General features: G+C 47.7%; 2 protein-coding genes and 1 non-coding gene across 19 annotated transcripts in view; all 3 read right to left on the reverse strand.

Annotated features, from left to right (window-relative positions):
• The window catches only part of Lax1 (lymphocyte transmembrane adaptor 1), a 14,006-nt gene extending 3,269 nt beyond the window's left edge, over nucleotides 1–10,737 (reverse strand). Inside the window, exons 1-6 of one of the 5 annotated variants that reach the window (XM_006529557.4) lie at nucleotides 10,137–10,737; nucleotides 7,524–7,699; nucleotides 6,536–6,719; nucleotides 1,721–1,824; nucleotides 1,253–1,357; nucleotides 698–768 (exon numbers count right to left, since the gene is read on the reverse strand). In XM_006529557.4, coding sequence (XP_006529620.1) covers nucleotides 698–768; nucleotides 1,253–1,357; nucleotides 1,721–1,824; nucleotides 6,536–6,621 — 366 coding nt within the window. In that variant the 5' untranslated portion in view covers nucleotides 6,622–6,719; nucleotides 7,524–7,699; nucleotides 10,137–10,737. Of the gene's footprint in view, nucleotides 1–697; nucleotides 769–1,252; nucleotides 1,358–1,443; nucleotides 1,689–1,720; nucleotides 6,014–6,535; nucleotides 6,720–7,523; nucleotides 8,383–10,136 lie in introns of those variants that run through there. The other 4 variants (XM_030253995.1, NM_001159649.1, NM_172842.3 and 1 more) reach the window with 4 other exon arrangements.
• A 9,651-nt stretch (nucleotides 10,738–20,388) lies between these two features.
• On the reverse strand, nucleotides 20,389–118,774 carry Atp2b4 (ATPase, Ca++ transporting, plasma membrane 4). Of its 13 annotated transcripts, none has more exons than XM_011248038.2 (22): nucleotides 118,352–118,774; nucleotides 70,804–71,464; nucleotides 57,629–57,826; nucleotides 56,878–57,135; nucleotides 56,253–56,378; nucleotides 55,705–55,833; nucleotides 54,331–54,366; nucleotides 52,763–52,924; nucleotides 49,941–50,155; nucleotides 49,378–49,620; nucleotides 48,084–48,325; nucleotides 47,432–47,663; nucleotides 46,412–46,591; nucleotides 45,438–45,525; nucleotides 44,172–44,278; nucleotides 37,039–37,230; nucleotides 36,415–36,628; nucleotides 35,503–35,714; nucleotides 34,220–34,327; nucleotides 32,769–32,945; nucleotides 29,436–29,537; nucleotides 20,389–24,711 (listed from the first exon to the last, which is right to left on the reverse strand). In XM_011248038.2, exons 2-22 carry the CDS (start codon nucleotides 70,994–70,996, stop codon nucleotides 24,406–24,408), a joined length of 3,720 nt encoding a protein of 1,239 aa, XP_011246340.1. In that variant the 5' UTR covers nucleotides 70,997–71,464; nucleotides 118,352–118,774; the 3' UTR covers nucleotides 20,389–24,405. The 13 variants fall into 13 exon arrangements, with proteins under 13 accessions (XP_011246340.1, XP_006529790.1, XP_006529786.1 ...); XM_006529727.3 differs by having other exon boundaries at nucleotides 29,357–29,537; XM_006529728.4 differs by having other exon boundaries at nucleotides 20,397–24,711; nucleotides 29,347–29,537.
• Mir6903 (microRNA 6903) lies at nucleotides 44,273–44,360 on the reverse strand. The gene has a single exon (NR_105868.1). It is a non-coding gene; the product is annotated as a microRNA 6903 (primary transcript).
• Nucleotides 118,775–143,042: the final 24,268 nt, after the last annotated feature.

The raw sequence follows: 143,042 nt of genomic DNA on the forward strand, positions 1-143,042 counted from the left end.
CAAGTCCTCTTTCAGAGGGCCCAGGTTCAATTCTCAACACCCACACGGTAGTTCACAACCACCTGTAACTCCAGTTCCAAGGGGTCCAACCATCTCTTCTGACCTCCCTGGGCAACAAGGGACACACATGGTGCTCATATATACATGCAGGCAAAACACTTCCACATATACAATAAAATAAATAAAGATGTAAACATTTTTTAAAGGATGGGTTTAAAGTGTGGTTTGAACACTGACAGCATTGTTGGTATAGCTATGGCCTCCTGGAGTGACCACTCTGAATGGCACAACATTTATTTGGATAAACAAATTGCCATGCCTTTATTAAAATAGTCACTTTCAGTTCTAAGATCACACACTTGAATGCATGTACCTTTCTTAAAATCCTAAGTGCTGGCTCCTCCCCACACCCCTCTCTTGGCATGACATTCCCATATTGTCTAGGTAGGCCTGGGACTCAATGTTCTTCAGATTAGCCTCTAAATGTCAACCTGCCCTCTGCTTCTCCAGTGCTGTGTTACAGGAATGTGTCGCTATACCAGCCTTAAGTTAAAGTATTATTTCTTGTCTTTCCAATGTAGGAAGTTGGGCAGGATGTGTGCCAAATGCCACTTATAGGCTGTAGGCAGATCAAACCCCATTCCCCTCCGCTCTCTCGCCATTCTCTTGGATCTCTACCTTTTCACTTGGCTCTTACCTCAGGCTCAGGGCTGTCAGATGCTCTGGAGAGGAGGCTCTCGGTACTGAAACCACTCAACTGATGTCTCCCTGCAACAACAAAATGAATCCAGAAGACAGTAGCCTTCTGGGTGCTTCAGCCCCAACTATCTCTGCATAGATAAATGGGGGTTTTATGGAACCTGTGAGAACCTGGGATGTCTGGCACTCTGTGGTGAGAGGGTCAGAGTTACAGGTTGCTCCTCTGAGACCTGAACACATTCTAGGGCATGCCTGTGGAGAAGTCCCCATCCCTTGCTGCCAATGCTGGCATCATGGTCTATTCATGTCTTCTCCACCTATGATGTAACTGGCTGTCCTCTGCTGCCTTCAGCCAAGAGAAAGCAGACCCCACACCCAGCTGACTCCTCTCTGTTCAGAGTTGTCCAGCCCAGCCCCCCACCTGGAGATTCAGAGCACTCAGTGCTGTTTTGCAGCCTGGACAGTTAGATAAAATTGCATCTGAGTGGTAAGAGATGCATCTTGGGAGCCTAGGTTTAGAGTATCAGAATTCCACGGATTAGGAGAAATTTACCCAGCTCTGTCTGCTGCCGGGGCAAGAAGTCATAAATATTTTTGGCTCGATGTCTGGGTGGAGGCAGAGTCAACGATGGAGCTACTTGGAAGTAAGGAACAGGCCCTGAAACAGTGGGAGAATCAGTCAGAACACAGACCATGGGGGATTCTCAGGATCAATGGTCCCCAGCAAACAGTCTACACCCTTACCAACTGTCACCGAAGATATAATTCCAATTCAGTCAATGGACAAGGAATTCAGTGGGCAGAGGCAGAGGCAGGAAGAGGGAACCGACCACAAGGACACCAAAGCAATGTCCTCTCAATGGCAGATCTACACTATGGCTACAGCTTAGGACCCAAGCATCAGAAAAGGACATCAGACTCCAGAGCGATGGCTTCCCATTAGGAATTGCCCCAGGGTTTAAATGCTGGGCTGAAAGACTGGTCCTAAGTGCAGCTTAACTGGAGACACACACGGACTCACGCTTCTTCTGTTTCTTCCAGCTCCACAGGATACAGGCAGCTATGATGACCAGGATGATGGTCAGGAGCACGACAAAGCCAGGGAAGATGATCTGGCCTTTCTCTCTAGGAGGAAAACCAGGTGTCATGCTCCAGGTGGCCATAGGATTTGGGCTTGGGAATGCTGGAGAAGACATTTCTTTCAGGAGATAGAGCCCAAGTGATAGCAGGGAAGCAAAGAGTTAGATACAAGGAAATGGAGAAAAACCACCCTGGATCTCAGATGATTCCCCTGGTGGTCATATGCTCCACCATGGTTAAACATCCTTGAATGTGAAGTTAAGTTGTCCCTGTTATATCAGAAACCAAGGCACCCTGGCATTTTCCTATACATGTGCTCTAATGTTAATATATCGTCTGCATTACAATTTTGAGCTCCTCCAACTTTTGTAGGGAATCATGAGAAAAAATTACTCTAAAGGGGAAACTATGATTTGGGAAGAAGAAAAGGTCACCATACTCTGTGACTCAGCCACCTACTTCATATATCTTCATAAAAACTTCCTTTAAGTCAACAGTACAGTACTGACTGAGTGGCCTTGGGTGCTCGCTCCAATCTTTCTTTGGAGTGATTGCTTTGCTAAATAAACCCTGGTTTAAATTGAATATGTCTCTTGCCTGGAGATTCGAGGCCTTTAATAAGATTCCTCATGTAACCCAAGGAGTTAGAGTGGGAGCCAGATGAAGGATGTCGTGGTGGCTTGCATGAAAGTGGCTTCCATAGACTCATAGGGAGTGGCTTTATTGGAGGTGTGGCCTTGTTGGAGGAAGTGTGTCTTAGGGGCGGGGATTTGAGGTTTCAGAAGCTCAAGCCAAGCCTGGTGTCACTCTCTTTGCTGCCTGCCAATCCTGACGTAGAACTCAGGGTTCCTTCTCTAGCACTGTATCTGCCCGCATGCTGCCATATTTCCACCATGACAAAGATGGACTAAATCTCTAAAACTGTAAGCCAGCCCCACTTTACTGTTTTCCTTATTTTTTTTTAAGATTTATTTATTTATATGAGTACACTGTAGCTATCTTCAGACACTCTGGAAGAGGTCATCAGATGGTTGTGAGCTACCATGTGGTTGTTGGGAATTGAACTCAGAACCTCTAGAAGAACAGTCAGTAGTGTTCTTAACAACTGAGCCATCTCTCCAGACCAACTGTTTTCCTTATTAAGAGTTGCCATGGTCATGGGGTCTCTTCAGAGCAGTGGAGGAGACAAAAATCTTTTCTGAGAAAATCATCTCAGGGGGTTGAAGAGATGGCTCAGTGGTTGAGAGTGTTTGCTGCTCTGCCAGGGTTTTAGGGTTCAATTCCCAGCACCTGCTAGTGTCTCACAACCCTCTACAATTCTAGGTCCAGTGGATTCAATTTCTCTGGCCTCAGAGTACAAACCCACAGTCACACTCACAACTATGCAACTAAAAATAATAAAAAGAAAGAAAAGAAAGTCATCTATGAAGTACAACTTCTTGGAGAGAGGAGCTTTGTATATGGGGAAGGAAGCCATTCCTTTGAACACCTTTCAGGTGCTAGAGGGCCTGCACATGATATTTGCTATTTAATCTTCACAGAACTCCTATCTTGTTCTGCATCTAAGAATCCTGAGACTCAGAAAGGAAAAGTAGCATAGCTGAGAAAAGTAACATAGATCAGAAGGTGCAGAGACAGAATAAGAGTCTAGATAGTTCAGGCCCAGAGGCCATTCTCTTTCTGTTTTCACACTATCAGCAGGCTTCCAAAGCCAAACACATCTGGCCCAGCATCCCCTTGTTCCTGCTCCCCGGTTTTCTGGCTTGCTGGGAGAGGATTACTCAACTCACAATTAGGGAGTGGCTCTGTGACAGAGTCCAGCTTCCATGAACTTGAGTAACCCCAAAATGTTGGAGATGGTTTCTAAGCAACATTAGACTGGTGGGTGAAATTTAACCAACACGAGCTCTGAGCAACCTTGCGATTTTCTGGCAGACGGCAGTCATGGCTCTGCTTGGGGGTTGAAATGGGACCAGATGATTGCAACATCAGGCAGCTATGTTCACTCTAGCAGGAAGTAGGCAGTGGAAGTCTGGCAGGAACGAGCAGCTGACCCCCAAATATTAACAACAGAGAATACCTGGAAAGATTTTTGTCCTTCTGAGTTCTGGGCTCACTGATCCAACTTTCTATTGGCTATTTCTTTTAGGTTGTCCAACAGATATCTCAAACCCAAACTGGGCTCCTATTCTGCCTTCATATACTGGCTTTCCTCTAGACTTCCCACCATCAAGTGGTACAGTCCGAACCCTTGGGCATCACTCCCGTCTGACTGCTCTTTCATGCCCTACTTTCAAATAATCAGCTTTGCCCTAGGCAAGGGCATCCGCTTTAAGTCTGGTCACTCTTGTTCTTCCACTACTACCACCCTGGCATAAGCCAAGATGAGTTCCGGCTCGATTTTTATAGTGGTCCTCCTGGATTTTACTTTTATTTTATTTTATTTTTTTTTTGGGGGGGGGGTTTTGAGACAGGGTTTCTCAGTGTAGCCCTGGCTGTCCTGGAACTCACTCTGTAGACCAGGCTGGCCTCGAACTCAGAAATCTGCCTGCCTTTGTCTCCCAAGTGCTGGGATTAAAGGCGTGTGCCACCATGCCCGGCCCCTGGATTTTACTTTTGACCTCAACATATCATGCTCACCTGTGAGCTCATAGGATCACTGTACAGAGTAAGCCATACTGTGTCTCTCCTCCACTGAGAATCTTCCATGGCTTTCCATCATGCTGACAGTGAATCTCTAGTCAGTACTTAGTAGGGATTTTTTGGACATAATGTGATATGTCTTCTCCTGATTAACTTCTGGGCTCATTTCAAACCCCTTTCCCCCTGATGCTGACCACCGTGAGCGCTTGCTGTTCCTGCTTTCATCCATGTGAAGAACAGTTCTGTCTTGGATCTGCATGGCAGAGCCCCTCATTTCATTAAGTCTCAGGTGTCTTCTCCTCCTTCGAGAGACCCTCCCCAGTCACATCCACCACTCACAGCTTTCTTACTCAGTTCGGTTTCTTCTTCAAAGCACTTACGGCTGATTGAGAGTATACATTTATTTGGTTATGTCTGCTATCAAGCGCTGCCGCTGACTGAGCCTCAGGGAGTCACGGTCTTGCCTATTCTGTTCACTCAGCATCTCAAGCCACACGGTAAGCGCTTCATGAATATTTGTTCAGTGATAAGTGAATGAAATAATAAACAAATGAACACAGAAGTAGTTTTGAGAATAACACAGTCATGGTAGAAAATGACTTATGGCAATTATCCCAAAAAATTAAAAATAGAATCGCCATATGCTCTGTCAGTCCCACTACAAGAACTTTATTCAAAGCAAATGAAAACTGTGTCTGTACTCCCGTGTTTATTAGAGATGTTTGTACTGTCATAATCTTTGCAGCAAAAGTCACCATAGCCAAGATGCAGAATTAACCCGCGTGTCTATCAACAGATAAGTGGATAGAGAGAATTCGGAATACACATGCAAAAGATATCACTGAGCTTTAAAAGGGAAGACGATCTTGTCATTTGCGACATGGTGGATGGACCCAGAGGACCTAGCATTAAGTGAAAGAACCCAGGAACAGATAGGTCCTGCTCCGTCTTGCTTATATGCAGAGACTAAATAGATTGAACTCAGAGACTCAGAGAATAGAATGGAGGTCACCAGAGGTGGTAAGGGAGGGTTCCCAGAGGTGCCAAAGGTCAGGTAGAAGGAAGAAGTTCAACATGGCAATGCTGAAAGTAATGGATTCTTGAACATTGCTTAAAAGTGTTATTTGAAGCATCCTCTCATAAAAGGATATGTCACGTAATACATACGGTATTTAGCCATCCATAATACACATGTATTGCAAAACTATGTGCTAAACATAATACATAAGTACAGATTTTATTTACTGACTACCAAGTGAAAAAGAAAGAGAAAACAACAATAAAGCAAATGTCAACTTAAAAAAGAAATAGTTTTAAGGGGTCAGTGAGAGGGCTCAGTGTGTAAAGGCACCTGCAGCCAAGCCCAACACGCTAAGTTTGATCCCTGACACCCATATGATGAAACTGACTTCTGTAAATTGCCCTCTGACCTCTACACCATTCTACTCCCCCCAGATATAATAAAGAGGGAACTCATTTTAAGAGGGTGCTCCAGGCTTCAGCGATGGATAGGAACTTGGTCCTCTTCGTTTGTGTTTGACCTGCTCGTGACACTGATTTACTCTGGTCATCACGCTGACTTTTCCTGAAACTACAGCAATTCAGGAACAGAATACACTGTCATTGGGTTTTTACTTTGATGGAAGAGCTGGAATTTACCCATTCTAATGTTTCTAAAATCTCAGCGCCCTATCAACAGATGCTTTCCTTTTGTGTATTTGAGATTGAAAACTTCCGGAGCACGTTGACATCCGTGACTAGCTCTGTAAGGTCCTAAAACTTTATGACGTCTGCAGTTACATTTCTCACTCATGACAAGGGCTTTAGGATCTAAAAACTCATTGCAGGGATTAGGCCAAGAGGTTGGAAATCTCAAGGGCAGAGGTCAGGACCTCTGAGTGGAAGAAGATCCCCTCAGAAATTCACCTCTCAGTCAGTCCGTCCCTCTCCCCTCAACCCCAGTATCTCTTTTCTTCCCTCCCAGCATCCCTCGGGGAAACAGCTCTTAGCTCCCCAAGTTTGCTCATCTTGGTGGACCCAGGTCTGGGTTGGAAATAGACCATTCCTGTAGGAGATCAGGGGACCCTGGGGCTCACTTTCCCAAAGCACTCACCCCTGCAGGCTGCCAAGAGTCCCCTGCCGAGTGCTGGGCTCTGAGTTCCTTCTTGTGACCTCTGGAGGGGCCGGGGTGCTGTACATCACTGGACCTCTGAGGGGCTTTGCAGCTTCTAAGCCTTTTCAGTGTCGTGACTGACTAGCCAGTATGGCTTCCACTTTTCTTAGCTCTTTCTAAGTTGCTGATTCATAGAGGGGAAAAAGGGTAAACTGGTATGCATTTTGCATATAATCACCTTTTAAAAAAAAAGTAGATAATAGAATGACAGAAAATTCTCCAAATCCCTATGTATTCCAAATTGTATCATTTTGTACTATTGAAATTTCTTATTTAAGTACCCAAGATGATATATATATATATACATATATATATATGTATATATATATATACACATATATACACATACATATACATATACATATACATATACATATACATATACATATACATATACATATACATATACATATACATATATGGGGGGTGTAGGATCTTGAACTCTGATCCTCTGCCTCTGCTCCCTCAGCACTGGGATTTCCAGGTGTGCACCACCGCACTCATGAAGGTGGTTCTGGAGCTGGAACCCCAGGGCTTCGAGTACCTCATGCAATGCAGCCACCTCCCAGTCATTCTTCCTAGATCATATTCACCAAGGTTCTCACATACAAAACTGGTTTTTAGTTTTTGTTTCTTTCTGAAGCTTTTAATCTTCTGTTCTAGAATGTTCTCCCAACAAACTGCCTTCTTTGGGCTGGTGCGATGGCTCTGCAGGTAAAGGTACTTACTGCCAGTTTAATGACCCAAGTTTACCCTCTGCATGCATAGTGGAAGGCAAGAACCGGTTCCTACAAATTATCTTCTGATCTTCCGAGACACACACACACACACACACACACACACACACACACACACACACAGAACGGCTGTACCACCACTACTACTACTAACAGCAACAACAATAGTAATAAGACCCAAACCTCCCTACCTTCACCTGAAATTCCAGGCTGAGTTGGTAGAAGGTTCATCAGAGTTGGTCTACTGGAGGTGGCCACAATGCCCACTGCAGGAGCCGTGCTCTTTCTCACCCAGCTGTCTGTGCTCCCAGTGTGAAGCAGTAGGGCCACTCTCTAGTTTCTGCCAGTTGATGGAAACATGAGGGGCCTGTGGGGGAGTAGGGAGGCGACTGTCAAGAGGCCCAGCGTTTTCGTGAGAAAATCTTCTTCCTCCAACCCCCAGGGCAGTGTGAAAACAGCAAACCACTCTGGCAGAATGGAAAGTCGCTGACAGGAAGCACCCTCCACCGGTGTGCTAATAAGGCCAGGGCACAGGAAATGCTCCGCTCAACCCAGACAGCAGGAAACCCACCTTCAGCCCTCCTGTTCCCCACAGGCACTCTGGCATCTGGGGCCCATGTGGTTGAAGAGTCAGAGACATGACTATTCACCCTGTTTTTCTGAGTGTTAAAAACCTCTAGGGTCAAAATTCGAAGGTTCAAGACAATGTGCTTGCGTAGCTATTGTCATTGGTTATCTTTACTTATTTATGCTTTTCACATCTATTTACTGTGTCTGCACACATGCCGTGCCACATGAGTGGGGGTCAGAGAACACTGGAGGGAGTGTGTTCTTTCCTACTTACTGTGTTGGTCTCAAGAGTCAAACTAGGGTGTTGGACAGAGGCAAGTGTTTGTATCCAATGAACCATCTTGCACACTATGTTTTTTTTGTTTTTTGTTTTTGTGAGGCAGATCTCCCTTCAGAGGTCAAGTTGACTGAACTCATAGTAGCTTCTTGTCTTAATGTCCCTGGTGATGTGCTTACAGGTGTGAATCAGGCTCAGGGCTCAGAATGGTTCTTACCCCTGCTCCCAACCCAAGACAGGGTTTCTCTACACATCCATGGCTTTTCTTTCTTTCTTTCTTTCTTTCTTTCTTTCTTTCTTTCTTTCTTTCTTTCTTTCTTTCTTTCTTTCTTTCTTTCTTTCTTTCTTCCTCCCTCCCTCCCTCCCTCCCTTCCTCCCTCCCTCCCTCCCTCCCTCCCTCCCTCCCCCCCCCTCTCTTTTTGGTTTTTCGAGACAGGGTTTCTCTGTATAGCCCTGGCTGGCCTGGAACATACTTTGTAGACCAGGCTGGCCTCGAACTCAGAAACCCGACTGCCTCTACCTCCTGAGTGCTGGGATTAAAGGCGTGTGCCACCACTGCCCTGTTCTGTATTTCACTACACAGGCCAGGCTGGCTGACCTCAAACTCTCAGAGGTCCTCCAGCCTCTGTCTCCTAAGGGCTGGGATTGAAAAAGTGTACCACCAATGCTGGCCTTAGAATGGTTCTTAGCAGATCTCAAAAGAGCTAGAATTAGTTGTTTAGAGAGCTGTACAGAGCTGGCACCCGCTTGTGGTTCCGTGGGTGGACTGGCTTCATAAATAGATCTTCTGCAGGTGATAATGCCAGAGGTGAGCTGAGTTTCATACTCTCAGAGCCTCTGTTCCGGTATCATAGTGGGAATGGAACCGAGCCCGGGTTACAGGGCCGTTGGCCACTGTTTCTTCCTCAGGGCTTCTGGTGAGGGGCTATCTGTTGCTGGCCTGGCTCTGCTGCAGCCAGTCCCAGTCCTGGGTAACCTCTCATTTCAGGTACTGCTGGGTTTCTCGCCAGCATTTACCTCAAGCTCCCAAGCTTGGGAGAAAGTTTCGAGTTTGTTTCTAAAATCCCTTCCCTTTCGCTTCACGTGTGTCGGGAAACCAACCCTCCTGGCGAGTCAGCCAGAACCACCACGAGTGTATAGAGGATGCAGGGAGCCTCTCTCACGACACTTGCCAAACCAGGTGGAGCTCCAGGTAACTGGAAGGGGTGGCCTCCGTGCCTTTGCCATTCTGCCTCGCTGGGACCTCTTTCAGGTGCACGCTGGAGTTCTTGGCTTCCAGAGCCTGGACACAACCTACTTGTTCCAGTTCTCCCAAGGCCCAGAGTACTGTGCAGGAAATCCCGCCACGCCAGGCTCTGGGGAGCCTGCTTAGCTAGAGACAGATAGTCTGGGGGCTGGGACCTAGGTCTCTGCCTACATTTCCTTGGGATCAGGTTTGAAGAAAAACTAGTATTCCTTTAACCTGGTAGTGGTGGGAGGCAGAGGCAAGAGGATCTCTGAGTTCGAGGCCAGCCTGGTCTACAAAGTGAGTTCCAGGACAGCCAAGGCTGTACAGAGAAACCCTCTCTCAAAAAAACAAAAACAAAACAAACAAACAAACAAACAAACAAAAACAAAAAACAAACTATTATTCCTCTAACCTGGTAGTGGTGGGAGGCAGAGGCAAAAGGATCTCTGAGTTCGAAGCCAGCCTCGTCTACAGAGTGAGTTCCAGGACAGCCAGGGCTACACAGAGAAAACCTGTCTCAGAAAACAAACAAAAATAAACCAAAACAACAAACCAATCTCGGATTCTGCACTGGATTCCTTGCTCTAGAGACTGGTGGCCAGGTTGCCCTTGTGAAGGTGAGTGGGGCCTCAAGGGAAGACAGGAGGAACTGACCTCAGATGGTAAGCAAAATATTTTTCCCTGTGTGTGATCATCTCTTTTGTTTGTCCAGCCCGCTGCAGGCCTTACCTCCCCCGGTGCCATTCCAATCCAGTGCCTAAGGAAAACCACCTCAGAGGAATTCTCTCCCCAGGCTGCCGGCTCCACAACTTTCCTTCCTCAAGTCAAACCTGGCTAAGAGATTAAGATAAGGTGGGGAACACTTTCTGAGAAACAAGGTGCATGTTTTAAACTGGATTCTTCTAGTGTTCCTTAAAACCTTTCAAAATCATTTTAGTGTGATGTTCGATTATAAACTAGTAGGGCTGGTTTTATTCTAGCTTTTTCTTTGGTCAGGGTCTTGCTGACCTTGAGCTCTCAATCTTCCTGCCTTAGAATTCCCAGTGCTGGGATTATAGGCATATGCCACCGTACTAGGGTTAGATTGGCTTGAAATAGACTCAACTTATGTATATTGGTGAGCAGTCTCTTGATGGAAGTGGGGGAGAGGTGTTGCATGCTACGCCATCAGTGCCCATAATGCCAAATTCTTTCAGATGTCTTCTTCACATAGGCAGGCACAAGTTCAGATTCTAACCACCCAAAGGATCCTGGCAACAGTAAAAGTTAATACACAATATTGTTGTGAAAATTAATTGGTCCACTAATGAAAAATGTCTGGTTCTGAACTTCCAATACACACACACACACACACACACACACACACACACACACACGAGCTTATTAAACAGGGCCTGCTATGCTGTTATAGTGACATTAATCTCATCCTCTAATTAATTAGAACTGTCCCCATTGTCCTCCATTCCACTGTTACTTTAGTCCTTAAACACAGGGCCAGCCTGGCTCTATCCCAAACAAAACATCGGTAACTCCCCGTCCCATACCTATGATGCAGGGCTCACTGGGCAGCTAGTCTTAGGTTCTCCCTTGGCATGGCATCTGGTCTAGATGGTGGCTCCCCTGTGAGTGCATGTATTACACAGAGGCCCTATCCACTCTCACTTTGTATGATGGGTGCCCAGGTATCTTCATTTCATAAGCACTTTTTTTTCCTTTTGTAAAAGACCTGTAAAGTCATCTCTGAAGCCCTGTGCTAGTCCTTTCTGGCATGTAGACCTTGAGGTCATTGTTACTTTTTACCTTGGACTCTTAGATTGTTAAAAACATCAAATATTATCTTTAGAAAAAATATAATAACATCTTGTGTGTGTAAAAGAAAAATGTGGCTCAAGAGTCACCGCTGAATGAGAGAAAAGAAAAATAAAAGGAAGGACGAGACAGGACATGAGTGTTCCTAGGAATGGCGGAGGAGAAAATGTAGGTAAAGGGAGAGCGGTAGCCAGAGGCAGAGACATCTGGGAGAGTCCAGGACAGATGTGACCAGGCGCCAGGTGAGGAGATGGGGGAGGGGAAGGAAGCGAGGAGAGAGGGGAACCAGGTGCAGCAGCCGAGAAGGGAAAAGGTAAAACCAAAATGTCTGGATTATACAGAGAAGAGCCTCTGAGGGAAGGGCAGCGCAGCCCCTGGGCTGGAGAGTTTGGGGTAGAAGGTGGGGTATGTCAGCCATACAGTGTGGCAAGTAGGGACTGGGGGATGTTGAGAGAACCTGGAGGCCAGGTCTGCTTTGTTAGGTTAAATAGACACCTCAGCCATTTGTCCCGGGTTTGAAACTTGAAACAGTCATCTCTGTGAGCTTTCCTCCCTAGGACCTGGGTCTTCTTCTGCGTCTCCATCGCTCTGTATGTGACATGTTTTGGGGGAACTTCTGCCTTTGATGTACATCTTGTCTCCCTGAGTGGTCTCTGAGACCCTTGGGGCAGAAGAGTGGAACTCCCGAGTCTAAGAACCCAGAGTCTCACAAAGATGACTGGGTCTCTCACATGTTTTCTTCAGCGTTTCTTGCTGCATTTCTGATCCACAGCAAGTCGGGTGTGAGATACTGGGGATTGCTCTGTGGCTTTTCATTCTCCCTGCTGTGAACGCAGGGGACAAGGGACAAGGGACAAAGGTCAGTGCTGCTCTCACAGGGAGAAAGCCTGGACACTTATCACCAGACTCTGTCCCACAAAGGTGTCACCAGTAGCTCTTACATTCCTGGGGGAGGGGGTGGAATGTCTAAATTGCCTTGTGTGAAAGAATGAAAAAGAACCCAAAGCAGGCTTCCTTTTTGAGGCATTTTGGGGCTGGGACTACCTTAGATGACAGGGAAAACCCCAGGAGGTCTCCCTTCCCCCTTCATTGTTCAGTCCCTGAGGCCTTTCCAGTCAAGACAGGTCTGAAGCATAACAAAGACAGCAAATACCTTCTTTTTAAGTTAAGGATGTGAGAAAACCAGTATGGTTCCCTCCCTTCTCAGCTCCTGCCTCCACCCTACCCAAGACCTTTGAGCAGCATGAGTAACATTCAGAAGTGAGGATTGAGGCCAGGCCTTGCAAGTGGTCTCTGCACCCTCTCTAAGACAGGGACTCTGAGAGGGGAGGTGGTTGCTATTGGTTGATTAGGAACTTTCAAGGGCAGACCAGTCCTCTGCCTGCTTGGTTCTAATGGGAGTCTCTATTTAGTGTCCCAGGAGACCTACCAGCCTGTCAGCCACAGAACAGTAGTGATGAGGTACATCTGCTATTAACAACCCAACTTTTCTTGGCCCTCAAGCTGCAAGAGGCCAGAGTCCCTCCTCTAAGAGGAAAAGCCAGCCCCTGGGCCCTGGCAGGAAATGGTAGCACCCAGCACAGGATATCTGTGATAGCCACAGCAGGAACCAGATGTTTGTAGCAAGTCTCAGGGGAGGGGATGGGCACAACACCTACCTGTGACCCAGATGGCAAAGGGACAAGGGGAGCCAGAAGGCGGAAGGTGTAGGTCAGAGCTGGTTTCTTTGTGCCTCTTAGGGAGGAGTAGAGATGCCCAGCACTAACCATTGTGCCATCTCACCGACAGAATGTCCCAAACACTTGATGGGTGGCATCTCCTTTTAGCTATTTTGTGTGGCCTAAGACATCAGCCTGGCAATGGGGCTTGGACCTCTCTGTACTCGTAGCTTAGGTCACCCGAGTATGGCTCTCCACTGTCCCAGCAGATAGTGGGATAGGTCATTGCACCCTCTGTTATGATCCCCCAGTGAACCATCATTGCCCAGAAAGAAGCCTCTAGACTCTGACTGTTCCATTTGCACTTTTCCTTTGAGTCTCTCAGTTCAACCTTTGATATCCTTGAAAGGCCCCCAGACAAATAAGATCTCTGCTTCAGGGCCAGCCCTTTCTGGCCCCTTTTCATTCAGCTCACTTGCATGTTGTCTGGATTTTTGGGGGTCCACAAACATCTGTCACAACAGCCTTCTCTGATCACTCAGTTCTCCCATCTTGTCATCTATGTCCCAACACTCCCTAACCCCCATCCCCAGTTTACCTCACTTTAGTCTCCATCCTGGTCCTAAGTACCCCCGACAAGGTACATATTTGTTTTGTCCCTTTCCCATGAGACTAAACTGAAAGGGGGGGGGGAGGCAGGCGCGACGGCGGGGGGGGGGGTGCAGTGAGGGCTTTGGGCTTCGAGTAATTCAACTTCAGTGCACACGCCCCTGGCGTGATCAATACTGTATTTGCTTACTGAATGAGTAGACAGTGTCCAAGGACAAGAAACAAGAGTACAGTGGACTCCCACAGGTCTTGCCGGGCACAAGTTTGGTCAGTCGATTGACAAAAGAATTCTCACACTTCAGGAATTCATGTTTGTCTTTGTTCCAGACACAGGTGGCTGGGCTGGAGGGCAAGCCTGCTGGCACATGTCCCGGTATGTGGGAGTGTTCAAAGCCCACAATTATGCTGCATTCCAGGGAGAGAAAACAGTGGAAGAGAACTTCCATTCAGGCTCTGAGAGTTATTAATAACAGCTAAAGACCAGGGCAAGAATAGAAAGAGTGTCAGAGTTGGAGAGACCCTGAAGTCTCGCAGCAGGCAGGCGGCAGGGTCAGGATCTGACCCGGCCTTTTCATTCTCAGGCCTGGCTTTCTCACCTTGCCTCAAGGGGCACCTCACTCCTGGACAATTTACACCATTCCAGCTGGAATACATCTCTGGGTTTCTAAACGAGTGTTGTTTCTACATCAAATTCCAGAAGAGTTTTCCATTCTACTATACAGTCAGCTAGATAATACTATCAACTCCAATCACTATGTTTTATAGATTTTTATTTGCGTGTGTGTGTGTGTGTGTGTGTGTGTGTGTGTTCCTGTGTGCATATAGATATATGGAGGCCAGAGGTCCTCCTTGAGTGTTGTTCTCAGCAGCCATCTACCAAGGATTTTTTGTCTTGTTTTGTTTTTCTCTGTGTAATCCTGGCTACCCCAGAACTCTCTGTAGACCAGGCAGGCCTCAAACTCAGAGATCTGCCTGTTTCTGCCTCCCAAGTGCTGGGATTGAATGTATGCACCACCACTGCCTGGCCCACCCAGCTTTTTGAGAGAGGGTCTCTTTTTATCTGGTGCTCACTGGTTAGGCTTGCCTGGCTGGCAGGCCAGTGAGTCCTAGTGTTCTGTCTTTGTCACCCCAACACTGGGGTTACAAGCACACACCACTATGCTTTGCTTTCTCATGTGGCTTCTGGGGACTGAACTCAGGTCTTCTTGCTTGAATGGTTAGCACTTTACCGACTAAGCTGTCACCTAAGCACAGCTTAGTCTGAAGTGCTGGCGGAGACCTTCTGTAGGAGCTGTTTAATGATTTTTATTTTAATTTTTGTACATTTTAACTTATGTGCATGTATGCATGCCTGCTGTGTATATGTGTACCCTGTGTGTGTGAAGGTACCAGTGGAGGCCAGAATTTCAGATGCTCTGAAAATGAAATTACAGGCGGTCGTGAGCTGCCTGACGCCAGTACTGGGTACTGAACTGGGATTCTGGAGAAGAGCAGCAGATGCTCGCAGTTGCCGAGCCATCTCTTCGGTCCCCAGTTCAATGTTTCCAAGTCATTTAAAAAAGGTAGAGCTGGGCTGGAGAGATGGCTCAGCGGTTAAGAGCACTGACTGCTCTTCCAGAGGTCCTGAGTTCAATTCCCAGCAACCACATGGTGGCTCACAACCATCTGTAATGAGATCTGATGCCCTCTTCTGGTGTGTCTGAAGACAGCTACAGTGTACTCATATAAGTAAAATAAATGAATACATCTTTAAAAAAAGGTAGAGCTACTCTGGAAGGCAAATCTAAACCAAACACAAGGGGCTGGAGAAATGGCTTATTGGTTAAGAGCACAGACTGCTCTTCCAGAGGTCCTGAGTTAAATTCCCAGCCACCACATGGTGGCTCACAACCGTCTGTAATAGGATGCGATGCCCTCTTCTGGGGTGTGTCTGAAGACAGCTGCAGTGTACTCATATAAATAAATAAATAAATAAATAAAGATGTTTACATTTAAAAAAAGGTCTTTTTGCTCTTTATAGAAGACCCAAGTTAAATTTCCAACACCCATATGGTTGTTCACAACCATCTATAACTTCAGTTCTAGGGGACCGATCTGCTTTCTAACCTCTGTGAGCACTTGGCATATGCACGGTGCACGTAGATACATGCAGGCAAATACTCAAGACACATGAAATAAAATAAATCTAACAAACAAACAAACCACCATCTTTTGGCACTGGGCCTCACTCTGTAGCTTAGGTGAATCTGGAACTCAGTACACGGCACAGGCTGTTCTTGAACACACTGCCGTCCTCCCGAGTCCCCACACTGGTCAACAAAAGAACCCAAACCAAAAATGAAACAAGAGAAAATCTAAAAAAAGGACTACTATTTTTTTTGTAACACCTGTGCTCTGAATCATCTTTGAGGGCTTTCTGACCATCAATGTGGGTGTCTGTTTTTTTGTCTTCAGTATCACAAACAAAAGTTTTAAGGCGGTCTAGCGTGAACATCTGCGATTTGGAACAAGTCGCTTCCATAGCAGTATTCCCGAGCATAGGAGTAAGGATGAGCTTAGCCCGAGCTTGTGCTGTGCTGGGACGAAGTGTCTGCTGTGAGGAGATGTCTCTCTACGGGAGGCACATGGAGGAAAGTGAGCAGCAGCTGGGTTGGTACACAGAGCCTAGGTCTGCTGAGAAGAAGAAGCAGAACCACCCCTTGCAGTGTGGTGATGCCAGCCAGCAATGCCAGTGGGCTTCAACCTGTGGGTCTAGACCCCTTTGAAGGAAGATCGAATGACCCTTCTACAAGGGTCACCAAAGACCATCAGAAATATCAGATACTTACATTATGATTCATTATAGTAGTAAAATTACAGCTATGAGCCAGCAATGAAAATAATTTTATGGCCAGAGGTCACCGCGACATGAGGAACTGCACTAAAGGGTTCCAGCCTTAGGAACCACTGAGCCATGCAGACAGCTCAAGTATTTGCTTTGCCTAAAATTCATGAAAAGATGCATAATTTCTGGGTGTCATTTGACTTCCCAAACACATGAACTATTAACTCCTTGGTTTAACTGTAGAGACTGCATGCTGTGTGCGTGACATCATTCTCTCAGAGATGGCAGCCTTTATTCAAGGGGCTCTCTTGTGTTTTCTAGGGTAAGGGAAGTGGTGCTAGTCCAGGGAGCTGTTAGAGAAGTCAAGTCTTGTTGCTAGCTGGCTCTACATCAGGGGTCAGATACAGAAAGCACCTGTTTTCAAGATGAACGCTTCCTCATCTATACACATAGCAGACTATTCCTCTTGTTGTCTTAGTTTGGTCTTTTAAAAAGGTTTATTTATTTAATGTATATGAGTACACTGTAGCTGTCTTCAGACACCCTAGAAAAGGGCATCAGGTCCCATTACAGATGGTTGTAAACTACCATGTGGTTGCTGGGAATTGAACTCAGGACCTCTGGAAGAGCAGCCAGTGCTCTTAACCACTGAGCCATCTCCAGCCCCCTTGTTTTGCTTTTTGAGACAGGGCCTCTTTACATAGCTCTGCTTATCCTGGAATACACTCTATAGACTAGCCTCGAACTCACAGAGATCTGCCTGCCTCTGCCTCCCAATGCTGGGATCAAAAGTATGTGCCACCATGCCCAGCCTATTTCTTATGACTTAGGTTCACACTCAGTGTAAAAAGAAGCTAAGGACATCACACACAAACAAGGATTTTATTTACAGTAGAGCTACAAAATCATCTGTCTGTGAAAACAGGCCACTCATCCCCCCCTTTCTGCTTCCAGCGACAAGATCGTGTCCTAACAGACAGAGACCAGGAACAGGTAACCATTGAGTTGGTACCTGATGGGTTATATAAGGACCTGCTACAGTCCCCTGGCCTTGTGTAGGCTTGGGAAGGAAACAGGCAAACACGGTAAGAGCTTTAAATCACTCAGTGACCACATGAAGAGGACTTGTTTCTAAAAGAGGGAGCTACGAGAAAATGCAGATGGGAGTCAAAGCAATTATTTTCTAAAACTGCAAGTAAGAGAATACTCTCTTTCATGTGCAACTGCATCTGAGGAACCAAACTTTATCTATCTATCTATCTATCTATCTATCTATCTATCTATCTATCTATCTAATGTATGTGAGTACACTGTAGCTGAACAGATGGTTGTAAGCCTTCATGTGTTTGTTGGGAATTGAATTTTTTTAGGACCTCTGCTCACTCCGGTCAACTACACGTGCTCAGTCCCTGCTTGCTTAGGCCCAAAGATTTATTTATTATTATGTAAGTACACTGTAGCTGATTTCAGATGCACCCAGAAGAGGGCATCAGATCTCATTACGGGTGGTTGTGAGCTACTATGTGGTTGCTGGGATTTGAACTCAGGACCTTCGGAAGAGCAGTCAGTGCTCTTAAACCACTGAGCCATCTCACCAGCCCCCAAGCTAACTTTTATGCCCCATTGACAAACCAATGTCTTAAGATACAACAGTCTGGGCCAGGCACCATTCCTTACCACATACCTGAATCAGGAGGTTGTATCTTTAGGATCTGATGGCTTAACAGAGAGGCCTAGGAATAGGCACAATGATGAGTAGATGGGACAGTAAAAGGAGAGGTATGCGGCCATGCTTCAGAAAGGATCTTACAGGCTGTGTGTGTGTGTGTGTGTGTGTGTGTGTGTGTGTGTGTGAGAGAGAGAGAGAGAGAGAGAGAGAGAGAGAGAGCGCACATATGCACACATCCTTTCTAGCAAGGGTATTTAGGCAGGCACTTACAATGGGGGAAAAAGCAAGTTCTGTTGTAACTGTTTTATGACTTCATCAGTTAGTTATCAAATAAGGCCCCAACTCCTTTAAAGTTTAAATTTATTTAATTACTTTCCAGACTCCATTTTAAGGAAACCAGTGTTCCATAGGTCCATGCCTATGGAGAACAATCTGGGACAGGCAAGAAAGCAGGAGATAATTCTTAGGCTGGAGATATGGCTCAGTGGTTAAGGGCACCTGCTACTCCCAGCACCCATGAGGAGGCTCAAAACCATCTGTAAGTTCAGTTTCAGGGGAGTCAAACACATCTTCTGGACTCCCTGGGCACCAGGCAGGAGGTACACAGACACACATACAGGCAAAACACTCATGCATATGAAAACCAACCAACCAACCAACCAACCAAAAATCTAACTGCTGGGGAGACAGCTCAGCAGTTAGAGCACTGGCTGCTCTTTCAGAGGATCTGGGCTCAATTCCCAGCACAACATGGCAGCTCACAACTGTCTATAGCTCCTGTTCCAGGGGATCTGACATCCCCACGCCAGACGTACATGCAGACAAAACACCAATGTATATAAAATACAAATAAAGAAATTATTAAAAAACAAACAAAAACAGGGGCTAGAGAGATGGATCAGCAGTTAAAAGCACTGGCTGCTCTTCTAAAGGACCCGGGTTCAATGCTCAGCCCCAACATGGCAGCTCACAACTGTCTGTTACTCCAGTGCCAGGATCTGACATCCTCACACAGATATACATGCAGGCAAAACACCAATACACATTAAAAAAAATTTTAAAAAACCCAAACACAAGAAAAACTTTGTTGTTGTTGTTTTGTTTTTGTTTTGTTTTGTTTTTTTTTGAGACAGCATTTCTCTGTGTAGCCCTGGCTATTCTGGAACTCACTCTGTAGACCACCTCACAGAGATTCTCCTGCCTCTGCCTTCCAAGTGTTGGGGCTAAAGGTGTGTGCCACCACTACCCCACCAAAAACATTAAAAAAAAAAAGAAGATGAGCCTGAGTCTTTCCCATCTAGGCTGGTCCCTACTTTTGAATGATCACTTCCAGAAACCACTGGGGAACACTGGCTGCCCTTCACCAAAATACTTTTCCTAAGGAAACCCAGGTAAGAGACAGGGTCCTTTTCTTTTTCTTCTTCTTTTTCTTTTCCATTCTTTCTTCTTCTTCTTCTTCTTCTTCTTCTTCTTCTTCTTCTTCTTCTTCTTTTCTTCTTCTTCTCCTCCTCCTTCTCCTCTTTCTCCTTCTTTTCTTCCTTCTTCTTCTTCTTCTTCTTCTTCTTCTTCTTCTTCTTCTTCTTCTTCTTCCTCCTCCTCCTCCTCCTCCTCCTCCTCTTCCTCCTCCTCCTCCTCCTCCTCCTCCTCCTCCTCCTCCTCCTTCTTCTTCGTCTTCTTTTTAAAAAGATTTATTTATTTTATAGATGTGAGTACACTGTAGCTATTTTCAGACACGCCAGAAGAGGGCATCAAATCCCATTACAGATGGTTGTGAGCCACCATGTGGTTGTTGCAAATTGAACTCAGGGTCTCTGGAAGAGCAGTCAGTGCTCTTAACCCCTGAGACATCTCTCTAGCCCAACAGGGTCCTTTTCTAGAGGGAACAATCTTTTACTTGGGATGAGAGCTACAAGAAGTAATCATCTGAGAGATTGACAGTCCAGAGGGTAATGGGCTATCTTCCTTGATCAGAAATTGGGGTCTAAACCAGCCTTGGAGAATGTCTGCCTTTTCAGGCAGTCACTATAAGGTGGATTAACTTTGTCAAAAGGCATTTTAGGAAGGGAGGGGGCAAAGTGAGGAGGAGGGACAGGGAGGAGGGCATGAATGAGAAAGAGGAGGACCTGTGCCTGGAACCTCTTACTCATCTTTCCCAAGGCCTCAGGACAACTTTCCAGGGCCTGGGTTGTGAACTCTACCCAACTCTAACCATAGTGTGCAGAGAAAAGCAGATTCTTCAGGGGAACGAGGCTTAGTCCCAGGAGTATGAGTGCCTGAAGGAGGCATATCATGGGAAGAGACAAGCTTGGGTCCTGTGCTTGATCCAAAGGTAGTGAAGAGAAAGCCATTCTCAGCCCCAGCAAGCCCTGGTGGTGCGACCCCAAAGTGGAGACATGCAGACCCAGACGATAGCACATTACAAGTGGGCATGGGTTTTTATTCTCAGTGCATGGCATTGGTTTCTGTTCATCAGCAAAAAGCTTTATTGGTTCCAAAAAGTCACCCCCTTTAAAACTCCTTTTCTTCCCGTGTCAGTTGTATAACACATTTGCAGTATAGATTTGTCAGTTTCTAGCATCCCCCCTCCCAAGAACCATATAAATACATGCAAAACATTATACATAGAGCTTAAATAATATCAAATGCAAATACAGATTGGGTGCACTGCTCAGCTGAACTGCAAACTATGGCCACACACGCTAGGGTATACATTGCTTTGATAACATGTCTGTCATGCAGACCACAAAAGTCAATTTTTTTTTCTTTTTGTTTTGTACAAAAATACCAGTGCTCATTATACTAGTTACTGAGAAGAAACTCAAAATTCCTATCTGCATGCTGATTAGAAAAGATGGCGTAGAACAATTTGTTGGCACATATATGGCATATTTACATATGGCATATATACATACAGGGAGAAAATACGGGCCAAAGGTCGATTCCGTTGCAGGGAATCTCACCTTCCTTCACCTCTCCCAACCAAGAAGAAAGGAGGCAGCAGGCCGAACTGCAGACTGGGAAGGTAAAAGTTCTGGCTCTGAGCTAAAACGGAAGGGACCGAGAGTATCTGGTCTATTCTGAGGAGGAGGCCGGAATGGCTTTAGAACAGCAGGCATTGCAAGTGCCCACCCCTAAGTGCCATGGGGTGGACCCTAGATGCAGAAAGTGATTGGATGTGCAGACTGGAATGGTGCCACTGGTAGCTTCAACTGTAAGGCGAGGGGAGTGGGGAGAAAGAGCGGGGTCTGGGCGAGGATTCGGGCACACTCAAGTTCCCTTGTGTTTTTGGCAGTGAGGTAATCCCTCTGATTGATCTTTGCAACTCTCCCCTAAAGCTTGAAGGCAAAAAAGAAATCCAACCCCGAGGAACTTCCAAGGGTCCGGAGGGTTTCTAGCTGGTCTCTCCTACAGCTTTTGGGATGGGAAAAGTACTGGAAAGGACATGGAAGAACTATTGAGAAGGCCTAGTCCTGAGACTGTCAGCCGGAGCTACAAGTAGCCATTGTTGTTGCATTGATCTTTTCCAGTTTGGAGCTCTGGCTCCTCTCTGCTGTATCAGCAGGTTGTTACAACTCAGAGTCATACACAGAACCTCACTAGTGGGGTCTCTCCGGGGGGAGGAGAAAGGGAAGGAAGCATAAAGAACTGTAGACCCCACATTGGAGTACCCTTGCTCACTAGCAGAGACCATCCATCATTGATACTACTCTGCCCACTAATTTCTTAAGAAACAGAAACCCAACTGATCCTCACTCCTGAGTACCAACAAGCCTGGCTCTCCTCCACGGCAGCACCTGCCGTGGCCCCACAGCTAAGGAGCCTCTTTGTGGGTGCTTCCTTCACTACCAGCAGGTTCTTACCTATCTATCCAGGTTTATCAAAAGAAGGCTCTAGGATATATTCTCTCTCCCCATCTGACCTCTTTCAAATCCGAAGCACCATTTAGGGGAAAGTGTCATAACTGATATCATATTTACACACTGCCACCTGGATTACTGAAACTGAATAGAAAAAAAAAACATATAAAAACATATGCACAGAAACACTTGAACTTATTCAATTCTGTATCAACAAAATTTATATTAAAAAAGTCTAGAACCCAACAAATTTTTTCCCTAAATATAAAGATGGCTGTTTGGAGAAAGTAAGTATAGTATATTGGTTGTTGTTTTTAACCAATTACAAACATACTGAGTCACCTGTCATGCCAAACAGCTGGTGATGCTCCTCTCCACGGTGTGACATGGTGGCACTTTATTTGAAATTCTTTAAACAATATATATATATAGAGAGATATAGATATAGATATATGGCTGACTAATAAATGTCAGTTCCTGACCTAAAGAAAACTATATTTTTTTGCATAATATTTCTATATTTTCTCTCTTACTATGGAAACTACAGAACACGCATACACAGAAAAACCTGTTGACTTTGAAAAAGTAGACACAAGCCCTCAGGAGTTAACCTGTCAGGCACCACAGAATTGTTTGGGAGCAAGGATGGTAAAATGGCCTTCAAAACTTGTTATTGGCTTATTTTTTAAAAATAATCTGAGGTAATAAAAGAGTTGACAGAATCCAATCTTCTAATGTACTTAAATATATATAGTTGAACAACAACACCTTGAGTGAGATACCTTTCCCCCCAAAGAGGAAAGATTGCCGAAATGTGTAAGCTTTACAAAATCCCAATCAAAGCCTTCTCCCTACTTCCTCTAATGATGGATTATGCTGGAATGGGTGTGGGATGGTGTTTGTCCCTACACTCACCCTCCCCTGGGAGCGTGGGGGAAAGGTGGGGTGGGAGGAAGAACGCTAGAAGAAGAGTGGGCAAGCTCATTTCACTTTCCTTTCCCAAGCGGAAACCTGGCTGTTCTCATGAGCCTCAGGCACCCTCTTATTCCCATTACCCTGGAAAGAGGGAGGAAGGCTTCACTGACCTAACAGGAGGTGGGACTTGGGGACATACATTCCATCCACCTGCACAAAAATGCTTAAATCAGCCCAGCGGAGATACACATGGAGCACCTGGGACTGGGCCTCCTCCTTGTCCCAGTAAGGCAAAGTCCCTTTTGGTGAAGTTCCCAGCTCCTGAGAGGCGGGCGGGCAGAGGGTGCTCTGGGCAGTGTTGGGGCAGAAAGGCACAGACTTCCCTGGGCAGCAGTAGAGACGCTGGAGGAGGGTGCATGAAAACGGGGGTGGGGGGTGGTGGTGGGGGGTGGGAGGAGGTGGCTTCCCAGGGAGAGCCTTTTGCTCCTTGAACCAGCATGCTGTCAGGGAGCCTCCTCTTGTGGCTATGCATTTTCAACATTAGAATGTTTGCAGAAGTTAGGGGCCTCCTTAGAGACAGAAAATGATGTGGGGCAAAGTGTAGGGAGGTTTCTCAGATCCTGAAGGACTGGTTCTTTAGCCCTTCCCAAGACTTCTTAACACTCATCCCCCCTACCCTCTCCCAGAAGCTCCTGCCCTGGGAGAGCCTTGGCAAAAACCCTTGAAAGAAGTCTGCTTTAGTGACTCCTGGTCCTTCTGAGGCTCCTCAACCATCTAGGAGGCAGGGGCATGACCCATTCACTCTTCTGCTACCTCCCTGGGCAAGAAGGAAGCTCAGGCCTACGGTAAAAACTATAGATTCCACATGCACAAGCCCCATGGTTAGGGCTGATTGCCGTGGCACTTCAAAACCCCTATATACCCAAGAAGACAGACATTCAGAAGGTGGGTGCTGACCTGGTAAGAATAGGGAAATATTTCACCAGCTCATTTGCTCCAAAAAGACCATTTTTAGCAAAGAAATCTGCCTGCCTCTAGAACAGAATGAAAGGTTCTACTGGGGCCAGAAAGGGTCAAAGTTGGCTCAACTTGTCCATGTCCTTTCCATTCTTATAACTACCGAGAGAGAGAGAGAGAGAGAGATATCAGCCATATAAGAACCTTGAGGGGACATCAGAATGAAGGGCAGAAAGAGCTGGAGGCCTTAGAGTGCACATTTTCAAAATAGGAAAAAAAAAATGTTTTAAGAAAAACCACTCTACTGAAACACAAACCCAGGGTATTTGTCTTGCACCGAGCCCACAGCTTAGCTTGTAAATGTAAATGGCAGAAACTCATTGGATAAAATTTTGGAGTCAAGAGGAGGTGGTGGCGCATGTGGGAGTGCTGTGGAGATTTTGGGTTGGGTGATGCCAAGAGGTTTGCCACCATCTCTTTAAAATGACAGCGAGTACACCTGAGGAGTGGATCTACCGTTACCTGCCCAGGGTTTGACTGAATCCAGGTAGGTCTGTGCTCCTGCTTCTTCATGGTCGGGTGGGGGTTCTCACATACTTAGGAGCAGCTGACACAACAATGACAAGTCCCACCGTCACATACAGATGGGACAGAAGAAGAGGAACAGGGAGAGCAGGGGCGGGACTCAGAGAATGGAAGTTCAGACCGGTGTCTCCAGGCTTGGCAGAGGGCTGTCAGAATGGGAGGCAACGATTTGCACTTGGTGGCAGTCCACGGCGTTGTTATTTATGTTGTCGTGCGAAGCAGCTTCACCATCCAACAGGAGCACACTCGTCCCCGCCTTAGAAACCAATTCAGGATTGCCCTCTTGGATATCCAGGAAGGATTGTGACAATTCATCATCTGCGGGGTATTCAGGTTGGGTCATGAAGGTGTGGATGGAGCTACGATTCTTGGGTTTATGAGCAACTTCATGGTTATTATGGAACAGTTTGACGACTCTGATCTATAACCAGGAGAATGAGAAAGAGGATGAGAAGAGAAGAGAGGTGAGAATTGGCATGGAGAACAACAACAAAAAAAATTAGTGGTTTGAGAAGAGAAACAACTCCCGCCCCCAACTATAAAACATGATGGCTCAACAACCCAAACCATCACACGCCTCGGATCTCAAGCACAGGGCGTGGAGTGACTGATGGCAGTCGGTGAGGATGTCTCAAAGGTTACATTCCAAAAAGTAGCACAAAGCAAACAGCATTCCAAAAGAATCCACTCTTAAAATGAAACAAACCAAGGGACTGATTGGTTAGTTCTTCTGGATAGAGGACAGCATGTTGGAACAAGGTGACATTAATGGAAGAACTTAAAAGGCAATTCACACAGGTGACTTTCTGTATTGAGGCTGGCCTCTTCTTGTGCATGTGGGATGAGAAAATTACACACAGCAGCTCTGTTATCTGTTTCAACCCCTCAACAGCCAAAGTTCATGAAAACTGCACATGATAAACACTGAGTGACAAGTGACCATGGATACTGTGCACAGGCAGACAAGCCAATCTTCATTCCACAGCATGCAGGGAAATTAAAAGTCCCTAACTGTAATTCAGAAGCCATGCATATCCCTTTCCATCCCACCGCCTCTGCTGTGTCCCCTCCCCCACAGAAGGGAGGGCTGCCTCTCCTTTCCCTAGAAGATGCAGATAAAACCCAGGTATGAAAAGAAGCCTTTCCCTGTCTACTGAGGAAGGCCTGGTGTTCATCCTTCAACTGCACACCCACGCCCAATCCACAGCAACGTTGCTCAGACCCAAAGTGTACCTTCATGCTGCTTTGCCCAGCCACCTGCATATTGTGAAGAGGAACATGACCTAGTGTGAAGATACAGAGTTACCAGGAGAGGAACCTGATCCAGGAGGCTGGCTTCAAATGAGTGGCTTTTCTGCTGGGACAGTTGAAAAGAATGACGGAGACACTTTGCAGTGTTCCTGAGTAAATGGGCAAATATGTTGCCTGGTCAGCCTCCTTTCTACTGCATAGAAGAAGGGACTTGGTGGCTCAGGGGTCTAGGGAAGACTGACTGCGATGAATCCTGGGGGCAGCTTTTGCTTAATCCTAAGCATAAGCTCCTTGGGTGTTTTCGTTGTTTGCTGCTTTGCTTTGCTAATTCTACATGTCCGAACTGTGTCACTCAAGTGTGGCTTTGAATCTGGGTTGGTAGACTGGGATGCAGTGTTGGGGAGGGGTGGAGGCCAGGGAAAGCTGGTGGCTCTAGGATGTCTTCTATTGAGGGAAGTGGTCAATCCTAGTCTGGTTCAGACCCATTCTTCCTTGGAAAAGAAACAAGATTGATGCGAAAGAAATTGTTAGGGAGGAGGAGTGGATGCCGGGTGGTAAGAGTGTCTCTTTAATTCCTCTGCTGTTTAAACAAAAAATACATCCCTAGGGAAGAAGCGAGAACGTGGAGGTAGCAGCGCACACAAACAGCCAAATAAACCAGCTGGGTTTCCTGTCCTGGGTCCTCTCATAATTTTACAGATCCCTCAAAGATACTGCCTACAGAAGCCTCACCATCAGAGCTGTAGCTCTCTCTTCTCTGGCTAAGCCTTTCCCTCCCTGGCCTCTCTCCTCTATAGCTACAGACCCACCCAATGACTGGAGTGTTCAGGGCTTGGAAGGCAAGAGACTCTGCCACTCAACTGTAAGCTCAACCCTGCAGCATACATAAGAAATGTAACCTCAGGAACAGCAGCGAGGGCCTGCTTTCCATCCTTCCGTGGTTCTACTGGCCGTCTGATGGTGAATTTCACCAGTCAGGTTGCCTCTGTTCGGATCTGGGTAAGAAGATCAGGCAGAATGGAAGCTCCCTCAAATCTTTGGGTGGTCCCAAGTTTTCTGTAACCTATACTTGATATATTTGAGCAAGACAAGATAGACTAAGTGAGCTGAAACTCAGTCTTCTCCCTTAACCCTGGTAGAGATGCCCCGGCCAAGGGACAGGATTAAAGTCTGTAGGTTAGTACATAGGAATACCGCCACCTGATGTTGCCATTTCTACATTCTTCGGAGTTCTACAGGATGGCAGGGACCTTTATAGCTTTAAACCTTCTTGCTTCTAGTTTTTTGTTTGTTTGTTTATTTGTTTGTTTTTAACTGGATATTTTATTGCAACAATTATATGTGCATTATGAAAAGAGTTGATTTTTGAAAATTAGGATTGAAGGGTCTGGAGTATGTTTGCGGGCTTGTCCTCTCTCTTGTTGGGGTGATTAACAACCCTCTTATAGGCAAACAAATACAGGAGATAAAGTAGAAAGGGGGGGTCCGGTGGGAAAATAGGGCCACCTTTGGGGGAGGCAAGAACAGTTGTCCACATAGATTCAGGACTTCTAGACACTAAGGGGAACCAGCCACCTGGAAGGAGGCCCAAGCAAGGAGTCAGGGGACTGGGGAGGACCACCTGGCCTAGGGGTGGGGGAAGGGTGAGGCACAGAGTGGTGGGGGTTGTGCCAGATGCTCAACTCCAACACTGGCTCAGAGATCATGTGCTGCCGGACAGCCAGTCACACAGTGACTATATTACTTACTGTGATCTGGGCCTGGAGCACAGAATCCGGTGTGTAAGCAGTATGTGGGGATGAGGAGGGCTGCTGGAGCAGACATGGGAAAAGCATCACCTGCTTCCTGCTTAGCCAGGAAATGTTTCCTGAGGGGCTGATTAAAGGGGTTCACCGGGAGGGAACCCAAAGCAGGTGAGTGTGGAGCACACTTGGAAGCTTAGCTGGTCTGATGAAGGTGCCATTTCCCCATGGGAATACTGTACTTTTCCACTCCCCTTTCATAGGCTAGGGGTAGAGAGCTATGGGACTTCCTTCCAGAGGGAAGCCTCAGGGAACTTGGGGAGATCCGGATGCACAGTCGGAGTCATTTAAAACTGGGATGGCAAAGCAGGTGAGAGGGTTAAACACACAACCGCAACTCCTGGGGTCTCCAGGGAAGGGGCGTGCCGGAGAAAGTAGGTGTGGTCTATTTCTTCTTTGATCTAAACTTTTAGGGGCACAGGGTATGTGGTTTACCAGTTCCTCTGAGCCCACTGGTCTCTGTCCTCTGCCATTAAGTCCCCAGGACAGCCAGCTCTTTCTACCAGAGACATGTGAATGAACAATTCAGCAAGACTCTTAGAAAGGGAGGGCAAGAGCTGGGCGTGGTGGCGCACGCCTTTAATCCCAGCACTCGGGAGGCAGGGGCAGGCGGATTTATGAGTTCTAGGCCAGCCTGGTCTACAAAGTGAGTTCCAGGACAGCTAGGGCTACACAGAGAAACCCTGTCTCGAAAAAAAAAAAAGAAAGGGAGGGCAGAACTAAGAGAGAGAAGAGATTAGTAGAGGAATGTGGCAGGACTAGAAGGAGAGGTTTTTGCAGGGTAAGACTTTTTAGTGTCTTCAGGCCTGCCTTTGGGCCTCAAGAAACAGCAGGTATCACTTTGACCCCACCCTCAACTCAAAACTCTTACCAGAACTTTTATGGGTGGCTAAAAGGCAAAAACAAATTGAAGCCTGGGCAGTCATGTGATCACAGGCCACTGGCAACTCAGGGCTGGTTGTGGGAAGGGATGGATGGGACACTCAAGTATGTAACATGTGTGATGACAGAGGACATTCCCTCACTGGAAACCGTGCTGACTGTCTCCCCTCTGCCTCCCGTTCTGGGAAGGTAAATAGACCAGAAACAGGAAGGCAGTAGCAAGTGTCTAATAATCTACCAGAGGGAGCAGCAAGTCCTACGTTAAAACCGGACAGGTGCCAATTAAGCCTGGACAGACAGGGTTTCCTAAAACGGAATATGCAAAGTATGATACAAAGGCTAGCTGGACAATCAAACTAGACGAAACAATGAGAAGTGGGGAGGGGAGGGCGTAAACTCACAATCCTCCTGCCTTAGCCTCCGACAGCTGGGTTGTATGTGCGCTAATTGGTTCTGGAACTAGAGTTTGATTTAAGGTCATTTCTGAGAGGTAAGACACCACTCGTTGAGCTGACTTCCTCTTTCCAATCTAAGTTACAACTTTTGTTGCCAGCTAACAGTACACTGGTAGCCAAAAAGACTGTTATCAGTGAACAGTTCAGTACTGGCTCCATCAGGACAGACCCTGGCTAAGCATCCCCTGGGCAGAGGCTCCCTCACCCCTAAGTACACAGAGTTCCTAGTCCTGTGGGGTGCGGGGGGGGGGTGGTGGGGGGGGGTGGTGGGGGTGGAATTAATGTCACATCTGAAGAGGCGGAGTTAGAAGAGGAGGGGAGGAACAAAGCAGGACGGGGTGAAACAAAGAAAAACAAAACAAAGCAACTCAAGGAAAGAAGCAGCGAGCAATGCAGAGGAACAATCAGAAAACAGGGTTATCGTCTTTAAAATAGTTAAGGTTAATAACTTTCCAACATTAAAAAAAAAAACAATAAAATGAAACCAGGGTATCCAGCCTGGTTTTAGCTGGGGTAGGGTAGAATTTTTTTTTCTTTTCTTCCCTTAAGTCAAAAGATCAAAGGGGTGGGTGGGGGACCCGAAAAGCACTAGTAACCATGGTTGGTTAAAGTGGATGCCACGTGCTCTCTTGTGGTCGCTTTAGTAAATCATGCATTGTAACATACTCTCACTCACTGCCCACAGGAGGAGATGTAACTGCAGAAGAGATGGCAGAAGAGATGGAGGGGCAAGTTCTGAGTGATGCAACTGCTGCGGAATAGGAGCTAGGAACCAGTTTTACATCAAGGTGTTGAGTCATGTTCTCTCGGACTCTCTTTAAGGGGGCTTCCGTCTGGAATTTGTTAATTACGTCAATCTGCAAAGAATCAGAGAGTGAGACAGCTTTGCTCCACAGTCAGAGAGAAGGAAGAGGAAGGCAGGGTCAGGAGGGCTGGGGAGAGGGGTAGGAGATCAAGAGAGCTATTCCCTTAAACCCAGAGCAACAGGTGAGGGTGGGGCGGGGGAGGGCAGTAATTGCAAACCACACTGTCATTGTCATTTAAGGAACAATTTGCTATGGATTTTCAAACACCCAGCTAGGATTGGGTTTCCTTTTCCCCTGTAGCCTAGGATGGACAGGCACAAAAGAACTTCTCCCCAATGGTAACAGGTAGCTTTTTCATTATGTTGACCTGTACTATTAAAAATAAGGCATGCAATTTGACATACCAGAAACTAAGTACATATTAGTGAAATGTAAGACCCAAGAGCCTCTACACCAACTAAGTCAACTAATTGTTTGTTTGTTTGTTTGTTTTTGCAAATTTCCCAGGAAGTTAACACGTGTGTAAAGAAGATGGGCAGTATAGCAGTCCACACAAGTGGCCTTGGTGAAAAGACTGCCAGGTTGAGTGGCTTGGTTTGGAGGAGGTGTCTTTTTTGACGCTTCCTCCAGCTGCAGTGGTGCTTAGGATTCTGCTGGTACATGACGCACAATTCTGAAACTCACTCATGACTTAAGCACTGGAGACCTTCACTGGCAGACTGGTGCTGGCGACGCTGGGAGGCTGCCGCTGCTGCCACTCTCCCCCACCCGCCTACCACAGCAGCCTTCTGGCTTTCCGCTTTCTCCTTCTTAGGGATGGAGGCAATTAATATCATCGCTTTCCCGCAGTAAGCAATGATCTGGGGTCTTAATCAATCTACCACCCTTCTCCTTGACTCCTAAGCAATAAGGAGCAAATAGAAAGGGATTCCTTTATCTTTCAGAGATCGATTGGGATTCTGTGACTGCATCCCCAGAAGGAAGGTTTCTCCTGAGTCAGACTCCTGTTCTTGTAAACAGAGCCTCTGGAGAAGCCATGAAATACTTAGGGGTGGAGACCAAGTATGAGCTAAAAATGCTTCCCCACACAGTGGCCTGCTGGCTGAGGCTGTAGGAGGTGAGGGCTGCCCTTAGGGGGCGGATTTCAGTCCCATTAAGAAGGTAGAGGCTCCTTCCTAGGAGCTTAGAGTGTTACAGGGTCCAACTTACATAATGAAAACTGCATTCTGAGTTTACTGTTCTAAGAGTCCAGCCCTTTAATTCTTCAAATGTTTGCTTTCTAGTGCTTTTTCCTCCCCCAAACTAAAGGGTAAAGGTGAAGGGAGGAAATGCCTAGAGCCAGGGGAAGGGGGAAATCCCAGCCAGCACTGGGCAGTCACTTGGCAACATCTCCCACCCCACGTGTTGCAATTGGGGACCAGCAGCCAGACTGTAAGGGCTTTTGTTGGAATCCTCCTGAGACTGAACAAAATCCCTCCTGATGGGGGTGGGAGGGCTTTGGACATGGAAGATGCAGTTAGCACACTCAGTCTCATTTGCTCAGTTAGGTGCCAGTTACAATGTTGTGGATGGATCCTATCAGCGGCATCTTCAATAGGCTGCTGTTGGAGGCTGTTTAGGCTTTTGCTTGTTTTTTTTTTTTTTTTTTTTGAGGTAGGGTCTAGCTACACAGCCCAGACTGGCCTAACTAGGAATCTTCCCACCTCAGCCTCCTGAAGATTGTTAGATGTGCACCACATGGTTGGCCTCAGATTTAGGTTTTAAAGTCAATCTGGCCCAGCTCCCTTCCATTCTAGCAGGGAAAGAGGTATGCCTGAAGGTATGTGTGCTGTGGAGATCGGAGAGGTACGGAAAGGGGATGCAAACTGGGAGTGCAGGAAAAGGAAGAGCCATGAATCTCAGCTCCCCAGAAAGAAGACTGGCAAGAAGCAAGGAGGCTCTGGAAGGAGGGGATCCTGGCCAGGAAAAAAACAGGGACAAAACCAAAATAAATAAATAAATATTAAAAAAAAAAAAAAAGCAAACACACAGTAGAAGAGGACCCTGAAGGGAAGAAAAGCAAAGAGGTTATTTTGAAAGGAGCAGACCTGAAGAGATGGAAGTCAAGGTGCTAAATTCTACGGGCACCCAAGGGACTCAGTGGGGGTGGGGGTGGGGGTGGGCAGAGGTGGGGACTTGCTATCATGAGGTGATATATGTAAGTCAGGATTCAGTTCCCTTCCTAGGAAAAAGAGGAGAGGAGCCCAGGGTTTACGACCTGTATCTTGCCCATTTTCTACCTGGTGTCTTCCTGGGGGGTTGGGGGTGGGTGGGAGGCAGTTCCTACCAGGTAAGCAGTTTAAAATGTGAATTAGCTTGTCTTCCCTGTACACTAAAGGGGATGGGGGAGGGGGAGGCTGGCCAGGCAATTTTCTAAACCAGCCAAAGGCCAGTTTTTGAAAGTGAAATATTTTGATCTCTCGCCAACTAGGGGGAAGAAACAGGTCTTGCTCAGGACAGTCCCCTCAAGATCTTGGAATTGACGGTTTGTTTGGGAATCTTGGGACTAAAACCATAAAAGGTTGAGGGGTCTCCGAAGCTGTCCCAGTAGCGATGCATGGAAGTCGGGGGAAATGGGGTTAGGGCTACAAGCAGGGGACTCACTTGTACTCTGTTTCAGAAATTCCCTTTTTGGGAAGCCAGTCTGAATTCTTCCAAAGATATCAGGCACAGAGAGACTGCTGTTTATAGCTACTTAATCATCAGATGCCCCAGAGAGGCCTTGCATCAAGGTGGAACAATGGAAGAAGGTGAGCTTCTTTAACAAAGACCTCCCCAGATAACAGCTCTCACTTCGACCAGTCAGGGATGCTGGCTTTCCTTCCAGTGTTATAAAATCAGGGCCTCTTAGTTCTTCCATCAGGGCAGGGAAGGGACTACACAGTCCCTATCTTGGGGTCGTGGCTGGTACTGGAATAGACCTTATGTGGGAAGACATCTCCACTGACAAACCTGGGGTGGGGGTGGCGATGGGTTGAAGGGCTAACCACAGCTGAGGAACTCGGGGACCGTGGTCCAGTCTGTTGGCCCATGGTCCAGTCTGCCGACTAGTCCCTCCTAGAGGAATCCCCCAGAGACCTCTGGCCCTGTTGGCCCTGAAGTTAAGGAACACAGGCTGCGCTTGAACAGTGAGCCTTACGAAAGGGGTAAAGGTGTTGACTGCCAGGAATTACTGCCTTCCTACCCTTTCCCAGGATGGGGAGACTTCTTCTCCCAGGGTAAGGACAGGCCACCACAGAGTACCTGAGTCTGAATCCGGTTCAGGCCACGGACCCAGAGGATCTGGCCTCGGCGAAGCTCCATCTCGGCAAGGTCAATCTCGTCCATTCCCTCAGTATCCCTGCTGATGTCCTCTTTGTCACTGCCGTGGCCAGCCTCCTTCAGGAACTTCAGAGACTTGGTAGGTATTGCAGAGATGACCTGAGAGCAGTCACAGCCAAAGGGGACAACAGCCACATTGGAGAAGAAAAGATGTTAGCTGGCCTGAGCCAGGCCCTTGGGAGGCTCCTAAGCCTCAAGCCTTTCCCACCTGAGAAGCACCAAGAAGCACTAAGCTGCCCAGGAGATGAACCCATTGTTCCAGTTGATTGCACTTGGGAAGGTGCCAGCATTTGTGGACACACAGAAGGGGACTTGATTCCTGTAATCTCCCAGCCACTTCATTACACTCACACTCTGTCTCCGTCTTGACTCTTCCTTCCCAGTGGGATCTTTGTCTTTTTTAAGACAACTGAACAGAGCTATAAAGCAGGCACACATCAGGAAGATGGGGCCAAGGGCAAATCGAGCTGGGAGAGAAATGCGTTGTACATGTGGGGTGGAGGGACTGAGACACGAATTGGAACACAATTAGCTAAGCTGACTTTCATCCCTTCCTTAATCCCGCTTTTAGCTTGGGAAGCGGCACTAGGGGATTCTCAGTATAGACTTGAGATCTGCGGAGAACAGTCCAGGCCAGAACTAAGCATGGTATTAAGGGAAGGATGAAACTCAAAGCTACGATGACATTGTCGCAATTAGTATTAACACTCACTGAGTACTTATAACAGGTATTGTCATGTTTTTGGTTCAATAATCGTTCACTAGTTAACAACAAGTAATGATCACTCTGTTATCCTATGTGGAGATCCCTAATAAATGGACTGGCTAAGGAACTTGCCCATGGCTACTAAAGTTTGTGAAGAGAAGAAGGGTGATTCCAGCCCCAGCGGCTTCCAGAGGCTGTGCTGATCCGAGTGTCACCCTCCTCTCTGGAGCATCTGTAGGACTGATTTATCTCAAGTGGGAGCTGGGCATTCAACCAGCCACCGTGAAGCAGAGAAGAGGCGGGAAAGCTCTGAACTACAGCAGCACCACGGCAGTGGAGTAGCCCTGGGTCAGACTGTGGCATCGTCAGCACGACGTTTGCTTTTTGCGTTTTGCTTTTGCCTTTTTTTTTTTTTAAAGATCCTTAGGTTTATTTTTTAATGGAAAATTTCCACTTTTGTTTCAAAACGCTTTTTTTTTTTCAGTCTCTAAGAATGGGGGACAGAGAACCTAAGTTCTGAAGTGAAGGCAATGGTTACTCCAGCCTGGCACCCCAAGACAGAAGGAACTTGAAACTGTGATGGAGGGAAGGGGGAAGGTTGGGTCAGGTGAAACAAGGAGCTGGGGTCTGCAGCTTTAGGGATCTGTAGAGGGCACCCCACACTCACCTGACCCCACAAAAGTTCTCCAATCCCTATAAAGAGACACCACATCCACTGCTCCATGGTCAGGCTTGTGCAGCTGAAGGGCTTCCCTCCCAGTTCAACAATCATGATCTGAAACACAGCAAAGCACGGCCTGCCACGGGGAGGCCAAGACCTCCGGGGTGGCTAGGGCCACAGCGCCCCCTGCAGGGCTCTTGGGGCACAAGTCCTAATGTTCTTGTGGAACAGGAAAGAAGTGCAGACGTGGAGAAGGGCTACAGATACAATCTTCATAGAACACTTCAAATGGGAATCATGTGATGGATGGCTATGAGTATCATGACAGCGATTAATATACGGTCTGGCAGGAACAGAGAAAGTTGGAGGCTTCCTGTGATGTAGGCTAGTGTGTGACAGAGAGAAGGCATGCAGAAGAGGAACATGTGTGTGTGTGTGTGTGTGTGTGCGAGCGCGTGCGAGGCATGTGTGTGTCAACGTGTGGGTCTGTAACCTAATCCATGTACCACAGAAGACAGAAGAGAGTGTCAGATCCTCTGGAGGTAGCATTACAGGTGATCAGGAGTCAAGTGATACCGAGTGCTGGAATTTAAACTCTGGCCCCCTCTTAACTGTTGCTGTCTCCAGCTCCAAGAAGATGTTCTTCGGTTGTGTGGCCTTCCCATAATCCTTTGTAGACAAGTATCTTAGTGAACCTCTAACTAGGTTCACTAGTCGGAACTGGCACAAGAAGGAAGGACCCCATCTTCCCACTACCAGGCAACTGTGCTCTTGATCCTCGTTTTCATACCAGGAGCCCAGGCAGGGTTATCCCAGCAGCTGTGTACGTACCAACCCATCACTCCTCTGTGAATCGTGCAGCATTTCCAATCAGAAACTCACTCAGAACAAAAGGGCCAGGGTGGGGACTGGGAGCCTACACTACCTATACACTACTACACTACTATACACACGCCATTTCATCTGTGCTGGCATGGGAAGGAGGTAGGAGATAGTGACTCTTCTCTTGGTCACTATATGGAACTTCTGCACATTTAGAAAGGTCATGAAAGAATTCTCTAAGTCATACTTGCAGGGGACATGCTCCCTTGCCTTGGAGCACCTGAGTGGGCTCAGTTCTAAAAACGAGGTACCCAGGAAAGCCAACTGAGACCCCCAAGGTGTTTACTCTTAGCCTTGGTCCTCGTAACTCCCTCTCCTAATCTTGGGCACCTAGAGAGAGTCCTAGCTCCCAAGCTCCTGCCCTCTGTCTCCCAGCACCCCTATCCCAAGCCCAGACAGAATCTTACCTGGCAGAAGAATGTGCCCAAAACTACAGTGCAGAAAATGATGTTGCGGTAGACGCCTGCAAACACGTTCTTCTCACCGTGGATCTTCCGAGCGTTGATTTCGTTGAAGAGTTGCATCAGCACAAACGTGTTGAAAACAATGGTGTAGTGCTGGCTGGGTGGCGAATTGAGAGGTGCCTTCCTCCCACTGTCAATGTCGAACAGTGTGTCGCCTGGTAGGGCAGGGCAATTATTAGAGGATGACTGTGGTCTCAGTGAGGGTTCAGGTTGAGACAGAATAGCCGTCCTGACCGCTTATGGCCATTACAAAGACCACTCTAACTGGGCCATTTCTGAGTTATATCAGTTATTGAACGTTTTGTTTTTTGCTTGTTTGTTTTTTAAAAAATAAAACAGTTAAAGATTATTGTAGATTCTTTTTTGTTTTGTTTTGTTTTGTTTTATGTGTATGAGTGTTTTGCCTGCATGTATGCCCATTCTGCTGGAGGTCAGAAGGGGACATCAGATCCCCTGGGGCTGGATTTACAGATGGTTGTGAACCACCACGTGGGTGCTGAGAGCTGATCCTGGGTCCTCTGCAAGAGCAACAAGTGCTTTTAATTGCAGACTTGTTTCTCCAGCCCCACTCAATGGGATCTTTTAAATGTTGGCTCTCGTCTCAACTTCTCTGGTTTTTGTCTGTCAGCTGGCATCAGTCCCGTTTGTTCCCCTGTGGTGTGGCATGATGGAAAGCTATGTGCACCATGTCTATGTGCTGAGACCACACAGGCAGCACTCACTGGCAAAGCTGCTAGTGTGCCTATATGTCTGTACTTCACCAGCTACTATGCTCCTGTCTCTTCTCAACCATTCTCTGTGCCTAACTAAATCTAGCACCCAATAGCTGCCTTCCCTTTTCCAGCTGTGGCTCACCAGCAAAGACGAGGAGGAAGACGATTAGGAGCTGATACACAGCATGGCCCAAGATGTTCTTCATCATAGTGCGGGAGATCAGAGGCTTGTTTCGCCCATAGGGGCGCCGCCTCAACAGAGACTCGGTGGGGGGCTCTGTGGCCAGGGCCAGGGAAGCAAACGTGTCCATAATCAGGTTAACCCACAACATCTGCACCGCTTTCAGTGGGGAATCCTGGTAGGAAGAAGAAGAACCAGGTCTTTCAGCTTGTTCCAGAAATCAAGCCTGCATCACTTTCCAGTGACATCCTTCTGTTGACTTGGCCTAGCTCCCACTACCCACTAGACCTTGAATTTGGGATCATAACATCTGACTTGCAAGCTTGCTTTGAAAAGACAAAGTTAATCCACATAAGCGCGCTTCATAGTTGCTGACCAAAAAAAAAAAAAAAAAAAAAAAAAGCTAAACTAATGCTGGGTATATATCTCCATGCTCAGCAAGCAGGTAGAGACTAAACCTGGTAGAGATATCTGTCTGAGCAGCACTGGGAAACCCTTGTCTTGACTCCTGAGTAGATACGCTATTCCCCCTCCCCTCCCCTGAGAACAGCCTCGAGCCACTCTGCTGTCCAAGCCCCACCCAACCTGAGTGATGCAGGCTCCAGTGAAAGCCACAATCACGGCCACCACATTGACAGTGAGCTGGAACTGTAGGAACTTGGAAATGCTGTCATACACATTCCGTCCCCACATCACTGCCTTCACAATGCTGGTGAAGTTGTCATCGGTCAGGATGATGTCTGACGCCTCCTTAGCCACATCTGTGCCTGCGATGCCCTGGGGTGGAGAGGAAGGCAGGCGGGAAGCAGTTAAGGGCACGCAGCACAATCTGAACCCAGGGCCTAAGAACCCGGAAGCCTCAGAACCAGGTGCAGGCATGGAGGGCATTGAAGCTACAACAGAAAACAACCACCCTCCCCACCTTGCTTCCCTGCCACTCTGCAGGAAAGACTATAAGTGATCAAGAGATGGGACGGCATCCTCTAGCCCCTCTCAGAGTCTCTTGCAAGGCCAACTCACTAGGTGGCCAAGGCTGGCCTCAGATTCCTGATTTTCCTGTCTCTACTTCCCAAGTGCTGGTGCACATCACCATATACAGCCCTGATCTGTTTCTATTATACATTGTGCAACCTCTAACCCACTGGGGCTTATTATTCCTGTAAAGTCTTTAAACTTTTTAGATGTTTATTTATGAGTCTTGATGCATACGTGCCCATGTGTACAGGTACCCGCAGAGGCTAGAGTAGGGTACTGGATCCTCTGAATAAGGAATTATAGGCAGGCGTGAGCCATTCAAGGTAAGTGCAGCAAACTGAACTCAGGTCCTCCGTAAGAGCAGCAATTGCTCTTAACTGTGGAACCATCTCTCTAGCCCCAGGAGACTTCTTCTTTATTCTGGTGTGTAGTATATTATTCTGTTTGCCTAGTAATATTATTTTACTATCTAGATTGAAGCAAATGAAGACTATCTAGATTACAAGTACATAATGCAGTTTTCCTATCAAAAAGTTCCGCCGGGTGGTGATGGTGCAGTGCCTTTAATTCCAGCAGTCAGGAGGCAGAGGCAGGTGGATGTCTGTGAGTTCGAGGCCAGCCTGGTCTACAGAGTGAGTTCCAGGACAGCCAGGGCTACAGAGAGAAACCCTGTCTTGAAAAAAAAACAAAACCAAACCAGAACAAAACAAAAATTAAAATGTTCCACAGCGCAGGGCATGGTAGCTTGTCTATAATACCGAGGCAGGAGGTTAGGCTAGGCGATCCTGCCCCTTCCCCCAAACTTCAATAAAGCCACATGCTGCCGTCATCTGTGCAGCATCTGTGCAGCATCTGTGCACTGTGAAAAGAAACAAGACGAGAGATGTGCTTGGGTCTGCTCACTACTATGACATAATCTTCAGGCTTCACTGTTAACTGAACAGAAGAGAGCTGGGAAAGAACATACAGACGTTACCTACCATTAACCTAGGAGGAAGGAGTACGTATATTATATATCATATATTATCATATATTATACTAACAAAAAAGATTTGTTTTTATTTTGTGTGTATGGGTGCTTTGCCTGCATGTCTGTGCACCAGGCACCTGTGGAGACCAGGAGCGGGCATTAGGGCCCCTGGAACTGGAGGTATGGACGGTTGTTACTGTCACATTGGGCGCTGGAACCCAAGCCTGGGTCCTCTGGACCAGCGGCCAGTGCTCTTAGCTGCTAAGCCATCTCTCTGGCTCCTATGTGATTGTTTTCTATTTATTTATGTTTGCTTTTGTTTCTTGGTTTTTGAGACAGGGTTTCTCTGTGTAGCCCTGGCTGTCCTGGAACTCACTCTGTAGACAAGAGGCTGGCCTCGAACTCACAGACATCCACCTGCCTCTGCCTCCTGACTGCTGGAATTAAAGGCACTGCACCACCACTGTCTGGCTCAGCCCTTACCTTTAATTTAAAAAGTTAAATGATTTCATTCTATGTGCATGGGTGTTTCACCTGCAAGTATGTCTGTGCACCAAGAGCAGGCTTGCTGCTCCCAGAAGCCAGAAGAGGCCATTAGATCCCATGGAAATAGAGTCACAGGCAGCTGTGAGCCACCAAGTGGGTGCTGGGAATAGAACCTTGGTCCTCAGGAAAAGTAGCCCAAGTCTCTAAACATTTTTCCAGCCTCTATTTTTTAATTTAAAATTATGTGGTTTTAGTAATTTGATGTAAGATATAGCTACAGATAAAAAACAATAAGAGTAATACGTATATGTACATGTACAGAATCACCAAACAATAATAACTAATTTAAAAAAGATAAATATTTAACTCTGTGTGGTGGTACATGCATATGATTTCAGGACTCAGGAAGCTAAGGACTGTGAGTTTAAGGCTTTCCTGGGCTACATAGTAAGGTTGAGGCCAACCTAGGTTCCTAGTGAGATGCTATCTCAAAATAAAATAAGAGAATATTTTTAGTAATTATTTCATTATTGTTGTTATTTTATAACTATTGCATAGTTTTTAGACAAAGTCAAAAATTGCACTAACGGCATTAGAGGTCACAGGTTTTATCTCAAGAACTGCAAATATAAAATTAGGGAAGCTAGACACACAGGAGAGAATTAGAAGCATAGCATTCCAGAATTTTAAGCGAGAAACATGAAGACAACCAATTTAGGAAGCATTTCACCTTAAAAACAGGTAGAGAAACTCAGCCAGGCCACAAAAGCTCACTTCTTAGCTCTGTTATCCACTCAGTAGCATCTGACACGGTATGCGCTCAGAGGGGAGATGCTCCTCTCTGCTCTGACTGTATTCCCTAGTGTGGCCTAGTGAGGCAGGGCACACTGAGGCAATGCATGATACCAGACCGGAAATAAGAAATAGGCTCAGCGGGCTGGTGAGATGGCTCAGTGGGTAAGAGCACCCGACTGCTCTTCCGAAGGTCAGGAGTTCAAATCCCAGCAACCACATGGTGGCTCACAACCATCCATAACGAGATCTGACTCCCTCTTCTGGAGTGTCTGAAGACAGCTACAGTGTACTTACATATAATAAATAAATAAATCTTTAAAAAAAAAAAAAGAAAGAAAGAAATAGGCTCAGCCAGGTGGTGGTGGCGGCACATGCCTTTAATCCCAGCAACCCGGGAAGCAGAGACAGGTAGATTTCTGAGTCTGAGGCCAGCATGGTCTATAGAGAGTTCCAGGACAGCCAGCCAAGGCTATACACAGAGAACATGTCTCAACAAAACAAAACAAAACAAAACAAAACAAAACACCACCACCACTACCAACAACAAGGCTCAACCTCTCTGCAGTGTCTTATCAGGCAAGAAACCAAAAAAAGCAATAAAAGACACCTGGGGTTACATCAAAAGCTCTCAGAGACACTGAAGGGGTGACTCCTGGCTAATGAGGGATCGGTTTCAGCATCAAGACAATAATAAGAGTAATGGATTGAAGCATATCGTATCTATATTCAATTTTCCCCATTTGGGCTGTAGGTACCTCAGAGTTCTTGTCTGACATGCTTGAGGCCCTAGGCTCAATCCCAGAACTGAAAAAAACAAAAACAAAAACAAAAAACAAAAAACATGTGCTTGTAATAATACCTAAAAAATAACGTAAAGCAAGTTACCCTCTGTATGGAAGGAGACGAGTCGGGCATTTAACCTGACTTTCATGTGGGGACTGAAGCACAGAGAGGGCCAAGTGAAGGGAAATCTCTTTTTGTGTCAGTAATCAAGTTAATAAAGAAATAAAACCGGGTCACTTCCCAACCCCCAGTGAGATATAGAATCTGATTGCTTCTAGAACTAATGTATAAAGACCCAAGGGACAAACCAGGCACAGTGGTGTCCACTGTGACTCCAACACTAAGGAGTCCGAGGCAGGATGACTGCCTCAAGTTTGAGGGTAACCTGGGCTGCAGGCTGAGTGGAAGGCCAGATCATGTCACAAAATCCAAATGAAGCATCAAAACAGAACAAAATGAAACAAACAACAGATAAAACACACCAGATGGGGGTACAGGACACCTTTCATCCCAGCACTTGAGGGAGAGGCAGGCTTGGTCTGTATAGCTAGTTTCGGGCCAGTCAGATACAGAGTGAGACCTTGTCTCACAGGAAGCATTTGGCGTGCAGACTGATCGACTTGAGTTTGCTTCTAGGATCATAGTATTACACAGTGGAAGGAGAAAACCAATTTCTAAAAGTTGTTTTCTGACCTCCACTCCCATACCTTGGTGGGTACACAGATTCACACAAACACACACACACACACACACACACACACACACACACACACACCACACACACCACACACACACACACACACACACACACACACACACACACACAGAGGTGTAGGGGAAGATGCAAACAAAAACAAAACCACAAAACCCCACCCCAAATCAAAACCAAACGATCCAACAATATCCAGGAGACTAGATAATACTTTAACACCTTAAAGGAGACTACAAAAATACAATGAACACATACATTCGTGTTGTTCATCTGTGTTGGGACAGTAGTCTGTGAAGACGGTAAACCCAGCTCCTTCAACATGAAATAGCCAGGACAAAAGTGGAAGGAAAGTGTGCAAACCCGCAGCACAGTGGCCTTCAGGCTGCCATCCTTAGAAAGGCCCACTTGCAAGGCTGGCTACTGGGAACTAGTTTCTCAGAGCACTACTGGTCTGCAATTAACTGAGACAGGGTGGCTCACTTCACCAAGTGTGTCCAGCCTTTTGACACTGTAACAATCTGTCACCTTGACATTCACACTCAAAAATAAGGATGTATTGGAGTTACAACAACAACAACAACAAACCCATATACACCACCACCCCCCCACACACAAAAAACTAATGGTATTTAGAGTTTAGAGTACATTTTACAATTTTGTGTTGGGCCTCACTCATAGCTATCCTTGGCTGCATGCAGCCCATAGACTGTAGCTTTGACACACTTGGTAGACTATGCTGAAATAGTTTGGCTTCTACTTCCCTTTTGGGAGTCTGGAATTCTGGTATGTGACAGAAAGTTCCCCCAAAGGCCAGTATTGACAACAGCTTTGTGAGCCGAGTGTGATGGGATTCCCAGTTAGAGGCATTGTACACACTGCTGACCTGGTGCAAATATAGAAGAAGAGACTCCCCTGGAGCAGTGAGAGCACAAGGAGGCTGGACATGGATTCTTCTGGAATTCTGCCAGTGTCTTTTTTTCTTGTGATCTAACTGTATCCTCAACACACGTCTGTAACAAACGCCAGCCATGTGTATACAGTGCTTAGACCAGGCTCCATTGTGTCCTCCTAGTAAATTTGTGAATATGATCACAGTCTTTGGGACATAGGCTAATATAAAAATCAGCGCTTTCTTAAACATTTGGGCACATTAGGACCCTAAACTCCAGGTCTTCTGGTCCAGGAGCCTCGAGTGGTGCCCGAGCGTCTGCATTTCCATAGGTTTCCAGGTAGTGCAGGTGCACTGGGAGTTGAGGTACATTTTTTTTTTAAATTCATTTTATGTGTATGGTGTTTTGCTTGCATAGGTGTATACATACCCTATGTGTGCATGGTGCCTGCCAGCAAAGGGAGTCAGATCACCTGGGACTGGAGTTATAGATGCTTGTGAGTTGCTTTGTGTGTGCTGGAAACTGAACCTTCACCCTCTGTTAGAGTAGACAGTGCTCTTTAACACTGAACTGTCTCTCCATGTCCACACAGGACACACTTTAAGAGCCGCTGCTGTGGAGTCGGACTCCAGAGATAACTCAGACATCCATAAGGTGTGAATCCTATTTGGATTCTGACCTCAAACTCAGATATTTGACTGCCTCTGTATCCTGAGAGAGCTGGGATTAAAGGTGTGCAACCACCACCGACTGGCTGGAATTGCCAGATTTTATTTTATGAGAAATTCTGTAATAATTTACACATGTTTTGTTGATATATATTATTTAGAGAAATAATCAAAAATTCTATGAATACAAATGACAAAATGACTTAGATTGATTAGAAAATAATTCAGTTGGATAGGGGAGGCTGGTGGCGGTACTTACTCAGCAAAGAGAGAGAGAGAGAGAGAAAGATCCATTATATAATTCTAACTTCTTAAGCATATTTTTAAAGTTTCTTAGAATTAAAACTGGTTTTGGTTGGTTGGTTGGTTTTAGAGTTCCCTAGGCACTGGAGAAATGGCTGGGTGGTTAAGAACACGCGCTGCCCTTCTAGAGGATCTGAATTTGATACCTAGCAGCCATGTTGTAGCTCACAACTGTATCTGGCCTTCATGGGTATCCACATTCTTGTGCATATATTCATAAACAGATTCATAAATATACACGTTATTACAAAAACACTATAACCAACCCCCTTTAAAAAAAAAGAGCTCCACAAAGATAGGTTATTTTCTTCGTTTTTGAGATAGAGTCTTGCTGTGTATCCAAGCTGGTCTGGAACTGCTTGTGGGACAGGCTGGTCTTAAACCCAAGATCTTCCTGCCTCAACCTCCCAAATGTTGGGATTACAGGTGTGCATCTCCAATCTCTCCTCTCTCTCTCCTCTCTCTCTCTCTCTCTCTCTCTCTCTCTCTCTCTCTCTCTCTGTCTCACACACACACACACACACACACACACACACACACACACACACCCCTTCCTAAATTCCCTTCCACTGCTTAGATTCCGACAACAGTTAGCTGTGGCTGGAGGCCTGGGAGCAATAAGCGCCTTCAGTGTGAGGGTGGGCTTTGTATTCTGAAGCTCCAGAATCCGCTGCTGTGCTTGCAACAACCATCAAACCTCCACCACCACCAGCAAAAGCCTTAAACCAAACCCAACCAAACCAGGCCCCCCAATGCTTCTAGTGCCTACCCCACCTTACTGAAGAAGCAAGGTGTGTCTTTGGAATATTTGACTTTTAAAGGAACTTGCTAAAAGACTCAGATACTCGTGACCTCCCACTCGAGGAGCATGGCGCGGACCATATTCTCTGTGGAAGCTGACTTTTCCGTCATTCATCCAGGCAAACAGTGTCACCACAGTGCTCTTGTTTTTCCAGGTAAGCCACTCTGTGATTCCCTGAACAACCATCGTCTGGTTTTCACACACACTACTGGCCAGGTCGGTAGGAGACAGAGGTGGGGGGGTGGGTGCAGGTGGAGGAGCACAGGCAGGATTCGAAGGCATCGGAAGCAGACACTTGGCTCCTGATGGAGAAGGTGACCCAAGGGGAGCTTACCATAGCAAACCCGACATCTGCTTTCTTCAGAGCAGGTCCATCATTTGTTCCATCACCGGTGACAGCCACTACCTGCCGCTGTTCCCCAGCAGTGCTGTCAATGATACCTGGGAAAAACAGACACACACGACAGTGAACACACGCGTGCCACCTGAAGACATGTGGTAAGTACTGCTTTTCCCAAAAGGGACACCTTGGGTCTTCTCCCCTGTCTCTACTATTCTGCCTCTACTCTCTCACCTTCCTTTGTCTTTTTGCTGCTGGGTCGACAGTAACCACCCACAGGCAATTGATTCGCTGAGTTCACTCTGAACCGAGAAAGGTAGCCTTGGTCTTGTGCCTTACACAGTTGCTAGGTAGCTGGGAAAGCATGAGATGGCTTTGACATCTGAGTTCAAGGATACCACTTCAGACATCTGAGTTCAAGGAAACCACTTCAGCCTTACCAGCTAGGGACTAACACTCCTACTGTCAGCTCTAGATAGCTGTGATGGCCTACCCATTAGTCCTAGTACTTGGGAAGTAAAGGCAGGAGGATCAGGAGTTCAAGGACATCTTCAGCTATATAGGGGATCTGAGGTCAATCTGGGCTACATGAGAACTGTACTAGCTCCTCTTCCCAGCAAACAACAACTAAAAAACTCCCAAACCCTACTAAACTGCAAGCCAAAAAGCTCAACTCTATCACAAACTTGCCAGGGGCTCAGATGTTTGCCAAACTCAATGTTGTCCCCACTAGCCTGGGACCACTCACTCCTAAGACTCCTTACTGGGGACAGGAAAGTAGTTTGGCTGATGGCTCATTTCATTTTGAGACAAGGTCCCACATAGCTAGGCAGGCCTTGAACTCACTATGTTGTTGAAGATGACCTTGAATTTTGGGTCCTTCTGCCTTTACCTCTTAAATTCTAGGATCACAGGTGTATGTCATCAGGCTTAACTCTTCAATGGGTATGTCTTTTCTCTTCCTCCTTTCCCCCTCCCTCCCCTTCCTCCTCCCCCTTCCCCCTCCCCTTCCTCCCTCTTCCTCTTCCTTCCTCTTCCTCCCCCTTCCTTCTTCCCCCCCCTCTTCCTCTTCCTTCTTCTTCTCCTCCTCCTCTTCTTCCTCTTTGAGAGCAGTGCTGGGACTTGAACTCAGGGCCTTGTGTATACTAAGCAAGCACTCTGCCACTGACTACATCTCCAGGTTGGCCAAGGATGGCTCTTTATCTGACTTTACCCTGGTCTTCCCTCCTTTCTGGCAGGCTATATACAGACGGACCTCACCTTTCACCAATGTGTGCTTGTCTGTGGGAGAAGATCGTGCCAGTACCCGAAGCTTGGGCCAGATCTTGTCCAGCTTTTCTTGTTCAACCTGCCAATACCAGAGGCACCTCTATCAGTCAGACTCAGAGCAGCTTATTCAGGAAAATCTTACCCCTCCACATGACCCCAGCTTCCAAGAGTACTGGAAATTTATAGCCATGGAGGGACCCTTATCCTCTGGCCTCCAGGGAGATGAAAAAGTCAGTATGGCTTCACTGATGGTGACTAAGCAGGGCTTTATCTTCTTTTCCCTCTCAATTTTCTATATGGAAGCCCATTCTTATTTCTTAGTCTCTTTACAGGAGGAGGGTCAAGTTAACCCCTGGCTCAGGAGGCTACCACAGAGCTGCTGGGGGCTTAGGTCTGAGTCCATGCAGATCAGGAAAAATTCGTCTATTTTATCTTCAAATACTGCATTCAACCACAAGCCTGTATCACCTACAGCCATAGTAGGGAGGTGACATTGGAGGGGTGAGGTAGGGGAAAGCAGCACACAAAGATTTTTTTTTTTTTTTTTTTTTTTTTTTTTTTTGGAGACAGGGTTTCTCTGTGTAGCCTTGGCTGTCCTGGAACTCACTCTGTAGACCAGGCTGGCCTCGAACTCAGAAATCCGCCTGCCTCTGCCTCCCAAGTGCTAGAATTAAAGGCATGCGCCACCACTGCCCGGCTAAAAAAATTATTCTTTGAGTTAAAGAAACAGAGAGATAATGAAGTTAGTGATTCTGTCTCCCATAGAGACAAACTGAACAAAGATAAGAGGACACCCTGCTCACTGTACGAGCAGCTGTGGGGGGAAGGGATGTCTCATGATGGATTGATTTTCCTTTAGAAGCCAGCCATGTGCTCCTGCAAGCCCCAGATGCTGCACACTAGACCTAGCTCTTCATGCCCTTGAAAGTCGTGCCCTCCCCTCCCTGCTCCCTCCACCAACTCACCTCACCCTTCTCATTTCGGATAAGACTGTTGAATTCTTTGCCTTCCAGGCACAAGAAGTCATCTTTAGGAGTCAGAATGCCACATTTGGTGGCAATGGCCCGGGCTGTGTTGACATTATCACCTGTCACCATCCTCACAGTAATGCCAGCCCGTTTGCATTTGGCAATTGCATCTGGTACCTAAGGGGAGTAAAGAAGAAAAGGAAACCTGGCTGTGAGCTTGGTGATCTATGGCTCTGGCTCAGCTCTCGCTCCAGTGGAGACAGAACAGGGGCTCTCTCTGATTGTTCTTTATAGTGCTCAGTGTCCCCTTGCTAATATGTTCAGCTCACAGAGGACATTTACATTTCACTCATGATCTCCTAGGTTGAAGGGGAATTTGCTTTGGGAGGCAGACGTGTCTCCTTCTTCTTCAGGGTCCCTGGGAGGTGTGGGCAGCGCCTGGTGATGTGGCCGCTCATCTCCTCCCCAGAAGCAGCTCTATCCACTCTCTGCCCATGTGGTCCAGGCTCCCACCCATGAGCTCACTGAAATGACAGGACACCCTCACCATTCTAGCTTTTGAAATTCCCCTGGCACCCAGAATAGTGTTCTGCACACAGGGACTGCTCAGGAAAGAATATGTCGGTTGAAAGAAGGTAGCTGAAGAGTAAGTTGTCTTCTGGTTAATTCTGCCCCTGACTATTCCTACTTACCAAGTAATAAGCCCAACAAAATTGTCACTGCCTGCCCCTTGGATACCATAAACCCTAGGGATGATGTCTTCTACTGACTTGGCACTCCACGGCTGATGTGGAAAGGAGGTATTGGAGAGTCGTCTGTCTCTGTAAGTGACAAGTAGTTAGGCAACGTGTCTGGGGTCGTGGCTAGGCCAGAAATTCACACCTGCTTCCTGTGACCCCCCGAGGTGGCTCGTGTGGTTTACACTGGACCCTGGACCCTAAGCAGTGGTCAGCGGAGAGACAAGCGCTCCTGCTTTCTGGCCCTTTCTCTTCACTTCAAAAAACGGGCAGGCCTTACCTCCGGGCGCACAGGATCCTCAATGCCCACCACTGCAATGCAGATCAGCGAAGTGAGGATTTCACCCTCAATGTCCCACGAGGGCTCTGTGCCATCAAAATCTCGGTAAGCTAAGCAGATAGTCCGGAGCCCTTCACTGGCCATGGGCTCAATGACATTGCGTACCATATTATCTCGGTCCTTACTTCTGAACGATTTGATTTCTCCTTCCTTGTTCAGGATTCGATCACACCTGGGGAGAGAGGCACATGGTTATCGTATGCTCACCAGCTCCTTTGAGCATGGTGGCATGGGGCATATCCTGACTACCTCTGTGAACTCACTAGGAAATGGGAGAGTCAGGCTGGTCCAGGCTGAATCCTGACTGTGGCACTGTTAGCTGCTCTCTCTCTGAGAACATTGTGCAAGTTCACTGTGTTTATTTCCCATCTGTAAAACGGGTCAAAATGGGTCACCACCTTGCCGAGGTGTGAGGGTTTATTAAAGGAGTCAGCAAAGTTCCTAAAAGCAATGATTGTCCTGAGTAAAAGCTCAGATGTCACTACCGGGCTGCAGGGTCACTCATCCTTCAGCCTGCTTTGGCATCGTCCCTCAGACATTCTTGGGAGGGGATGGGGATCTCAAAGGGGAAAACGGGAGGAAGGGGGCTCACCTGCGCAGCATTATCTCAGAGGCGCCCTTGCTGAACATGCGGAAGCCCCCTTCCGGCTTCCTGATGACAGTGCTCATGGACTTGCGCACTGAGTTGAAGGTGTACACCTTAAAGAGCTTCTCCTCAGGCACCTCATTGCGAACTGCTTGGTAGTCCTGCTTCAGGTCTGTGACAAAGCCCAGCAGCCCACACTCTGTCTTGTTGCCTACTTGTCGGGGTAGGCCTCCCTCCTTTTCTGGAGGCTAAGAGAGAAAAGAAAAACAGAAACAAAAACAGACATAGAATTAATGGGTGAGAGCTCTGGACCAGAGAGAAGACTTGGGCAGGTCAACTCGGTAGGTATACCAGTGCCCACAGGGGAGGCACCATTTGCTGTTCTTTCAAAGGTGACATTGTCTCACAGTCAAACAGGTCTTGGGACCTTACAGCTACTCTATGGTAATGAGGTGTCTCATGTCCTGGAAGTCATATTCTAAAGAATTCCCTGGTTCTGGGAAATGAATAATTAAATCTGGGTAAGTGCAACTCTGCTGTAGACACTGCCATATGTTTACCCCGAACATGTTCAGTCAGGAACAGGAAACAGAATGCAGGATGGCAGCTCAGACGATGAATGATAGAGGGTATGGTGGGTTGAGCCTGCATGGCCCCCACACGCTCATATATTTGAATACTAGGTCCTCAGTTGGCAGAACTGTTTGGGAAGGATTGGGGGTAAGCCCTAGTTGGAGTAGGTATGTCAATGGGTGTTGGGGGGTCTTTGAGGTCTCAAACACACTCATGTCCTCCCCAGTGTGCTCTCTGCCTCTTGCTTGTGGATGGAGCTGTGAGCCCTCAGCAACTGCTCCAGCGCTATGCTTGCCTGCCTGCTGCCACGTTTCCCGTCATGATAGTCATTGAGTTCTAACCCTCGGAAACTGTAAGCCCTCCACTAAACACCTTCTTCTTTTTTTTTTTTTTTTTTAAAGATTTATTTATTGATTATATGTAAGTACACTGTAGCTGTCTTCAGACACTCCAGAAGAGGGAGTCAGATCTCGTAAGGGATGGTTGTGAGCCACCATGTGGTTGCTGGGATTTGAACTCTGGACCTTCGGAAGAGCAGCCGGGTGCTCTTACCCACTGAGCCATCTCGCCAGCCCCTAAACACCTTCTTCTATAAGTTGCTTTGGTCATGGTGTACGAGCACAGCCATAGAAAAGTAAGTGGAACAGAAGATTTGTTTCTGGCAGAGTTGAGTATTGCTTCTCCGTCACCCATGCTGGGCACCCAGGCGATGGATGGCAAAGCTTACCTGAATCTTAGACGTGTAAGCACAGTTGATAGAGATGCCATTGACGATGAGCTCCAGAACCTTGGGTGGGAAGACGTCGGGCTGTGGGATCTGGCGGTAGTGAGTGCCCCCGATGTAAGCTTGCACCACGGTCATGCGGTTCATGGTCAGTGTGCCTGTCTTATCGGAGCAAATGGCTGTGGCATTGCCCATTGTCTCACAAGCATCCAAGTGCCGTACCAAGTTGTTGTCCTTCATCATTTTCTACCAAAGGAAAGAGAAAGGAGTTGAAAGAGGACCAACGGGGTTCCCACAGGCGCAGGCCGAAGGCTAAGTCCTAGTCCACATTTTTTCACTTGAGTTCTAGTCCTGCACAAAGATGCACTGCACCATTACTTGAAGATTTGACTCAGCTATTTAAACAACCAACGGAAATGGCTATTTTTCCAGAGCTAAGGATTTCTGTTCATGGGGGACTCTCTAAAGTGTCTAAAGGGCAGAAGAGTTTATCCTTCAGTCGAACGGTATAAGGTCCCCTCCCTTTCCGTCTCTGTCCCGAAGGAGCAGCATTTTTCCAGGCTTACCTTTACAGAGTAGGCTAGTGAGATGGTGACAGCCAGTGGCAGCCCCTCTGGCACAGCCACTACCAATACAGTGACTCCGATGATGAAGAACTTGACAAAATACTGGATATAGACAGGAGTGCACTCAGGAAGCCATTCTCGGCGCTGGATCACGAAATTGTCAACCACAAAGTACAGAATCAAGATGACAACTGTGAGGACAGACATGATCAGACCTGTCCAGGGCAACAAGACACACAGACAGGGGTCAGCTTGCTCTGCTCTTTCTAGAATTTTTAAAGCTATAAGCTTTATATTAAAATCTTCTCCCCATTCTGTTGCTTGCATACAATGACATTAGAGGGTTTTTTTGTTTGTTTGTTTTGTTTTTTAAAAAACAAAGTCTTTAATCACAGTGGTTCCAAAGATATCAAAGATACAGATTTTATTCTTAGCCCATCACCAACCTGACTCATATCCTTGTGTTAGTTGTTAAACCTCTATGGGTTGAGTTGCTAATTTAACTTCAGTCATAAATAAGAGGGCTTGCTGGGTTATGGTGGCATAAATCTGTAATTTCAGCACGTAAGAGACGAGGCAGGATGATCATAAGTTCAGCCCAGCTTAATTTACCCCTCCATCCCCCAAACCCCTAAAACCCGACCAAATAAAACAAACAAACAAAAAAGAGAGTAGAGTACGCTAGGAACGCCCGCTTCCTCCTAAAAGATGATCCTTACTTTTAAATGGCTGCATTCCACAAGGCGAAGAGATCAGGTTGCACCTCCACTCAGAGAACTAGGCCCACCCCACCGCCCACAGAGAACTAAGAAGCAGGCCACAGAGACTTGAGCGCTCTGTATCATGCGTGCTACATTGAACGTTAAATCCCTCAGTGTGAAGCTTCCTGACATAGTCGTCCCGTCCCCCCCATTTTTAATTTTTTCCTTTGTTCTTGAGATTTGTTCAGAGATTGGGCCTGATGCTCCTTCTCTTACTGAGTCATGGCCTTGAGGCCCTTTCTTCTAATAAACTGCAACGTCTGAAGGGGACTGTGTGTCAGCTACAGCCACACACGGACTGGCGGCCGCTGCTTGCTTCTGTTCCGTTAACAAGGTGGCCTACATTTTATGATTGCATTCCAGAATTTACCGAGCAGCAACTGCGTCTGCCCACTTAGTAGCTTACGGCTTTGACTTTCCCTCTTGAAAGTTCCACACGCTAGTTCCAGTGTGTCCCCACAGTGCTAGCACGTGTCACCTACATGATTTCTCCTATCATAGCATGGCATAAAAAGGTCTCGGCCTTCACAGCTGAGTCTCTACAGCCCTAGGAGATAGCTACTATTGTTCGTACTGTTCCAAAGAGAATGCTAGGGGTCAGAGACAGAAGACACTGGCAGGGTGGCCATCCTGGTTTGCTCAAGACACAGCAATTTCTGGGACTTTCAGTGAAAGAAAGTTTCAACTACGTGGGAAAGCTTGTCATCTTACATGTTTGGGGGGAAATCAGTGGCTATCCTGAGGGCTAAGGATTAATGTGTACCTAGCAGCAGTACAGTATTTGGGGGACACTCGTATTAAAGCCATATCAATGCTTCAGGGGCTTTCTTTACAGAAAGGCCATGGGGGATAATGTCAATGGAAGCAGATTAGTTTGGCTTTGGATTGATTAAGGCTAGGACTAGCGTAAGGAAGCAAGGTACCTATAGTAAATTTAGGGAATCAATCTCTCTCTCTCTCTCTCTCTCTCTCTCTCTCTCTCTCTCTGGGTTGGAAGTCATCTTGTTTGTGTCACCCTAGACTAGATTGATAAGTGAAATAAGAAACTGGAGACCAGTGGGCAATCTCTAGGTAATTCTTATCCCCAAGGAAGAATGCGGCTCAGGAGATCTACTTAAATGTTTCTGACCTGGGTACCTGGCTCAACGATTGCCTTTTGTACTCACAGCTCATCCACAGAGAGTCTATACTTAGGATTTCAAGGTAGTCAGAATAAGCTAAGTACTGGACCAGACTGAATTGGTTAGGTCAATACACTCCCTCCAGAACTTTCTGGGATACTCAAATGCTCTGACTTGGTGCTGTCCAGTGAGACAGCTACTGGACCCATGTGGCTACTCAGGAGCAGGCTGTAAACGGTTGCTGCTGTTGTGTCTATCACAGATCTTTGGAGGCTCTCAGGCCCCGCCATAGACTTTCGGAAGGCAGTCTGCACTTTAGCAAGGACATCTGGAGAATTGTGCCCAGAGAAGCAGGCTGAATATGGTGGTGGCAAGCAGAAGTCTGAGGTCACAGAATACTCACTGACAGACCACACCTCAAGGGACACTGCACAAGGTTCCTTTTCCTGCTGTTCCCCTTGGCCAGAGGATGGGAGGGAAGGGTAGGGGTGGGTGATGGAGAAGCCACTTGTCACTCTGGCTATAAGACCCCTCTTGTGAATAGAGTTGAATAGACTAAGCAGTCTTCCTTGGTCTCCACATCTTTACTGTGTATTTATTGCTCTGTGCTGGGCCACAAGATTCCACAACTAAGGAGGGAACTGCCTAAAGCAAACTCTGTCCTTGGAAGGATTCCAGGACAGTTGAAAGTTCTTAAGGTCTCCTTCCTGTTAGCATGACAGCCCCCCCCCCCAATATTTGTATGAAAGAGACCTCAGGCTATTAACCTTTCTACATAGGAGGAAATCTCTTCCCTTCAAAACCCAACAGTGACCAAAGATACAGCTCTCTGGAGCTCAGGAGCCACCTGAGGGCCAGTCCTGCTGGATGTGGTGAAGCAGCCAGCACATGTGGCGACATCACATCAAATCTGCAATGGGAGGCAGGCTTAACCACTCACCCGCCTTCCCGATCTGCACAGCCAGGCGTGTGAGTTTGCCTTGCAGCACCGACTTCTCTTTCTTGGGTATCCTGGCTATTTTCTTCTCCTTGTCCTCACTGTCGAGCCCCTCTTGGCTGTTGAGTGGCTGGATTTCCAAGGCCACTCCATCCTGGGTCTTTGCTAGGGTAGACACACGGACAGAGCAAGTGAGCAGGCAAGAATATAGCAGTGGATGGCAGGCAGGTGGAAGGCAAGATGCCCTTCTGTCTCTTCCTGGAATGTTCCTTAGACCCCTGACTGGTCCTCACCCATGCCAGACACAGGACTCCACTAGGGCCTTTGGGACATGTCTGACAACTGGAGATGAGGTCGAAGATGCTTCTCGGTCTGGATTTTCTCTTTACCACAACTTCCTGGCATCCCTCAGAGCCACAGGCCAGGTTTATAGCAACAAGGGGATTGATCACACCATGGAGGCCATCTATCCCCTTACTAAGCATCCTCTCTGGAATCCAGACCTTAAAACAGGGAATGTTTACTGTAGAAAGGGATCAAAGGGCTGATGTTTCTAGAACATAAGGGCCCTAGTCTATTCTGTTAAAACCCACTTCCCCCAATCAGGGAAGAAAGACAGATGCTCACCCCACCCCTCCCAAGACCAAAGTTATTTTTCAGCTTCTATAAAAGTTGAAGGACAAGGGAAGAAGGAGGTACAGAGCAGGACCTGAGTTGAGTATTTTGGGGCGGGGGTGGGGTGAAGAATAGAAGCTGCTCTAAAGACACAGAGGAAGGCAAAGCAGAGAGCACGGGCACATCAAACCCAGGATTTCCCCTTTGGAAGAAGAATAAAGAGACCTGAAATTCAAGTTCTTTCTCCTTAAGCCCGGGTGATCCAATATGGTGACTTTATTTCTGAAGAATACTATGATGTGTGTAATGGGGGAAAAACTACTTTAGGAGCCATGTCAAGACTACTTCCTGCTGGTCCCCGTCCCCCTCCAACGTCACTGTTTGCTTAGGAACTCCCTCCTGAGTTACGGTCTCTTCTGTCGGATGCACAAACAAGACGGAGATGGGATGCAGACACAGCCACCAAGAGAAACACAAACCATATCAGGAGGAACAAAACAGACTGTGGTGAGAACAAAGAAAGAAGTGGGCAGAGAGGCAGAGGGAAATGTCTCTTTCCAAAGCCTCAGAGCAGACGAACAGAGAAGAAATACAAACCAGAAGACACCCATGAGGCGGCTAGCAGAGGAGGGTGCAGGGACTGCCTGGCCAACACCTTCCACCGTGACTTCCAACCCAGAAACTGCCGCTGCCGCGGACAGTGAAGCAGAGCTCAGCGCTGAGAAGAGCGGATCGGTACCAAAGAATTGTGGACATTGCTTCCTCAAGCTAACAGCAGAGGGTGCTGCTGTTCTGCCTGAAGCCCACCCCCAGATCTCTGCACCATCCTCAGGATGAGGCACTGGGCCACAGCAGCAGATAACAGATTATGGAGAGGGCAGGGAGGCAGATGGCCTGGAGAGGTCTGGTTTGAGCGTGGCAGGTAGAGATGGAACGTGAGTGGGTGGAGAGGTTACCTTTGTTGCGATTTTCAGGGGCTCCTTGTTTTTTACCTGTTTGAACAAGAAAGAAAAAGCGGGGTGGAGACCCAAAGTAACTAGAATAAAGAGATGATCTGATATCCAATTCTGTCCTTTCCCAGCACAGAAGGGTGACAGTGAAGGAGGAGGTCTGCGGGGCAGGGAGATACTTGGAACGGAAGCTCACGTCTCTGCTCAGTCATCCTTCCTATCTCGATTCAAATGGATCCCTGGGAGCCAAGCATCAGACAGCTGCACACACGGTCATGCCTGAGCTTCTCCTGCAGCTAGGAGGGAGGATGCTCCTGTCTTGAGTCACAGCTCTTGAGAAAATGAGGGTGGGAGTTAGGGAGAGAGAGGCTGGAGATAGCTGTCTGTGGCGAGGCCCTAAAATGCATCTTCAGGTCAATTCAACAGGCCCTAGGCAAGCTTTCTAGGTGTTCAGCTGAGGGCAGCTGTAAAAATGAATAGTTGGGTTCTGAGAGAGTGTTACTCTTTCATAAGCTTCTCTCTACTAAGTACCTCAGATGATTCTCAGCCAAGTGCTAGAAACCCTTTTCTTCCCACAGGAAGAAGGAATGCTCAAAAAAAGGCCTGAGTCTGGCTTTCACATCTGGGTCTCTTTCTCCTGATGTTCCTACCTCAGGAAGAAGTGAGTGACCAAGACTAGGGTAATTGCGGGATGAACATAGTCTCTTGGCTCCCTATCTTCCAGCTGTGCCTGTCTTCAGCGGAGAGCCCACAGTTTCTGTGGGATCCATGTTTTGCTTTAAGTCACTTCCCTCTTAGCTGGGATAGTTCATTTTTACCCCTCAGTCCTTGAGGAAGAAGGGAAGGGAAGAGGAGGACGTCATGGAGGCAGTTTGGCTGGAGCTCTTGCCTGCTCTTTCAGGCTGGGCTACCCCTCACAACCTACCGAAGACACAGGGACTGAGGAAATGCAATCTGACCTGAGGGATTTGAGTCAGGGTTCGATGGTTTTCATTGGTGCTCCTCAGAGACACAAGGTCGACGAGTGTGTGTGTATGCACGTGTGTGTACCTTCATATATGTCTATGTACCATGGGTTTGCCTGGTGTCCACACAGGCCAGAAGAAAGCACAGGATTCCCTGGAACTAGAGAGCTGTAGATGGTTGTTAGCTGCCAATGTGGGGCCTGAAAACTGAACCCGGTCCTTTGCAAGAATATGTGCTCTTAACTACCGAGCCACCTCTCCAGCCTCACAACTGACATTTGCATCTTGCCTAGGAGGCTGGGTATCTGTTGCTTTGTCCCGGCAGACTTTCCTAACAGCTCTTCCGTCTGGATCTGCTCTCCGACCTTTAGTTCAGTCACAGGGATGAGAGAATCTCATTCGGCACGCCCCTTACCTTTCTTCTTCTTGTCATCATCATCTTCTTCCTCACTAGCTCCTAAGAGGGTGAAGATGATTCCAGTCTGGGAGTTGACCCCCACAGCAGTCACTACCATCCGTCCAGAACCTTCCATCACGTGAGTCCCTACAGAAGGGAAAGGAGAAGGCAGAGAGGGATGAGTGCTGTCTGATGTTCTTAGCTGTGATCTGTTAGGAAATACAAACATAAGAGCATGGTGCTCCCTTTTCTCTGTGGATTGTAATTAATTTAGTAGGCAGCAAGAAAAAGCTAGATGAGCCTGTTTAAAACAGGCCAAGGAGACAGAGGTTAAGGTTAACATATTAACTTTATGCCATCCTCTCAAACAACAGAACTCCTGTAACACTTAATGAAAAACGTCTTTCAGGTTACTGACATCCCTGCATCAGGAATAACCACGTTTCTACTCTGACTCAAACCAAGAGAAGAAGAAAGCTTGGAGCCAATAGAGGGAAGAGATCCCCGAACCCTTGACCCTACTATCTAGAGGCTGTGATAAAAACCTGGGCAACCAGATACTATACCCGAGAGCAACATGGGGTCTTTGTCCAGAGTCTTCTTGACATGATCTGATTCTCCTGTCAGAGAGCTCTCGTCAATCTTCAGATCATTTCCCTGGATTAGAATTCCATCTGCAGGCAGCAGGTCACCTAGTGCATAAGGGAAAGGGTGACAATAAGGGAGAACGGGTAAGACTTGGTAGGGGATAGTCATACGGACCTCCATCCAACTCCTCCACTCTACCTTAGGGATGCTCTCCTTATGGTCTCATGAGAATGTCAAGAGCCTCCACATAAAGGGGTAAAAAGGATATAACTCTAGAGCTGCGTTGGGACTCTGTGGCAGAGGGCTTACCTATACTGCAATGGCCCTGGGTTTGATCCTTAGTGCCACACATATCTTGAATCAACACCTTCCTGTAGCCTAAATATTCCATATTTTTACTCCTAAGCCATACAGGACAAAAGTCTGACTTGGACGAGTTTTGGCTATGGCTTTCTTCAGAATTTCTTCCCACAACCCCCTTAAATTCTCACTGACGGGTTAGCAGAGGCTTTCAGAAACTCCCAGCTCCTCATGTCAATGGACCTATTCTTCAGATGTCTGGGGAGGGGGATGTTGTTGGCTAGAGAAACATGGTGCTCTCACCGTATTTGATCTGGGCAATATCTCCCACCACAATCTCAGCCACTGGGAGTTGGATAAGCTGACCATTCCGGATAATGGAGAATTTTTGCTCCAGTTCGATGCGACTCTGCAGCCCCCGGAACTGCTTCTCTTTGCTCCAGTCATTGAAGGCTGTCACGAGTACCACAATGATCACCGAGGCGAGAATGGCCGCCCCCTCAATCCAGCCAGTTTCTCCTTCCTCCTCTTCTTCTGGGCTACTTGCAATGTGACCACAGACTATCCAGAAAGGGAAGAAAGAATCATTGAAACGAGGGAGGTATTTACACAACCTCCACAAGGTGGACAGTCACGAAGAGAGAACAATAGAAAATTAGACTCTGAAGTGGAAGATTTCCAAGGAAATCAGTCGGCTGGAGCGATCTCTCATCATTACTAGGTCTAATTTGTGTTAGCTACTAAACAGCACAAAGTATGCCAATGCAAGTCACAGGATGTGCAGCCAGGCTCACTGCTATTTCCCACAATGCCAATCATTATGGTTGGGATACACTAAGAAGCAAAGGTAAGGACACAAGATGGCTGGTGTTCTGAATAAGGATGTGGTAGGGGAAGGGGAACGGTTAGGAGAATGGCTTACTAGCTCTCTTTTGTAGAGCCTGCTGGGTAAGAAGAACATTTTGTACTATAACCTGAAAACCACTGGTACTTAATATGGTTGGTGGTGTGGAAAGGACTCAGATCAGCCATGGGCAGCAGCTCAGACACTCACTTTCATTATCTCCACCCGGAGGTCGGTAGAAGGACAGGACCAGGGAGATGATGGCTGCGATCTCTAGGATGATGAGCGTGACATCCTGCAGGGCTTCCCACACTAATTCTAAGAAAGTCTTGGGCCTTTTTGGAGGTATCACGTTCTTTCCAAAAACAAGTCTACGCTTCTCCAAATCTGCAGGGTTCCCAGATAGACCTGAAAAGGAGACAAGAGAGAGAGAGAGAGGCAGAAAGAGGAAGGCACAGGGTAGAGTGATATCAGAAGTCAAGTTAAAGGCCTATTTATTAGTTATTTGTCTGTGTGTCTCTCTGTGAAAGTATATTCCATGTTGTGTACACCTGCATGGGCCAGAAGAAGGCATCAGGTCTCCTGGAGCAGGAGTCACAAGTGCTTGCGAGCTGCCTGATGTGGGTGCTACCACCACGATGCAGGTTTTCCTAAGTGTCCGACCAGCAAGACTGTCGTGGTTGAAACCAAGATGTAAAAGCCAGAATCTAGCATAAGGCAGGAGTTCCTTGTCAGCAACGGTGGATGGATCTTTACCGAAAAGAACTACAACTCCTGAGCAGCCCACACTTGATCCTGCATCGAGGCTTTGTGGCGCATAGAACGGGGAAAGGTGGAAAACTAGCCTTGGCAGAGGCAGAGGCAGAGGCAGAGGAGGCAGAGGCAGGAGGCAGAGGAGGCAGAGGCAGGAGGCAGAGGAGGCAGGAGGCAGAGGAGGCAGGAGGCAGAGGAGGCAGGAGGCAGAGGAGGCAGGAGGCAGAGGAGGCAGGAGGCAGGAGGCAGAGGAGGCAGGAGGCAGGAGGCAGGAGGCAGGAGGCAGGAGGCAGGAGGCAGGAGGCAGGAGGCAGGAGGCAGGAGGCAGGAGGCAGGAGGCAGGAGGCAGGAGGCAGGAGGCAGGAGGCAGGAGGCAGGAGGCAGGAGGCAGGAGGCAGGAGGCAGGAGGCAGGAAGCAGAGGACAAGGAGGCTTGTCTTGATAGGTTGACTTGAACAATGGGTAAAAATGGTTAAAAGGCTCACTTTCTTCCAGAGGGCCCTTCTGAGAGGTACCTTAGGGCTAACTGCTTTGAAAGACATCACTGTATGTGGTCTGACTTACAAACCAGTGTAGGGGTTTGTAAAAGACATTAAACAAACAAACAAACAAACACACAAACAAAACTAAGAGACCCCATGTCCAGTTATAATTCCTAGGGCTGCGGAGCAGTGAGCACGTGCTCAACCAGCCCAGTTTGTTCAGGGCTTTAAAAGTTTATAAATGAATACGGGAGACAAGCTGGCCTCAGGACAGGGCCTTTTGTTTCTAGCGACCAGGCTAAGTAAATGTCATCTGTTCCTTGGGGGCTGTGGTGCACACCAAGGCCCTAGCTCTAAGAACAGAAGCACAAGAATGTTCTTGGGATGCACAGGGACTCTTTCCTCAGAGGAGTATGCAAATTCTGGCAATGACCCGAACATGCCGGCTCACACGTGCTTGGGCCAGAAAGAACTAGCTACCTGTTCTTGGTCATGCAGGTGGAGGCAGAGGCTACCCGTGTGTCTTCATTCCAAGTTCTAGGAGCTGTAGATCACTGAAGTAGAACTCTCAAGGCAAGGTAGCCTTAGTTGTATCATCCCTGCCTTTCCATTTCTCATGCAACCCCCAGCAAGCTGCTTTACTCAGTGGCTAAGTACTTGGTATCAACTAGACAAAGTATTGCAGCTCAGGCTGAATAAGAGCCAAGCAAGGTTACGAAGTTTCTAGATACTATACAGTTAATGACGACCAGCATTTTCCCCACTAAAACAGAACATGTAACCCTAACACCTCTCTCTCCCTTCCTCTCCCTTTCTCTCCCAGCATGGGGGTGGGGAGGCAGAATTATACTCAGTAGCTTCCTGAGAATCCTGGCCCCTCGTCTGGAGTCAGAGGTGGTAGGGAAAGCCCGCCTAGCAGTCAATCCAAGTTGGTATTCATTAAGTTGTTCACATATTTGCGACAAATTAGATTTTTTTTTGGCTTTGGCTTTGGCTTTGGCACTGGATGGCTTTGGCACTGGATGCCGTTGGCTGCCCATTCAATGGGTTCCCCCACAGGTAGGGTGGGGCACTCTTTGTCTTGAAAACAGGTCGACAGCCAAGGACACTCAGAATCCGGGGCAGGGATACTCCACTGAGCTTCACACAAAGCAAGGAAATGTGTGTGCCTGGAAGGAGCAAGGACAGAGTGGAGGTCAGGATGTCAGGGACTCCACACTCGCTCAACACAGAGGCCTCCCAACCAAAACCCCCGAGGAAACAGACAGGCTCGGTGTGTGGGCGAACATTCTCTTTCCACTGAACAAGTTGGGGAGGGGGGAGGTCCATGAAAATGGGCAATTAAGTTCGCAGGGAATATGGCCTGCAGGGTGGGAAGTGGCCTCCACTCCCGGGGACTCACAAAATAAATCAGCAGCAGCTGGAGTGGAGAACCTTCTGGCTCTGAGAGAGAGGAGTGTGAGACAGGCCCTAGGTGAAGTCGGCCAGGATGGCATAGTTAGGATCATATTGTGAAGGGTGGGGCTGGAGGCCATTTTCATTCATTAGGAGGCAAGGGACAGGGAACCGTTTGGGCACACGGTGCCTGAGACTATAACCCAGGGCCCTATAACCCAGCAGTAAACCCCTCACTGCAGCTCAGCAGACAGTCGGGCTCCACCGGGGAGCAAAGCTGCTTTCAAAGCTCGAAAAGACTCATTGAGCTCTTTTCCAGACAGTCCTCAGCCTCCTCTGTCTGCCCTGCCATGGGAAGTCAGGTTCCCAGTGGGAAAGGCAGGGGAGGGTCTGGGAGAGGAGTGTTCTGGGCAGGGCATCTGGGTGCCCAGGCTTGCAGGGGCAGGGTGGCCAGGAGGCGGGACTTGCTGATTCTTTGCCCCAGGGGACCGAATAGAGCAGGGCTTGAGCCAGCTTGGGATTGCAGCTCTGGGTGGACAGATCGGTTTGAGGGGATTTTGTGTCGCAAAGATGTAAGATCCACAACACACCACACTGGGAGGGAACCACTCTTCTTCCCTCCTTTTGGTAAGGGCCGGAAAGTATTGCGAGGGCACCCGGGATGTCAGATAGTAAAGACCAGAGCCTGCTGTGGTGACTCGGGCCTGTTTCCTCAGCATTTGAGAGATTAAAGCAGGAGGATGGCCAGCCTGGACCACATGGTGAGCTCCCAGTCAGCCTGTGCTATAGAACCTCATCTCTAAAAACCTACTAAATATCAATTTAAGGGACTAACACCCTTTCCAAGGTGAGTCTGCCAGAGCAACCTACCTCATCATGCAGGGTAGGGGTGGCCACCTAGCTCCTCAGGTTCTCAATATTCTAATGATCACCTCCTGCCCCCTCCTCTGCCCACAAAGATCTTTTCAAAGATGTTACTCACTTACTTAAAACCCGATGTGGCTTTTACTCAGAGTGAAGCTGGGCACCGAGACCTTTGGTGGCCTCTAAGGCTACTTAGGAACCTCCAGTGTTTATCTATCTCTTCCCACTTCCCAGTCTTCATAGCGTTCTGGCTCAGCATACCTTCCTCTACTCTCGGAACACACCCCCTACCCCTCCTTCCGTTTCTGCACATGGCTGCTGCTGCTGTACCACCCCCTTCCCTAGCAGAACCTCTCCCAGGGCTGTCCCTGTCATCTTTCAGGTCTCTGTCCCCATCTCCGCCAGGCTAAGGCTGTCCTCAGCCGTGGCGCTCACCATTTTCCAGTCTGTTGTACAGCTTCCCTCTAAGGTCTTCTCATCCCTTACTTGCGGAGACCTTATTCATCCATTGCTTGCTCACCTCCTTCCAGAGCAGGGTGCTTGGCTTTGTTCTTAAGGCCTATAGCAGCAGTACCTGGCACAAGGCACACACTCAAGCCTGGTGAAGGAACCCAGTGGATGAGTAATGAACAACGTTGCTAATGTTCAAGTGATTGCTGTGTGGCAGGCACTGCAGCAGGCTCACTTCGCTTCTCGTTCAAACATCTGTAGCCAGTGGAGGAAGTTATCATGAACCCAATTTGATGCTCAAGGCAACTAAGGCTTGAAGAGGTCACAGGCTCCTTGCATTAGCAGGGGCAGGGTCTGTATCACCCACAGGAGGTAGCTGGTTGCCAACCTCTGCCCAAAGGATTTTGGGACACGAGAACAGTAGGGCTCAACGGAGGCTCCCTTCTAAGTGACCAACTTACCCTGTTTGCTGGTACTTCCAGGCAAATGGCCATCTTATTTCTTATGCCAGAGTGTTTACACAGTCACTTGTGTACCTCTGAGCAAGCCAGGGCTGCCTCTGTGGGATCCTGCCTTTTTCCTGTCCTCAGGGATGGCGCATCAGGTTCATCAGAGCCCATTCATGAAGCCTGCGCTCACTAAGTTTGAGCTCACTAAAGGCTCCTATGACCTTTTCTGGACTCAAACAAACAAAACAAAATACATTCTAGATCATATAAAAAGGTGGGACTTGCCCTCACCTAGATGTTTCCTCAAAGGGACATGCTTGCTCCTCTCTTGCCTTTTTCTTTCACACACAAGCGCACACACGCATGCGTGCACCCTTGAGTGCTCGAGACACGTGTAGAAATTTGTTTTTTCCTTTTCACTATGTATGGTCTGGGGGATCAAACTCAGATCATCAGATCTGGCAGCAGGGACCCTTCCTCACTGAGCCATTTCACCTGCCCCACACCCATTAGCTATTTGCCACCTTCAGGCCCCACCTTCAGTCACACAGACTGTACAAAAGCTTCCTTAAGAAGTCAAGTGGCTGCCCAGGTTCCCAGAGAGCTCCGCAGGAGGCCAGGGCGGGCCCTGGATGTTAGCCTGGGTAGCCTTGGGAATCCTCTCTGACATGTGGTGTTGCGCAGGAAAGCCATGTGGGTCTGGGAGCCCTGCCAATTCCCAATTTTGGGCTTTCCACTTCATTCTTTCCACCCCAGAGAGGCTTCCCAGCCCTGATCTCAGCAGCTTTAACTTCACACAAAGACTTGTCCAGCCCAGAAAAATGTTTTGGGCCCCGAACTCCACAGTGGCTTCTCAAATACTTACACAGCCTCCTGGAGAGGGAAGGAGGACTTGGCAAGAAGGCTATTCAGAAAACACAGGAAAAGGGGTTTCCCGAGAAATTCTCGGGGAAATTTCGCCCTCAGACAAATTTTCATAGAGAACATGAGAGAGACAGCCCCACCCAAACTGAGAGCGCGTCTAGCCCTTAGAACCAGGCTGAGCACATAAGTTGGGAGAGGCAAAGAGAATGTGAGTCTGTGAAGTCACTGCCTGCACGCATGCTGGGAGCTGCAGGGTGTCTGCTCCGTTTGGGCAGGCCAGAGTCAGGAGCAGTGGGCACCCGTGTCTGCTATAAGCCTGTGCAGGACCTAGGCCGGGAGGAGTGGAGCCCCAGCCTATAGCGGTGTGGCTCCTGCACGAGAGAGCCTGGTTAGTCTCCTGTTCACACCAAAGATGGTGTGGGTAGAGGCACCGTTTATCAGAATCAGCTCAGCCTCAGAAAGGGTGGATCTAGGTCATGAGGGACTTCCCAGCTATCTGAATTATGATGCCTTGCCAGAGGAGGTAGATGAAAAGCCTCCTCCACACGGACAGTGCAAGGGAGACGTTATTTGAGGTTGACTAAAGGCAGTCATTTCTTTTGGTACATGAGAATAGACATTGGGGTACATTTCAAGGTCTGGGTACTAGCTCCATGGTAGAGAGCTTGCCTGGCTTACCGAGGACCTGGTTCCTTTCTCAGTCTTCACCTCTAACATAAAAATCTATCCTCAAGTCCTACTTAAAGCACTTCCAAGGCTTCTAAGGGGATGAGAGGCTTAAGATCAGAGGTGTCTGCGGATGGAGCCAGCTAGTGCTCCTGACCAAATGCTGTGCTTTCAAGTAGCATAGAACACCCTTCCTGTCCCAACACCTCCTCTTCAATACAGGCACAACCAGGGGGACATGCTGTCCTGGACTCCCAGCCTTGAGATGGAGGGACAGACTCAAGGTCAAAGTAAGAGGACATTGAACTAGACAACACTGTTCCTGTAGAGTGGCCTTGTCTTCAGGGCCTGTCTTCATCACGCCCCTGCCCCCAACCCTGAGCCTCCTCCATCCGAGCTCTAACACAGGGGAGACAAGGTTCCCCAGAGCCTTCACCCTCTTTACCCCTCTGCTTTGTCACCTTCCTGCATTGCATGCACGTGCTCCTCTCTAGCCAGTGTCATTGTCCCAGGGCTCACACCTTTGAGCTAAATAAAAATAGTGAAAACCCCACTCCTAAGGCTAGCTGCGACTGGCTGCCTCAGTCAGTGAGGGAACACCAATTTTCTTTCCCTCCTGCTGAAGGCTCAAGGCAACACAATGGGTTAAGGAGCTGGGGACATAGCTCAGTTGGTAGTGCACTTGCCTAATGTGTACAAAGCTCTGGGCTCGATTGTCAGCACCATATAAAATAAGAGGGGGCAGTACAATATTGAAATCCTAGCACTCTGGAGAAGTAGACATGACGATCAGAAGTTCAAGGTCATCCTTAGCTACAGAGCAAGTTTGAGGCCAGCCTAGCCTACATGAGACCCTGCCTAAAAAAGGAGAAAAGGAAGGGGCTAGAGAGATGGCTCAGTGGTTAAGAGTACTTGTTGCTCTTGCTGAGGACCTGGGTTCAGTTCCCATCATATACAAGGTGGCTGTGAGCCATCTCTAACTTCAGTTCCAGGGGGTCTCATGGTCTCTTCTGACCTCCTCTGGCTGGTACCGGGCATGATGAACACAGTGCACATATATATGTGCTAATAAAACCTCATACACATAAAATAAACTATAACTAACTAACTAACTAGAAAAAAGTCAAAGTCAAAGTAGGAGCCAGGAACGGAGCATACCTATTATTTCAGCATTTGAAAGGTGAGGCAGGAGGATCTCTGTGACTAGAAGGCCAACAAACAAACAAACAACAAAAAACAATGCACTCACCTCAAACTAGAGGCTGGAGTGTAATTCAGAGGCAGAAGGAATAGGAGGCTACTATTCAAACACTAAATAGATAAAAAAGGCAAGCCAAACTCAAGAACACACTGAAATGCTTGGAAGAGTTGCTGCAGAGCTGCTGAGCTGGCCAGGCTAGAGGTCCCATGCCGGGGGACGGGGGACGGGGGACGGGGGGGAGGAAAAGGAGAGACCGCTCTCAGGCCCAGAAGTTCTAGCTATACTCTCAAGATCTCTAACGCCTGCCTAGTACATTGTGTGAGCAAACTCAGATGCTCAGCTCTGAGAGAGGAGAGGCTGGCTGGCTAAGGGTAGGCAGAGTGTGGGGCTGGGCCTGGCCAGCTCTCTCCTGGCCTCACTCAGCTCTCAGCATGAAGCTTAAACCAGACAGGAAAATTCAAGGGTGCTAGAGGCGTTCCCTTTTGGGGTGAGGGAGGGCACTTACACCTCATTCACCCCCATTTTCCCCATTCCTCCCATCCTCTACCTCCAAATGTTAGCAGGAACCCCTCTCACTCCTCCACAGAGCATTAAGAATTTCTCTAATGAAGCCGCTGGCCTGGCCCACACCGCTCACACCCAGGCCAGCAGCCTCGTTCCAGATGTTTGAATCAGGCTGTGCACATGTATCCCTTTCCCTCCCTCCAAGGTGTTTCTCCAGGGTGAGACCTTACACAAGCACTAGCAGATTTACTGGAGGTGTGGCGGCTCAGTGGACTACAGAACGCTAGTCTCTGCAGCCAGGCCCAGAGAAGATGCTAGGAAGGAACTTGGCAGTCCTAAGAGAGGTGGGGCAGGAGTCCAAGGAGAAGGCAAGGGGCAGAGGCCAGGATGAAAAGCTGCACCTTTCAGATCCATGAGCTCTGCCAAACTGGTATTCCAGAGTGGATTATGAATACTAGAGAAGAAAGAAAACCAAACTAGCCAGGTGCCTGTCTTCCCATTGTATTCACTCACCAGCTCTGCGCTTCCCTTCACTAACCTTCCCTGAAACGGTGCTCTCTCTCTCTCTCTCTCTCTCTCTCTCTCTCTCTCTCTCTCTCTCTCTCTGTGTGTGTGTGTGTGTTTATGCTTCTACCTGTTGGAGAGCAGGGAGAAAATGCTAGAACTTTTTATTTTACTTTGTCCATTTCTAGGCCTGCGTATCTTATTATGGAAATAGTTTCAGTGTTTGAAGGACTAACAGCAATTCAGATGTGCCACAAGTGAATATTTACTGGGTGTGTATCAATCAATTTTTGTCCAGACTGATAACGCTATTAGAGGTTTCAGGTCCGAGGTGAGAGCTTAGTGATGGGCGCTTGTCTAGCATCGGCAGACCTCCAGTTAGATCCCCTGCACTTTTCCGGGGATGGTGGCGGAAGAGGTGGAAGAAAAGCCCAACCCCAGTAAGTTCCAGATAATGGGAAGATGGCCATTTCTAGGTAGTACACAGGAAAACCCCAGAGGTCTTAAGGTGACAGGAGCTGTCAATCTAAATCTTGACATTAATGACCTCTAAATCATAATCATAATCATGTTTGGTCTGTCTTCAAACAGATTCTTTTCCCTCTGGCTATTCTCAGAAGAGTCTCATCTCCCTAAACCCAACAGCTACCCAGTAGTTAGGGAAGGCAAAGATGCTTGCTTTGTAAACTAGGAGCACTCTGGAAGGGATGCAGTCACCATATAGCAAGGCCAAGCTGGAGTATCCCTGGCAAGTCTTAGATAACACAGAGAAACGGGTCTAACACAAGCTCCCAAGCCCCTTTCTTCTCCTTCAGTCCTTCATCTTAGCTCCTGTGCTCTATGCTCCCTCAACACTATTGTTTCCCCCACACAGCACAGCGGCAGTATTTTAGAATTATTTTTCATTTGTGTGTAACTTCTATTGGCCTGTAAGCTCTGTGAGAGGAGGGACGGTGCCTACTGTCATGGTCACCAATGTGAGGTCATCTACAGAGTAGGTATTAGCTGTTGCATGTCGCTGGAAGGCCTATCAGATGATCTTAACTGCTGTGTTCATCATCTTATGTGGGGAGGGACAATGTGGAAGCTAGACGTGGAACAGGAGATGGAAGATCCAAGCAGAATTTATCTATATCCAAATGCAATAGAAATTGTCTCTAGCCATCTGAAAAAAGCCTCGTGTCAGTCATTCAAAGTTTATTTAATGCTCCCTTTTCTGACCTCTCTTCTCTGTGCCCGGAAGTTCCTCCCACTTCCCAACCCATCTGCTCCCTGGAAAACAGTGTTTCCCCTAACTATGGTACTCTGACAGAGGGGGCGTATGGGAAGCTCCGATGTGGGAAAAAGAAAACAAACTTCTATCTAGTCACAAGGAGTCTTACCCAGCGTCCTCCCTCCACACCAGGGAATAGCGACACGGAGAACATTTTTGCTATCCTTAAGGCAAGGGGAACCCTACCCCAGACTCAACACATGTTTCTTCTTCAGGGGGCCCCGAGCTGGGTGGGGCAAGCTTAGAGAACAGGGGCTCTCTTCTAGTCCCCAGTCACCTGAGCTGCTCTGCACTCTGGGACTTGGAGAGATTTCTGGAAATGGAGCAGAGAGAGAAGATGAGAAAACAAAAGGGGGTGTGGAGGAATTAGGGTTGAAAATCTGAAGCTAGGCTGGGTTACACAATGGTGTGCTGTCAAGCTAGAGTATAAGAAAAATTGGGATGGGGGAAGGGCTTATGAGGCCCAACCCTCCCTGAGGGTCTATAGGCAGTTAATGATTTGGGGGGTGGGTAGGAGGGGTCAGAGACCCCCCCAGGGTGGGTACCCACTGGCAAGGTATCCATGCTCCTGTAAATGACCTGTCACCCATGTTTATGTGACAACTCTGGTGAAATCCAATGTGTTGTTAGGAGAAGAGGAGGAAGAAGAAGACATGAGAGGTGAGAGTAGACGGGGGTTGGGGATTGGGGGGGATGAGCTGGGAAGATGAAGGGAGGGGGAGGGGGAGGGGAGGACTGGAGAAGGTGATGGTGGATGTGATAAAAATGCATTATACATATGTATGGAATGATGTAATGAAGCCCATTATTAGACATAATTGATAATATGGTATTGTAAACATTTTTTTTTTTAAAGAAAGGAATTGGAAGTGGGAAAGAAGCAAGAAAATGAGAAGGGTTCCATTGGTGCTAAATGACAAGCCCGCACTGACAAAGTGTCCCGCTAGTTCCCAGTCTTCATCTTAGCTTTTGTTTATGTAGAGCCATAAAGACTGAGAGCTTGGGGCTGGAGTGATGGCTAGCACTGGCTCCTTTCCAAAGCACCCACAGGGTGACTCACAACCATCTCTAACTCCAGCTCCAGGGGATCTGACACTCTATTTGAACTCCCCAGGCAACAGGCTTGCACATGGAACGAATACATAATATGCAAACAATGCACAGACACACATAACATCAAACAAACAAACAAATGTAGGCTGGAGCCTGTGGCTTCTTCCACATCTTTCCCGCCCCTTCTTATTTCTCTAAATGTCCCTCCTCTTTTCAGGTCACTCTGTAAACCTTGTGGCCAGTCACAGTCAAATACTGAAGTCACCCAGGTCCCCACTCTCAGGTCCTCTTTATTCTAACCTACTCTAGACTGAGGAGCAACTGTACTCCAACACATGAATGCAATGCAGGAGCAGCATTAGCATGCACACTGGGCTCAGTCCCATGTCTTATCGGACATTAAAATGCAAAACCCGGGCTGGAAAGATAGCTCAGCAGTTAAAAGCACCTACTGCTCTTGCAGAGGATCCGTGTTCAGTTCCCAGTACCCACATGTCAACTCACAATTGACACCAACTTCTGGCATCTTTAGGCTCCAGCCTTCATGATGCATATAAACTCACTCAGGCATACACACACACACAAGTAAAACACCCTTTAAAAGGCAAAACCTATCTTAAGTCCTCTGTAATTCTGTACAAAAGAGGCAACAGGACATCGATAGGCTGTAAGTCAGAAAATAGAAACTATTCCATCATTTTCTACCTGGTACAAAGACCTCAAGGCCTTTAAACCATTTAACCTAGACAGAGAATATTGAAATTAGGTGCTAGTCAAACAACAAACTTAACCAATAAAAAGTGAGAAAAATTAATTAAAAACTAAGTCATATCTGCCTCTAGAATTGTATAAACGGAGGCTAACAAAATCACGTTAGTGTCAAAACTCTCAAGCTCCTATAAGGCTCCTTATGAGCTATGATTTAAAGAGTTCTATCTACACTAAGCATGTTATCAATCCAAGCAAAAATAAAAGGATAAAGGGGTGCTCTATTTTCCTTACTACTACCACTCCCCTCCCCAGCCATGCCAGCTTCAAATGTCCAGGCTCATGAGAGTCTCCTCTCAGCTCCTGCGTAAGAAGGGTTTTAAGCACAATGCTCCCCAACGCCAGTCTACTCAAACTTATTTCATATTGGTTTCTAACTAGAATCTAGATTCACTCCCGTATCTTTATTCCCATTATTAATCTGCAGGAGCCTCCCATAGGTGACAAAATCCTATGAGGTTGAGAGGCATCTGCGAATGGTCTTCTGGCAACAGGCTGGCTTCTTAGAGAAGGCTATTTGTCATAGCTATATGAGAGGGTTAGAGAGATGGAAGGAAAGTATGGATCCTGTTTTGAGGAGCCCCCCAGGTTCTAGCTTACTGGATCCCCAAGTTCCTCTTTGTCAAAGAAATATAAAAGGAGGAAAACAGAAAGATTCAGCTTCCCTTCTGATGGAGGTCTGTAAACACCTGCATCGTCTCAGGAAAGCACAAGAAGGTACAGGTTTTCCTTACAGCCTATACTCTGTAGAAGTCCCTGAGAAAGTCACTCAGGGGACAGGTGTGGTGGTGCATGCTTGTAATCCTGGCACTTAGAAAAACTAAAGCAGGAGGACACCAAATTCCAGGTCAGCCTTGTTGGCAGAGTGAGACTGTCCCAGGGAAACAAACACAGTAGGGGGTGGTGGGGGTGGCAGCGCATGCCGATGATAAGTTCTTGTGCATGGCAGGCTGAGATGGGATGATTCATTTGAGTTTGAGACCAGCCTGGGCTACTGAGTGAAACCTTGTTTCAATAAGCAAATAATAAAACCACCACCACCATCACCAATAATAAAACTTCAACTAGCAGGAAGTGGACAGTATCCAAAAGGCAGTATTAGACACAAGCTGGAAGGCCCAGGGGACTGACTGTGAGCAACTAAGCACTGTCACCCTAAAATCAGGCCTCAGAGATGACAGGGAGCACAGGGAACAGACAGCAGCTGCAGTCACACATACCTTAACCAGAGTAGAGATTATGTTTCTTTGAAACTCATGGGCATTCACACCCTAGGAAAATCTCCAGGCATATGGCCTATATTCAGTTTATTCAACACCTATTATCAGTTCTCACATGCACACACAAACACACATGTGTGCATATGCACTGTACTACTTAATCCCAGTAACTCTACAGGCTAGCTATAAACATTATTTCAAATACCTGAACTCAGAGCTTATAAGATATATGCCTGGCCTGTAACATCATAACCTGACATCCTGCCTGTACTGTAGAGTGAGCTCAAGTCCACTCTGGGCAATGTACTGAGAATCTGTCTTAAATTAAAAAGCAAAACAGTGGGCTGAGGCTACAGATTAATGTCGGGGCGCTGTACAAAGCCCTGGGTTTGGACCCTACATGGTGGGGAAAAATTTTTATTAGACAGGGTTAAAAAAAATCAGAAACTCCAAGACAGAAAATATTAATTTATCCAAATACATATTTATGATATGCCAACCCATTTCTGTGTACAGTAAGGTACTCAGATGGCTGGAATACTACTTCCTGTCGTCTTTTCTCATCCATTGAGCTTTAAGATCAGTGTGAGGAAGATGTCCATCTTAAGCTCTTCTGTAATCAAAATCTAATTAAGTGAGGACATTGACTATACTGATAAGTGCATCTACATAATAAATAAGGACCCTCCATACGATGGACCGACACAGAAGTAGGAGGAGAGAATGACTCAGAGATCACAGTTCCTAAACGTGGTAGAGGAGGAAAGCTCTTCATGCCCTCCCTCAGTGGCCACCTCGGCTTTAGAGGTCTGTGCTCTCCCCACCAGACCAGACACAACTTATTGGATCTCCAGAACCGGACTTTCCCTAGAAGCTAGACAAAAATATTTCAAAATCCTACTCACTGCCCCCAATCCCCAACCCTTGAAATGGCCTTTACCTTCTATAGGGGAGGTTTTCAGTCTAGTGCAGATTTCCTGTACCCCTCCGTAGTGGGCACTGATCTGGGCCACTGCATCAGCTCCACGAAGCTCCATGAGCTTTCGCAGGTCCATTAAGGTGCAGCCAAACTCCCCTTCATGGCTCTCAGCCACTGTGTTGGCTGACACGCTTTGTCCTGGTGGATTCGTCATTTTGCCTTCTTCAGTTACCAGACTCTCAACCAGAGAAGATGTAGAGTTTCCCCTCTAACTGATCAGTGTCTCTTGCCTTCTATTCGCCGTTTCTTCCCACTTCTTTCTTCTCTGGGAGGTCAGTTAGGGGATAAATTGACAATATCTCGTGCAATAAGTTTCAGAGTAGCAACACCCGGCCTAGATCCTTGCTTCTGTATTAAGTCTACTAGTGAGAAGAGGAAGAGGTTGGGGGAACTTAGTAAAAGATGGACGTGGTGTCACGATGATTGGTGTCCTCTGGGTGGAGATGGGAATGGTTGTCCAGAGTAGGTAGGTTCCTAGTTTAGACTTCTTGTCCATATAGAAGTGTAAACAGGATAAGCATGTTACCATGGAAGCAACCTTAGCAACAATCAGCAATTACGATGGTAGGCTGGCGTCAGGAAAAAGAGGAGGGCTCCCTGGATAACGATGAGGGCTAGGCCTCTGGAATAGAGATGCAAAAAAAAGACAAAAAGGAACAATTAGAACAGCCATGAGGATCCAGGATCTGCAAGGTACTCTCGAGAAGAAGGGTTTAAATGACAGTTGGTGGCTGAACGGAACTGAGAACTGAGGCCTGAGCTCAGTATCCAGGCTCATGGGAAGCCCTGGGTAGGCCTGCTGGCTGGGAATGTAGAGGATTTATCTCAGAAACATCATCTTTAAGCCTTATTTCTTCCAAATCAAGGCACACAAAATAACTCAAGGAACTCGCATATAAAAGGTTATAACCTCTAATGCTCCTCCCCTTCATGGGCTGACTGACCTATAGGATACATTAGTCTGGCCTTACCTGTAAGATGTGAGAAGAATCAGAAAAGGAATCTAGACCCAAGGGGGCTGAAACATGGCTTGCTTGTGCACCTTCTACTCCCAACACAGACATTTACAATCCAGAAAGACAGGCTGATAAAAGGTCTCTTAGAACACTCAGCCTTCAGTGGTATGAAAATTTGGAAACCTACAGCAGTTATCTGGCACCAAATTTTGGTCTCAAGGCTAAGCCCTCGCAGAGGCTTTTCCTGGTAAGAAAAGAGTGAAACACGCTAACAGTTTATGACACAGGGTGGATTCAGTTTTTCTATAAGGGCCAGGTGGAGCTCTGGGAAGAAAGATAGTGAGTGTTCAAGTTTTTCCAGTGTAGGAGAGATAAGAGAACAGTCTGTTCAGCCCATAGACAGGTCCCAACACTGTCCTCAGGGTAAGGGAGCAACCAGAGGGGCTCATGTTAGCATAGTGACACATCAGAGAAAGGTAGGCATTTTTCCCTCAGCAAGATAGACGTTAGCTGGAGCACATACTGGCTAGGGTGTGCAGGCACAGCTAAGGGTATGTGGGGATGAGAGGGGCTGAAGGTGGCTTAGAGACTGAGCTGAGCCCTATGCTCAGCTGCAGACAAGGGCTGGCTACATGTTATATATCAGCTCCTCCGATAGGAGAGGCTCAAGTATGTAGGGCCCCATTCTGGTGAAATAACCACCCTGCAATTGGTCGATGCTGCCAGGGTCTGGCAAGGCACTCCAATTGGCTAGGTAATAAACAAATGCTTTTTTTTTTTTTTTTTTTTTTTTTTTTTTTTTTTTTTTTTGCTTCTAGAAGGTGAATACAACTCTTGAGTCATCAGAGAAGAACTTGGCTCTTTTTATCAATTTATTTTCTCCAGAAATCCCATCTGGCCAAAGCTCCTGACTGATTTCAACCAATCCTGTTTCAGGCAGGTTCCTCTGGAATGGAGGTTATCCCACTTCTGCCCCTCAGCCAGCATGTTCCATCCACCTCCCCAATACCCCGACTTACAACAAGTTAAGCAAGCAGGGAATCCTGAGAAGGTTCCCTGAGGCAGTAGGTGTAACTCCCTCATTAAGACTGGCATAGGAGCAAGACCCACACTAGCAGTCCCCTCCTATTCAAATCCCGTGGAAAGAAGACTTGAGTACAAGAAGAGGGCACACATTCACAAACTATGCTATCATAATTGCTTAATTATTCTGCTAATTATTTTTGTTAATTTCTTACTATACCTAGTTTATTGTGCATGCGCACTTGTATGCACACACAGGTATGTGTGCATTTTTATGTGTATACATGTGCTTAGAGGTCAAAGGTAAACTTTGGGCTAGGGTCTCTCATTGACCTAAAGCCCCCCATAGTCTAGGCTGGCTGGCCAGCGACTTCCAGAGATCCTCCTGTCTTTGCCTATACCCAGAGCTGGGATTTCAAGCACATGCCACCACCCTGCCTTTTTATGTGGGTGATGGGGGCTGAACTCAGGCCTCCAGCCTTGCATGCAAGCATTTTACCAACTAAATTCTCTCCCCAGTTTCCATGCCTAATCTCTAAACTTGATCGGCAGGCACAGTAGTGTACTCTTATGATCCTAGCACTCAGGACGCTGAGGCAGGAGTGTTCCAAGTCCCAGGCTTAGTATGAGGTACAAAGCAAGTCCTTGCCTCTAAAATTAAATGTTATAAGTATCTTCATTTAGGACAAAAAGTCTCATATGTATGAGTACACATAGGATTCTGTTGTTCTCAGGGATCCAGTGGGTATCTTGGAATGCATCTCCCTCACCAACTGACTTTATCCCTGTTTAGTTCCCCAAGCCTCTAAGGACTGAGTGTGGCTACAGCAGCAAGAGACCCTTAACCTTTGAAGGGGCTGTCCAAGGCAATGCTGATGAGTGTGAAGCTGGAAGTCAGACTTTAATTTCCTTTCTTCCTTTTCTTCTTTTCCTTCCTTCCTTTTCTTCTTTTCCTTCCTTCCTTTTCTTCTTTTCCTTCCTTCCTTCCTTCCTTCCTTCCTTCCTTCCTTCCTTCCTTCCTTCCTTCCTTCCTTCTTCCCTCCCTCCCTCCCTTCCTTCCTTCCTTCCTTCCTTCCTTCCTTCCTTCCTTCCTTCCTTTTCTTTTTTCTTTTTTCCGAGACAGGGTTTCTCTGAAACCCTGGCCATCCTAGAACTCACTCTGTAGACCAGGCTGGCCTCAAATTCCAAGATCTGCTACCTTTGCCTCCCTAGAGTTGGGAGTAAAGAAGTGTGCGCGCCACCACTGAGCAGCACATTTTACTTTTCATTGTTTAAATTACGTATATGGGTATTTTACTTGCATGGAATGTCTGTGTAGCACTTGCATGCCTTGTATCTAAAGTTGCTAGAAGAGGGTGTCAGAGCCTCTGGAGCTGCTGTGTGGGGTGCTGGGAATAGAACCTGAGTTCTCTGGAAGAGCAGCCAGTACTTTTAACTGCTGAATCATCTCTTCAGCCTATATAGACCAAGCTGCCCTGGGGCTTACTATACAACCCAAGTTGGCTGTAAATTCATGATCCCCCCCCCCCACCACCATCCCAGCTTCTGCCTCCCAAGTGCTGGGATTACAGGTGTAAGCCACTATTCTTGACAGAGATTTTTATTGTTTCTGTCCCTGCCCAGAGTTTACTCTGTGAAGCCATGGATTCTTTTCCCCATCTTGCTCACTGCTTTCTCCCCAATGCCTAAAAGAGAACTTGTATCTTGTGGGCACTCGGCTGATATTTCTATTATTGAATACACCAGTAGCACATTCAGAAACATACTTGCTACTCTTCCAGTCACCTTTAGCCTGCGTAGAACCTTTAATTGGCAGAAGAATCAACCTTACCTAACACATCGTGCTAAGGTAATAAGTAAGGAAGGGGATTCTGGACTTAATGAGCGATTGAGAATGTTGGAAGACTTAATGAACAAGCATTTCGGAATGTTGGAAGAATGTTCGCCATTCAGCACAGGGCATTCAAGCAATGGGTGAAAACCTCACTTGATCTGGGTAAACTTTTGTTTTCTTGTCCTTTAAGCAGATGAACAATTGTTCCATGAACCTCTCTATTTCTCCTCCCCCGGGAGCCCCCACCCTCCAAGGAAAAGAAAATTCTAGGGCAGCTTCCTTAACAATACCATGAGCTAGCAAGAATCATTAACATCTTCAGTCCTGGGTCTCAAGAGAACGAGAAAGGGTTATCTACATGCAGGTTCCTTACTTTGAACCTCTCCTTGGGTTGAAGAGCGAGAGAAAGTCTTCCTCTCACACAGGCAACCTATGGAAGCCGGCACAGAAGATTAGAAGGTAGAGCGCTACAGAACTGCTCCGGGAGAATCAGAGACATATACCTGTTCAAGTAACAGCGTGTGATGGAGACCTCCAGTTTCAGGAATCCACTAAAGTCCTGCTGCACTGAGGGACACACAAGTTTCTAGAACGTGAGCGCTTGCTAACTGCTGAGCTTGCTCCTACCCTTATTAGGCAACTGCTGAAGAAAAATCTGTGAGCCTTCAGTACTCCAGCCAGGGAGGTGTTACCTCTGTCGGGTCAGGATTAGTCAGTCACTCGGAGGAAAGCATTCTGGGATAGGTATGTTCTCTGTCCTGTCTCCAGCCTTTTCGAACCCAGGGGATAATAGGCTAGAAGGCCTATTATCTCCTCCTTTCTTCCTGGGGCAAGAAATCACATCGCTTCACATGATCACCCAGCCCTGCTTCCAGATGCACCCAAGATGTGTGCCACCCCACACCTCCTGATAAGTGGTGCAATAAGACTCATTAGTAAGTACCCCAAATATGGAGAAAACCCTATGATCTAGGTCACCAAAGCTTGACAACAACCTGGTTAGTCTTTCCTTCAGTTCTGTTCAAGGAACCCCTTCCTCCCAGATTCTCTCTTGGGGTTCTGAAGAAGGAGTTCATTTCCAGACTATCAGGGAAAGAGGGTGACTCTGCCTATGTAGGTGACTGAGACGGTCATCTTTGCAGATACGGAAGGAATCTGTTCCCCAATTGTCCCATGCCAAACACAGGTGCCTCTGAAACTGGGTGAAGCACAGGCAATAAAGCATGCTGGGAAATGGAGAAAGGGGCAGGGGGCTTGGACTTAGGCCTCCAGGTTGGTACAGCACTGCAGACAGACTGCCTGGAGTAATACATGACACGGATCACACTACTGGAGCAGCTTAGGAGAGCAGCTGCTCACATTCCACCCTGTTCTGTCCTTTTCTCTGGGCCAAGAGGTTTTGCTTTAGGGCAAGTTGTTATTACCTGGGGACACTCCAGGAATCACTCTCAAGCAGATGTGAGGGTGATGGAGAAGAGCTCTCTGGGTAGGTAAGAAGGTTGGCCCTGTCTATGGGATGCACCAGACTGAAATCTGAAAGCTGCTTCTTAGCTCCCCCCACCCCCACCCCCACCGCCCCAGCGGCACCTGTTGTCTGCTCTGGTGAGTGCCCCTCATCCTAAAGGGGGCCCCCACTTTTTCTCACAGTCATGAGCAGGAGAGGGGTGAAGAGAGGTGGCAAAGGAGGGGAATACTATTTTCTGGGTATATTCACTGTGATAGGTGCTGTACTTGATACTTCATGTAAAAATGAGAACGATACCAAGTATAAATAATATGAATGAAAATATTACATAGTCCCTAATACAGTGGCTGATAAGGATCAGGTTCTGTGTTCCTGGTAGATATTATCATCACTACATATGCTAAGTCACTGAATGTCCATCAACAACCTTATTTTACAGCAGACAGATATGCCTCCAGAGAGTCCAGGTTTGAGCCCTAGTCTGAATCCAAATCCACTCTACCACAGAAACGAGAGCAAAGCTACAGAGGTGCCCCTAAACCACGGGGGCTCACAGAAACCTACTGGTCTCTTGCTCATGACCCAAAAAGGCTTTGAAATAGGTAAACCACTCTTCGATTTTTCTAAGTCATGGTAGACTCAAAGCTCACCATGAAAAGACATTGTTCAACCCTTCCTCTCTTGCCCACTCTGTATCACCACCCCGACACCATCCCAAAGCAGGAAGAACTGGGCTCTAGGCTGGCAGGGCTCTAAGGGCATGCAGTCCCCACCTGAGAAGAGCCAAGGAACAAAGATACACATCGCAACCCTTCACTTATCTTGGCCTTTCTACCCCTAATGACCTCCGAGTGAGGTCCTACTCAGGTCTGCATCTCTCTGCCATTCCCACACTTCCCAAAGAGTCAGGTGGCTGGGCCTGTGGATCTGAGCTGGTGAGGTGCTTGAGTAACCTGTAGGAGGTCCTGAGTTCTATCCCCAGCACCACATAAACCATAGCCAGAGTGGCCCTGCCATCCTAGTACATGGTAGAGGCAGGTCAAAAGTTCAAGGCCAGCTTATGTACCTAGTTTGACGTCAGCCTGGCCCATGTGATACCATGTCTAAACAAGGAAAAGGAAGGCCAATGAGATAGCTCAGATAGCTCATCTGCGGTCAAGGCAGATGGCCTGACTTGGATCTCTGGGACATACATGGTAGAATAAGAGAATGGACTCCCACTAGCTGCTCTCTGATATCCATCTGAGTTCCTTGGCACATACACATGCACACACACACTCCCCCATACAAATAAGTAAACACAATTTTTAAAGTTTTGTTTGTTTATTTTTAAAGGGGGGAATAAAATAAAAGTTGGCAAGAGCCTGACCATACAATTCTTCTAGTCCTTAGGGGCCAGAGGCAGGGGGATGGAAAGTTCAAGGCTAGTTGGGGCTAAACTGACGCTCTAGGCCATCAAGAGCCACCCAATGGAAAAAAAATTGCTGGGCGTGATGGCGCACGCCTTTAATCCCAACACTTGGGAGGCAGAGGCAGGCGAATTTCTGAGTTCGAGGCCAGCCTGGTCTACAGCGTGAGCTCCAGGACAGCTAGGACTACACAGAGAAACTCTGTCTCGAAAAAACAAAACAAAACAAAACAAAACAAAACAAAACAAAAGAGCCACCCAAGGAGACCGACTGCCTCAAAGACAAAATAAGAACCTGGCCCCACGGGCTGCTGTGTCTGAACTGTCCTGAGCCGGCCCTTCACACAGTGCCCAGGAAGACTGACCTAAGCACACTGCCCCTTTAGACACACATATGGGAAGGAGGTCAGAGGCAGAAGGCAGGGCTTTGTCAGTGTTGGAAACAGGTGGTAGTGATAGCACTTTTCATCACCTCCCAATAGCTACACTCGTGGCAGGAAGCCAAATGAGACAGGGGTCCTGGACGGCTGGGTGGCACTCTGTGGCCAGATCCAGGAACCTAACGCTGTGTTCAGTTAGCGCTCAGACCTGGGATGAAGTGGGCCAGTCCTTCCTGAGGGGACGGACAGTACTGCTTCCTGGTTAGGTGTGGTAGTTCATGTCTGTGAGCCCATCCTAATTCAGGTTGGTGGAAGGAGGAAGAGGGGGAGGAGGAGGAGGAAAAGGAGGAGGAGGAGCAGGAGGAGGAGGAAAAGGAGGAGGAGGAGAAGGAGGAAGAGGAGGAAAAGGAGGAGGAGGAAGAGGAGAAGGAAGAGGAGGAGGGGGAAGAGGAGGAGGAGGAAGAGGAAGAGGAGTTCAAGGCCAACCTGAGATACAGGACACAGGAAGAAATGCAGTGTCACCATTAGAGGAACGACCTAGAGCAAGTGTGACCTCAGATCCACAATCCACCCTCCTCCCCAAAGCCACCAGGTATATATCTAAGTATAAAGCACACCCAGACCCAGCAAACTAAGCCTAGGTGCACCACATAAGGAAGTTCTCACTCAGGACCTAGAGAGGGCGTGCACAATGATTTCCCTGGCGCGTTATCTGTTGAGACAGCCAGCTGGAAGCCTTGAACTTCCAAGAGACATGAGGATTTCCTATATGATAACAGGATGGGCACAGAGGTGGGAGCAGGAATGTGCCTTCCTTCCAGGGCAATGTCACAGCCCTTCCTCCACTCCCAGTTCCATCCTATACAGGTACTCATCAGGACACAATAAGGCAACCCCCTGGGATCCAGAGGCAGGGTCCTCTTCTAAATCATCTGGGGTTCACTGGCCCAGGTCCCTGCCATCCTCTCGGGACTAGATGACCATTGTGTTCTGCGTGTGTGTGTGTGTGTGTGTGTTGGGGTATGCAGAGGGAAAAAAGCAAGCATATCTTTCTGTTGGTAGAGGGTAGATTTTGGGTGGGAGAGACAGTACCATCTAGAAGGTCTGGCATCTGGGGAGCTGACAGCCTCCCTGCCCCGTGATCATGAGAAATGCTTTGGGACAATGGTCAGCTGGAATATTTGCTTCTCACCCCTCAGAACTACAACAAGAAGCTGCCGGGCCACATTCAGTGCTCAAGCGCAGTGACATCCAAGCCTTCGGTATAGACACATTCTTGGATGACATAGATTGCCTTTCCTGGGGCTGCTGTGGTTTTTCCACACATTGGTTCCTAGGGAACAAAGTGGCTTTTTCAGCAGCTGGATTTTCAACAGCTGGATTGGCTCTAGGGTTATTTTTAGAAACAAATTCCATCAGATTCCATTCTGCTCTTGGAGGGACGTGGAGGGTCAGTCCCTCCTGGCTAGGGAAGATGGACCTGCTTGCTCCAGGTGACTCCTCCTCTTGTCTACCATAAAGGGGTGGCAGGGAAGCTGCTCTGTGCCTAGGATCTCCACTCGAAAGGCAGCAAAGTGACATTGCCAGGTGATACAGACACTCGTTAGAATGGCCAGCCATTTACCCCTGTCCCCCTTGAGTCCCACTGTGCACAGAAAAAGAGCTCTCACCACTCTGGCCTTCATGGAGTTCTGGAAGACACAGGCAAAGAATGAAGCCAGCTTGCTAAAAAGGTGTTTATTAAGAAAGCAAACAAAACAAAACAGAACAACAACAACAAAAATCAACAACTGGGTGGTCACACACATCTGTTATTGAAGTACTTAGGAAGATGAAGCAGGAGGCTTACCATGAGTTTGTGGCTATATGGTAAGACCCTATGTTAAAACAAAACAAAACAAAACAAAACAAAACAAAACAAAAGGGAAGGGAAGGGAGAAGGAGGAGAGAGAGAGGGCAGAAAATAGGGAAGACAAGAAGGGTTTGCTATGGGAGGAACACCAGGACTCCTGGGAGATGGCCCTATTTTAGCTTCTGGACCAGGACTGAAGCCAGCCTAGGAACTGAATGGGTTGGACTGTCTGTCTATCTGTCTGTCTCTCTCTCCATCCATCCTCCCTCTCTTTCCTTTCCTCCTCATCCTCATTTTTCTCAAGACAGGGTTTCTCTGTGTAGCCTTGGCTGTCCTAGAACTCACTTTGTAGACCAGGCTGGTCTTAAACCCAGAAATCTGCTGGCCTCTGCCTCCCAAGTGCTGGGACTACAGACATGCATCACCATCGCCAGTCTGGGAACAATGGACAGACAGACGTTTCTAACAAATGGGTAGAAAAGCCATTGGTCAGGGCAGCATTTGAGAGCCCCACAGGAATTCTGATGCTTTCTACCCCGTCCCCTATTTAAACCAGCAGCTCCTCAGGGTTACAAGGCTCTGAAAGCCTGAGGCGTTCTGGTCTGATGGGAGCATTGCCCCGCTCCAGGCTGACAGGCCAAGACAAGGCCATGCCACCTCTCCACTCTTGTCAGGTGCTCTTTGGATACTGGTGTGTTTTTTTTTTCTTTTCTTCATCTCAGAGATGAAGAAAAACCAAGGAGAACCACATCTTTTTATAGGCTACAGCAGGAGCCCAGGTTTATTTAGGAACTTGGGCTCAGGTAGAGCAGAACCCCTGCCATTTCTGCTTTCTGTCTCTACAGGAGTGGAGGGGTGGGTAGAGGAAGCACCACACAGGTGAGGGTGAATCAGACTGGCTCACTTCCTAGCCCCCCACCTCCTCCCCACCCTGCCTAGGGCCCCTGCTTAAGGGCCAGGCCCACTGTCTCCAAGACACCTCCCCAGGAGCCTGCCCACTGCTTGCAGGCCAAGGGCCTCAGTGTGCTGGTGGGGGCAGTGGCTGCTGTTTTCCAGGCTGGCTGACAGGCTGTTATAAACACTCCTTTTAGGTTGCTATGGCAAAGAGAGTGTGTAGCCTGGCTACGGTGAAGCTATTTATGTGCCTGAAATGGCAGAGTGGTATGTTTTTTATTATTTTACTTTGAAAGTTTTCCTTTCCCAACCCCCTAGAACGACATTAAGAAAAGGGGGAGGGGGGAGCACAACTTTCTCAAGAACAAAACAGAGTCAGAAAACAAAGCTTGAGCCTTGAGAGCTGGGAAGGGGAAACCGGAAGTGAGAGAGAGCATGGGTAAGCCAGCACCTTAAAGAAGCGAATGCCTGGCTTCCGGCACCCTACTGCTTGGGGGCTGGAGGCCAACTCCAGGCCTTGTCACCTCCTTATAAGCTCCTACCAAGGAGAAAGACAAAGCCCCTTTGTCATCACTCTCCAACCACAGCATCTCTCACTGTCCCATGTCCTGTCACCAGGATGAAGACACCAAAGATCAGGGGAGAGTCTCAAACTACCACACCCACTGGGTGTGGTGGCGCACGCCTTTAATCCTAGCACTCAGGAGGCAGAGGCAGGCTGATTTCTGAGTTCCAGGCCAGCCTGATCTACAAAGTGAGTTCCAGGACAGCCAGGGCTATACAGAGAACCCTGTCTCAAAAAAACAAAAAACAAAAACAGAAAACAAACAAACAAAAACTACCACACCCTTGCATGGGTGGTGGCACGGCCACCTGGCATGGAACCTAGCCACATGTGGCTGGAGGATTACAGGGAACAACCTCTGAAGAGACACACATTCTTCTGCTTGCCATCTCCAATGTATGTGTGTGTGTGTGTGTGTGTGTGTGTGTGTCCCTACCCAACACATCTAAGATGTTAGTAGAGGTGGTGAGGCCCCACTGTACCATTGAATAGGACTTTAAGTTCAAATGCTACAGGAGGATTAAAACTGAGCTTAATTTCTGCTTAGACACTGTTTCTGGGCCACCAAGCATAGGAAAAATATTATATATATATATATATATACACACACACACATACATGGCAGAGGCAGAGAATGATCAGATATCAGGCTCTCAACTCCCTTTTTGAGTACTATGGCTCTCAGCTTTGTCAACTTTCCCACCCCAAAATAAAATAAATAAGGAGGAAGGAAGGAAGGAAGGAAGGAAGGAAGAAAGAAAAAGAAACAGGGCACAGACTACTGGCAGCCAGCTTAAGAGGAGCAGGAGAGAAATCACTAGTCATGCAGTAAACGTGCGCACCTACAGGTGTGCACACACATGCGCGCACACACACACATACACACACACACAGATGTACACTGAAAGTGTCTAGTGACTTCTCTAAACATTCGGTAGTCACTTAATGGCAGAGAGGAGAGTCACCTTCCAGGGGCCACTGGCTAGAATACAGAAGACACCGCTGGTTGGAGATACAACTTAGTGATAGATGGGCTCTATGTTCAACCCCAGTGCTAGAGAGAGAGAGAAGAGAGAGGAGAGAGAGAAGAGAGAGGAGAGAGAGAAGAGAGAGGAGAGATTTTGACTGATTTCAGAATCTTATCATCCCTTTTCCCTACCGTATTCCAGCTCCTTTCAGATGGGTAGACTCTTATTAGTAAGTAAGAACCTTACGGCCGTTGGGCATATTAATTAGATCAAAACAAAATAAAGATGAGGTTTGAGAGTATACATTTCCAGACTGCTCCAGTTCCTTCCATATTGAAAGATAACTGAAAGCTTTATGGATGCCACCATGTCTGGGAAAGGATCCAGAAAACCAGAAAACAACACCTGAAGGGAGAAGAGAGAGCAGGAAGAGTAGAGGGAGGGGGCCAGTTCCCCCACCCCACCCCCGCCCCCAGGGAAGCCTCCTTCTGTAGTGGCCAGAGAGGTCAGAGTCTCAAGTGACAGCCCCAGTGAGCGGTGCTGCAAAAAATCAGAACCTGAGACACATATCAGTCTTGGCAGTACCTTGAGGTCAAAAGAGCAGAGCAGACAGAGTTTCTAAGCTTGTCAAGTTAACTGTCATCAGCTTCCCAGTTACTGGAGGGTAAGAGGGGGAGGGGAGTGGGGAGGGGACGGTGCAAAGTGGGTGGTGGTGGTGAGGCAGGGCATCTCTCCGGACAGCAGAGCACAGGCTGCCTGGAAGGTAGCAACCACAACCTCTCACACTCCAGAACCCCCAGCGTGTGTCTCCTGGGTCTGAGGTTGGTGGATACTACTCAGGAACTTACAAACCAAAACAGATGCTGACATCGACCTGTCTCAGAATCCCAGGGTAGAATGAGCTTCCAAGATCATGGACTGTAAAGAACACCTGTGCCAAAGGGCTCAGCTCCGAGGTGACAACACAGAGTTCACCGTTGAAAGAGACCAAGGGCAGGCAAAGATGTGACTCAGCCACAGCTGGTCACTGTTGATGTCTCAGCAGAGAGAGAGGTGTGTGTGTGTGTGTGTGTGTGTGTGTGTGTGTGTGTGTGTGTGTGTGTGTATTTCTTCCAAGTGAGCAGGACCCCAGCTGCAGCCTATTGCTTGACTCATCTTGTGGAATTAATGAATAAGGGCAATCCTCCTGGGAGGTGCCAGCTCCAAGGTGAGGGAGAGCAGAGAGTCCTGGAAAGGCGTGTTTGTACCGGATCCATCTCCCCATTTAAATGTCCTGACTTGGGCAGACTGAATGGACTGCAGGCACCTGTCTCTTGGACTCCAGGATTTGGGTGTAGGAGACACACAAAGGCCAAGGGCACAGGACTCACCCACTCTCTGGTGAGAGGTGAAGGGAACATAACTCATCCCACACTAAGCCCTTACAGTCTCCACATCCAGTATTCCCTAAAGCTCTGTAACAGCTCCAAGAAGCACCTGGGTGAACTATGGGTAGGGGTGGGAGTAGAAAGAGGGGGATGATGTCTTTTGGATTATTTTATTTCAGAAGTACCAGGTTATTAGGAAGCATGGGAATATCTAACATCATTCTTTCATATCTAGGTATAGGATCACCCCATCTGACTACTTCAATATCCTCTCCTCTCTCTCTAGACATCTACTAGGACAGTCTAACTGTATAGATCCTAATTTGCCTTCCTTAGATAATCTATGAACCCAAGCACTCCCATCCCATCCCACAAAAGCACAAAAGCCCACTCCCAGGCAGCAAAAGCCACAGGGATATCCGGAAAAGCAGCCAGGCACTGCAGGGCCCTCATCACAGGCACCAGCAGCATGGGGGTCTCTGTAGAGGATGGGCGCTATGTCTGCTCTGCATTCTCCCAAGTCCATCAGAGCCTGCCGGACCAGGTCAGCTGCTCATGTGGTCTCTGCTAAGACAAGAAGCAAAGCAGTTGCCAGGCAGGACTGAAAGTAAGCAACACCAGGAGGGAAAGGGAAAGGAGAGAGATGGGAGAACCCCTTGTGAAGTTAAACCCAAAGGCAGCATGTCGTGTGCTCAGCCAACCTTGAAAGAAAGAGAGGGCTGATGGTGGAAGGGGCTGGAACACTGGAAGGATGGAAGACATACCCCAGGATAACTGCTTTCAAGGCTCCCAAGGAAGTAAGCCTTTGCTGCCCAACTGCACGTTACAAGATGGTTCTGCTGTCCCTATGGAACTCAGGTAAGGAGTAGATATGGAGGATCAGATTTACCCTGCCTGGTGGCAGAGGCCTCCTCCTCTCCTCACCATTATGGAAGGATTCAGAGAAGAACAAGAGGGAGAGGACTATCACCCTCCCTAAGGGAAGCAGCCATATTTCTAAAAAACGTCCCATGGGCGCTCACATTTGCCTGGGTTTGCCAGCGTGAGCTTTCCCCAGCTTCTCCAGCCTCGTACTTCCTGGCCAGCTGTTTGGAATTAGCAAGATCTTCATCACCAGGGAACAACCCTTTTAGGTGTTGGGAAAACTTGTGCCTCCCCATTCCTGGGAGTAGCCGGCCCAGAGAGAAGCTGAGGACACACAGCTTCCTTTCTCTCTCCCCCACCTTCCCCAGTCAGCCTCAGAGGACTCTCCTGGGGGGTGGGGGAGCAGGGGCGAGCTGGCAGCAGGCTAGGGGAAACTTTGCCGTCTAAGGCTGTGGAATTCTCCCGCTGGGCTCCTCCTTAATCATCACAGCAGGGCTGCATCCCCAACTTGGAGCTTTAAAAGGTAGCCTGGCCTAAAGAAAGGCAAACATGTCAGCAAGAAGAAGAGCCCTCCGAGCTGGTATAAGCATCTCCAACCCAGGTTCTGGAGTAACCAAGGAACTGCAACAAGGGAGAGACACCCCCACCCCCCAAAATGGGCATAGGCCACATGGCAGAGATGACTTCCAGACTCACATCGAACACTGCCTGTAGCTACATTCCTGACCCCAGAGAGAATTTTGCTTCCGTTATGAACCTACCCGGAGATGGAATGTCTAACGGCTGGTGGGGATTGTTTGATTCGTTTTTTGAAAACTTTCTCCTTGAAAAATCAGAGGCTTCGTGGCCTTTCGGGAAAAGAAAACAAAAAGGGCCAGAGAGCCCATAGGCCTGAAATACTAGCTTCTAAGATGGTACAAGTGGCCTCAGAGGCCAGGTTGCTATGGTTTCCAGGAGGACAAATAGAGATTTGGCCCAAAAGACGGGTAGGAAGGGAATGGCCTTTTTCTTCCTTTGGGAATAGTTTCAAGAAAGGAGAGTGTGTACAAACTGAAGGGAAGGTTACAGGACTCGGAGCAAAACTTGTGCAGCCTTAGACCATCCCAATCCTCCCTAGATGTACAGGGAGGAGACCCTTGTAGGACAAGGTGCTATCCAGGGCGAGATCACTTCAGAATGCCCAGAAGGTGAGCATTTCTACATGAAGCCTAGAGGCAGAGAACACAGAGCTGAGACCGAGCTGCCTCTGGAGAGCCAGGACCTGGAGAAGAAACATGAGGCCAGCAACTCCAAACTGTGCATGGAGTGGATCAGTTCCCCCAGCTAAGATCTTCTTGGCCACCCACCCCTATATGGTATTAACATACTGCCTGTCCAAGTCTCCTGGTTGCTTCACCTTTCGACTCTCAATCCAAAGGAATAGGATGGGTGGGATAGTGCCAGGTGCCAGCCTGCTACCATGCCCTCCCAGCAGGAGCTGTCAGCAGAATGCAGCCACCTGGCCAAGGAATTCCCTTCTAGACCTCGGGACACTGCTGGTTCTGAGATCCTCCATTTGGATGAGGGCGACAGAATTCATGTCAGCTTGCCTCCTCTTGGAGAGGTGACAAAGACGGCTGAGGTTTCTAAAGATGGCAAAGGAGGATTCCGCCATCTTCAGAATCAAAGACTTGGGTACCATAGGAAACTAAGTATCACCGTGTCCTCTTACTTTCTCCAAACACAGGGGCTGTCGTCAGCCAAGAGGTCAGTAAATCACAAGGACATCACTGGCAAATGCACCAGCAAGTTCTTTGCCTTTTCTGGAAAGATTCCTGCTTTGCTGCCAACTACAGCAGTGGTTCTCAACCTGTGGGTCATGACCCATCTGGGAGTTTGAACAATACCTTTCACAAGGGTAGCCTAAGACCATCTGCATACCAAATATTTACATTACAATTTTTTTTTTTTTTCGAGACAGGGTTTCTCTGTATAGTCCTGGCTGTCCTGGAACTCACTTTGTAGACCAGGCTGGCCTCGAACTCAGAGATCCACCTGCCTCTGCCTCCCGAGTGCTGGGATTAAAGGCGTGCGCCACCATGCCCCGGCTCTACATTACGATTCTTAACCGTAGCAAAATTACAATTATGAGGGTCAGCACAGCATGAGGGACTGTATTAAGAGGTTGTGGTACCAGGAAGGTTAAGAATCGTTGAACCACAGTGTCAAACAACTCACAGAATCCCAGTATTGTAGAGAGTTTTTGGGGAAACTGATATAAGTCTCATGGCTTTACACAAATTGTCTGGAAGCCAAACATGGGACCCAGGCATTGGACAAACATGTTGCACAGTTAGATGGCAAATCAGGACAGAGACAGAGGTGGGGGATAAAGTGGTCCGTATCAGGCATGGACTGGAGGCTAGCACTGTCTTCCTTTACCTGTTCACTCATGTGTATCAGGCATCTCTGGGGCCATACTGCTTAGGGCAATCAAGCTTCATGCAGGAGAGTTCATTCACAGCCTCCCTTCCCCACCTTATGGCTCAGCCCTTTACCTACACCCTGAGCAAAGGGGACCTTTCTGCTTTTTTGAGGCTGCTACCTACAGTTGTGAAGTGTGTTCCCCTGCACAAACGCACCAAGCAAAGAAGTGCCTGGGACACAAAACCTACGCTAAGTTTTTTGGATGAGCCTTGTATCACGGGCTAGATTCATCTCTCTAAAATCTTTGCTAAGACATCTAATGGAACTAACAGTTATTCTTAACTCTTTGCCTGGAACATAAGACCCATCTGTACCCATAAGACCTCAAGCAATATCTGAAGAAGAAAACCAGCGGTGAAACCAGCCTGACCACCACGGATACACCACAAGCAGGGCTTAGGATGCCGAAGCAGCCAGATACATAAGCCTCTGGGTCCAACACCACCTAAGCTCTGCCAAGGAGACCAGTGCTGCCCAGTCCTAGCTGGGATGCTGCCCTTTCTAGTTCAGATACATACATGACAGTTTCCTCCCAATCCATCTTTCCTGAGTCTTGTCCACACCCAGAAGGCTGAGGCAGGAGAGTCATGATTTTGAGGCTAGCCTGGATTATATAGACCTGATCTGAAAATGAGAACAAAACAAAGAGTCCCCAAACTCCATCCACTGTTTGGCTGTGGGTGTCTGCATCTGTCTGAGTCAGCTTCTGTGTGGTGCCTCTCAGAGGACAACTTGCTCCTGTCTGCAAACATAACAGAGTATCATTAATAGTGTTCCGGATTGGTGTTTGCCGATGGGATGGGTCTCAAGTTGGGTAATTGGTTGGCAATTTCCTCATTCTCTGCTCTATCCTCTATGCCTGCATTTCTTGTAGACAGGATAAATTTTGGGTTGAAAGTTTTGTGGGTGGGTTGGTGTCTCTATGGCTACCCTGGGATTCCTGCCTGACTACAGGAGGTGGCCTCTTCAGGTTTCATATCCCTAATGTAATGAGTCACAACTAAGATCACCCCCACTGATTCTTGGGTACCTCCCTTTTCCCTGGTCTCTGTCTCTTCCTGGAGGTGCCCCCTCCACCTCCTCACCCCTGTCCACGGAGTCAACTAACCTGGGCCTTTGGGACCCTCAGAATCTGAACCACCAACCAACCAAAGAACATACATTGGCTGGACCGAGGCCTCCCTAGGTCCCATATGTAGCAGATGTACAGCTTGGTCTTCAGATGGGTCCTGACCAGCTGGAATGGAGGTTATCCCAAGAGCTGTTCCCTGCACATGAGGTGTGTTCTTTTAGCTGGACTGCCTTGCTGCCTTGTCTGGCCTCAGTGGGAGAGGAAGGGCCTAGCCCTTTACAGAGACTTGAAGTGCCAGGGTGGAGGGATATCTGGGGGTTGGGGGGAGCACCTGCTCAGAGGAGAAGGAGAGGGAGGATGGGGGAAGGGTTATGGAAGGGTGTGACTGGGAGGGGGACAGTGAGAGGAATGTAAAGTGAATAAATAAAAAATTAGAATTAAATCTAAAACAGAACAAAACAACAAAGTCATTCACTGTTATAGAGTTGGAGTGTTATAAATGATGGTTTCCTTTGGGTATAAAGGGGCCGTGGCCATTGGCTGGAGGCCTACAGTAAGAAGATATTTGGTAAGCGGTAAACGTTGGAGTAAGAAGATAGTGGGCACTTGGAGCATACCGCCTGACCCTCTGCCAGAGGCCACCAGTTTCCTGGCCACCTTGCTGCTCTGCTCCCCATCCTGGATCTGACCCTGGACCCCACCCAACCAGGAGGACACTGGTGTTCCCTGTTTCGACTCCTCCCAAACCTCTAACTTTTGCAACTGTCTGAGGAATCTATTTGCCATTTGTTAAGCGCTGTCAGCAAGATGGCGGAGGCTGAAAACCTCCACAGTTGGTTAGAAAGAACCTTCCTCAGGGGCTTGTCCTGAGCTATTTCTTCTGGGTTTTAAAACACGCAGCCATTTGGTCTTTGTGATAATTTCTTAAGACGGGGAAGATTTTAATAACACATGAGGCTCACTGGTGATGTGATTCACCAATTAAGACCATACAACAAACCATACACCCACAGAAAGAATCTAGAAGCAGCTAAGATATACAACATGCTGCACAGTCCTATCAAGAAAGTAGACGGAGCCAGGCCTAGGGGTACAGGCCCATAATCCTACCTACTTGGAGGGCATTTGCACTGTCTATCTTAAAAGGGTGTAACAGATAGTAATGTCAAAGAGTTTTGAAAACGAAGAAATTCCAGTCTTTCTTGGGTTGCAGAGGGAATTTAAAGTCAGCCGGGGCAGAAAATCAGTCAGAAGAGGGCCTGGGACCAGAGCCTTATACAGCCGGCTGGTTTATCTTCAGCTCTGTTTATGTGCATCCCTGGTCAAACTTCATGAGGGCCTATCTCAAGATAAACAGAACAGCCAGGGATGGCATTGCCTATAATCTCAGTATGAGGGAGGTAGAAGCAGGAAGCAGGAGAACCCAGAGTTCAAGGCCTCTCTGGGGCTACGTGAGATCCGTCTCAGACAAACAAACAGTGTATTAGGGAATACAGCTCAGTGGGAGAGCACTTGTCCAGTATGTGTGAGACTCTGATTCCAAGGCCAGTACTAGGAACCCTGCCTCCCCAAAGTGTACAAACACGAGAGAGTGGAGAGGGGCGGAATGAGAAACGGAGAGTGGCTCGCAGGAAAAAGAGCATTTTAGACTCAGACAGTACACTGGAGCTGGGGGATCCTGTCCCGGTTAGCTCAGAGGAGTCAGAGGAGAAAGCTTAGAGACTTCCTCCCAGAGGTGGCTGTGAGGCGTGCTGAGGGCATATGTGACGTGATGCCTGTGTGTGTCATCTTAAGTGTGCAGACTGTGGTCTAGTTAGAGGCGGTGCAGCTACGGGGACACTGAGGGTTGGGAAAGGGTGAGCGACAGAAGAGTCAGAGGAAGGAAGGAAGAGGGATCTCATTCTCAGGGAACTCCCAGTCTGGAGAAGTCTGAATGATGGAACCAGGGTGCACTGTAGGAAGAGAGCCTATGATTAGCATGCACACAGGCAGACAAGGGGAAGTCCCGGAGAGACTAGAAAAACAAAGAAAAAGACCTTTTTTAAAAGCAGAGAGAAGAGGCTGCTGACTATGACAGCAAGCACTTTTCCTGGGACAGGCAGGCTTTAAAGCAAGATGGGGACCCCAGGGAGACACTTCCCTGTGTAGCACTCCTGGTGCCTATGTGATGGCATCCTTTCAGTCAAAAAGAGATCATCTCTGGAGCCAGGTAGAGCAGAGCTCATCTTTAATCCCAGGATTTGGGAGGCAGAGGTCTGGTCTACATAGTGAGTTCCAGGACAGAACTACAGAGTGAGACTCTGAAAACCAAAAAGAAAAACAAAACAAAACAAAACAAAACAAACAAGTAGAAAGAAATATCAATCTCTGGAAGGTGGGACCTAGAAGGTTTTACACCTATCGTCCTCACTACCTGCAAGAGCTGGCCCCCAGTCTCCTGCTTCCAAGTTCCTGCAGGCTGTGCTGTGTCCAGGGAGACAGTTAAAGGAGAGCCGGGTTGCCGGGTAATGGGGGAGGGCAGTACACTTCACACTTGTACAATGGAATTGTTCTCTGCTCTTCAAGGGAGGAAACGGACACGGAGGATACAGAGTCTCAAAAACATGATAGTAAGAGAAATAAGCCAGACACAAAAGGACAAAGACTGCGGATTCTATTCATGTGAAGGGCCTAGAGTAGAGACAGGAAGAAGCGCGTTGGTGTCCGGGGGTTGGGGTAAGGGGGACAGTGCTGGATTGTCCAGAAGGAACAGGTTCTGATGAGTAGATGAAAAAGTCCGGGGATGGATGGTGGTGATGGTTTCACAACAGCGTGGCTGTAAGTTTCATGCTTCATATATTTTAACACACATACCTCTACCTCTTAAAGACAGCAAATATAAAAGCGGTACTGTTGAAGGCATGCTGTGTGTATTAGGTAGCACAGAACTCAGCTGGGCCCATCATGGCCACAGAGGTAAAAGGCCAGAGCTACAAAGGACAGTCATTGACAGTGCCCTTTGACATGCTCAGGACTGAGAGACCAAGGAGGGTCTGGTAATCATCACACACCAAGCAGGTGACCTGATGAGGCTGTATGACCTAGCCTTGGACCAGGGAAAGAGACAGGGCTTCTAAATACAAAGAGTGTGTGAGGTGGTGGAAGGGTGGAGAGGATGCTGGGCAAGAGAGTGAGGAGTCATCTTCTGAAGGAGTAGAGGAAAAAGCCAGCTTTCATGTACTGTCACTTCCAAAGTCACCCCATTCCATCACCTCCTCAGAGTACACAGACCTGATTGGAGTAAGGACAAAAGAGGCCTTCCTGCCCCAACTCAGAGAATCCCTAGGTTCCCAAGAGCCCCCACATTGTCTCACTGGATGCCCAACAGCCTTAGGGGATAGGGTGACTGCCATTTCTATCTCACAAGGAGAAAACTCTTGGACACTTGTCTAGGGACACACAGAAAGGAGCAGAGCCACAATCCACATCTGAGCTTGACAAAAAGCTATTCCCCCCAACCCCCAACAATCCTGCCTTTGAGATACTTTCTAGGCCTGGAGACTCTTTCCCAGGCACCAGTCCCTTCAAAGTATCGTGGACATAGGCTTGTGAACAAGGTCAAGGACAGCTGTACAGCTGGCCCAAATTCCAGAGCCCTCATCACTGCCTGTTTGACCTTGGTGTAAGTAGCTAAGGTCTCTGTTTCCTAGGTTCATGCATGAAACACACACACACACACACACACACACACACACACACACACACACACACACACACCGGGGGGGGGCATGAATGCATGCACAGGGTTGGGGGAGGAAAGTTGGTGTTGTTCTTTGGTAGTGCTGGGAATCAAACCCCGGGCCTCAAGCATGTTAAACATGGACTTCAGTGTTGAACTACATCCTCTACTCTATGGTTGACTGACTCGTCATGTCATTTGTTGGGTCTGGAGCCAATGGGGACCTATTTCATGAATGAGAAGTTGAGAAAAACTATATAGCATGTGGTAAGGAAAGGAAGGGAAGGGAAGGGAAGGGAAGGGAAGGGAAGGGAAGGGAAGGGAAGGGAAGGGAAGGGAAGGGAAGGGAAGGGAAGGGAAGGGACTTTTGTTGAATTCTAGTGATCTGAATTGGGATCCAAGCTCTGATGTTGGTCAAGTTCCCTACCAGCATCCACTACCCAGTGACCATGTGACACGAGGAGCTTGCGCCAAGGGCTGTTTTGCTTATTTCTGTAGGAAAGCACTTTGTTTACAACCAGCAAGTTCCTCAGCAGGAGAGGCGCATTTTGCTCTCATCCTACTAACTTCTTCTGATCATACTCTTTTCCAGAGTCCCTGTTTGCAAGCCTTGAGGCAGGAATATATTCATGCCCACTTAATTCCTTTAAAATCAATATGAGTCCATATTTAAGTTCCAGGCTTTGATTTATGAATAGGAATAGAAGGTATCATGTTTAATGCACCTACTGCACCATTATATATAATTGCATGAAATTATGAATTTTGGCGATTAGAGTGACTAACACAGCAGCTACCTCAGAAATGGTAATAGTTATTTTCCATTTTTCTTTTGGATCAGAACCTTAGTATGTTTCATTTTATGTGTGTGGTTGCTTTGCCTCTCTCTCTCCCTCTCTCTCTCTCTCTCTCTCTCTTTCTCTCTTTGTGTGTGTATCCATGTGCACATCATGTGTGTGCACTGTCTGCAAAGGGTAACGATTGGCATGGGAGCCTCTGAAACTGGCATTACAGATGATTGTGAGCTACAATGAGAGTGCTCTTAACTGCTGAGCCATCTCTCAAGCCCCAAGCTTTAATGTATTTATTTATTTGGTTTTTTCGAGACAGGGTTTTTCTGTGTAGCCCTGGCTGTCCTGGAACTCACTCTGTAGACCAGGCTGGCCTTGAACTCAGAAATCTGCCTGCCTCTGCCTCTTAATATATATTTTTAACGGCCACATTTACAGTCTTCATTTGTGTTTCCTTTCCCTTTACTAGTTTGGAAGATGCAGTTTTCATCTTCGGAGTTTTAAAAGTATTTAAAGTGTGTGTGTGTGTCTTGTGTGTGCTATGGCATGTGTGTGGAGGTTGGCAGACAACTCTGGGAAGTCAGTTCTCTTCTCCTACCTTGTGTGGGTGCTCGGAATTGAATTGACTGTTTACCTGCTGAGCAATCTCTCCAGCTTTCACCAAAAAACCATAACCTGCATCTGATACTATCTTTGACCTCTTCTTGAATTATACAAGGATCTCAGCTCTTAAACTTCAAAGACTTACCTTCCCATTTATAGCTATAGCTATCAGGATTGTAATTACAACTTCACTTTTATCCCCACACACTAGACATTGTTATCTCTATTGTCTTTCTCACTAATATTTAGATTTAGCTCTGTGCTTTCTTCTGAAATTTTAGGTCTTTTTCTTCCTTAAGTAATTTTTCTTCTTGAACCTTGTCCTCTAGAAGTTTCTTTAGTGTGTGTGTGTGTTTTGGGGGAGTCTTACTGGCAGAAATCTCTGTTTTCATCTGGTTCCAAAGGGCTTTACCCTACCCACATTAATGAAAAGGTTTTTTACTGATGACAAAAGCCTGTGTTAGCAATTATTTTCATTGTCTTCTAATTTTGTGGAAAACAGCTGTTAGGCGGGCATGGTGGAGCATGCCTGCAATCCCAGCACTCCAGACAGGCAGATCCTGAGAGTTAGAGGTTAGCCTGATCTACAAAGTGAGCTCTAGGACAGCCAAGGCTGTGTAGAGAGACCGACAGGAAAACAAAAACAGCAAAAACAAAACAAATTGCATACATATGTATATGTATATATCTGAGACAGAATTTTATCAATTTCTGAGCATCTGGTCTTTATGCAGGAACTTTTCAAGCTGCTGGCAAATTATAGCACACAGGCCAAGATGGGAGGATTGCCTGGCTTTGTAAGTAACGTTTTATTGACACAAAGCCACAACTATCATCTAAACAGCTCCCATGACCACTTTCAAGGCATAAGTGCACAACTGGTAGTTATGAAGAGACCCTATGGCCACAAGGCCTGAAAAATTTACCTTTACAACAAAAGGCTTGCCAGTTTGGCTCTAGTCTCTAACCCTTTATACTTCCATATTTCTTTTATCTTCATCTTTTCCATTTTTTCTGTCAAAATTTTCAGAAAAAGTTCGTTTACTAACTTTGTCCATAGCTTTACTATCCTATTTAAACTAGACACTTAAATGTTCATTTCTGAGAGTCTGGGATTGTACCTCTGTGGTATAGCATTTGCTTTGGGGTTCCAACTGCAGAACCTCTGAAAGAGCAAAGGTCATAAAAACCAAAATGAATGTTGTGGGAATGGTGACTCATTTTAGTAATTCCAGTATTTAAAGGCTGAGGCAGGAGCATTACCATGAATTCAAGGTCAACCTCAGTTACAGAGTGAGGTAAAAAAAAACAGTAAAAACCTGGGCAGTGGTGGCATATGCTTTTAATCCCAGCACTCGGGAGGCAGGTGAATCTCGGTGAGTTCAAGGCCAGCGAGGGCTACACAGAAAAACTCTGTCTTGAAAAAAAAAAAAAAAACCAATATGAATTTCCTTTGCTCTATTCAGTTCTTCATCATATCTGCTTGTCAAGCTGAGTGTCCTGTGTCTCCATCATGCTTCCATTACCCTGCTGACTCTGGTTATCCACCGTTTCTGTGAGCCTGGTCTGAATCAGCTCTACTGCTCAACCTCATTGGCAATCAGAGGACCGTAAATGTAGAGCAGGAGGAGAAAGAGGGCACTCGGCTTCAGGTCAGCCTGTGTGGGGTACATAGCAGGACTCTTGGAGAGTGTAGGAGTGGGAGTGGTGGATTGGGGGTGAGGAGGGGAGAGAGAGGGGAAAGAGAGAGGAGAGAGAGAGAGAGTATGAATGTGTGTGTGTGTGGTGTACAATGAGGGGGAGGTTGGTGTGGGTGGGGCAAGTGGTAGAGGAGGGGTGTAACAAAGAAGAGAGGGAGGAAAGGGGGTATTAACCATGTGTATGGTCAAAGCTACCAATCGTGGCAAGGCCCTCTGACATGAACTCCTATTGTCAACACAGCTTTGAACACATGAGCCTAACTAGACTTTTATCAATGAATGAAATTCTCGATAGAGGATGATGTGGTTGGGAGAAGGCATAGCCAAGGCAAGCAGAGCCGTTCTCCACTACTGAGTTAGAGGCATTGAAGCAAGGGTGCCATTAAGTTGCTGAGGCCTGGTCTCCCTCTTTGGGTGGGGACTGTAGAGAGTCATTACATTTCACAATGGAAGGAGGCTCAGTTGTTCCCACATGCCCGAGTTCGCATCTCCTCTGGGATCCACAATAAAACAACCTAGGGCAGAACGCAAAGCCCTTCCAGGTCAGACTTGTTGGGTTCTAAAGGAGACCAACCCCACGTAGGCTCTGGAGGCCCGGGGCTGTGACTAGTGCAGAGGACTTGTCCTATGAGGATCTCGCTGCCGCCCTTGCCTTGGGCGGGCACACAACGTCTGGATCTGCTGCTCCCTGCCCGCTGCTGCAGGCGCCCTGGCGCAGCTGGCTCCCAGTCTGAGGATGGTGAGCAGCTGGGGAAACACAGGCCTAAGCCCCTGAGGCCTGGCTCAGCCCAGAAACCCAAAATAACGCGACTAGCTCCACCCTGGCAGCAGTGATTGCTCAAGAAGGGGACCTGTGACTCACAACACAACAGCCAACCTAGCGGCCCAGGCCCCACCCTCTCTTTTCCCACCAAACTCTGGGGAAGGCCCTGCCCCACCCTCCACTCTAGGGACCAAACCTTAAACAAAAACGGGTGCTGTCAGCGGCTCTAGCAAGGTTTCTCTGGAGGGCCCCAGTGCAGGCCCCAAGACTCCTGGGAGCACAGCTCCGCACTCTGCACCATGCACGTGCTTAATCAAAGCTGTAAATCAAGGGATACCTGGTATTAGCAGATAGGGGCTGAAAACCAGGGTCCACTCTGAGGTGTGAGCTTCGAAGATAACACTGGGCAGAAGAGAGAGCCCAGAGTCCCCCTCTCAGCAGCATCGATGAGGCTAGGCAAACCGGACAGCATCCCCTGAGTATGTGGGGGCCTGAGATCCCAGAATGGAAACTAGGCAGCCTTCTCCATTACCAGTGGGGACCACCAGTTTTAGTAATCTCTTTTTTTTTTTTTTTTTTTTCAAATCTGGTAAAAAAAAAAATCTGCCTGCAAATCGCAGTGTTTTTAATTTCCCAGAGAATGTCAGTCTAGATCTCACACTCTACATTATCATAACAATTCTCTGTGGTTAGAAGCAGATGACAAACGGGGGCTCAGAGGTTAAGTGGTTTACTCTCTAGCTAGCTGTAGGGTCAAGAGTGGAATTCAGTCCCCGGATCCTCTGTTGGACCCCCAGGATTCCCAGATTTCTCCTCCACTTTGAGGAGGACGTTTCTCTGGTTCAGTCTCCCTGTTTACACTACATCATAAAGAAGGCCCACTGCACCCAAGGAGTATTCAGTTTGTAGGACCTGGAGATATATCTCCCAAGCTTCTGGGAATCGGGAGCCCAGGACACTCACTGGACAGGATTCCTCACTCCAGCCTTCAAAATAGTACTCTGTACACCTGGAGCCATCCAACGGCATAGGAGAGAATTAGGGAGATCAACCCATTCACAGTTCTTGTCTTGCAGAATTTTTTGCAACAACCCAGTAAGGTATTCAGAATTACATTATTGGATACTTTAAAAAAGATGAAAGACAGTATTTAGAGCTAAGAGACACATTCTGTTCCTTCTCTTTGTGTGTTGCTGCAGGAGGAACCGAATGAGGTAATAGAATAATAAAAGACTTCTGTGTTAATCATGGAAACCCTCAAACATTTCCTTCCACTTTCTCATCCATCTTCCAAAGCCACCCAGGAAGGAGGAAGACAGTGAAACCTCTCTGCTGCCAGGGACAGATTATTTGGACAGTGGTCCAAAGTCTAGCCAGAGTTAACACATCTTGTGAACCAACCTAAGGCTTCATGACTCAACCTGTGGTTCTGCCCTGGACCTGTGCCAGCATTCTTTGGATAGCCTGTATCTACCACAGAAGTCCCAGGGATGCTGCATCACTCTTGAATTCAAGAAAACCAGTTGGTTACAACCTCCAACAGGCTGGCATCCAGACTGATTCGGAACTACCCTGTGATGGTTTGAATATGCATGGCTCTGGGATTAGTAGCACTATTAGGAAGTGTGGCCTAGTTGGAGTAGATGTGGCCTTGTTGGGGGAAGTGTATCATTGTGGGTGTGGGTTTTGTGACCCTCATCCTAGCTGCCTAGAAGCTGATCTTCTCCCATGGCCTTCAGATGAAGCTGTAGAATTCTTAGCTCCTCCTGCACCATGCCTGCCTGGACGCTTTCATGCTCCCACCTTGATAATACTGGACTGAACCTGTAAGCCAGCCCTAATCAATGTTGTCCTTATAAGAGTTGCCTTGGTCATGGTTTCTGTTCACAGCAGTAAAACCCTAAATAAGACATAGCCTAACTGCTTTTAGTGTGTCAGGTGGCCTCTTTGTCCCCACCCCACATACTGAACTCTGTGTTTGTTTGGTTTTTGGCCACACATTCGCTCATCGTCCTTTTGATGTAGACAGCCCCCTCGATCTCCCTAATTCCCTTCTCTCCATGTCTCGCTTGCTCTATTCTTGGATGATATTTTAAAGTTTCTTTTCTTTAAAAATATAGCTGCAGATTGAATATACTTCGCTTATCCTTACCCATGAACATGTAATAGAACAAAGACAGAAAACCCTCATTATTCTCACTAACCAGGAGCCACAGTGAGAGCTCAACCCTGCAGGAGGGATCAGCCTCGGTCATTAGTGAGTAAACCTACTCTCAGGTTGATAGGGGGCATTATCTAGGATGCCCGGCCAGGAGCTGGAGGGGCACTTTGCATTTGTAACTCCCACTTCAAACACAAGTTGATCTGGTTATCTCACATCTTCCTGTGGGATCCAGACATGCAGAGGAAGAAACTTTACCAAAGGCTGTCTAAGAGTCCCAAGCCTCCCTGCCTCTCTGACCTACCATCACAGCTTCCAGACTCCACACGCTGCCCGGCTGGCTCCAGATCACAGCTCTCAAGGCATAGGCTATGGGTCTTAGCCTGCTGGAACATGTAACCTGGTCCTTATGATGTGGGACCAATGTTCACTACTTTCAAGAAGGGAAAAGTTTACGTCAATACCTCAGTATTTAACATGTTCCAATTTTGCTTTTTAAATGTATATACTAATCTGGGAGCAGGGTGTGTGCCTGCAGTCCCAGGTACTCAGGGGCCTGTTAAGGAAGGAGAATTACTTGAACTCAGGTGTCCGAAGCTGGCCTAGGCAATGGAATCAGAGACTATTTATCTCTTGGTCTGTCTGCCTGTCTGTCTATGTCTCTCTCTGCACATACATTTAAAAGAATAAAGAAATATAAAACCACATATAATAGCTATAAATTTGAATTTATTATGTCTTCTTTTAAGGCTTTTTTCCCTCTAATTTTCTAGACTTTCTAGAATGATCTTGAGTAGAATCAGAAAATAACAGACTATGTTGTTCAGGAGGCATGGTTTGAATTTGACAGCCTTCAGTTGGCATTCAGGTGAGCTTGGATAAAGCGTTACTTTATTTATTTATTTTGCCTTGGTGTCCCTTTAAAAGGGAGGATGGGTATGACATCTTCCTTATAGAGGAGACGGTGCTGTGACACTTAGCATCTGTCTCCATGGGTGATAGTAACCCCCCAGCAAATGTTAGACATTTGTATATTACTGTTATTCTTACAAGAAAAGCAAACATTCTTAGAAATAACATTTTGGATGGATGCTACTCTGGGATACAAGATCTTGTCTTTGAAAAAAAAAGTCACTTTCTAAAAATAACACCACGTGCATTAAAAGAAATCAAGAAAACCCTCACCCTCTTCAAAAGGTGTCTCTGACACTGAGCGGAGCAAGAATAAGCAGAAAGCACAGTTTACTTGTGTAAATGGTCACATGGAAAGAGAAAAAAGGAGAGGAAGAGGGAGGGTGTCAACAGGGGCAACAATGGGGACAAACAAGGTTTATGAAAGAAAACAGAGATGCCATGTCCTCTCCTGGTGCAGGAGACTGATACAGACTAGGGATTCACTCTGCCGCTGAGCTGCAATCTAGTTCATGATGTTTTGTTTTTTTTTAAACAAACAAAATAAAACAACCCCCCTCCCCCAAAATAACTGGCTAGATCAGACCACAGAATAACTAGTCAAACTCTCAAACAATAAGCTTAAAAATCGCACACAGCCACTTTCCAGGGCACCTGTAATCCCAGAACCCTGGGGCTGAGGCAGAAGGAAGGAGAGTCCAGGGCCACACAGCCTGGTCTCAAACAAAACAAACGAAATCCCCAACCAAACCAAGGCTAAGAGAGAAAACCAGAGCACAAGCACAGCCGATGGGGCCTATGAGAAGACAAGAGCCCGTGGGTTGAGAAAGAGGGAGTGTCTGGCTTGGTTAGGGTGTGAGAGATCCTATTGCCAGGTCCTGTTGCCAGGATGACTAAAGGGCTTAGTGAGAAATAGCTCTAGCTCAAACTCTGTCTGAAGTTAGCCCCAAGGTAGACAAGAGACTTTGAGGGAATGTAGGGTATGGAAGGGGCCACCACAAAGACCTATGAAAAGTAGCTGTTGACAGGAACAGGTACCTAGGGGTAGGAGGCAGGACTGAGAGGCTGGACAGGAGGAGTGTGTCTTGTTGAAAGTATAGTTGGGACCCTTGATTTTTTAAAAAATCACACACATTGCAATTGTCTCATGTCTCACCTGTTTTGTGCCAAGAACATAAGTAGAGGTTGGATATAAAAAAAAAAGAATTGTCACCATGACTTCAGTTCTCCTGAGGAGCTCTCACCCTGCTGTTGATTTTGGAGGGTGACCACCTAATGTGAGCAGGGGACAGATGGTAGTTGGGGAACACACAGACTCCTAGCACAGGTCTGAAGAAGGTGAGACACTGAGAAGTGAAGTTTGCTCAAATAAGGCTTCAGCCAGCCATGGTGGGTCACACCTAAAATCGTAGCACTTGAGAGGTCGGAGACAGGAGGACTGTCAGGAGTTCAAGGCAAGTCTGGCTTACATGGTGAGCTCCAGGTTAACATGGACAATAGGCTAGACCCTGTCTCAAGACAAGCAAACAAGCAAGCAAAAAAACTCCCCTACGGTTTCGTCACGCTGGGGGCCATGGCCCAAGGTAACATGTCCTGGGCACTGATTGGCCCTGGTTTGTATTTTGTTTGTTTGTTCGTCCTCAAGTCTCGGTCATCCCAAGCTAAGTGAACAAGAGTAGGTCTCCAGGCTATCACCGTATTACATGTCCCCTGCCTTCCCTCTTCAGAGGTTCACACATTCAAACGGTTGCTGAGACCAGGCCCAGAACAAACCAGAGCAAAGCAGACTGAGCACCCAGCAACAGGAGAGGAGGAGATGCAGCCAGGAGAAGCTTCACACCATCAGAACAGGCCAGTGGTTACTTAGCTCCTGCTGACCGTTGCCATGGAGAAAAGGTAGGCTGATTCCAGCTAAGTTTCCCATTTTGGGGGGGAAAGAACCCATGAAATTTGTTTCCATGCGAAATTGTCTTACTTTAATTTTTTTGGTAACCAACTATAATTAATCTGCAAGGTTGTTTGGGTAGGAGGGAGCAGAGAATTTGCGAGTTAAAATGTCCCTGAAGTATATTCAGCCCAAACTTCATTTTAGCCATGAAGACACTGAAGACAGGGAAGTTTTGGTGAGTTTTGGAAGCTAGAAAGCAACGCAATGGACTCAAAGCCTGGCCTCCCAATGTCTGATCTCAGATCAGTTCCGCTAGGGCCAAGCTTCTTAGGGATTTGTTGATCCACTTGGGGCTGTGCAGTGGGACGTGAGTATCTTGAAAAACCTGGCAACAGTAAACGGTTTCTGAACACGCGATGACCCAGAATTAATCCAAAATCAAGGGTACTTCTAAGGGAGTTCTGGTCGCTCTTGCCCGTGTTGTATGGTAGGACTTCACTGCAGCCTCGGGTCTTAATACATCATAATCACTCTGCACCATGTATGCTGTCGCACTGTGTCAGAGCAAGGCAACGTTGTATGAATCACCTTGGCTCAGATTCCAGAATACTGTATGTTGTGAACCGCAATGTTCTTAGTATACATACTGTTTCCCCCTCTTATAGAAATATAATGGTTTAATTACAGAAGATAAAGATTTTTAATATTTCAGCATGTATCAAGTTAGTGTTTTGGGGATTATATTGTTACTGAGGAAGGGTCTCTCTATTATGTAGCTCTGTTTATTTTGAAACTGGACCAGGCTCACCTTGAACTCACAGATTTCGGTTGATTTTGGTTGATTTTTAAAAACTGTTGTTTTGTTGATTTGAGTTTCATTTATAAAAACACAAAACTTTTGTGGGCCAAGGAGATGGCTCAGTGTGTAAGAGCACGTGCTGCCAAGCCTGATGCTCACAGTTTGATTCCTAGGACCCATACGGTGAAGGAGAGACAGCCTCGAGTTGCCCTCCAGTCTCCACACTTGCACTGTGGCACGCCCCCTTCCCTGTGTCTTCAGCACTGGCACAGAATAAGTACATGAATAAGTGTTACAGAAATAGCTAAGTTGGATTTTGTTTGTGCATAACAGAATTTACAAAAATTTCTGAGATGGCTCTAAACATACTTCTGGCATTCGGGGCTATGCATTTATAAGAGGCAGCACTCTCAGAATTGACAATTATAAAATCAAAATATTAGTCAGTTCTGAACACCATTGAAGATATTCAATGCTCTCTAGTATCAAACCACCTGCCAGGATTTCATTCTTTATCTAAAAATAAACAAGCATGTCTCATTAGCATGAAAATTTGCTTTTCTTTTTCATAAGTGGTAAAATTATAAGTATTCTAAGCAGAGTTGCTTTTAAAGTACATTTCTTTATCATCTACTATCAGTAATGGATTGATTTGCATACTTATTTGACATACCTATATACTTGGGCTCCTGAGACAATTTCTTGGGCAAAAAGGGTCGTAATTGGAAAAGGTCTAAGCAGCTTTACTCTAGACCATCCTGTCTGTCACTCAGAGGTCTTTGCTAGTAATTATTCAGGCAGAGGCTGATGAGCTTCTGAGCAGAGATGCTGGCTCCGGAAAGGAAATGGGAAAATTTACTATGGTCTTGACTCGACTTAAAGAAAGCTTTTATTTGTTAATTCATCAATGCATCCATCCATGCAGCCTTCACTGATCATGCTATGAGGCAATGTCTATGCTATATTTAATTCTGGCTGCAGAGATGACTAAAGCATCACTTCTCCCTTTAAGTAGCCCACAGGCTGGCTCCCGGGCTTGCTGAGAACATGGTACCCCCAGTAACTACAGTGCCATAAGTAGCCTGTGAATTCTCAGCTAATATTCACATCTGCATCTGTAAGTCACTTCCTCTGAATGCATCTCCAGCGCCAGATGCTATCCTCATGAACTGGAGACTCTCCTCCACTCAATGCCCAGAGCCCTGGAGCTGCCCACAGGAAGTGAGAGCAAGATTCGCTTAATGCCAAGCCCCTTCCAGGGCAAGGAAGGCAAAAGTGACTCATGCATTACCTTGACCCAGTGGCTGCTGTATTCCAGCTGAGATCTCTTGAGGGTGTATACCAGAGAAAGCAAGACAGATTCTAGCCTGGACTCTCCTGGCTGTGTATCCAGTGGTCTGCTCGATTCCAGTAGCAGCTGGCAGCTGACCTGGGTGACCAAATAGTGAAGATTCCCTTGGGTCCTCACGGTTTCTAAAAAGAGCATCGCACCCAATCTGACTCCCTCTATGGATGAGAGCTTTCCCAGTGTTGTCTCTGACAGCAAGAGGAATTTGGGGCAAGAACAAACAGCGAAGTGGTTGAACTACCCCACCCTCAACTCCACCTTCTCTTGCCAGGACTCCTGTTGCTTATGCATCAAGAAAAATCCTAGCATTGGCACCAAGAAGAGAGCCTATGCCATGCAAATGGCAGAGCTCCTAGGCCACTCCTAGAAGTGCTTTGCTGGAGAGCTGCATGCAGTTGGGGGACAGTCATCGGGAGATCATGGACTATGACAGATGCCTGGATAGATGAAGGGAGAATCAAGGGACAGAACAGTGGTTCTCAGCCTTACAGAGGGCTCACATATCAGATATCCCGAAGATTGGGTATTTCCATTAGGATTCATAACAGTAGCAAAATTACAGATATGATGTAACAATGAAATAGTGAATTATAGTTGGGGTCAGCACAGCAGGAGGAACTGTATTAAAGGGTCAGAGGGCTAGAAAGGTTGAGAACCACTGGCATAGAAGAAGGAGAACTAAAACTTGTTGTACACCTGCTATTGGCCATTCATTAATTGGCATCTGGTCACAGAACTGGCCGGACAAATGTGAGCCCGGTTCCACTTGACTCCCTAGACTTGTGCTCTGGTGTGTCATCTTCTGCCAGGACAGCCTGGGTGATTGGGGACACAGTAAACCACTGTAGAGAGGGGCATCGAAGGGACTAAAAGATTTGGTCAGCTCTGACCTTTGGGCTGGAAACCCACTGGAAGTTTGCATTCTTTCCCTGTCCACACAGGACCTCTGTATTCTATTTCCTAGTCCCAGTAAATGGATTGTTCAGTGTTAGGGGAAATCTCCCGTCACTTGTTTTCCTCCTGTGGCTAACAGCCCAGGTCAGATGCATAAAACAGGCAACAGAAATCGAAGGTGCAGTCTCCTCTAGCCTTTTCCACATTAAGACATGGTTCTTAACGTTTCACCATAAAAGTTGGGCCAGAAGTGCCCCCATAGGACTGCTCTACTTATTTCAGAGGCCATCCTCCAAGGCTTAAAAAATAACCCACTTCTTCCATTCAGGTCTTGAGGAATTCAGAGGGCAAAAGTTTCCCAAGAGAAAGCTACTGCCCACCCCTACCCGTATGTTCTGCTCAGTCTTTGTCATGTAGATGGATAAAACCCAGGCTTTTATAAGAGCTAGGCCAGTGTCCTACCACAGAGCTACACTGCAGTCCTGTAGCAGTCTTTCATTGAGCACTTGCTACCGAAGACATCGCTGAACAAAAATGACTAAGATCCTGGCCCTAATGGAACATACACCCAAGAAGAGTAGGACTGAGGATACACCTTAGTGAGATGCTGCACTTGCCTAGTGTGGGCAAGACCCTAGGTTCACTGCCCAGTATCAGGGTGGAGAGAAAAACAGGACAGAACAGAACACTCCAGGGGAATCAGACTCAAGTACCTTTGTTCAGCAGTAGCCCTGAGTAGAAAGGGCACAGGTTTATATGTTAGACAGGCCTGGGCCCAAAGATCAGCACCAGTGTTAGCCAGCCAGATGGCCTCCGGGTAAGACAGGACTGGGTAGCCATGTCTGATTGGGCTCCACACCCCTCCAGAAGGCCATGGATAATGGGAAGACATCAGAGCTCAGCTGGAACCAGCATCTTTTGGCATTTGGACTGAGAGCCTGAGCTAATTTATCTAGAGATCTGGGCTGAGCCTACTGCTTAAGTCTTGTGTGTGTGCACAAGGGAGGGGGGAACCTGCTGTGAAGAGAGTTCTCCAAGGCCTGTGGAGAAGGCCAGGGTTACCCTCCCACACCCAAGTTCTGCAACCTTTCCCCATAACCTTTTAATAAGGCCCCATCTCTTCTTTTTTCTTCCTGCTCTTTTGAGTGAGTGTCTGTTCGTACAACCAGATGCTGGAAGTCAAATCCTATACCTGTCTCAGAAGGTGGTTGTTGTGACATAATGTGAAAGCAGCTGGTGCTTAGTTGACATTCAATAGATGCTGTGGAGCCTCTCCATGCCCCCGTCAACTAGTCAGTCACTCAGCAATAGAAAGAGGAAGCCCTTAAATACGTCAGGTTGCTTTTCAGCCTTTTGTTTTGGAAATATCTTCATTAATCTGTAAAATGAAGACTCCTAACATTGATTGCTGTCTAAGATGGGGAATGTTGAATGAGACGCTCTGAGTTAGCTACTGAACACATGGTTAATAAATTAGCTTGGATTATGTATGCTGGTGTTATTTAAGATGCAACAGACATTGCTGTAGGTTTTGTCTAGGCAAGGGGAGAGGACAAGATGATGGTATTACAGGAAGGGTGATTGGGGGCTGGGAGGTGGGGCAGGGCAGAGAGCTGGGCAGTGGAGAGAAGGGAGTGAAATGGAGATGGAGGAGCACGTGGAGCACAGAGGAGCATGTGGAACACGCACAGAAAGCCTCACAGACACCCAGCACTCTCCCATTTGCACAGTGTTCCTTGCCATACCTAGTACAGCTGTCACAACACTACAGGGAACATAAAGGAAGGTGGCATATATGTTTTCTAGAGGCCCAGTAAGTGTGTGTACAGCATGCACCATCTGAAACTAAATCTACTGCCTCTGCAAGGAGGGTGGAGGGACTAAAGTGCATGGGGAGGACTAGAAGAGAAACAGAGGGTTTCCTGTAAATGCATTGTTTTCTTCCCAGGTACCATTTGGATCCTGTCTGGGTGTCCCAGTGATGTAGTATTTTTGCCTCCGCCTAAGCAGAGGGTTCTGGATGCACACGGACATGGTAAAACCAAAAAAGCCTCTCTGAGCTTCGGGTCAGCCATCCTGGGCTCTTCCTGTATTCTAGATACCACTTTCCTACCCTCAACATAGTAACCGGCATATGGTTTGCACTCACTTCCTGTTTGTTCAATGAATGAGTACACAGGAAAGCAAATGAATGACAGATTGGTTCCATCTACGAAACCGTATTCACTGTCATGTTATGGTGACCCTCAAATCAGGAGGTCACAGGATAATCTGGCTTAGTCAGCTGCCCCGGAAGAAGTAGAGATCCCATATCGTCCATTCTGTACTGCCTCTAATCTCTCACGGAACCTGCACCAAGGAAAAGGCAGGCCTAGGGATACCCAGGCTGGAGACAGGAGGTTCTGCCCATCCCCTGCCATGACGGCTGCTTCCTCTCAAGATCAGTCTGCCCCTTCCAGCTCAGGGCTCCACTCCACACAGAGCTGTGAAGAACAGAGCCTGGCTCCATTAGCAGCTGTGTGGATGAGGGTGGTACTCCCAGGAGCACGGCTCTGCATTTTCTCTAGTGCTAATGACCCTGACTCTCAATAGCACAGGGCTCCATGGTTGTGAGCATCTTTCATCCAAAGTGCTCCTAACACATGATCTTCTAGATGAAGCAATCATTCTTTAGCTTATTGGAATGGCTCCCTGTTATATGTGGAGAGACCCTGGGGCCAGGGAGGTTCAGTGATAAGCAGGGTCACCCGGCGATGACACGGCAGGAGTGTTGAGCACTCAGTGGCAGACTTGGTAGGGAAAGAACTGCATTTTGGCCCTGGCATTGCTTCAGACGAGCCAGATATCCTTGCTTAAGTCTCTGGGTTGTGTTTTCTCCTCTGACAAAGAGGGAAAATGGACTATTTCCTTAACTTCATCCACCTCACAGCCTCTGGTTCAGCAACCAAGATGCTTCCCAGCCCCAAGCCAGTGACCCACCTCCCTGTACAAGGTCAGGCAGCTCCTGGAAGAGCGGATGCCAGCTGTATCTGTCCTAGCATCCTAACAGATGTCCTACGAGGGCTCCCCACAAAGAAGGCTGTAGTACAGACAGCAGGGAGGACATATCAAAATCACCCTAATGGTCCCAGCACCAGGGGAGCAGGGAGATGGCAGCTGCTGCTGAGGCCAGATGCCATCCTGCCTGTGACACTGGTGCTGGCTCAGACAAGGCTGGAGGCATGCCAGCGGGTGGGCACAGACAGCCTCCCTCACCTGCGGAAACATCTCACTCTCGGGCTCTCAGTATCTGCAGTCAGGACTCAGCCACACAGACCTCCCTCTGCCCAACTCCTACACCGTCCTTTCTACCCCCTCAGATCCTGTCTGGCAACTGCCTCCTGCAAGAATTATTTTCAGTTGAGACAGGTCTGGTGGCACAGGCCTGTGATCCCAGCTACTTCCTAGGCTTAGGCAGTGGGACCGAAAGTCCAAGGCCAGCATGTGCTCCAGGACAATTTGGTCAAGTTAGTGAGACCCTGTCTCTAAGTAAAAGATGGGCGGGGGGGGGGGGGGGGCATACAGCTCCGGCAGTAGCATGCCTGCTGAGGCTCTACCTTCAATCTCTAGTATCACAAAATAAATCATTATTCAGGCATTGTGACAAACACCTTTCATCCTAGCATGTGGGAGGCAGAGGCAGGAGGACAGCTGTGAGTTCTTAGCTAATCTGGGCTACCAAGTAAGTCCCAGCCTAGCCAGGACTCTGTAAGTGTGTCTTCCTCTCTACCATAGGTTAGGGCAAAGAGTAGCTTGCTTTTGTTCCCTTGAGGTTCCTTCCATCCTCAAACTGTCAAGGTGGCTACTAGGGACACAGGGACAGTCTTGTGAAGGTGGGTGGCAATTTTTCTTCTCCATGGGCAACTGTTTTGGCCAGTTCTAGGAAGATTACTGTAAGAATTTCAATAGAAGTTTGGACAAAGACTTGGTCAACACACATACCACCTCCAGGGCCAAAAATCTGTATTGAGAAGAGAGGGCAGGCTAGCCTAACAAGTAGCAGCTTACCCAAATGTTGCTAACCCCACTAGCCCACAGCATCAACTATACAACCCCTGATATCCAACATTTAATACTAATATTTAGGATGAACCATAGAAAACTACTTTCTGTAGGTCGAAATGGTTGCATATTTGGTAATTTCCTAAGATTCAATCTAATGGGTCTCTTGGGATTTGTGGCCCTTAGTAAGTCCTTGAAGACTTGGATTTCTCTACCTCTAATCAGTGTTCACAGTTCTTGACACAGCACGATCATGGCTGGGTGTGGTGGATTGAATGAGAATGCCCCTCACAAGCTCACATACGTGAAGGCTTAGTCACTGGGGAGTGGAACTCTTGGATAGGCTTAGAAGAATTAGAAGCGTGGCCTTGTTGGAAGATTTGTATCACTGGGGGTGGGCTTTGAGATTTCAAAAGCCCATGATAGGCCTATTTCTCTGTCTGTCTTTGTCTGAGGACCAGATGTAGCTCTCAGTTACTGACTAGCACGGTGTATGTCTACCATGTTCCCTGGCAATGATGATAATGGACTAAGCCTATGAAACTGTATGCAAGCTCCCAAGGAGATGCTTTTTTTTTTTGTTGTTGTTAAGAGTTGTCTTGGTCATGGTGTCTCTTCACAGCAATAGAATAGTGACCAAGCCACTGGGAAGTATCAGTACTAAGTACTTGCTAACTGAAGTTCTGGAGGTGGGGAACCTATACCCTGTCATTATTTCTAACTCCAAGGGTGGCTGTAAAAAGGCAAAGCTTGCTTGGTTTCCCTTCTTCCTGTCATCTCAAGTAGGTGATGGGATTTAGCCGCAGGCTGTAGCATCTGGATTCTGAAAGTCTACACTTGGTTTCATGGTCCAGTGAGGGGGAGGAAGGCTCAGGGAGATAGCTGCCTCAGTCAAGGTCATACAGATTGCACGAGATCACTAGGCCTCTGACTCCTAATTCTGAGCTCTCCCGCAGGCTCAATGGCTCCTAGAACAAACCCCTCCCTGTCTGCCCATTTTCAGCTTTCTGGCTCCTTCTCCCTCAGGCTCCTGAAAAGACAGAAGAGGAGTTGACGGCAGGATCGTATACAGAGAGAGCCCTGAGTCACACTGGGTCTAGCCCAAGGTTTCCAGGGAAAGGAAGAAGAGCAGCCCCAGAAACTGCATCTCTCCAGAGCCAGGACCAGGCTAGAGAGGTGGGGGTGGCCTCGCTGTGATCTGGGCCATTGCCAGTGCAACCAAGTATAATGTCCCCAGCAAGGGAACATGTGGAAGGCCCTGCTTAGTGTTTAGGGTTTCATTGCTGTGAAGGGACAACATGATCAAGGCAACTCTTACAAAGCTCTTATAAAGGAAACCACTTCATCGGGGCTGGCTTACAGTTTTGGAGATTCAGTCCATTCTCATGACGACATGCAGGCAGATATGGAGGTGAAGGAGCCACAAGTTTTATGTCTTGATCCACAGGCAGCAGGCTCTGATTCCACTCTGGGCAGAGCTTGAGCATGAGTGTGTGCATGTGCGTGTGTGTGTGTGTGTGTGTGTGTGTATGAGGTCTCAAAGTCCGTCTACACAGTGACACACTTCTTCCAACAAGGCCATACCTACTCCGACAAGGCCATACTTCCCAATAGTGCCATTCCCTATGGGTCAAGCATTCAAACACATAAACCTATAGGTCATACCTATTCCAATCACCACACTTAGGCCAGGCACCAAGGCTCTGAGCAGGCAAAACAGGTTCCCTTATTAGACAGAATCACCTTATTAGAGGGTGTGAAGGGGTCAGAAGAGGTCAGCAATAACTTTGGGGCTGTAGGCATATTCCCCCTCTTACAACCTGTGACCTCCTCAAATGGTGAAGCCCCCCAGTTCCTAGGCTTTCTCTAAGCCAAGGCACGGTGTCATCAGGCCTCCATCGCACTGCTCAGCCCACTAGCCTACTCACTGGACACAGAAGTGAGGGAGGTAAGGGAAGTGACTATGTGGGAAGACCCCTCTGGGTGCTTAGGAAAGATGGAGGAAGGAGGCTAGGAATCTGGGAGCCCTTTCTGGGACTCAAAGTCTCTCTCTATCTTAGACTGTTAAGTATATCCAACCTGAAATAATGAAGGAGGAGGAGGAGGAGAAGGAAGAGGAGGAGGAGGGGGAGGGGAGTGGAAGGAGAAGGAGGATGACGCCAACTACGACAACAACAACAACAATAACAACAAACCAACCACAAACCATACAACAACCAACTACAGACACTTCACTTGGAGTCAGCAATTGGTTTTGCCTTGTTTTCTTGTTGGAGTGAGGGTAGACTGAGGGTCCTGCATGTACTAAGGAAGGAGGATTTACCGACTTTTACCATCGTTTTCTCCTTTGGGGTGTATGTGCACGTGCACACACACATTTGTGCTGAACCACTTGAAAATGACATAAAACTACGTTGCCTTAAATATTTGTGCATAAAAAAGATACTATGGCATAAAGCCATATGGTCACTTTTACATCTAAAAATGTAATAGTAATTGCATATCACTTAATATCCAGACTAAAATATCTCCAATTGTCCCAAGATGGCTTTGCAATATATACCCCTCCCCATACAATTGAAATTTATACATTGGGGCTAGGGACATGGTTCAAGGAGTAAGAGTACCGGGTGGTCTTACAGAAGACCTGAGTTTGATTCCCAGCACCCGCACAGTGGCTCACAGCTGCCTGTCACTCTGGTTTTAGGGGATCAGATACCCTCTTGTGACCTCCACAGGAACAAAGCAAACACACGATGAACACACACACATGCAAGTCTAAGCATCCATCCACTTAAAGTGAGTAAAGATAGAAAATTAATAAGAAGCGATTTATACATTGGGCCAGTGAGATGGCTCAGTGGGTAAGGGCACTTGATACCAAATGATCAGAGTCTGAGCCCTGATACCCATGTGGTATAAGGAGAAAAAGAACTCCCACAGCTTGCCCTCCGACCTCCACACACATGCAGAGAGTACACACTTCAGAGCACACATACACACAGATACTAAATTTTTAAAAATGTAAAAAAATATATAAAATGAAAGGTCATACATTACTTATGACTCGACTGTCTCTTTGGTTTCTTTCATTTTCTTATTTTAAAAGATTTGTGTTTTTAAAAAATTCTTGTGTATGTATGTGTACCTGTGTGAGTTCATGTGTGCCACACGCATATGAGTGCCCAGAGGCCAGAGGTGTTACCCTGGTACTGAGGTTACAGGAGGTTGTAAGCCCTATGGCATGGCTGTAGGGAACTGAACCTAGCCCCTTTACAGGAGCAGGGAGCGGTAAGTACTCAGAACCAACTAACCACACCTCCAGCTTTTCTTTGTTTTCTTTTAATGGAAACTGGGTTTTACCTTCATCCTTTTCCTCTGTAGCAACAATGATCTTTTCGTTTACTTTCTTATTTTGTGTGTGGGCAGCCAGGACAGCTTCAAGAAGTGGGTCTCTTCTCCCACCTATTTATCCGCAAACACCCTTTACTTCTGAGCCATCTTGTCAGCCCCCAGCCCCCAATTTTTATATATTACTGACTCCCCCCCTTTTGAGCCCAGGCTGTTGATTTGCATGTCCCCCCTTTCGATGTCTTAGTCATCTCTTTGAAACTAGATCTGGCTAACCGGTTTTGACTAGACCACAGACTGTGGTAGAAATTCCTCTTGGAAGGCTTGGGGAAGTTTTCCCTTCTGGCAGGAGGGGGTTCCTGTCACTGTGAATGCTTGATTCCTTACTAAGGTGACAAGGATATGGTCTTGCTAAAGATAGATTTTCTTCCCTCAGGTGAAGAGCAGTCTGTAAGGAGAGCTACTGTGCTATGGACTGAATGCTTCTGGGTCCTGTCCCCCAAATTCACAGAAGTTAAATCCTGAAAGTGCTGAAATGAGCCCTCTGGAGGGCAGGAGCCTGGTGAATAGGGTAAGTGTCCTAAGAGGCACAGGAGAGTGCCAAGGTCTCTGTCCCCGCCCTTCTCCTGAGGATAGAGAAGTCAGTGGCCTAATCAGGAAGTGGCCCTTGTCTGACTCCAGGTTTGCTATTGTCTGATCTCAGATTTCTGAAAGTCAGAAATGTGAAAAAGCAATTTCTGTGAAGCCAGTCACTCTGCAATGCATGCTGGGACCAACCTTTTATCTCATCATATGAGCCCCTCCCTGCTTAATAATTTTATCATCTATTAATGAGCCTGGTCTGAATCAGCTTATTGTTGGGGAAAATTCTGAAGGAAAGGGCAGGTTAGGAGTTATTGGCCAAGAGATACAAAGTTAGAAGAAATAAGTCTTTGTTATCTGTTGTCTAGTGTGGAGATTATAGTTAATTATAAGATATACTTCAAAACTGCTGAGAGAATAGAGTTTAAGTGCTCATACCTCAACATTGAAAAGACAAGTATGTGGCCCTGGACATGTTAATCATCTTAATTTACTCATTCCATAGTATATATCAACATATCACATTGTTTCTTCCATATATACTTATTTTTCAATTAAAGAAATCTAACTTAAAGGCTGGCATGGTGACAGATAATTTTAATCCCAGCACTCAGGAAGCAGAGGCAGGTAGATGTCTGTGAATTTGAGGTCTACATAGTGAGCTCCAAATTAGCCAGGGCTATAAAGTGAGACCTTATTTTAAAAAAAAAAAAATCAAATGTGAACAATTTTGTTCAGACTGGCCTTGAACTTACCACCCGTGGTGGTGTGAGTAGGAATGACCTCTATAGACTCATATGTTTGAATGCTTGGTCCCCAGGAAATGGCACTATTAGAAGGTGTGGCCTTCTTGAAAAAAGTGGGGGGGGGGGGGCTTTGAGATCTTAGAGGCTTAAGCCAGGCCCAATGTGGCTGTCTCTTCCTGCTGCCTACTGAGCAGATGTAATACTCCCAGCTCTTTCTCCAGTACCGTGCCTGCTGCCTGCTTCCATGTTTCCTGCCATGAGGATAATGGACTGAACGTCTGATCTGTAAGCCAGCCCCAATGAAATGTTTTCCATTATAAGAGCTGCTGTGGCCATGGTGTCTATTCACAGCAATAGAAACCCTAACTAAGACACTAGCCTAAGTGTGTCTCACAAGTAACTGAGATTGTAGGCATCCGCTACTATGCCCAGCTAAATAGATAAATAAGCTTTTGAAAGCAAGTGTATTTATTGTGCCATAAGGGATTGAACCAGGGCCTGCCTGGTATATCCTAGGCAAGCACTTTACCATTAAGCTAAATTCCAACCGTTTTTTACATTTTTATTTGTAGACAAGGCCTTTCTATCTTACCGGACAGGCCTTCAACTTGTGATCCTCCTGCCTTGTCCAGTCTCAGACTTGATAACAGTCAAGTGATGCTGGCTTCTAATAGGGGAAGTGGTACCTAGAGATAAAAATCCAGGGGCTGATGAGATGGTTCAGCAGGTGAGGGCGCTTGCTGTTGAATCCTATCCTTGGACTCTACAATGTTGTTCTCTGACCACGCCCTCAGGTATGCACCCTCGCCACGCACATCTTGTACACACATATGCATGCAAGAAAAATACACAAGTAAGTAAAAATCCAGGCACTGGATGTTGTTTTGGTTTTAAATGCAGACAAAGAAGCAAGGAATCCCGCGCTTCCTCCCCTTCTCCATCACGTTCTTCTCTGTCTCTTTCCACACTCAGAACTTGCTGTTTAGACAACTAAGTTCCGGGCATAGATCCTCATCTGCCCTTTTGCAAATGGAGAAGAAGTCTCACTCCCATCCTGTCACCTCATCTGCCTCCTATAGGAAACCATTTATTCTTTCTGATTTATTATTTGGGTACATGTGTATATACCCAAATATACACATATGCACACACACACACACACACACACACACCTTTCTCTTTTTTGAGACAAGGTTTTCCTATGTATCTCAGGCTGGCCTCTAATTCACAGCACTCCTCTTGCCTTAAGCTTGCAAGGTCTGGGACTATAAGCGTACACCACCATATCCAGCTTTAGTTACATTCTTATGAATGGGTAGAAAGATGGTTCCATTACAAATGCACCTCGACTCACCTTACACACACATCTTCCCTTATTTGTGGACAAGCATCTTTGGGATAAGACTCGGGCTCCGTGTAAATGCATGTGTAGCCTGTTGGATATTGCCAGCATCCCCTGTCGGAGTTGTACTGCTTTGCACTCCTGACACAGAGTCTACAAATGAGCCAGACCTCACAGTGAGTGCCCTGAGCTGAGCACTGGGAGCCCAGCCAGAGTCCGGGACCTGTCTAGCAGCAAGCACACCTTCTCAGCCCCAGGGCGTGCCCTGGGCAATGGCAGGAAGGCAGGAAGAGGATGGCTTCAAGGATGCCATTCCAGGCCATTTTCCCAAACTGTGTATGAAACTTTCCCAAATTCACGTGTGAAACTTGGTAAACCAGGAGAAAAGGGAGGAGTGAACGAGCCGGTGGTGGGAGAGAGGGCAGAACCCAGGTCCTCGGTTCTCAGCCCCCTTTTCCTCAGTTCTCTCTCTCTCTCCCTGCTCCACACTGACCAACAGACACTTCCCTGAGCAGAAGCCATTGGCTCTGACTCTAAGTAGGTCCATTCCTGCTTTTACACGTGCAAAAGAAATAAGTCAGTGGAACAAGAGCAGCTCGTGGTAGGAAAAGAGGAGTCAAAGAGATGCTGGGAGAGGAAACAGAGTATAAGACATTCCACACAGCTCTCCTGGACTCTAACCCCAGGGCACGCTCACTTGTATGCCCTGAGAAATGGGGAAACGATTTAGTCATTATGGAAAACATCACTCAGGTTCCTCAAGCTGGAGTTGAGCACTTGCTTGGCATGCAAGAGGCCATAGGTTCGATTCCCAGCACCGCACAAACAGAATTAGAAATGGAACCGCCATGCGACCCAGCAATCGCACTGCTAGGTATGCATGTGAAGGAAACGAAATCAACACAGAGACATCTGCCGGCTCTGTCTATTGCAGCACCATTCACAACAGGGAGGAGATCAAAACAACCCGAGTACCCATCAGTTGATGGACTGGTAAAGAAAACAGGGCACTAATATACTAGAGTGTTCAGCCATGAAAGAACAGCAACCTGTCATTTGTATTTGCAACAACACAGAAGGAACTCGAGGCCCCTCATGTTAAGCGAAACCAGGCATGGCGAGACAGATACAGATGGCCCCGTGTGGAATCTGGAAAAGCTGATTTTACAGAGTTGAGATGGAATGGTGGTTGCCAGGTTTGGGGGGTGGGGAGAGAAGGATGAAGACAGGATGATGGACACCTCCTAGCTGGAGTTAGAGAGGAGTAAATATGTTCTGTTGTTCTATTCGAATGATAGGACTGGAGAAAATGATAGTGTGCTGTTCATGTACAAGAAATCACCTTTGAATTGCTCTTTTCTTCCCCACCGCAAGGAAATGATAAATAGTCTATATTTGAATAGAACAAAAATATGTATGATCCTGTGTCAATTTAGAATGACGTGTATACCATCTATTTTCTAGAGGGGGAAAAGAGTGGAGAAATGCTGTTAGTCCAGTAAGAATGCACCTAGAGAGTACCTGCCCCACCCTATCCTCTTCATCCTACTTCTCCTGGAAAGGGGGATGGATGAGAGGATCAGGCAATGGGCTGGGTGGGTGGCATCTCTGGGAGGCACTTGCAGGGAAGGAACACAGATGGCCTGGCAGATACCCTTCTAGGAAAGGGCAGGCTCAGGGTGGGGCCCATCACCTGTAAGGTAGTATCAAGCTTCTTGGGCTCCTAGGCACCCCAAATAAACAAACTCTCCATCTCCTTTCAAAGTTTGGTAGATCTTAATGAGGGGTGGGGGGAGGGGTGGTCCTGAGGCCCAGAACACTGAATAAAGAGCAAAGAACCATGGGTACCGAGAGGAGTCAACTTAGTAGTCTCAGCTGGCAGTCTGAGCTGCTGACAGGCAAGGCTGGGGAAGAGCTAGCCTAGGTCCCCCTTCCTCTCTAGATCTTATAGAAACTGAGAGTGTGACATAAGTCAGGCCCCTGCTGTTCCTGCTCAGGGACCTTACTCTACCCAGCAGCAAGCCTTGGGTAGATTCTGACTCTTCTAGTTCAGGGGTGCAAGGGGGGTGGGGTGGGATGTGTGTGCTCACTTAGTACCCTCTTTCTGACTCTCTTCAGACATCAAAGACCATAGCTGTGTGACAAATCTGACTCAGCCACTCCTTCCCACTGTCTCGGTAGTGAGCAGGGTTCCCAGAACAAGGAGAAGCTATAGAACAGAGGGCAAACCAGGGGCCCCTTCTGATACCTCGCATGCAACTGACTCTCCGCATGCTAACACTCCACCCCTCGGGACTAGCAAGATGGACCTGTAGATAAGGTCCCCTCCCTCGAAGCCTCTCCTGACCTGAGTGTGGGTGCCCTGGACCCACATCATACAGAAGAGAACACATTGTCCTCTGACCTCCAGATGCACCCTCCCTCCCAGATGTTTTTTAAGAAATTAAGCTGCCCTTTTCTTCTCACAAGTGTTGACTGAGTGCCTCTGTATGTCTCAGCACTGTGCTAGAAGCTGGGAATGTGAGGGGTGAGACAAACTAAGCTCCTTCAACTTGACCTTGGATCCAGGGACACAGAGATGGAAAATGGAAGGGGAAGGGAATGAGGGACCGGCAGGGACTGGAAGGCCAGAAGCCTCTACTCCTTCTAAGCCCTTTCTCCTGAGGGAGTACTCAGAGGGCAGAACCAGGCAGGAGGGTGGAGCCAGCTGCTGACAGGCTGACAATAGGGCGGGCCACAGAGGCAGCTAGAGGTGAGGGGGCCCAAATTCTGAATCAATATTCCCAGCCCCTCCCGGTTGCACAGCTGGGAGCAACAGCTGGCCTGAAAAGCAGTCACCACAGCTGCCCTAGAGGCAGGACACAAGACCACTAGAGCAGGTGCCCTAGTGCGCTTATCTAAGCAGGCATTTCAGGAAGCAGCCATCCTTGTCTACCAGTGTCTGCCCCCAGGATTCTCTCCTCCCCTTCCTATAGAATAAGGACATCAATTCTTCCTGGGGCTGGAAATACAATTAGGTTACAGTGGCAGAGAGGTACAGTCTGAGCCATCACCAAACACTCCAAATGAAGGCGTACTCTTGAGGCTTTCCTGGTTACCCTTAAACTCTCCTAGCCTCTGTCTCTTTCCCAGGGTCTCTGCAAGGCTTTTTCTCATAACCCAGACAGGTAGCTGGCTTAGCTAGCTTGCCTGATTCATAGGGCCCTCTTGTGAAATCTCCCCTTTCCCCTAGGCCCCTTTCCATGCTGATCCCTGCCTGGAACAACCCTGGTCTTCTCCCTTCCAGATAAGGAGGACCCAGAGCAAGGGGGTGGGGGTGGGGTTACAGGAAAGGGTCTCTAGTTAGGAAGAACCAGGAATAGGAGGAGCTGGGGGGGGAGAGCAGGTGGATCTGAAGACTCCCTGCCAGACACCCCAACTGGAGGAGGAGATAGTTGGTCTGCAGAATAGGGACTTCTTTTCCCTCCCTTCAGTCCCCTCTCCCCTCTTGGTATCACAGTGACTGCCTGATTCTCCATCTGACACAGAACCCACCCTCCCTGGCCAGCACATGCTGGCACGGGGTCTGGAGGGGATTGTGAGTCCTGTAGGAGTGCCCTGGAAGGAGGAGGCTCTAGCCAGGGCTGCCTGTCTCTGCTCCCAGGATTTATCGGGGAATGGGGGGGGGGGTGTCCTTCCATCTCTTCCACCCAGCTGGAAAAGAAGCAAGGAGGCACTCTTTCTAGGGTGGACCAGAGAGCAGGGTTCAACTCATCTTGGGAAAAGATGTCAAGTGGCCCCCAGGTCCAAGACAGGGAGAGAGGAAAGGGTGGGAGGCAATCTCAGCCTTAATGGTAACCTCTTATGGGACCTGTTCAAGGACCCTCTCAAGGGTCAGCGGCCCAAGCCAACAAGCCCCACAGCCTGGGGCTTGAAACTGAAAACTTTTCAAGTCCCTTCTCCTGCATTCCCTATAGACGCAGAGATGCGTGGGGCGGTGCCCTCAGAGACACTCATACAGTTGGTTCTGGACGCTTACACTCACTCAAACAACAGCAGTGCGAGGGAACTCCCAGCTTTTTCCACAGCTAATTATAGACGTCAAAGTCTGAGGATGTTTTGTAAGCCTCAGAGAGAAACTGCTGAGGTTTCTATGCAAAGCCAAAGAAATTGAATTTGTGTACTCCTGGTTCCCACCCTCCAACTTCTCCTAGCCCATCTCCACCATGGCCCCAGGGTGCCCCCTCCCTGGCCCCCAAGGCCTTCCTTCCCGCTTAAGATTTATTTGGATCTGTTTCGCTCCCCTATCTCTCTTTGGGGCTTTCGAGAAAGGGAACAGACGCGGAAAATATTTTTTTTCCGCAACAGTTTTCCATTCTGCGGCTGGTTCCCAAGCCAAGGGGGAGGGGGAGGGCAGGAGCGGGGAGGGAGGTCGGCTGGAATAAATACTTCTTCCAAGAGCTTAATTTGGGTGCGAAATAGGCACTCCCTCCATTCCCGCCCCCCCCCCCAATCCCACGATCCAGAGGAAAACGCAAAAAAAAAAAAAATCACTTGTTTGATTAATTCTTCGGAACCCAGGGAAGAAATATAATGTTGAAGAAATCACTCTCCATCTTCCTCCACACACACACACACCTCTCTCTCCCATTCTGACATTCCACCCCTCCCAGAATTTGCTAGCTTGAGGAAATTCGGGATCTTTGAAAAGCCGTTGAGAGGCAAGAAAGAAACAAAGTTTGCAAACCCCGAGCCAATTCATTCTCTTCAAGCCTACCTCTCTTTCTAGCAAAGATCCAGGTGTCTCCGAGCGGGACCGTCCCTCCGTGTTTCCATGGACCGAGTAGGGTGGGGTGGCCACCCACCGCTCTCCCCAGTGTGGCAAACCACCTAGTGATGCTGGCTTTGCGCTCTGGCCTTTCAGCTGGGGGGAGTGGGCTGGGTCTTCTTCCCCAACCTTTCCACGCGAAGGACCGTCCCTGGGAGAAAATGGGTGCAGGGAGCTGGGCGGGTGTCTGATCTCGCTGTCTTCGGAGGGATGGACCCCCAAGAAGTTCGTGCCCCCACCCCACCCCCCAGCCTAGGACAGTCTCAACAGCAGAGCTGTCTTAAGAAAATGCTTGTCATGGCAACAGCTCCAGCCAACTCCGGCCAGACTGGGGCTCCCCAGCTCTCTCCCCCAGCAGAGCAGGAGGAGAAAGGGGCGGAGCGCGAGCCAGCGGGGGTGGGGCTTGGCGAAAGGCCAGAGCATTGCTCAGCTCTTAAGGTGGCCCAAGTACAAGGCGCGGCGGGATGATGCTACACGTTCGGGTCTTAAGGCGGAATGGGGAAGGCTATGGGGAATCCTCTATCTTCTTGGCTTTCCTCCTGCGCTGTTTCTTACTTGTTGACAGGAGCAGAGCAGGACTGTGTGTGGGTGGAGGTGGGAGTGGATGTGGGCAGCGGTCTTCAACCGTTGCTATGTGGAGGGGAAATAAAGGAAGTGTCTGCAAGCCTTTCTGCTTCCTGCAGCTCCTCCAGGTCTCTCGATCTCTGACTGAATTAGACCCAGGCCCCAGAAACCTGAGGAAGCTGTGGGCATTCGCCCTACTGACCCCGTCTGAACTGGGAGTTCACTGGCAGACTATTGCTCAGAGTGCCTCCACACCCTTTCACACACAGATCACAGACTGCTCTCTCTTGCCTGTGTACCCAACCAAAGGCATGGCCACAGGGTACAGACCAGCTTCTTGCCTATGTATTGGTTGCACACCCAAACTTTTGCATCTACAATATTGTTTCTAGTTGTCCTGGCAGTCTCATTACTTAGTCCTTATTTCATGGTTGGGGAACTTAAAAGATTGAGTGACTTGCCCAAAGTTAATCTGGTTAATGACAGCTAGGATTCAAGGGCAGGTCAGACCCATTCCAGTGCCCACGAGCTTTTCCTCCCCACTGTAGCACACTATGTCACACATTTCCATCCTAGACTGTATGCACTGAGACATTCATACCCACTTAGACATAGCCTATAAACTGTTAACCACACCCCCGTGCCACCCACCTGCCAGCATTGTGCAACAGTATCACCCATAGCTTTTGCATGGAACCTTATGCCTTTCAAGTACTAACATGCACCATCAGCTGGCTCACACAACATATCTTCATTGACTGATACATTCCCACACCCACCTCGGCAGGCACACTCACTCCTGTTTATATATATGCTTATGAAAGGCAGGCTAACGTAACCTCACAGGTTATAGTGGAGAACGGGATTATCATAGCTTCAAACCTATTCATCAAGCTTCAAAAAGGCCCCCACAGCTAAGCCAGGCATTATGGAGTACTCCTCCTAGCAGTCAGAAGGCTGAGGCAGGAAGACTGTTAAGAGTTTGAGGCCAGCCTGGGCTACATGATGGCTACTGGACCAGCTATAACTACACAGCAAATGAAATTGTGTCACCAACAAACAAGCAAACATACACTCGCAACCAACGCCATATGTCACATCACACCTGTGCTTCTTTGTTCGTTCCTGCCCTCTGACACAGAAGCTTGTGTGCAGGAAGAAAGAAAAGCTGTGAATAAGACCAGAAATCTTTTCCAACTTCCTGTAATCCCGTCCGTTTTTCTTCTTTTTCCTCTTCTTCTTCTTCATCTTTGTCTCCATCTCCGTCTCTGTCTCCCTCTCCTTCTCCCCCCTCCTTCTTCTTCTGAAAGACTTTATTTTTTTATTTATATGGATACACTGTAGCTATTTTCAGACACACAGTAGAAGAATGCATCCAATCTCATTACAGATAGTTGTGAGCCACCATGTGGTTGCTGGGATTTGAACTCAGGACCTCTGGAAGAGCAGTCAGTGCTCTTAACCTCTGAGCCATCTTTCCACCCCACCCCACCCCACCCCCTCTAAGTTCTTAATGCTATTGACTTCATTTTGTCTGTTTTGTGTTTTGAGACTCATGTAGCCCAGGCTGGCCTCAAACTCATTATGTAGCTGAGGCTGGCCTCCATCTTCCTATCTCTACTGCCTACTTACTGGGATCTTAAGCACGTGTGACCACACCTAACTGTTTCCCAGTAACTGATCTACCTCCTATTTCTGAGCTAGGGAGAAGTTAAACAAGCAAAACTAAAGGAAATTATTTGGAGCAGCTTGGCTCAGAACTCAGGAGTTCCTCTCTGTAGCCAAGATTATCTGCCACCTGTCTAACGTGGAAACAAGATCCAGAATAAGCCCCTGCCTGCAATGGTGCCTTTTCTCCTTAGCCAGGCCCAGTCACAAGCCCACCCCGGCAAGGTAAGGAGAGATTTGCTCTGCGGAAAGAAAGCAAGCATTACTTCCTAAGATGTCCCCCTGGGGTTTTAGCTCTTCCCCTTGAAGCACTTAGAAGACACTAAAGGTGACATTGTTTTCATATGTCCCCATACCTCCAACACCTCTGGTCTCCCTCCTATCCCTAGGCATTCCACTGGAAGACAGGAGGGTGCCTCTGCAGTAGGCCATACCAGAGTGTCAACTCCAGGACCTCCTGTCAGTCATCAGTCATTGGGTAGACTGGAAAGGAGAGGGAGGGGAGACAGCTGGACAGACTCAGAGCTAATAGCTTGTCAGGTTCCCTGCTGGATAGCAGCCTTGTGACATTTCAGTGCCCAAGTGAGTGTCAGCTGCATCTTTATCATGAGAAAGCTGGTCTCTTTAAATGTATGCGAGGATTTTTCCAGCTTTCAGCCATGGTAGAAGTGGAGGCATTGCCTAACTGTTTGGTAAACTTGGCTTGGGGAAAAACAGCTTAGAGCAGATGTGTGATCCTACTAAAGGAGTACTTTGGCTGCCTGGCCAATGGGGGCCACGGCTGATACCTCATCATAGATTGCTAGGATGTGAAAAGCAAGACCCTCTCCTAAAGCTCTCTGGGCTGCAAGGCTGTGGGCTTCATGGTGGTGGGGTTGTTGCTAGGCAGAGAGGCTCTGCTGTTCCATTCCAGGCTGGCAGGCCAGGATGCTGACTGATATCTATAGGAGGCATAGGTCGTTCTTCTCTTGAAGTAGTGTTCTCTCTTGGCTGTGCTTGTGGGCTGAGAGAAGAGGATCCTCCCCCACGCCCCCACGCCCCCACGCCCCACCCTTTTCTCCCACTTCTTTTCCAGGTGGTTCTAGAGGAGAGAGACCACAGCCTGAATTCTATAACCGACCTAGCCACTGAAGGCTGTTTTCCAGAAACCTAGAAACTTTGGTGTCTGGTTTCTTCCAGCTACAGGTTTGAGGTCTAGAATGGGTAAAAATAAATCTATCCATAAAAATAACCACTACGTGTGGGAAAGTAGAGTTGCCTCTCTGGGGCAAGGGGTGGGGCCATGCTCTTCATGTTCATAGCCAGGCTGTCCTCATCCCTCAGCTGAAGAGAATGTAGCTCTCACCCTAGATAGTTCACAGAATGTTACTCTGCCTCTTGAGAGCTGGGTCCCTCCTACACCGAGGTCCAGGATGATTCTTTTTATTTTTCTTCTTCTTCTTCTTCTTCTTCTTCTTCTTCTTCTTCTTCTTCTTCTTCTTCTTCTTCTTCTTCTTCTTCTTCTTCTTCTTCTTCTTCCTCTTCTTCTCCTTCTCCTCCTCCTCCTCCTCCTCCTTCTTCTTCAAAAGTCTATCTACAACCCATTACTTAGTTCTTTGTGTCCCTGTGTGAAGGTAATGAGAGAGCTGTCTGTGCACAGGTATGGGAGAATGCACATCTATGTACACATGCAGAGGCCAAAGGAGGGTGTCTGGCATCTTTGCTAACTCTCTGCCTAACTCCTCCAAGGCAGGGTCTCTCTCTAAACCTAGCACTCACATCTTTTGGCTAGGCTGGCAGCTGGCAAGCCTATTGATACCCTGTCTCCAGTAGGCTGGGGTTTCAAGTCAGCACAAGAATATACTCAACATGGGTGCTGGGATGAGAACTCAGGTTATGTAGTAAACTCTCTCAACCACAGCATCATCTCTCCAGCCTCCAAGGCTGCTTCAAGATGCCCTTTCTTCTCAATGTTAACGTGGGGACTGTCATCTCATCGGTGTCCCCTCCCAGGAGCCATGCTTAGCTAATTACATCCTCCCTTAAGATCTTTAAACTTGTTTCTAAAATTGCACTTATTTGTGTGTATGTGAGTGGTCACATGTGTGCCGCAGGTGTGGAGGTTTAAGGAAAACACGGGAATCAGTTTTCTCCCTCCATCCTGTAGATTTGGGGAATGAATTCAGGTGTCAGGCTTGGCATCAAGAGCCCTTACCCACTGAACCATTTTGCTGTCTCCCTTCCCTGAGATGTTTGCATGTAAGATGAAGAGAGAGAGGAGAGAGAGAGAGAGAGAGAGAGAGAGAGAGAGAGAGAGAGAGAGAGAGAGAGAATATGGCTCAGTCTATCAGTGAACACAGCAAGTCACAAGACTCTGGAGGTGTCAGGAGCTTTGCTCCTGTGGAAGAAGCCTACCTATAGGAAGAGAAAAGGTCACATGAGAGGCTGAGAAGAAAGCTGCAGAGTGAGGGCTGGCCTCACCTTAGAAGTCAGAGGCTGGAGAGTCATGAGTTCAAGGCTAGCCTAGGCTACAGGACAAACCAAAGTCAGCCAGAGCCGTGTAAACCCCATTTCAAAAATAAACAAAACCCAACAACACACAAAAAGAGACGTGTGAGCCTACAGGGTCAGCAGTGTCTCCTGCAGTCACACTCCCTTTCCTACAGGTGGAGTCCATGACAGATGATACACAGAAGAACTATGAGATGCTATGTGAAGTTTGTCATTTTATGTTTAGTCATTTGTGCTAAGAGATAGAGAAACCTACTACAGAAACCCTTTGAGGTGTTTGATACCCTTATCTAGTCCTTGAGTATTGTTGAATACCTGCTGCCTGATGCAGCATGCATACACTGGATGCTTACTGTTTCAGCATCTACTGGGCCCAGAGAACAGGGTAGCAAAGATGTGTTCATAGCATGAGCTTTAAGCTGCTTGGGATGGGGCTAGGATGAGGCAGGACCGTCAAGGCTTCAAGAAACACAGGTTCTAACAGGGTAAAGAATAGAGAGTAAAGGCTGAGGGCATGACCTGTGTCTAGTGAGCAACAGACCCTGAGCAGTGCCCATGTGTCTCTGTCTGCCCTGCAGACTGTGATAGCGTGTGGGTGGTGAATGGGAAATCCTTAAGCAGTGAGCAAGGATAATAGGCACAATGTAACTGCTGGGCATTTTCACAGAGCAAAGTTACTATGTTAAATGAAACTGTTTTGGACTCAGTTCCTGCATTGGGCTGCAAGAGACCAGACTGAAATTCAAAATGGAGTCACTCATGCTAAAGGTCCATGTTTCCAATGACTCAATCAGTGCCAGATCTTCTAAAAAATTAATGAAGAGAGGGAGAGGGAGAGGGAGAGGGAGAGGGAGAGGGAGAGGGGGAGGGGGAGGGAGAGGGGGAGGGGGAGGGAGAGGGGGAGGGAGGACTGGGATTGGTGCACAGACCATACACCAGGAGGGTTGGAGGCAGGAGAATCAGAATTCAAGATCATCCTTTGTTACACACTAAATTCAAGGCCAGACTGGCTACATTAGACCTTCCCTCAAAAATAAAACAAAATAAAGTAAGGAAAAGATGCCAAGCGAGGCTGCACCAATATTAAGACATAGAAGTGACCTTTATTTACTTTAATCTTGTCCTAGCCAGGGTTACTATTGCTGTGATGAAACACCATGACCAAAAGCAAGCTGGGGAGAAAGGGTTTATTTGGCTTATACCTCTACACCATAGTCCATTAGTGGAGGAAGAAAAGTCAAGAGAGGAACTCAAACAAGCAGGAACCTGGAGGCAGGAGCTGATGCAAAGGTCATGGAGGAATACTGTTTACTGGCTTATTCAACATGGCTTACTCAGCCTTCTTTCTTATAGAACCCAGGACCACCAGCTCAGGGGTGGCATCACCTCCAATGGGCTAGGGCCTCCCACATCAATCATGAATTAATAAAATATACCTTATTTTATTAGCTGGGTCTTATGGAGACATTTTCTCAGTTGACGATCCCTTTTTTCAGATGACTCTAGCTGATGTCAAGTTGACATAAAATCTAGCTAGCTCAAATCTTTATGCAAACAAGTTAACTACTTAGTTATTTCTCTGTGGTTCCAGCTTTCTGTTCTTTGACTGGTAAGCAAGATAACTTTAAAAATTTTCATATTCTTTGCTTTGACTTTTGTCGGCCTTCCTCTACCTATAAAACTTACCTTCTCTAGACAGATTGGTAGAATACTGATTTTATTTTACAGAATGAAATGTTGCATGATTCTGGAATTGCAAAATAAAGCCAATCAAAAATCTTCCAGCTAGCTAAATTGTATCACAGAGTCCCCGCCTTCCGGGGGCTTCTGATGTAGCTGTAGAGAGACACTTTAAAACAGGTAAAGTCAGGATGAAGGTTTTGGTTACGTCTAAAACTTGGCCATTATTGAAAAACTCCGAGAAAGCATAATGCCAGAGAAACAGAAAGTAGCCTGGAAATTCCCAAGAAGCTTCCACGGACCTGGTTGGTACTTCAGTTGAGCATGGAAATTCTTTTTGTTGTTGGTGGTGATGGTGATGGTGGTGGTGGTACTGTGAGGTCCTGGCTGGCCCGGAATGAATAGCAGAAATCTTCCTGCTTCAACTTCTTGAGTGATGGATGGTATTACAGGTCTTCACTGAGATACCCAGCCTAATGTTTCCTTCTTCCCTCCTGCAGAATGAGCCTGGTGACAGCTGGAGGCAGGACAAACAGTGTTTAACCAGGTGGTACTATTCTCACATCCTCTGTCTGTTCCTTCCATATGTAATCGGAGCAAGGGATTGGATGAGGAAGAAACCAGGACGGGATGACTGCTTGAGATGCTAACTGAATTGGTCATGGTCCCAAAGACAGGGGACACCAGTGAGCACTAGGGGAAAAAAGCTAGACGCACACACCACACATAAGTCCCTGAGCTTAGCCTGAGCCAAGATGGCAGGAGACAGGGGAAGGCTAGACAACTAGGTGGGAAGTCAGATAGCCAGAGTGTACCCTACAAGTCATTCCTACCCACCATCAAAGCAAATCCATGTGATGATGACTTCAGGACCCAAGTAGGGAAGAGTGTGCTCATGGGTGACAATAGTATGCTCACAGGTGGTAATAGTATACTCACTGGTGACAATAGTGTGCTCACGGGTGGCAATAGTGTGCTCACGGGTGGCAATAGTGTGCTCACGGGTGGCAATAGCGGGTTCAGCTTATAGGCAAAGACCCCAAGGATAGGCAGTTCTGGTTGTGCTCAGCACGTAAGAGATAAATGGAGCGCAGCAGCAGCTGCAGCCTATCAAATGCAGACAGGCTGTTTCACTGCCGGGTCCTCCACAGGGGCCTGGCTTCCAGATTGCCCTTTTAGTGCATAGGGGTGGCTATCTACACTCCACAAGCAACAATTTCATCTTCCCACTTACTGGGATTCCTGTGGGGAGGACTGGAAGAGCCAGCCTCAACTGAGACCATTTAAAAAGTAAGTGTGCGTCATAAAGGGTGGGATCTGGATTTCAGTCAGAGGACATTTTCTCTACTGACTTAAGGAGCTGATCTAGGACAACCACCTAGACCAGTGCTTCTCAACCTTGATGAGACTCTTTAATACAGTTCCTCATGTCGTGGTGACCACCAGCCATAAAGTTATTTTTCACTGCTACTTCATAACTGTAATTTTGCTACTTTTATGAATCTTAAGGTAGATATCTATGTTTTCTGATGCTCTCAGATGACCCATGAGAAAGGATGGTTAGACCCCAAGAGGTCACAACCCAAGAGGTTGAGAACCACTGACCTAGCCACAGTCATCAGAGAGACCTCTATGGTCCGATTGTGATTGCTGGCCTTTTTCCCCTTTGGTTACGTTGCTGGTCTGGTGCTCTGATTACGGTAGCATTGATATTTCAGTGGGTGTGCCAAGTCCCCTTTCCCTGGGATCACTGTCCTGGTAGAGGAGCACTGGAAGAGGACCAAGCTGGTCAGGAGTGCATGATTCCTGGGAGGATCCTGCGCTGTGCTCTGTGTGCTAGGAGGGAAGGAATTGTCTTTTCTCTCCGATGCCAGTGGCAGTGAATCTAAGACATTTGGTACATCTGTGGAGTGAAGGAGGAAGCACTTTTATTCCTTTTTACAGATTGATTTATCTATTTTGCAAGTTTAAGACAGGGTCTTGATCTGCATCTTCCTCTGGCTTCTAAATTGCAATTTCCCTGTCGTTACCTGGCAAGTGCTGAGTTTACGGGTATGTGCCACCATTCCTGGTTTGGAAGACCTAAAAGGTGAGGGCAGGGTATCTTTCTGAGTCAAGGGCCTTGGATGGCATGCAGAATTAGTTTGATTTCCTTGGGGACATTTTTTTTTTTCTGTTCAAATTTCGTTCTGGCTCAACTGTTTTGGAAGCTACAGTGATTCGGCTTTGATTCCCCTTTGAACTCATTAACCAGGTTATTGTTTTGTTGTTTTTTTCCCCCTCTCTAAACTCTAGTTTGGTTCATGATTTGTTTTTCTAACAAAATAGTTGTCTCTCGTTTGTTTTAGGCTACAGCAAATTAGTGCCATTTAAAAATAGTTTTTTGTTTAATGGCTGTGATCAGTAGAGCCGAGGAAGTGATGTGTAGAGGAGGGGCCACGTGATGAGCCTTGCATTTAATTTTTAATCCTAATTAGAGTGTCAGCAATGCCCTACGTGCTCATTAAGTCTCAAATGAAGATCAAAGGAAGCCCAATGGAAGGATCCTTCCCAGCTCCCAGGCTAGACAGGAAGCATTTGCCACCTGGCCTCCATTGCACACGCTATGCCAGAGGCCTTAAAAGCCTTCTGTGATCTTTGTAGTTTAACAAAGGGTTTCTTCCTCTCTCTCTCTCTCTCTCTCTCTCTCTCTCTGTCTCTCTCTGTGTCTCTGTGTCACTGTCTCTGTCTCTCTCTCACATGTAATTTGAGACAAGACCTCACCTTGTACTCAAGATAGACCTCTAGGTCTAGGAGGAGGTAGGCACAATCCTCCTGCCTCAGCCTCCCAAGTATCGGGATGGAAGGCTTCATCTCTCCATGCTCAGTCAGAGATCAGCCTGACCCACTTTCGTATCTTGGTAAGAAACAAGCCAGCCATGGTGGCACATGAGTTTAGTCCCAGCACTCAGGAGGAGGCAGAGGCAGGCAGATCTCTCTGAGTTTAAAATCAGCTCGTTCTACATACCCTGTCTCAAAAAGAGGGTGTTGGTGTGAAGCCAGAGCATTGGCAGAACTACTCCCAGGGCATTTGAGGAACTTGTGAATTCAAGAAAAATGAACAATGTTTAGTCAATAAAATTTCATCTCCCCCCCAGTGGTGGAAACTCCTTGGAAAACTCTAGCTTTCAAACTCCAAGATTTCTGTCCTCTGACAACAGGTACTTGTGATCACTGGGCATGATGTCATAGTCCTGCAACCGAAGATCTCTGGGGGCTAAGGCAGAAGGATGGTGAGTTCACAGCCAATCTGGGCCTCCTAATGAGACTCCGATATAAGCCATGGTGAGAGTCAAGGTAGAAGAGGGCTTGCCCCTGGTGTCATAGAGAAGGGGAGAGAAACCCCCTGGCCACAAGCTGAGAGGAAAGAATGGGACTCCAGGAGATGGAACTGCAAATGTGGCTGTGTGGTAGGACGTGCCAACCCATCATGGGTGCTGGGGATTGCAGACCTCTCAGGGGCTGAGGGTTGATCTTGTCCACCAAGCAGTTAGACCCAGTATCTTGTGATCTTTAGCCAGTGAAATTGAGTTAGCTACAAGAGAAGACAGGAGGAGGTAGGAATGGAAGGTAGTCAGATGCCAGGAGTCATGAATGCTTGGACTACAGTCTACAGGCTTTAGAGTGAGAAAAGAAGAAAAAAACCCAGAAAAACAAAAACAAAAACAAAAACAAAAAAACCTGGTACCCTCAATATAGGGTTCAAATACAAGGACATAACCAAAACCTGTTGTATAGCTCTAGGAGCATTGGCGGTTATGGCCAGTGCTGGGGTGCACTTAAGACTATTTTAACATTTTTCCTTGCTACAGACAGATTCAGAAATAGATGGAGAAGAGGGTCTGGTCCAAGAGAACCATTACATACTCTTTACTACTTTGTGAGGGGCTACTCATGGCATTGCCCAGGCCAGACTAAGGTCCAAGCCCCATGCTGCTTCCTCTTTCTCCTCCTCCTCCTCCTCCCCTTCTCCTCCTCCTCCTCCTCCCCTTCTCCTCCTCCTCCTTCTCTCTTCTTCTTCCTCCTCCCCTCCCCCCTCCCCTCCTCCTCCCCTTTTCCCCTCCTTCTCCTCCTCCTTCTCCTCCTCCTCCTCCTTTCTTCTTCCTCTTCCTTTCCTTTGTTTGCCTTTTTTTTTTTTTTTTTTAAGACAGTGGAACTCACTCTGTAGACCAGGCTGGCCTCAAGCTCAGAGGTCCATCTATCTCTGCCTCCTGAGTGTGCCATCACTGCCAGGCTATGATGCTCCTTCTTAAAGACCTCTCCCTGCATCTGGAATATGTTGGGTGCCTTCCCCTCCCATCACCAACGGCCTTTCCATCCATCCCAACATTTGCTGCTGCTCAGTTTCATTCCACCATTCTTTTTATTATTTTTTATTAGATATTTTCTTTCTTTTTTTTTAAGATTTATTTATTTATTATATATAAGTACACTGTAGCTGTCCTCAGACACTCCAGAAGAGGGCATCAGATTTCATTACGGATGATTGTGAGCCACCATGTGGTTGCTGGGATTTGAACTTGGGACTTTTGAACTTCAGAAGAGCAGTTGGCGCTCTTAACCACTAAGCCATCTCGCCAGCCCCAGATATTTTCTTTATATACATTTCAAATGCTATCCCAAAAGTTCCCTATACCCTCCCTCCGCCCTGCTCCCCTACTCACCCACTCCCACTTCTTGGCCCTGGCATTCCCTTGTACTGGGGCATATAAAGTTTGTAATACCAAGGGGCCTCTCTTCCCAATGATGGCTGACTAGGCCATCTTCTGTTACATATGCAGGTAGAGATATGAACTCTGGGGGTACTGGTTAGCTCATATTGTTGTTCCAACTATAGGGTTGCAGACCCTTTCAGCTCCTTGGGTGCTTTCTCTAGGTTCTCCATTGGGGGCCCTGTGTTCCATCTTATAGATGACTGTGAGCATCCACTTCTGTATTTGCCAGGCACTGGCATAGCCTCATATGAGACAGCTATAACAGGGTCCCTTCAGCAAAATCTTTCTGGCATATGCAATAGTGTCTGGGTTTGATGGCTGATTATGGGATGGATCCCCGGGTGGGGTAGTCTCTGGATAGTCCATCCTTTCATCTTAGCTCCAAACTTTGTCTCTAACTCCTTCCATGGGTATTTTGCTCCCTATTCTAAGGAGGAATGAAGTATCCACCGTTTGGTCTCATTCCACCATTCTTACTGTCGTCGATTTGAGCTCTTGTTCTGTCAGGTACAATGCCAGCCACTGACAGTAAAGAAAAGCTTAAGATACATTTGCCTTCAAGGAAGCTGAGGCCTAATGGAACCAGACTAATAAACAAACTGTCATGACAGTGAACAGTAAGTACCTTCACAGACAGAAGCCCAGAACACTCTGGAATCCCGGAGGCTCCCACACAAGTGGACTTAAGGAAAGTGTCACAGAGGAGCTGAGTCTTAGGGAACTCCCGACAAGCAGATCTGCACCAAAGTTAACTCACTACTTCTGGTCTTCAGCCAATGGTCTTCTTATTTCACAAGAAGCTCATGGTCAGCAGGGCAGTGGTGGCGCATGCCTATAATCCCAGCACTCTGGAGGCAGAGGCAGGGCAGATCTCCGTGAGTTCAAAGCCAGCCTAGTCTACAGAGTTCCAAGACAGCATGGGCTATACAGAGAAACCCTGGCTCAAACAAACAAACAAACAAACACCAAACAAACAAAAGAAGGAGGAGGGGAAGAGGGAGAGGAAGGGGTGGAGGGGAAGAGGGGGAGGAGGGAGAGGAGAAGGGAGAGGAGGGAGAGGAGGGGGAGAAGGGGGAGGAGGGGGAGAAACTGCAGCAGTAGTTCATGGTCAAGCTGATCATCACGTGGAGATCATGTGGGAGTGCCTCTGAGTTTCAGGCAGAAGTTATAGCCTAAGACCTATGACTAGTGAGGGTGAATGCTATCCTCTGATCCTGGAGCAGGTGGTCCAGGCAGGATGAACCACCTGAAGCCTCCATGTTTTGTACAACATATAGGACTAGAAGTCTATGCCTCACGGAGCAAGGTGGAATTGTAGCCTCTGAGGGAAGGGTAGTCACACTATTAAGGCTATTAAGAATCATGTTTCTCAGAAATCTCTCCTGGTCCGAAATCAGATGCTGTTCAGTAATGGCAGGGACACTGCCTGGAATGTGAAGAGGAACATGGGCTTCTGGAAGTCCCTTCTTCCCAGAGGAGCCTGAAGGTACAGAATGTGGGTCTGTGCTTGTAACCCATCCCAATGATCCTGGCTCAAGGTATTGCCCTTTGCTTTCTCTCAGCCTAATTAGCCGAGTCTCACACTGCCAGAAAAGTCGGCCCACCACAGTCCTCTCCCTTGCTATGATGCCACTGTTGTGGGAATGTAGAGAAGCCTAGGGAAGCCAACTACTGTGTCAACGGATACTTAGCAAACCAAGAACAGAGGCCTGTAGCCGTCTATATTCCTCGGCTCAACCACATTCCCCCTCAAATAAGATTAGGTTTTTCTTTCTAAGACTTTCTCCCTATTCCCAACCACCAAACCCAGAACAAAGCAAGAAGAGAGACAGTGGCTGTGATAGGAGCTAGCCACAGGAGCAATCAATCCCCGTCCTTGCCTCTGTGGCTTTGGGGCATCTCTCATATTGCCGCACTTACCACTAAGAGATGAAGACGATGCTAAGCTAGACCTCTAGGCCGCTGGTGGATGTCAAGAGTACGGGAAAGCCTACAGGGGTTATATGAGTAATCTCATGTTATTTCTGAAGGTTCTTGGATGAATCTGCATTGAAAAAGGCAAGGTGAGCCAGATGTAAACAGTCTTTTGATATTGTGACATGGTGTCATCTGCAAAGTTGACAGTACAGAACCAAACAGTTGAGTTATGAGAGAGAGAGAGAGAGAGAGAGAGAGAGAGAGAGAGAGAGAGAGAGAGAGACTTTATACTGTTTTAAATAAGTTTAGGTTCTTGTATTGGGGTGCATTTGTAGCTCTCCTTTGTCATGTGCACTGTATATAGCCTGTGGCTAAAGGTTAGAATACCCTCTAAAGAGTTTGCCTCCCCAAGGCTGTGTCTGATGGCACGTGTCTAGAATCTTGGTGCTAACAGGGAGACAGCAGGAGGATCTGGAGGTTAAGGTCTTCCTTGGCTACATAGAAAGTTTGAAGTCTGTTTGGAGCTCATGTCTCAAAACAAAGCTGGAATTGTCTTCCCCCTGCAAGGAGTCTTCAATTGTTGAGTCATGTGTAGTTAATTCTGTTTGGAGGTCAGGGGTAGGGATGGAATGATCTCTTACCAGCTCTGGACACCTTCATCTCCCTATAGGTTAGTAGATACCCAGAAGAGGTGAGAGCAGAGATAGCTGTCAGGAAATGATAAGCTTGGGTTGTTTTGTTTTAAGCCTTTCTGTTCTTATGAGAAACCATGGTCTGAATGTTTGCCACCAGCCCCAAATTTACATTTAATCTCTAAGGGGATAGGCACTGGCCACTGGTACTCGGATTAAGGCAATGCTTGGGCTGAGGATGGAGCTTGGTGGTGGAGTATTTGCATAGCATGTATCTGGCCCTGGATTCAATCCCCACCACTGAGGGCACTCATGTGCCCTTCCCACCATGTGAGATCATAGCAAGAAGGAACTAAGAACTCAGAGTGGGTACTCATCAGCCCCCAAATCTCTAGGCATGGCAACTTCACCATGTCTAGAACTCTGAAGAATACATTTCTGTTTATAAATTACCATGCTAGCTGGACATGGTGGTGTTCGCTTGTAATGCTAGAACTCAGAAGGTTGAGTCAGAAGGATCAAGAACTGAAGAGCAGCCTGGGCGCCATAGCAAGACTAAGACCAAGCATAAACAAACATTATAAAGTGGTTCACAACCACCTTTCATTGCAGTTTGAGAGGAGCTGACAACTCCTTCTGACCTGCTTGGACACTAGGCATCCATATTGTGCACAGACATACACACAGGGAAGATGTTCACACATAGAATGAATACATCTAAAATAAGCAAGCAAATAAATAAATAGAATCGGGGCTGGAGAGATGGCTCAGTGGTTAAGAGGACTGACTACTATTCCAGAGGTTCTGAGTTCAAGTCCCAGCAACCACATGGTGGCTCACAACCATCTGTAATGGGACCTGATGCCCTCTTCTGGTGTGTCTGAAGACAGCGACAGTGTGCTCATATACATATAATAGATAAATCTTAAAAATAAATAAATAGATAAAATCACAAAAACCAAAACAGGAGAGTCTCCAGAAGTCTGTGCGCCAGCTAGCCAGTTAGCCGGCATAGTTAATATCAATAAAACAAAGAGGCTCTATCTGGAGATAGAAGGTAGTATGGGCGGTGGGGTACCAGAGGCGACCCTCTCAGCTCTGCATGTGTGCAGTAGCACAAAAGTGCCCATGCACACATGAATACATGCACATACACATTTGCATACATGTCATACACACATACACACACACACACACACAGAGAGAGAGAGAGAGAGAGGGAGAGAGTGAGGGAGAGAGAGAGAGAGAGAGCAACCTCGTGAAATAAGCACTTGTTATTCCCCATTTGCCAAGGGAAAGCTGAGCTTGAGACTTTAGGCCCCAAAGCTCTGTCAGGATTTGAACCAGTGTGTTGTCAAAAACTTGCTTTTCTCTTCTGCCATGCTGGCCGCCCCATCCCACCCACCCCCTCACCGGGTCCCTCCTTCCTGTGCCTTCTGGTGACTCATTCTTTCTTGGCAGATGCTGTGGTTTGCAGACATTGTGGGTTTTGATAACTCAGTAAATGAAGTCATCACTGTATATGCCGCCGTCACTGTATATCGGCTGCTTCTCTGGCCACCCCATCTCCTGGGCTTTGTGGGAAACATGATGCCCTGGTTGTATACTATCTTTGAAGGAACACAGGCCCCACAGAGGCTGGGCAGAAGCTTCTCCAAGGCTCTGTTCAATGTTATCTGTTCCTATGGCGCTGAGCTCTCTCTCCACCTTCTCACGACTCTCAAAGCCCTCTCTCTAATCTCCTTCTCAGCTCCCTTGGTGCCTTGTCTATGTGATACAACAGTGGTGAGAATCAGTCTCCCAGAATCCCCTCAGTGGGTGTGCTGTTAGCCTCCACCTGTGCCCCTTGTGAGAGGAGACTGCAGAGGGATGTGATACTGAGGAGAACAGTAATGTGAAAGAGGAAGAGGTGACAGACACAGAACAGATTCTCCGAAGCAGGCTCGGCGCCTTACTTGTGGTTTAGGGTTTAATAGAAATACATCAGTATGCTGGGCCTTCTTTTGCCATGGAGAGGCAGGTACTCAGCAAGGTTGAAAAAGCCTGCCCACACAGGGCGAATGTGGGACTCGCTCCCAGCCAGGTTGATTTTGAAGCTGTTGTTTAGAGTGTCTTCTATCTTGTAGGTGACATGGAGCATCCAGCAGGAAGGCGAGAGACTTAAGCCCTGTTGTAGGAAGATTGTCTGTCAGCAGGGAGAGAAGAGTGGCCAAAGCTGGGGACTCATGAAGGGACCACAATATGAGCTGATGTCCCGACAAGGGCAGAAGTGGGAAGGCAGTGATTCTCATGAGCAGTCTGCTCAGAAAGCCCTTTCTTTGGTGTCACTGAGGCCCTGCCAGAGTGGATGGAGTGTGCCGGGAGGGGCACCAGTTGCCATTCTATTTAGATCAGTCACTCAGGGGCAGCGTGGACAGGAAATCTGTACTCTTTTAGCAGGGCTAGCCTAGGCTGCCTGCCCCTGCTGGGGACCAGGCTCATGCCACCACAGTGAGCGTGCTCAGTAAACGCCTGTGGTAAAGCTAAGGCACGGCTTTGGAATAGAGATGAGCCATCACTGTTTACGAGTGTCTCTTGTTCTGGGCTGGCATGGCAGACAGAGTGGCTCCTTCCCTGAGGAGGAAACTGAGGCTCGGGGGTTCCAGGGTTTCTTTCCCACGGTCATCTGGAAGGTCAGAGGGCAGGGTTAAGATTTAATACCTCAACCCTAGCTCTGACTGCCTCTCTTCAGGTCTTCACTCTTTGGTGTCAGAGAAATGAGGGGATTAATAATAAGCTTCCCAGGAGTAGGGCAGCTTACAGTTTACAAAACTGTTTCCCATCAATTATCCCATTGGGTCCTCACAGCAATGTGTTATTATTATACCCATTTTACAGGTGGGGAAGCTGAGGCACAATTATTTGAGGCTATGGTCATTCAATAATGAGTGATAGAAATAGAATTTCAGATGAGGGTTTTTCTGCCTTCTATCCTCCCTTTTCCCTTTCTTTCTTTTTTGGTGACAAGGTCTTATTCAGCCTAGCCTTGAACTCATGGCTATACTCCTGTCTCAGCTTCCCAAGTGCTGGTACTACAGGTGGGTGGATGGTAGAGGGAGAGGGTAAGTGGATAGATAGGTGGGTAGATGGATGGGTGGAGGGTGAGTGAGTGGAGGGATGCTTGCAGGGATAAGATTTAGAAAAAATGTGCATTGACTCCGGCTACACCTTCCCCGCTCCAGGGTCCTCCCAATACTTCCTGAAGTTAGTCTGTTCCCCCTATCTTAGCCCTTTTTGCCTATTTCGTGCTATAAATGACGTTCTTCCAAGAGGAAGGGGTCAATATAATACACAGAGAGGCTGAGAAGTCCCCAAATGGTAGACAAAGTCTGACTGTCTTCCAGTTCACCAGCATCTCTAAGGTCTTTCTCCACTGAGTCAGGAAAAGGCCACAAAGTTAGGCATGATCCCAACTGGACTGTGTTTTCATTGCCTGCCCAGATCCACTCCACCCCTGTTACACACATAGTAGTTTTGGTCTCACCACGCTTAGTGGTCTTCTCATGCTGAACTCATTGGGACTGAATGACACAACTGACTGAATGTCCGTTGAGAATGGCTGCTCTGGAGGATAGCATCAGGCTATCGCAGGTGTAACCGAATAGCATCTTGCTTTCTACCACTACAGATTTGAGATGATGGTGATCGCCCTCCTAGTCACGCTCAAATCCCCAGGCGTGAATAAGGGGATAACTGTAAACAGTGTGTAGACGGAGCCCACAGTTCCAGGTCCAGCGTCAGTCAGGTCAGGAACCAGACTGCAGCCGGTGGTAACTCTGAGGATCAAATGCAATGATGTGCTGCATGTGGGTGCACACACCTGTAACCTCAGCACTCGGATGGTAAGGCAAGGGTTCTGTCCATTGTAAGTTCCAGGATAGCCGGGTCTATATAGCAAGAACCTGTCTCAAAGCAAGTCAAAACAAAATTTAACAAGTGAAATCTATGTTCAAACCACCTAGTTTAACTATAAAGTATTCCTTGAGTATTGAATATGATTTAAAAAAATTTTTAATTACATTTATTTGTATGTGTGTATTTGCATGTGTCTCTCTGTGTGTCTGCCTATGTATGTCTGTATGAGTCTCTCTCTCTCTCTTTCTTTCTCTCTCTCTCTCTCTCTCTCTCTCTCTCTCTCTCTCTCTCTCTGTGTATGTGTGTGTATATAGTAAGGATAGCTTTTGGAGTCAGTTCTCTTCTCCTACCACATGAGTCCTGGATGTTGAAATCAAGTTGTCAGTCGCAACAGCAAGCTCTTTTACCCACTGAGCCGTTTTTGCTGGCCCTGCATATGAATTTTTCCCCCAGATGAGATCTTGCTGTGCTACTCAGCCTGGCTCAAGCAGTCTTTTTGTTACAACATCACAAGCAGCTGGTACCACAGGCTCCCAAGTTGGATATGATTTCTTCTCCCCCTTTGAGACAGGATCTTGTAGCTTAGGCTGGTCTCAGACTTGCAATCCTGGTGTCTCAACCTCCTGAGTGCTCAGAATATAGAGCGGGGCCACCATGCCTAGCTTTAGACAGGATTTTTAGGGAAACTCTTCTAGAAGTTACTGATTTAACATCAAGAAATGGCCGGAGGCAAGGCTGGGGAGATGGTTTAGTTGGTAAAGTGATGGCCCTCAAGCATAAGGACCTGGCTTGTGATCCTCAGTGCTCCTGTAAAAGCCAGAAGTGGAAGAGCTGTGATCTCAGGGCTGGGAAGGTAAAGGCAGGAGCCATGCCCCCAGCCCACCCCACCCCGGAGGCTTGCTGGCTGAACAACCCAGTCACCTGCAGAGCTCAAGGGAGCTCAAGGGAGACTGCCTCCAAAACTAAGAGAGAATGATTGTGGAAGACTGCGAACATTGATCTCCAGGCTCCATGTGTACACACACAGACATACCACATACACCCAACACAAAGGAATGGCAAGGGACTGGGTTGTAGCTCAGCACCGTGAAGACACACACAGAAACACACACACAGACACAAAGACACACACACACACACACACACACACACACACACACACACACACACACACACACACAATCTCCATAGACTCCATCTATGGAGACTACAGTCCACAGCCTACAAAGGGCGGGTGAGATTGCTTTGGGGGGGGGGGTCTCCCATGGTTCCATTAAGAACTTGCAGGGACTGTCTGCTTCCTCACTGGGATCCTGGCAGTCCCCACCTAGTCACACCTACCTGCTGTGCCCACCTGATTGTGGGTCACAGATTCCAGATCCACTCCCAGGACTGACCTACAGAGTTTTCTCTTAAAGCCCTGGCCAGGGAGATTCTCTACTGTGCTCGGAGGCCCCTTCTGCCCATGTCCAGCTCAAGGCCTGGTACTGGTAGAGGAAAACTGTCCAGTTACATAGTCAGCCCACTGGAGCCTCTCATGAAAATGCCAGAGACCCTCCAAGACTAGATTTAAGCTTCAGCAGCAGTGGGCGCTGGCGCTGTTCTGTACCCCCAGCTTTGAGCTAAATATAGCGGCAGGAAGGAAGGTGGTGTGGATTTTGGGGGAATCTAAGCAGAGGGAGGGAGTCAGGGGTGGGGGAAGCCTGGAGGAAAATGGGAGTGGGAAGAGAGGCCTGAAGAAAGGAGAGAGACACTGGTGGTTTGAGGGAGAGAAATAGAGGAAGGTAGGAAAGATGCTGAAGACTCTAAACAGTGAGGGGTAGTGCAAGAGAGGGAAGGAGAAGGAGAGGGAGAGGGAGGGGGAGGGGGGAGGGGAGGGGGAGGGGGAGGGAGAGGGAGCACGAACAGGCTGTGCTCCCAGCTGGAAGTGAGCTCAGCACAGGTGTCAGACACCCAGAGTGGAGACAGAAGGATCCCCAGGCCAAGTCCTCATCTGGTTGGCCAGCTGGGAGCCCTCTGTTAGAGTTTGCCTGTTGCAGCAATGATTGACTGGAAACAGCACAACTCTCCTGCCCCCAAATGTCCCCATACTGTCATTGGGGACCCCTGCTGACTGGGGCCAGTCAGCTGCCTACAGTCTGGGACCCAGACTAGATGGAGATCTCCCACTGTTGTGTTGGTGGTGGCTGCCGTGGAGACATGGGGTAGGAAGAAAGGGCTGGCAGGCTTTGCAGCCCTCAGTAGCAGTACAAAGTAGCTGCTTAGGAAATACTTGTGGGTGGTGATATAGAGCAAGCGGGGCTTGGGGAGAGAGGATGAGATTGGATCATTCTCTCCTCTCTTTCTCCTTTTCCCACTGTCCTAGAGACTGGGGTAGGGGACGAGAAATGTGCGAGGGGAGAAGGAAAAGGGAAGCCTCCAGTTAGAGAACAGGGGAGACCAGGCTCCCCAAGAGCAAAACAGTCCTCCCATATGGAAGAACAACTACTATGTATGAGCCTGTTTGAAGGGGGTTTCACGGGGGAAGAACAGGGGTCAGTTTCCTTAAAGGCACAGGAGGCTCTGCTGAGGAATTGGAGGGTCATGGGACATCTTCCCAGGACAGAGGCAAAAGGAATAAATGAGATACACCGAGGTGAGAAGTCTGAGATGCAGTCTAGAGAGGCAGAGAACTGAGAGGAGAGGTGGCTGAGACCAGAAAGGACAACAACGGGGACTTTCTGTCACCTTTGTCCCCAGAGATAGCTTATCCTGCTTCTGCTAGTACTGCCGTGTCCAAAGCCGGCAGGACAAAGCCCCTGACCAGCTGCCACACATTAAAACCTGGGAATTTGTACTGGGGTAGGAGCCCTGTACAACGGGGATGGAAATAGAAATTTCACTCCCCAGGTTTGGGCGTGAGGAAGCATCTCAGCAGCTCTGGGTTGGGGGCAGGGGTGGGGGACACTGAGCACCGAAGGCCTCAAGGGAAGGAGCGAGAGCAGAGAGGGCAGCATGTGGGGTGGAGAAGAGGACCGGAAGTGGCACTGGTTACTTGGTGACACTTGAGAGAGGGGAGGAGGTCCAGCCCCAGCAAGACAAGGCTATACAGGAGGTGAAGCTGCAGAGCCAGGAACAGGAAGTGACTGTGACATGGGTCCTGCCAGGTGGGGAAAGAGACACACTGGGGAACAAGGAGGAGGAGGGCCAGGCTCAGAGAAATGGGAAAGAAGAGGAGGTGAGAGGGGCTAGCTGGCAAATGGAGCATGGGAGAGAAAGGCTGCCAGAGGCCTGGGTTCTGGTGGGGAGGGAAGGATGTGGGTGGGTGGCCACGGAGGGAGGGAGGGCCGTTGAGTGAGCAAAAGGAAGAGTGCTGCTTTTTCTTTTCTTTCATTTCAATTGCTATCAATAATACGTTCCCGAGGAGCCGCCTTTGACAGCAATTAAAAAAGCATTTATGCTCCCAGAGAGAAATCAGAGCAATTCCTCCCACCGCCCTCCACTCTCCAGCAACAGTCCCTAGTGATGATTTCCCTGGTGGTGTGTCCAAACTGGGGACACACAGGGGAGGGGGATGGAGATGAGCCAGGGCATATTTTCCACCCCTCCCTCCCTGGAGGTGCAATAGCTGGATGTTTTATACCAGGCTCTTCCAGAGTGTGGGTGGCTGTGTAGAGATGGGGTATGCAGAGGCTGGGGATTTTAAGTACTCAGTCAAACCCTTTTTCGATTACCATTAGGCGGGCGGGGAGCTGGGCCTCTTTAGCCTGCTGGAGAGGATGCTTGATTCTCTTTGCTAAAGTGCCAAGAATCTGGGAGGTTGAGGAGGGTACCATCCATTTTAGACCTTTGCTGAGCCACGGCTCTGTGTCAGGACCTACAACCCGTGGTGAAGGTGCTTCAGAACAGAGGCAGGTCAGCCCTGCGGGAGATGGTTGGGAGACAGGGAAGAGAACCAGCTGGGTGGCTATGCAGTTGTTGGTTAAGGGGCACTGGGCGGCTACTAAAAAGCTTAGAGTGGTGGTTAGGCTCAGACTCCTGTAATTCCAGCACTTAAGAGATTGAGGCAGAAAAGGCTACCCTGCCCTACAGAGTGAGACTGCTTCAAAAGAAGGAGGAGGAAGAGGAGGAGGAGGAGAGGGAGGAGGAAGAAGAGGAGGTGGGGGGAGGAAACAGAGGAGGAGGAGGGGGAGGAGAAGAAGAAGGAAGAAGGAAGAAGAAGAAAGTCCATGTCTTAGTGTTTTACTGCTGTGAACAGACACCATGACCAAGGTAGCTCTTATAAGGACAACATTTAATTGGGGTTGGCTTACAGGTTCAGAGGTTCAGTCCATTATCATCATGGCAGAAGCATGGCAGCATCCAGGCAGACGTGGTGCGGGAGATGCTGAGAGTTCTGTCTTCATCTGAAGGCCAATAGAAGACTGGCTTCCAGGCAGCTAGGATGAGGGTCTTAAAACTTATGCCCACAGTGAGACACTTTCTTCAACAAGGCCACACCTACTCCAACATGGCCACATCCACCCCAACAAGGCCAGACCTCCAAATAGTGCCATTCCCTGGGCCAAGCATATTTAAACCACCACACTGCAGCACAGCAATAGTGGAGAAGAAAGGAAGGAAGGATAAAGGAAGGAGGGAGGGGTGGTGGCTGGGGGTTGGGGAAGAGGCTCCTGCTTGGGGACCCTGCCCCTTCTGTTCAGTACTTCTATGATGGCTTTGTGCCAGGCACTGCATACATAAGACTTCTCCACTCAACCTTGCAGCTGCCCCATGACGGGCATGCTCTTCAGCCAACCAGGAAACCAATGAGGAGAGAGTAGTTATGTAATTCACTAGAGGTCCCAGAGGAGTGACAGGGCCAGGGTGAACACCACAGTCTGCCTTCTCACTGCCTAGTGCTCCTTTGCATTGGGAGTTAGGGTCCAGCAGCAATTTCCTATCTGGGATTCTACCTGAAGGTGACCTTTCCCATCTGCGAAACACATCACATCCAATACAGAGTGAGGCAGGGAGCTTGGCGGTACAGCGCATGATCAGCATGCATCAGTGAGGTCCTGGATCCTCTCTCCAGCATCCTTTACCCTTCAAAAGGAAAAATCAAGTGGAGACTGGCCCGGAAGGTGTGTGCTTACGATCTCAGAGCTGTTGAGACAGAAGGAGCACACATTTGGGGCCAGCCTGGGCTACAAAGGAAGACTCTCTCAAAAACAGACAAACAACAACAACAAAACCACAAACAACCTTCGAAGGAGACTGGCTAAGTGGGTTTATAGACAATGGAATGTCTGCCACTTATCAGGAGAAATGAGAGCACTTTGTGTCTGAAGACAGACTAATCCTTAGAGCATATTGTTTAGTCAAAATAAGTGCAAGCACACAGCAATATGGATAATACCCTGCCATCTGTGTGAAGAGGGGAAGAGAAGGAGGATTTTCATACAGCTACTATCTTGCATGAAATACCTTCTGCTTCTTAAAAGGACCACTAGGTTTTTTTTTTCTTTTTTCTTTTTTTTGACATCAACTTGCAGTATTTTGGAGGTGGGAGCAGGAAGAAATAAGTTCGAGACTACCCTGGGCTACTGAGTGAGTTCAGGGTCAGTTTGGGTTACTAAATGAGTTCAAGGCCAGCCTGGAATCCCAGCAAGATCCTATCTCAAACAACAAACAAACAAACAAACAAACAAACGGCAAAATGAGAAGGAGATGGAGCACACCAATGTTATGTGCCTTAGATGGTAAGAAGAGTTGCTTAACCCTTTGAGTTCCCACATCATCTGTTATCAGGGATTCTCCCTTCCTCATGTTTGTTGTTGTTTTGTTCTGTTTTTGTGAAAAAGAGCTTGACTCAGAGTCTCATAAATGACTGTGGGCTCTGAAAGGATCCAAGGGAAAAGGGCTGCTCTACTGGTTCCTGGGTCTCAGGAGTGCTGTGGGCATGCCCCTGCCACCAAGATTGGCTGATGTCTAGTTGTATGGGAGGGGGACGTACAGCTCACTAGGAAGAGAGCACCCGCTTAGTGTTAAGCAGTGCTCTGACCTCCGTGCCCCATCCACAACACCGGCAGGAAACACCAAGGCACCTCTATCTCTGAGTGGAATTCTAAGCCATCTCAGACTCTTTTCTTCAAGAAGTTTCCATTGTCCCCAAGGACCAGAGACTGTTTCTGGAGGGTATGGTTTGTAAGGGCCACGCCAGAGCAGACAAGGAGTTATTCGGGAGGCCAGAGTCAGAAGAACATGGTCCAAACAAGGATTCCACATCCATTATTATGCCTGTGAGTCTCAGTTTCCTCATTGGGAGAATGGGCATGCACCCATGAAGACCAAGTACGTGGTACAAGTCCTGTGTTAGTGTGGAAGAGTGAAAGCTGTGTGAAGCAGCCTCATAGAGTTAGGCAAGGGCTCAACCACTCAGTCACATTCTCTAAACCTCGGGATGGTTTTGATGCAACTATTATAGACTGATAAATGCATCAGTAGACAAACTCTCAAACCAAGCCAAGACCACTCTGGATTTCAAAGGAATATGACTTGATCAGGGCAGGTGCTTTAACTGCTTAAAGGGCACAGAAGTAGGCCACGGAACGGTGGCAGGGTAGGAAAGCTCAATGGGTAGCTACAAAAAATTGTCTCCGGGTTTTCTCCATTGGCTGAACAATTAAGGACAGGTATCCTTTTATTGACTGTGCTTGGAGAGTCCCAGAAAAGATAAGACATAGGTATTTTGATCTTATTCTTGAGAAATTCTCTGGTTTATGTGGAGGTCAGAGGTCATTCAGTCAACCAACAAATGTTTACAGAGCCACTTGTGAAATGGCTCTGACAGATGCCACAGGGTGGGTTAGCCATGGTCCCCGCTCTCCAGATGCAGGGGAGATGATTCCCCTCATGAGAGGCTTGATTCTTCAGGAGAGAAAATTACCACTGTGCCAGCTGTTTGTGTAGGAACCAAGAAAAAGGGCAAGCGGTCAGGGCTGGGGAGGCTAAGTCAGAGAAGACTTGGGGAGGAGGGTGGAGCTAGCCAGGAGAACCAGAGGGTCAGGGAGAGATGTGGGA

This window comes from Mus musculus, chromosome 1 (assembly GCF_000001635.26).
Source record: "Mus musculus strain C57BL/6J chromosome 1, GRCm38.p6 C57BL/6J".
Taxonomy (NCBI): domain Eukaryota; kingdom Metazoa; phylum Chordata; class Mammalia; order Rodentia; family Muridae; genus Mus; species Mus musculus.

Coding starts and splice junctions, on each gene's coding strand:
- Atp2b4 (XM_011248038.2), bottom strand. CDS start 70,996: ATGACGAATCCACCAGGACAAAGCGTGTCAGCCAACACAGTGGCTGAG. Junction 52,925..54,330: donor CCCTGAAAATCGCAACAAAG/GTAACCTCTCCA, acceptor TGTCTACCCTAG/CAAAGACCCAGGATGGAGTG. Junction 45,526..46,411: donor TCCGAAATGAGAAGGGTGAG/GTGAGTTGGTGG, acceptor TGGTATTGGCAG/GTTGAACAAGAAAAGCTGGA.